The following is a 144,179-nucleotide window of genomic DNA, read 5'->3' on the forward strand; positions in this document are numbered from 1 at the left end:
CTCCGGTTTTAATTATAAGAATCGTTTGTAATTAGGATCGGAAATAATATTTTATGCTTAATTTTATATTTTTAATTTCAAAATTTTTAGTTAAGCCGTTTAATTAAAAATTTCAATTTAATATCTTTTAGGATACAACTAAGTTCTCTTAATACAATTAAGTCTGTGTTCATATCTCATCTTGAAATTTTGAATGAAACAGTCATGAGAGAATATCATAATATAACAAGATTTTATCCTTTCTTATTGAAACTTATTACCTCTTCTTTTTCTAATAAAATTTTGATTTTGATGGTGCAACAGATTCTTGAATGCTGGCATCTTCGGCAATGGCACGGAATCGTCTCACATGTTGCCTCACACAGCCACAAGAGCCGCTATGCTGGTCAGAATCAACACTCTTCTTCAAGGATACTCCGGCATCAGATTTGAGATCTTGGAAGCCATGACCAAGTTCCTTAACCACAACATAACTCCATGCCTTCCTCTCAGGGGCACCATCACTGCTTCAGGGGACCTCGTACCTCTGTCTTACGTTGCCGGCCTCTTGATCGGCCGACCCAACTCCAAATCCATAGGTCCTGACGGTAAAGTCCTCTCTCCTAAAGAAGCCTTTCAATTCGCAGGAATCAGTGGAGGTTTCTTTGAACTGCAGCCCAAAGAGGGCTTGGCTCTTGTTAATGGTACTGCCGTAGGATCTGCTTTAGCCTCCATGGTTCTTTTCGAGGCAAACATTCTGGGTGTCCTGTCGGAAGTCTTGTCTGCAATTTTCGCCGAGGTTATGCAGGGCAAGCCAGAGTTTACTGACCACTTGACACATAAATTGAAACACCATCCTGGCCAAATTGAGGCCGCTGCTATAATGGAACACATTTTAGATGGAAGCTCTTATGTTAAGGCAGCTCAGCAGCTCCATGAGATTGATCCTCTTCAGAAGCCTAAACAAGACAGGTATGCTCTGAGAACTTCTCCTCAGTGGCTTGGACCGCAGATTGAAGTGATCAGACAAGCGACAAAGATGATCGAGAGAGAGATCAACTCTGTGAATGACAATCCATTGATTGATGTTTCAAGGAGCAAGGCACTTCATGGAGGAAACTTCCAGGGTACCCCAATTGGCGTTTCAATGGACAACACTCGCCTGGCCCTTGCTTCCATTGGAAAGCTCATGTTTGCCCAATTCTCTGAGCTTGTCAATGACTTTTACAACAATGGGTTGCCTTCAAACCTCTCTGCTAGCCGACACCCGAGCTTGGATTATGGCTTCAAGGGAGCTGAAATCGCCATGGCTTCATACTGTTCAGAGCTTCAATTCCTTGCCAATCCTGTCACAAACCATGTTCAGAGCGCAGAGCAACACAACCAAGACGTGAACTCTTTAGGGCTAATTTCCTCAAGAAAAACAGCTGAAGCTGTGGACATACTGAAGCTCATGTCCTCCACCTTCTTAATTGCACTATGCCAAGCCATAGATCTGAGGCATTTGGAAGAGAACTTAAAGAGCACTGTGAAGAACACTGTGAACCAAGCGGCCAAGAAAGTCCTAACAATGGGTGTCAATGGAGAATTACTCCCTTCAAGATTCTGCGAAAAGGATTTACTCACAGTGGTGGACCGTGAGCATGTGTTTGCTTACATTGATGATCCTTGCAGCGCAACATACCCATTAATGCAGAAACTGAGACAAGTTCTGGTTGATCATGCACTGCAAAATGGTGACAGAGAAAAGGACTCAAGCACCTCCATTTTCTCGAAGATTGCAGCTTTTGAGGAAGAACTCAGGATCCATTTGCCCGGAGAAGTAGAAAATGCAAGAATTGAGGTCGAGAATGGAAAATGTGCCATCCCTAACAGGATCAAAGAATGCAGGTCTTATCCACTGTACAGATTTGTGAGAGAAGAACTTGGTACTGGTTTGCTAACAGGTGAGAAAGTGAGGTCACCTGGTGAAGAATTTGACACGGTCTTCACCGCGATGTGTGCAGGAAAGTTGATTGATCCTTTATTGGAGTGCCTCAAGGAGTGGAATGGGGCTCCTCTGCCAATATGTTAGGATTATGGTTTTAACCCATAAATTTTTCCTCAAAAAGTATATTTTTATCAATATAATATTATAGTTTCTGTATAATGCAAGGGTATAAAATGCTGCTGAACACGTTTGAGAATGTAATAATATCTTTTTTTTGATAGCATGTAATAATAATATCTATCATCTCTCTCTCTCAATTCTGTTCTGCACAAATCATTGTAATTTAGGCAAGAAAAGTGATCCAAATCTTACAAGACTCAGTTGATATTTGAGGTGCATGCACACACATATGAAGAGAGAGGGAATGGGTGAGAAAAAAATACATTAATATTTAATGCTTTTCTTAATAAAAATAAAAGTGAAAAATTTTATCTATTTAATACTCTCGTTAGTATGTGAGAAACTCTTACAAGTAAAAAATAATAAAGACTAAAATGGTACAAAGAGATAGTTTGAGTGTTTGTTTTGATTTTAAATATAAGATATTAACCTATTTTGTCTCTCAAATTAATAAATTTTTTTTGCATATATGAAATGGGGTTTTTCATCAAGGTAATGATCCGAGCCACATCTACTACAAATAAAGAGCTTATTTATTTTTTCAACCATTACAGACATCTGCAAATTAATTATATAGCTTTTGTATCTAAGAAACCGACGCAGTATGAAATAATTTACTTGATAACGGAAACTATGGAAAAGTCTCTATCCTTTTTGAAGGTGATAGAGTGACGTGCGGGGAAGGCGAATGTGGGGTAGTTGTAGGTGGTTAGGTGAATCGAGTTCTTCAATTCAACAACTTGTAAGCATATGAATCAAATTTATAAATATCTACGCATATGCATATTTGCGTAACATTCAATAAGTGGACATTTTAATGAATTAATTCATACGGCTGTGTTTGTATTGGCATTTTTTTTAATCATAGACAAGTTTGTTTTTTTAAAAAAAATTTTTAACTCCTGATAAGGACATGGGCTGATTGAAAACTAGCCACGAGTTTCAAGTAAAAAATTAGATACATACAAGTTTCCGAATTTTATTTATTACTCAGATATCTCAAGGGACCTAGGTGTGATTTGCAATTCTTGTGAAAAAGGCTTATTTGCCCCTCGATAAAATACATTAAATCTTCTCTAAAAAATTTTATTTCCTAAAATGATTGCCTTTGATTTTTTTACATCTTTATTTCAATTTCTTGTTATGAAAATGATTTTCTGAAAATTTAGTTCTTCATCCTATCAATTTAGTTTCGCATACAAGTTATCTTCGTTTTTCTCACTTTGATCATTTGATATTAATTTATATTTTATTGTTTTTGGATTCTCACAAAGAAAATCATTTTCAATAACATGAATAAATTTATTCTGATTGTAATTAATAATTGACAAATGTAATAATATAAAAAATTATTTGGATAATCTATTATGTAGTCACCATAACATAGCGTGTCACTGATTTTTAACTTTAGTGATGATGAATTAACACAACAACTTTATTAACTATAATTTCATTTATAAGTAGTCAAACTGAATAATCGTTGGACCAAATTAAGAAAATTATTACAAATGATTTTTGAATTTTCAGCCAACAATTTGTGACTCAGTTTGCATATTCCTTCCCTTTTGGTTCTAATGGGCTTCACGGTTTGGGCCTGGCATTAAAACCCAATCCATCAATAATTATGTGCTGGTCATTCGACGGCCCATTTGATCATTGGAATCCAACGAAAAGAATTACATGCATAAAAATTGAATAAGACAATATATGAACCCTGTGTTGGGCTGTTCTTCGTCCAATGACATTCTCACAAAGCAGTGCCCTAATGTGATAAAATATGAGAACATCATTCGTTGAGAAATTTACAAACACGCCAATCATCCTTCTCAGGCTGCTTCAATCCGATTACAGCTAGCAAGGATCCAACCTGCCAATTTGCCAAAAAGAATGGGGTTGAGCCAATCCGTCAGCAAACGATATTTTTTAACTTGCACCGTAAGACCAACAATCCACTGCGAGTTACTCCGCCAACCAATATTGTCAAACTCGTGAGTTGACTCTCTGAGTTTAACGTTTTTACGTTTCTAACTAACAAAATCATGTTGATTAGCTCTTAAACTTGTGATAATTGTAAACTTAGTTAAACTTACGAGTTCATTTATCGAGTCTACTATTTTTACGTTTTTAGCTTACGAAATCATGTCAGCTTATTTTTAAACTCATGCTAAATTTTTAAATTTGATTATGTTTAGTGACTTTATATATGAATTTTATAGAAATTTTTTTGTTGAATGTGATAAATTATGAACATTGATGGATATAATTTCAATTATTTAAATTAGAAATATATATAAACAAAATTGTTCTCATTTTTTATATATTAATTGTTTGATTATATACTTTTAATACCAATTTATTAATAAAAGCAAACTCTTACGAGTTCATGATTCGAGTTTACAGTCCGAGTTTATATCATTATCACGAGTTTGCTTAAAGTCGTGAGTTTGACAACCTTGCTGCCAACCCACGGCTAACCTACATTTATTTTTTAAATTTTTATTAATCCTTATAATTATATTATTACATTTTATATCCTATCTAAAAAATTAAAAAAAATATTTCAATGATTTATTTGGTGTTTTCACTCAAGCATTTGAAGAAAAAATAATTTTTTAAAAATAATTTGTTTATATTATATAAAAATACTATAATTTTTTTTCAAAAAAGTAAATAATAGTTAGCGGGTTAGTAGGTCAACTCATCAATCTACCATGACAGGTTATAATTGGCTAAAAGCTAGCTTGCTATCACATAGTTCTTTTTAACTCGGATTGTCTAACTCTAACCTGTAAGCTGGCTCCTATTATCACCCCTAAATTCGACGACGAAGCAAGTTGGGTGCGTCATTACATTTGCGCCAGCTGATGGTCTAACCGTGCCAATAATTTGGATTTGAGGCGTTAGTTACTCCATTTCTAATGCCCCTCAATTTGCCTCTATTCCCAATTTTTTCCTCCTTTTTTTCACTATGAGTAACACTTTGATATTTTATGGGCCAAAAATTGTGCTGTTTTTGATTTTTTACGGTTTTTCAAAGAAAATAACGCCCTAAATTGAAAACAGCACCAATTCATTACTATTTGTCTTTCATGCATGTTTTGATATCCAAAGCCACAGTTCTTGGAGTGCTTTGTATTTGCGTTTCCTTTCATATCATAGATTCAAGAGTGCGAGAATTCTTCCTGCTATTTTCATACTTTTTGTATTTCTTGGAATCAACTGCAGCAACGAGAAGGACTTAAAATCACGACACTACTGTGAAATATGTTATTTTCGTGTGTTTTGAAGGTTTTTTTTTTTCCCATCTAAGAATTTATCCAGAATGCTTCCCGATCAAAGTATTGAATTGCTGATATCACAGATTACAAGTTATGCTCGAACTCTTCGATGGCAGTGTCGTTTCAAGTTCGTCCCACGTTCCAAAGGCTATAAAATGTAACTATGATTTATGTATCGCATTGAATAACTGCACATTGTTTTGCTGGACAACCTCAAATTTATAATTTTCACTTTACAGCATATTCCTTTAAGAATATGAGCATCAATCATACATATGTAAAGAGTCAAATCCTCATTTTTGTTGCCATATAAAACGGATTTAATAACTTATAATGATCCTGGAAAGAACAGTTTAGTATTAATTTTTTTAAATTAATCTTTTAGTGATTATTGTTTTGGCTTAATATTAACATTGCCACACACTTATTATAAAAATAATATGTGTGTGTGGATCGTACACGAAATATCTAATTAGGTTATAAGATATCAGCCGGCAAACTAAAATGAGGGAGAAATGAATAGTAAAATATAGACCCTTATATAACATCTAAAATTAAGATTTGGATTAATACGATCATTAGTCTTTGAAAGTTAATCTCGTTTTAGTTTTGATTCCTAAAATTTTAAACTAGTGATTTTCATCTTTGAAATTTGACTTTATTTTAGTCTGTCTAAAGATTTCTAATCCTCAAAACAATGTTTTTTTGTTTTTAATTCCTAAAACAAGATTTCAATAATCAAAACCACTAAAATCAAAATGAGATTAAATTTTATAGATTAAAAATGGTATTAAACCCTTAAGGTTTTCTTTCATCCAAACATCCATGCGTACATCAAAATCAATGGGAGAATTGTAATGAAGTACCAAGTAAAGAACATAGTTACTAAAAAATCCTAATGACAACAGAACAACTTGCAATGACAAATTTTAAAGTTGAAAATGACAACAGAGCAACCTGCAATATAATCACTTGTCATTAGGCCTCACTAGCAATTATTTTCGTTTCTTACAAGATCTCATTGTAATTCTCCCAAAATCAATTATGAACCTAAAATTATAGTTATCTCATAAGCTACCAAATATCCCTTCATCAATATCCGACAAGAAAATCAGAAGACCTACACACATGTACACGTGTAATTGTGTACAGACAAACACCAACGTGGGAAAAGAACAAAATCTTACCCACATATATTAACTTTGGAGTAACAACCATTATTAAGCTGTCTTGGATGATAATAAGTAATAATAAAATGTTCGTACGTGGCATCTTAATGTACTTGTGTACGTTAATTTAATGTGACTGAGTTTGCATATTCCTTTCCTTTTGGTTCTATCTTACCCGAAGTTGGTGAATGTTCCCAAACATGCAGCAAAATCAATAACTTGTTCTGTTTTATTACACTTATTCAATGTCTTTCTTCACATGATCACCCAACATTTATTTGTACTCTAATAAATTACTTCTTGTGATTTGAGAATCCTATTTCTCCACCATATAGTACTACGTACATTTGTCTTGTTTTCCTCTTGTCTCTTTTCCCTTTACTTTTAGTAATAATATCACGAGTATAGTAAACATTACGTATATCTTTTTGTATTCTTTTACAAACCAAGAAATATATATTTATATATTCTATGATATCACCAAACATAGCCTTTATGCCGGCAGGCTTGAAGTTTTGGAGTTTCCAGCGATAATATGCAATACAAATCATTGAAACAATATGATTCCAATAGTTAATCATGAACTCTAACGCATGAAAGAAACTTAATTGAAGATCTTTCGCTTTCAGTACAATCATCGGATATCTGATACTACTGAATAATCAAACGAAGAACTTTTAAGGTTGAAGAAGAGCAGCATTATGAAGGATGTTTAGAAAAATCCTCTCACTGCAAGGAATATGGAGTTTAGAGGCATTGCTGAATCCAAAAACATCCTCGGCATGATCAAGCAATGTCTTGAACAGTGGATGGTTCACCACAGAAACCCTAATCACATATCTCTTGCAATCTTCTCCCACATACACAGCTACGTGACCTCTTGGAACATCTTTGGTATGTTTCCCTCTTCATCAAAGCAACAGCAAAACCTAACCCATTTCACAACTCTACCAATACTTACCTTCTTTCTCAATAATGCACCAAGTTCTCTTCTCAACAGTTTGGTCTTCAACTTCATCATCATATCCTCAACTAATCGCAGAAGAAGAAAGACAATAAGAAGGACAAGGAGGAGGAGAAGAGAAAGGGATCACAGTTTGCGAGGTACCATGGGGGAAGAATAGAGTTTGGGAAGTTATATAGAGTCAGTGGCTTAGCACAAAAGGACAAGAACATGGTATTTATTAAAAGAAACACAGTCGTGCATAACGTGGCGGTCAGTAGCTTGAGTACAACATTAAGATAAACTTTACTATAAACCTTGCTTTGGTTGGTCTCATTAACAATAATATCAATGACTCCACATTTGTTGTAACTCTGAACTATACCGATGATTAGGAAATTTGGTAAGAGAGTGTGTGATGTCTGTGTGAGTGCTAGATGCCCAAGTTGGAAAAACTTAAATTAATTAGCACATTGTCATGTTCATGCTAGGAAAAAGAGAAACAAAACAAGAAGAACATGCTCCTTCCGGTCCCTAATATAAGAGGCAATTGGGAGTTACATTTCATCCTAAATATAAATAGCCAATTCATTTTGTCTTTAATATTTATCATTTTTATTTCCCCAAACTAATTTATTTAATTTATAAATTGACATATAACCAATGCTATATAGTGATAATTTAGGAAGATTAAGTTACATTTTCATTAAGTAGATTTTATATTAAGAATCAGAATCAGAAGTAGTTTCAAAATGCAACTTTTGACTGCTAGTTTTCTAACTCATGATAATTTTGTGTTTGCTATATTTAAACTGCAAGCACACACACATGTATATATATACTCTTCTTTCCATGAAGATAGAAATTAGCTACATGCTAGAGATCATTGACTATGATGACAGATAGAGCTTGAATGATTACATTGTTACTTATATTAAAATGTTTCACTTTTATTTATTTTGTTTAATTAGGTGGTGGAAGCACAAATTTTGTCTGATGCCGCTTGTATTGACAGAGATGAAGAACAAAAGAACAAGGTTACGTGCATGAATGAGTGTGTGTGTGTGTGTGTGTATGAACAGAATAAGAGAAAATAAATGGGAATATATATAAATAAGTAAAAGAGCCAACAGATTTACATGTTTCCTAAGTGGCATGTGAGAGAAGAGATCTCCATTGTGGCACATAACCATATTATATTCTTTTTCAATTGAACAGCCAACAGATTTGCAGAAACATGGACGCCGTCAACCAATCAATAATCAATAATTAATTAATTATCTCAACCATTCATTGTCTTCATAACATCTTCTTGCTTTGGCTTTATTTTTTTAAAAATCAGATTCTTGTTTTGGCTTTCTTAAACACATACATAATAATTGTATATACTGTACGTAATATATGGAGAATGACAGAAAAATACTTATTGAATTTCAAATGATAAATAGGTTAGTTTGACAATTTTTGACCTATCAAAATAATGATAAGAGTAGCTAAAATCATTACAAGAATAGTCAACATGACATATTTGTCTTTTTGAAATTTAACAAGTATTTTTCTGTTATTTTTCTTATCCTGCATCTTATTGCAAGAGTTCACAGGCTACTAAAGCTTAGGCCATCGTTTTAAAAATGATTTTACGATATATAAAATAAGTATATGAGAGGATTTTTATCCCAATTTACATAAAAGCAATTTTTAGACGTGTTTTCTGGGCATTCAAAACGCCTCTTTTTAGTTTCATTTCAATTTTGTCTTATGGGGTGAATTCTAGGAGAGGATAGAGGGCAAGACAGGTAATTTAATTTTTTTTTTTATAAGGGATACTTTAAAAAAAATATTTTTTATGGCTTTCAAATATACCATTCCAATACCATAGTTTCCCCCTATCTTATTTCAGTACTGTTATCAAAGTTTAATCTAATTTGGAACCATGTATATTATTTGCCGTGCATCATGAATTTTATGTCCACTGGCTATCAAAGTTTATTAATACAAATTAAATGATATTTTCCTTTGAACAAAAGGGGCCCTAGCTCACTTGCATATTAAAATTAAATTCTTTAAAAGATCTAAAGTCTCATTATTTAAATAACAGATAAGGCACCGCATTCGGATATATCATATATACGATTGAACAAATGTCAGAAATTGTTCTTTCTTCGGTTCAATAATTTTGTGGGGGTGGGATCCATCCCATAAATTCCTCTCTATCTAACCTTAATTAAAACTAATTTAAATATACATTTTCATTTTTCCTCCTTTTTCGCCAATTGCCTTTCCCGCTCCACAATTATTGTAGATTTTTTTTAATCAACATTTGAATAAATAAAAGTTAAAGTCTACATTTAGTCCTTTAACTTTGTAAAAAATTTTAATTTGGTCTCTTAACTTTAAAAAAGTATACTTTTACCTTTGATCTTAAACCTATCAATAAAAAATGATGACACTGAAATCTTAAATGTTGATAAAACATGCTCAAATGCTAGCACATTAAGTTTATTTTTCAAAACAATAATGATTTATATAAAAAAAAAATTATCATTTAAGCCTAACAATTTTCAGGCTAAAAGACCAAATATATCTTTTTCAAAATTAAAGGAGTAAATATAGTAATAAATAAATGAATAATGACTTGTATGAAAGTGGAAGTGCCCATGTAAATTTGATGGGATAAATGACAAAAAATGGGGGTTAGATGTCTAATCATGTTGGCCACTTGCTTCCCTTTCCTCTTGTCCCTTCCTCATATACATATATATTCTAAAAGAAAGTCGTGTAATTATCGTTGATTTTTTAATTTAAAGACATCAGCTTGATTTATTTATCTTTTAAAACCATGATTCAGTGTAGACTTCGAGTGATTCATATTCAGTAGTTTTGAATAAACTTTCTTAAATGAGTTTTCAGATCTTCGTTATTGGGGTAAGTGGTTGAACCTTTAATGTAACTGACTCATCTTTCCTATTCACAAAACTTTGTACAATTTCCAAACGAATTTTAATATAAGATTTATTTGATTAATTGGGAGATATTGAGGAAGCTAAATAAATTATTTTAAAATATATATTTGTCATTTTTTTCAACTAAATTGTATAATTTATAAAGTAATATATAATCTGGCAATATAAATAAGTATTTCAATGATCATATAGAAAAAAAAGTATTGGGTTCTCCGAGTTCTATTGGGTTTAAGGATATATGTCATAACCAGGCAGAAGAACTATACTGGGTTTCCTACCTTTTTTTTTTGTTAGTACTCCTCTGGTCTTTAATATAAAATCTAATTATTAAGTTAATTTTGATTCTGAATGTAAGATTTATTTTTCATATTTATCATTTTTTTAAATTATCTTTATAGATACTCTCTCAACTATAATCAAGTAAGTAGAGGAGGGGGATATTAAAAAAATATGATTATAGTATTTTAGAAAAAACATGTCATATTTCATATAATTAATTAATTTATCTAACTTCCTTAATATAATCAAATTAATTAAATAGGTCTTATATTAAGAATCGGAGAAGTATTATTTATCTGATACAATGCTACATATTTTCTTTACTTTTCATTTTTCAACTTGTACAGTTAGATTAGTTCTGCAAACCAAGCCAAAACAGGTGGCTTTCTTTGGTCAAAAAGGTTATCTTTTTTCTGTGCAGTTCCCCCACAGAACTCAGCTTGGTTACATCACATGGCAAGCAAGCATGAAGCCTATCTTTATCATCAATTTGATTCTTTTCTTGGTTTTTCTCTCATGCACGGTTACATTTTGTGCATTGGTTTAATATGAAAGAAACAAACATCAAGGACCCACTAACAGAACTTCATTAAACACAACAAAGAAACAAACAAACAGAACACAAAACATAAGTAGAGTGGTTAGCAAGATAAGATAACCTAAAACCACCACCACCAAACCTTTGACAAAGTCGAACCTTGTGATAAGCATGGTGGCATGGAATCGCAGAAACATCTTCAATATCTTCAAATTTCTCCCAGCAAAAAAATGGCACACCATTCTTCTTCTTTCCAGTTGTTCTCAATTTCTCGATCATTCACTTTTAACTACTTTTGGTGAGTGATGCTGCAATTCTCTCCTCCAATGTTCTTCAACCGGAAACTGATGATCCTGATGATTCTAGGGATCACTACCAGAAAAAAGGCTTTTAACGGCGGTTAAAAGTGGCTTTTAACGGCGGTTTTGAAGGCGTAGTTGTTAAAGGCGACGTTGAAAGGCAAGGAAAACACGGCGGTTTTTAACCGCCGTGGAAAAGGGTTTTAACGGCGGTTATATGTATAACCGCCGTTAAATTTTTTTTTTTTTTTAAATTCTGCGAAATTTTCGTGTTTACCACCCTGCAGTTTACAGCTCCAAACAAATGTAGGCAGTGCAGATCACGCAGAACAAGATCAATTAGCTAGTTAATATACAGCAATGAAATTTTTTTTTACACAATTCGAAAATAGGGAAACCGGCCAACATAATAGAACTAAGTGGTAACCAAGGAACACGTATTGGCTAGCTAGGTCCAACAATTCTGAAATAGAAGTAACTACTTCTTTGTACAATGGAAATCATGAACAATATAAGAGGGAACCGAGAGAAAGCATCTAACAATGAATTTTTTGACAAATAACCTATCTATTTGAAAGCTAAATTTCAATTTTTTCTACCAATGTTGTTGACAAAGTGTCCCTCATCAAGTTGATGTCATCCATGAGATATAGCGCAGTATTTTGAAATATCTGTTAATAAAAAATAACATAGTAAACTTTCCATCACATATTTTCTCATCAAAATGCCATCTCAAGTTCTTTGCATCTGTGGCATTAGCAAATAGACGCTTAAATCGTGGTATTATTGGAAGATACCACAGAACCTTTAAAGGAGAACCTTTGGTCATCTCATTATAATCACCATCATCTTTCTTCATTTTGTATCTTGAAGTCCCACATTTAGGGCACTTATTCAACTCTTCATAATCATTTCTGAATAATATGCAGTCATTAGGACACGCATGTATCTTCTCATATTCCAAACCCATCGGACACAAAATCTTTTTTGCCTCATACATTCGTTTCGGAAGTGAATTCCCTTTGGGAAGAATATCACTCAGCAATTCAAGCAATTCCGTAAAACTAACATCGGTCCAACCATTTCTTACCTTCAAATTCATCAGTTTCAATACGGTTGTCAATCTTGTGTAATCATCTTTGCACCCCGGGTATAAAGGTGTCTCTGCATCACTACACAAAGTTTCAAAGGTGGAAGAAAACTGTGTAGAGGATTCAGACCTTATATCACGAAACATATCCGAAATTCTATCACCAAAGTCTTCATTAACAACCTTCTCATTTGCAGACAGTGTAGTCTTTCTAATTTCTCCATGCCATATCCAATTTGTATACCTCAAATTTATCCCATTACAGATAAGATGCTCTTTTATCTCAGAAATACTCCGTCGACTATTGTTTAAACATTTGACACAAGGACAATAGTACAATCCATCTCCTTTACTAGGGGCATTTCTCTGAGCAAACTCAAGAAATTTTTCAACCCCATCCTCATATTCCTTGCTAATTCTCCTAGCTTTCATCCAACTACGATCCATTGTTCTACAGATTATTTAAACAATACTTTACTATCAATCAAAATTCATAACGAAGGAAAAAAACACAAAATAACTAACAGATTATTTATCACTAAATTCTTATATTTATTACAAAAAATTATCAAAAATTCGAAATAAATATCAAAAAATTATAAAAAAATTTAAAAAACTTCACAATTAATCAACTCCAAACATTTTAACATATTTCTAATACAGTATGTAAAAAGGAATTAAAGTTTTCTCACATCTAATGCCTACCAATTAACACCAATCAACGGTTCAACCACATAAAAATGCAAAATGAACAATAGAAGCTAACCACAATGTAAAATTAACAACCCATTTCATATATAACAGATTTTCATGGCTAAAACATTCAACAAACCAAGAAAAATTGAAAAGAATGAAAGAAGAGGATACTCACAAAGCAAAGAAGCTTCAAACGCGAAGTGAGGCGGCGGCGGACGGCGGCGGACGGCGGCAACGGACCGGTCTTCGGTTAGATAGTGGAAGGTACGACCGGTTTTCAGTGGTGGACCACGGCTGAGCAAGAACCGACGGAAATGGGAGGCGCGGTCGACCACGGCGGAGTGCGGCGCACGGCGGCAAGGCTCCAAGGGCTCAATGGAGGAGTTTAAACGGTGGGCTAGAGGCGGGAATGGCCGGTAATGGCAGTTTTACGGTGGTGGGGCAGAGGGGGACCACGGCGCACTGAAGAAATGAGAAAGAAAGTGAGGAGTCGAGCGGCCGAAAGTGGGTAGAAGAACACACTTTCCACGGCGGTTTTCAATAAAACCGCCGTGGAAAGTGTTTTTAACGGCGATTCTTTAAAGAACCGCCGTGGAAATTCATAACCCCTTCAACTTATTTACAAAAATGCCACCGCGTTTTTTTCCACTTCGTTTTTCTGCTGAACCGCCGTTAGTTTGCGACGTTAAAGGTCTTTTTTCTAGTAGTGGATAGTTGTTGGATCACAGACTGGATTGGGAATCCTACTCGTTTCTCCTTCATCCAAATTATCATTAGGAACACGAAGATCCACAACAAACCACATCAAGCCAGGATACTGCAAAAGAAGGGTCCGGATACATATAATAATTTGAGGGTTACATATCTATATGATCAATTTTTATTTTATTTTACTTTATAAAGTGACCTAATTAATAGTTGTCTAAAATTTGAAAATATATCAATAATATTGTTTTGGACCAAGAACTCAGAATCCATAATTTATATTAACTGTCACTCGTACTTTCAAAAAATTTAATGGAATAATTCGCAGTCATATATATAATAACAAGTTGGCTAAAATATATTTTTAGTCTTCTATTTTTATACAATATGTCTTTAGTCTTTTAACTCTAACTGTTACCAAAAAAAGTGATGATATTGAGATCTTAATATATTAAGTTTAATTTTCAAAATTTTCATGATTGTTACAAAAATAATCATTATTTAAGACTAACCAAAAAAAAAAAAACTACCTCTGGTCTTAATTATAAGACTCTATTTGTAGACTACAAATGAGGTCTTATAATTAGGATCGGAAGTAATATAATTTTTAAAGTGAAAGGATCAAACACATGCACAATATTTGCCCTAACAAATTCAAAATATATTTGTGAAATCAAGGTGTACGGATGATATCAACTTGAAAAGGTCAATAAGTCAGAAAAATTTCTTTTTCATTATTCAACTGGTTAAATTGATTTAAAATTAGTGACATAATAATTTAATAAAAATAATTATTTAGATATATTTTTTGCCAACTACTTATACGATAATATATATAAATTTCTAATAATTCCAATATTTAACATAATAATGTCACGGTAGATGAAATTTTTAATGAGATCACAGGGCTACAAATGGTCTAAAAATATTTTGGGCTAAAATTTGATCGGCTTTTAATTTTTTGATTTTCAACATTTTTTTCATAAAAACACATGGCAGCACATATTATCCCATAGATGAGCATTGAGTGCTCATCATAATTTGAAATATTTAAATTGACTTTAAATGATTCAAATTTATTTTAAATTTTTTATATTTAAAGATTTTTTTATTTTAATATATACATAATTCAACATAAGCATAGTACACTTCTTAAAGAAATAATCTACCATTGAAAAAATTACTAATTAAAAATTTCAAACTGAGACAGTTTAGATCAAAATTTGAATGGCCCAAATTTCATCATATCACAGTGATAAATACTGAATGATAATATCAAACACATCCATTTGATTCCCATTCCAATCTTGAATCTCTGTTCAATAGTTGCTCAACTAGTCAACGTTAGTCTATGCCAACCATTAAAATGATTTTATGACTTCATTTTTTAACTACTTAACACGAGTGATAATTTTTTAAAGAAAAATATTGATATCAGATTGTGAATATCTCATCCCAGAAACACAGGGCAATCAATAAGGCATATCAGAAGAGCATGTAGGCATAAACAACGAAGAACAAAACCCAACAGGGGAAAAAGATCAATTTATTGGCCAAACTTGGAATGAAAATCAAAGTCATGTGTATTATTCATTCAGAATGAATCATCACGCACCAATCTTATGTACTACTTTCCGGGAAAGCAAATCAGTGAGAAAGTTCTCAAGAACAATCATGACCTACAAGAGAGCTGGAAGGGAGAAGCAGAAAAGGAGGGTCCCAAGCATAAGAGAAATTGACAGAAGAGAAAGCTTTCAAGGGGCCGCCATTAACGAGCAGACAGCTATCTCCTTGCTTTGCAAAAACCGAAGGATCCACAGATTCTGAACTCTGAAATCCCTTACAAGATAATTGAATCTTGCTCTGTGAACAAGAACAGTTGTTTATCACTGTCACTTCCCACTCTGGCTTCCCCTTTATTTCCCTCCCACTTCTCACTGTTCCTATGTTTATGTTGTTCAGCGAACAGTCGCAGAAACCTGCAAGTTTCCCCTGTTTGGTTACCCAGAAACAGAGAGAAAATTCAGGGGAAAAAAATATCGAAGGCCATACCTTGGATGATGATGAAGGCCAAGAAGGTGAGTAGTATGAGAGAATTCTTGATGCTTGTTGCCATTTCTTTCTTCCTTTCTTTCTTCCTTTCTGCTTTCTGATTGATTAATCAGTGTGTTGATTGTCCAGTCATAAATATGGCTGCTCTGTTTTTCTTTTCTGTCACTCTCTTTCTTTCTTTTTCCTTTTTTTTCCCCTCGGGAATTTGAGTTAATCACGCACCCTATTTAATGTGATTTTATATCAATTGGCTCTAAATAAGGAACCCCACACATAATAAGCCAGGGTTTCGCTTGGTGAGTTGATTCTTGTTTCCAGGAAAAATGTTTTTCATTGAAAAGAAAATTGTTGCGCACAATTACCCTTACTTGTGATTTTTTCCCCAATAAAAAAAAATATATTTTGCATTATTAGATAATAAAATCAGTCAAATTAATAAGTTATTAACCGAAAACTCTAATGAAATAATTTTATTGAGTGTTCTCTTCTTGCTAATTTTAGAAAACTGCTCAACCTAATTTATCTCATCACTAGGGTTGAAGTTCCAAGTAGTTAGGTTTTAGCTTGATAGAAGAAAAGACTTTTTTTTATTCAATTATTTAACATGGGCAATTTTTTCAATGTGACTTTCTATTCATAAAATTTAAATTAAATATTATTTAAAAATTCTGCATCTCTTCATTTCAACCCAATTATTATTGATTAGGTAACAACCCAATTCAAATTAAGATTGGTCAAATAGCAAGTATTATTACTCTCATCTAGAGTTACGCACTACTGAAATCCAATAAAATTAATAGTACTCACTACTCAAATATTACTCTGTTTTTTATTATAAAATCTTTTTAATTAAATTATGTGATTTAAGAAAATAGTTAAAATTAGTTAAAAGTAATTAATATGTAGCAAATGCAATTTTTTCCCAAATATACCCCTAAATATAAATGGATAAATGTGAAAGAATAATAGTGAGATTAATGAAGAAAGAGAATGTATTAAATACATTAAATTAGGGGTAAAATAGATAATAATGCATTAAATGTTCAAACAAACTCAAAACAAATCTTATAAAAAGAGACACACCTATTTAAAAAATTAAATCTTATAATAAGAGACGGATTGAGTATTAAATAATTGTTTTGGTAAAAAATTGGGTTAGTACAATTTTTAATTCTTTAAGTTTGTCATTATTTTGATTTTGGTCCTTTAATTTTCAAATCACAAGGTTTGGTCTCTAAAATTTCTTTTCATTTATAATATTAATCATTATAATCTAATAATAATCTGGACTATTTTGTCTCTTGAGAGACAAAACCTCTGATTTAAAATTTGATGGACCAAAATTAAAATAAAGACAACCTTGAGGAGCTAAGATTATATTAATCCAAAAAAAATTAAATAATTATAAAATAAAAGAATAATGGTTCTTATTCAGAAAATTTTCGGATTTTTTATTCAATCTATCTTCATTTGACATGTAACTTAATAGGTAGTCAAAGAGCGCGTGCTCTTTGTTTCTTCCGTGTCATGATTCATTTCTTGTTTTGAGAAATTTAGGATCATCACATTCCACATTCAATTGGATTGCCTAGTGACTCAGAATTAGGTGTTCAGCACATAGTAAAGGATGAGTATGCTCCATTAATTTTTTTTCCATTTTATAAAATATGGGATAAATTTATAGGCACGATTAATTTTTTTTTAACTAAAAAACATAACATAATTTTTTGTATATTAGGATAGGGTTATAAAAGGACAAAGACCAAACTCTTTTATTGTAGTAGCTTTTTTTCTCAGTCTCACTGATTTCTATGTTTAATCAAATTAATGGCTTGGATTGCCTATTAAAAAAAGAAATCCTGATTATTTAGTCACTTGGCGTAGCTGGCAAAAAAAAAAAAAATCACTTGGCGTAATTGATGTGACTTAAACCTAATGGCACTAAATGAGATATCCAGCAAATTATGAAGGGTTTGATTTTATGCCGTCTTTAATCTCTATTCTCTCCTTCTGCTTCTCGTTTTTCTCTTAAAAATAATTTTTTATATTATAATTTGGATTGCTTGCTAATGGAGTAAGATGTGGGAAAATAAAAAATAATTCTAATATCATTACACAATAATTGCATAAATCTTAAGCTTTCACATCCCTTCTAATTCGAGACATACTAATTGGCCAATAATTACACACGCAGATTGATATAATTAGTTACGGGCTTGTGGTTTGACGGCTCAAAAAAACATTTATAAAGGCATTTACGAATTATTACTTACTAATGAAATTATCGTATTAATTTAATAATATAATTGACAACCATATATTTGTGTTATGTGATAATACGAGTTGAATTTTTAACAAGTAAAATCATCTTATATTGCCAATAAGGTTCGACATGATTGGCAAATAATTGAATCCCCCAAGCATGCCATGAAGAGTTTAATTTCTTACTATGTGGAAGGGAAAAAAAAACATTATTTTTTACATATAGATATCTTTTTATTAGTAATTTTATTGTTAAAAACAATAAAATTTACTTATCGGTCTCTATATATGTTAGAAGGAATTACTTCTTATCTATGGATAAAAAAAATACCTATAATATAAACATAAAAAATAAATTATCTCATTGATACGGCTAGCTTTATCTTCTCAATAAAATTCCAGGCTCAATTATTGATATAATAATTTAGAATTTGTTGTTATCACTTGTGCTAGGCTTGGCATGAAGCCAAACCTACAATTGGCTTTTCCTGCTTAGAGTCTAATGGGGCTAGAATCTAACATCGTATTCGTATATTTAAAACAAAAAAAAAAAGAAGAAGTGAAAATAATAATAGTGGAGTCATATAAAAATAAACAAAATTCATAAAAATAATTGACACTTCTTAAAATTCAGAAGCTAGATGTTGAAAAATCAAGTCGTTTTATTGGAGCACGAAAATATTTCAATTTGAAACTATAATGTTTTCTTTCATCTTAAATGTAGAAGTTAATTTATGATTTGTTTTGATTTTAAATACAATAGTATAATACTTTTCTGATGTGGCAGTAGCCTAGTGTTTTTAGCTAAGTTTTTACTCAAAAGTACTAGATACCTGGAAATATTTTAATTTACATCAAGAGTTTAAAAAAATAATAATATTATTCCTGATGATTAAAAGTATTATTAATTGCCTCCTACAAAGAGGAAGGGATGCAATGTATCAAATAATTATATACTCCCTCCATTTTTTTTTATAAGAAATGATTAATTAAATCACATCAATTAAGAAGGCTTTTAAAATTATTTAGAGAGAAAAAATATACAAAAATATAATTATTTTTTCAAAAACAATTATTTATCAGAGAGAGAACGTAAGAGAGAAAATTTATCATCTAAATAATTTGACTTGATAATAAATACAATGATGTTAATACAAATGATTAGATGGGATTAAAATGGGAAATTAACAAAAAAATAAGGTTCATATCTAAAGAGGAGGGCGTGGTCCCGCTTTATGAATGGAACAGAGAAAGATCAATAAAACGAAACTAAAAATACGATGGATTTTGAGTTAGTCGGATAAATGACGTGACACGTGTCTTAAGCCCAAACCTTGGATGGCTTCCCAGGATTTAATTGGCTCCTATTGCAAATTATCAAAGATTTTTAATTTTTTTTTCTTTTACTCTTTTTCCGTCAGACACAATACTTAGGAAATACATATACATTGTTATCTATTTCTGCTTCTTCTTTTTTTTTTTTTATGAATATGTGATTTTTTTATGAATATTTTATTTTTATTCAGATTTCAAAAATAATTTTTTATATCAAATTATGTAAATTTACTTGGTGCCTAAAAAAATGAATGATTTAGACCTAATGGAACCAATCCTCATCCTTGGCAGAGCGGTCGTGGGTTCCGTTGTATATATGTTGAAATATTAAGGAGAATTAATTATTTTATTTTATTTTATTGTTGTCAATCAAGAATTAATAATGTCTAAATTTTGGGGAGTCTAATTCACAAAAAAAAAGAAGCAAACACAAATAGTATTTTTGAGAGGCTACGTGCCATGACTCCACCCCTTTCACTAGTGGACGGCTCGGATTTCATATATATTGACGTCTCAGGACGCATGGCATTTTCTCTGAACTGTTAGTTGTAGGATTAAAAAATCTCTCCTCCAAACCAAACCAACAGAGTCGGTTTTCGGAGGTGTTTGGATGGAAATTAAACTATAGTTTCATAAGTGCTTTTACGGTTTACGAAGTAAATATGTGGAGGAGTTTATCTAGTTTTGTGAAAAAAAACACTTCTGAGAATTACGAAACACCTCCTCATATTGATCAGATTAATGAGTACTATGAGCAACAACACACCGGTTTGCTGATGGCTTTGATTTTTTTTTTTTGTCAAAAAATCTTAGGCAAGGGGCCAAAGATAAAAAAACTAACTCATAAGCCACAAGGACTGGTCCTGGTAAGAATTTACATGAATCCCGTTAATCTTGACCCTGGTAGTATTTTTGCTTCACTTAGCTGCAAATATGCTTCCCCAAAGCGCCGTGACGATATCAGGAATCAAATCCTCTTTCTTGGATGAGAGTATCTAACTCTTTGACCGCTGACCTTTGGTATAATGGGTCGGTGATTTTGGATTTTGGCAAACAAATGAATCGGCAAAGACCATCTCAAATAATGGTTAAAAAAAAAAACAGAAGAAAGACCCTCTCAGATTATAATATCAACCCATTCTTTTCAAAAGTTCTCATATACTCCTAAGGTTTTATTTATGGGATAGAAGGAAAATATTTTTCTAGTTATTATTTATAAATCATATCGTTACGTTCTTTACGTAAGTGTACAAATTGATTCTTTATTTATTGTTATATAGATTGTTATTATTTTAAAAAATATATGTATTAAATATGGATAAAATTGAAAGTTCATTAAAATTTGAGATGTATTTAATAAGATTTAAATATTTTTTTTATTTTAATAAACCGTATTAGAAAATATTAATAAATAAGACTAGAAAAATAGTTCACAAGATAAAAACATAATAATAGTCCAACGAAATTATGAGCTTGTGTTTTTGCACATAGATTAAATAGCGAGACTCCTCATAGATTCTAATTCTATGTGATATACAGATATGTGAAATTAGGTTGGCAAAAAAAAAGATATGTAAAAATTAGGAAAAAAAATATTCGTAAGATTTACTCCCCTGGTCCTTAATATAGGATCCAATTGTTGAGTTGATTTTGATCCTAAATATAAGGCCTATTTCTTATATTTATTAATTTTCTCTAAATTACTGATATGGATACTCTCTCAACCATGGTCAAATAGAAGATGGAGAGAGAATATTAAGAAAGATGATTATGATATTTTAGGAAAAACATGTCACATTTCTTATAATTAACTAACTTATTAACTTCCTTAATCTAATCAAATTAGTTAAATACTACCTCCGGTCTTTAATATAAAACCCTGTTTGAATTTTATTTTGGTCCTAAATATAAGACCCCAATCCATTTTGTCTTTCATATTTACTCAATTTTTTCAAAGATAATCTTTCTAATAATTATAGTTCTAGTTAATACACTTGATTAGCAAGAATATTTTAGGAAAGATAACATCTATTTAAAACAAATAACTAACTCAACTTGCTTCCTTAATATCCTCAAATTAGGCAACTAGCTCTTATAATTAGGACCGGAGGTAGTATGATTTATATTAAAGACCGGAGGAGTACATTCACAAGTCATTTAATTTTAAGAACTCCTGATAGTAGATACTTAGGGACTTATAATTTCCCTTTGTAAATTCGTGTTATTAGAATGATAAATAATATCGTTTGAGGTGTAAAATGGTAAGATGTTCAAAACATAATTAATTTGAAAACTCACATTTGTACGTCAGATCATATATATATATATATATTTATATGTATACGCGCTTCCAACCCAATGCTAAGAGAAGATGTCTTCTACTGCACTCCAATATCTAGATCATATTTTTGGTCAAAAAAATCTAGATTATATTTCGTCTGTCAAGATATTTATACTAAAGGACTTGATTCTTTGTAACATAAAACCTAAAACATTCAGATACAAAAAATCTATGTATTATTACCAGGCTATGGCATCCACAAACAAAAGCAGATATTAAATTGTCAGAGTTGTTTGGCTCAATTGATATTAACATCTCATAATATTTTGTTTAAATGAGGTTGTAAGTTTCTGAATATTCATATTTTTTCCTTTTTCCTTTTGATTTTTTTTTTTAAAAACAGGCACATACACCACGCGTAACGAATCCCTGAGCCCTCACAATTGGGATATTTTTCCTTATGGTGGGATTTTTATAGCATATGCAATTGGATATTTCAGACCAAAGACAAAAGGATAACATAATCTGAGAAAGATGCCCATATTTAATACCTAATAATACCTCGAACATGATTGCCGCCAAAAGAATATTTATGCCTACGAAGAATTTTTTTTTTTAAAAAAAAAAACTCGTAGTTAGGAAACAAATAAAGAACTGTCGTCATCCAACATGGTCCATGAAATGGCATGCATTGGCAGGCATTTTTAGGGAAAACCATTTTGTAGGTACCTATAGTTTCACCCAATTTTTAATTTGGTACCTATACTTTCTTTTCTTTTTTTTAAAAATCCTTCAAGTTTCTCCCGTTACTACCTACAGTTTGAAAAATACATTGAAGGGCTAACAGAAGGATAGACATCGTTAAATTAGAAAAGTGGAGGGAAATAAATCGACGAGCATGCAGTAGCTTAAAATGTCCTTTACTCTGTTCACTTCATTTCAGTGATCTTAATTCTTTTTTTGAGGAGTTTTATCTTCTTACTGATAGGAATTAGAGCAACAGAAATGAAGGGAGAATAAATAAATATATTAAAAATATATTAAAGCAAGTATAATGCCTAGATAGATTGTAAATTTTAATTCTTTTCCCTCCAGAAATACAAGAATTTTCACAGGCAAAACAGGATTACGGTTGCAGTCTTTGATTCCAGGCACACTGACGTTTTCATTAACCTCAATCCTACAGCCCATTTTCTAGGAGAAAACACAAACAAACCTCACAAAAACTTATCGTAGTGGTAAACTAATCAAAAGTCAAATCACCGTCCAAATACAAACCTCACAAAAATCAACGTCACCAGATCGACCTCAACCATGATTTAAACCCTTTAACATTCCATTCCACTAAAAGCCAAGATTCTCACGGAGGTCGCTCTGATTCTGTCGCATACCTCCTCACCCAAGTTGCTTTGATTTTGTTGAAGACCTCCACAGTCCTCACCCAGATGGTTTTGATTTCTTTGACCCAAAAAAAAGAGAGATTGCTCTGATTCCGTCAAAGACCTCCTCACCTGGATCACTCTGATTCCATCAAAGACCTCCTCACCTGGGTCGCTCTGATTCCATCGAAGATCTCCTCACACAGGTTGCTATGATTCCGTTAAAAATTATAGGCTTTAACAACGTCTATCCTCCCGTTGGCTTTCCAATGTATGTTTTAAACTGTAGGTACTAACGTTATAACGGGAGAAACTTAAGGGATTTTAAAAAAAGTAAAAAAAAAATAGGTACCAAATTAAAAATTGGGTGAAACTATAGGTACTTGCAAAATGGTTTTCCCGGCATTCTTATAAGCACCATTTGAGTTTCGAAATTTGATCTCAGTAAGTCTCTCCATTCACCTATCTTGACCATACAAGTTATTTAGACAACTATAAATGCATAGTTGTTTGTGTTTTTTTTAATGTACAAAAGAAGGCGAAGCTTAGTAGAAAATCAAATCAAATCATGGGGATTGAAATCTCATAACATCTTTCTTCGTCATGGTCCTCGTGTTGATGAGGCGCCGTATCAAAAATGGATGTAGCTACGAGCCCATGTTTAGCTAAGCCATCTGCAATTAGAAACCTCGTACAATTGTTTGTGCTGTTAAAGTAAGACTACTCATTTTTAGACGACTACAACATTTCTTTTAAAGCTATATATACATGAACTTGATGGTTCACTTCAACCCAATCCTGCCTGGTGAACCAAGCCTAGTTGCAGGTTGACCTAGACCATGTGTGGATTAAGAAATTTAGTTAGTTATTTATAATAAATATGTGTTGTATTTCTTAAAATATATTTACCAATCAAATATATTGGCTAAAATTACTATTATTACAATAACTACCTTAAAAAAATAGATATGAGAGACAAAATAGATTAAGGTCTTATATTTAGGATTACAATAAAAATTAAACAAACTCTTATATTAATTACTAGAGGCAGCACATCATGCTAGACATTACCTCAAGCTGTATGTCATATGGTCTCCAATGTAATTCCTCGTTATAAAGAAAGCCAACGTCAGAAGATGTTTGGACAATTTGAGTTGCAAAAGGAACAAGTCGCAGCTACAAAAGGAAAATGGTAGCCATACGCACGGGACCTATGTGCAGCCGAAGACGATGACCTCTATGACGCATGCAGGAAAATATTAAGAGTCAAAATCAGAACTACACACATGCGAGAACCCCGAGAAAGAGGTAAGAAAGGAAGAGACTTAGGTCATACTACTCAGAAAGGGAAGGGAGTTTTGTTGACCTGCTCAAGAAAAGAGCCCCACTATAGATGTATATATATTCTTCCGGTTCTTAATATAGAATTTAATTATTAAGTTGATTTTGATCCTAAATGAAAAATATATTTATTATATTTATCAATTTTTTTTCTAAATTATCTTTATTGATATTCGTACAACCATAATCAAATAGGACATGGAAGGAGGATATTAAGAAAGATAATTATGGTATTTTAGAAAAAAAACATATCATATTTCTTATAATTAACTAACTCACTTAACTTCCTTAATCTAATCAAATTAGTTAAATAGGCATTATATTAAGGATCGGAAGAGTAGTTAATAAGATTTATGATGTATACTAGTAACCATAAGTAATTCAATTAAAATGTAATCAAACTAATGCACCTCAATATTGTACATGTTTTTTGATCAGCCCGCTATTTGTATAGTATCTTTTTTAAAAATTATCCTCACGCCCCATATGCTATATATTTTGCAATTGTTATTATGGGAATAGTAATGTAAATTATAAATGATTTAAATTTTACAAACTAACTTTTACATTATAGTTATTTATGAAAAATATATGCGTGTAGTATAAACACTAAATCAAACATAAATATAAAGAGTGAAGGACTAGTTAATTTTTCTGTCTTTTTAATAACCGGAAAAGTCTATTTTTTAGAGCACGTAATTTTTAATTAAATTATAAATTAATTATATTTTAATTGAAACTCATATTTTTAATTTATTTAAATAAAAATAATTAATAAAATTGCAAATGGTTTAAATTTTATGAACTGAGTTTTACATATGATAATTACTTATAAAAATTTATTTATGCAGGAATAAAGAATGGACAATAAATCAAACCTAAATATAAATTAGACTTTTCTATTTTGTTAATAATAACAATAATAGGATAAGTCTATTTTTTAGATTACATTATTTTAAATTAAATTATAAATTGATTATATTTTAATAAAAAAACCATATTTTTGATGCATTTCAATTAAAATTAAAAATTATTAATAAAATTATGTAGAAGTCTAACTTGTTTTAAAAAAAGGAAATTGGAAAATACCCGTGACGTGCCTAATAATTTAACATTGAAGGAAGGTGCTCATCTTAGTATGATTTGTTTTAATTAGTGATTCTCGTGTATTTGTATGGAGTTTGAAAGTTATGATGACATTTTGTCGTGTTTTTTTTTGTTTTTAAAAACAACACAATAATTTTTGTTGAGTAGAAAACTGGAATACATTCATAAAGAGCCAACTTATAAATACAAGATCTATGACCTGTTTAGAACAGTTTATAAGTAGCTTTTTAATAGTAATTTATGGAATACGAGACAAATATACGAGAAGAATTTTGTCTGGACTTACATAAAATGTGCTTACAGAGAATTTCTACTATTATCCTAAACAAGTACCTAGTCTTCAGGCTCAACATCCACCACAGGAGTTCGAGGTGGAGGTTGGTCCAGAAGGCAATAGACATCATCCATGCCATGAGAGGTTTTGGCTGAATAATCAACTAATCCTGTCCCTACTAGTGTAACTAAAACTAACCTACCAATCTCAATGGAGCAACAATCTAATTTCATCAATCAAATTTTTAAAGGGATGATCGACATCACATCCCCTCAAAATCAGATTGATTGCCTCTATACAGTTGGACTTGACAATTATTTTTCTAAGATTTTTAGACCAACATACATTTAAACCATGCAAAATCCCAAAAACTTTTGCCAAGACCGAGGGTACTGGTGTGTTTGGATGAAACCAAACTATAGTTTGAAGAATAGCTTCTGGAGAATAAATTCTGAAAAAAATAGATTTTGTGAAAAAGTGATTCTAAGAAGAGAGTGTTTGGATATTGTTATCAGAAGCACTTTTTATATGTACAAATTATTAAAAAAAGCATAAGTTAATATGATAATTACATAAAACATAGATTGTATGATATATTTTAATTTGAAGGAATAAAATTGTTAATAATATATTTTTTACCAACATAATTAATAATACATAAGATAATATAATTAATAAATAATTAATATGTGTATATTTATTTATAAGATATAAGATTAAATATGTTTATAAAAAATTAATTAAGGGGTGTTAAAGTCATATTATTGTTGAGATTTACTCTAATAGGCACAATCATATTCCCCAATTTGAACTAGAAGCAGAATGGATTCACTTCTCCCGAAACCATGGTTTTGGGTTCCAAAACCATGGTTTCAGATAATTCGTGCCTGTTTGGGTTGTTTTTTTCCCAAACATGGTTTGGCTCGCTATCCAAACAGGGCCTTAAAACAGTCTTGCATTGAAAACCGCATAACGAGCTTCCTTCTTGGCTTCGCAACACAATAATTTGGAAGAGAGTCTTAAGAATCCTTGTTATTTCCATATTCAGTTTAATCAGGTGAAATTAAAAAAAAAAAAAAAAAAAGCTAACGCAAGGCGCCAATTGTGCGTATGTTAGCTCATTAAACGTTGAGAACACTATCTTACGCACGTAAACGATATCACTCAAAACCTAGACAAACCACCCGGCACCCGCCTCTCTCTCTCTCTCTGCCCCCAGCGCTCACGGTGCTTTTGAAGGCCAATCATACACAGTGCCTTTCTGTTACAGGTTCTTTATCTCTTTTCCTTCCTCAATTCGCCCTTACATTTCCCTCTTTACTCTATTCTTCAGCTTCATGGGGTCCCAATTGTTACTAAAACCTTTCAAATCATCACACACAGTTTCTAATCTAGGGTTTTCAAATCTTCCTCTTAACTTCATGCTTTCTTCTTTCTGTATTGGACAATGCTAATTGAAAGAGTAGAATAGTTTACTGGTCTGGCAGTTATATTGTTGTTGTGAATATACATTCTTTTTCTTTCTCACATGCAATGGGTAATGTTGACATTCCCAATTGGCTAAAAGCCTTGCCATTGGCTCCGGAATTTCGCCCAACTGATACCGAATTCGCCGACCCAATTGCTTACATTTCAAAGATTGAGAAAGAAGCTAGCGCTTTTGGGATATGTAAGATCATTCCGCCATTACCCAAGCCTTCTAAAAAATATGTGCTCTCTAATTTAAACAAGTCTCTTTTGAAGAGCCCGGAATTGGCTTCAGATAGTAATTCAGTTGAAGTTAGTAATTCCTCGAAAATTACTTCTGGGGATAGTGGTAGTGATGGGGAGGCACGGGCTGTGTTTACCACAAGGCATCAGGAACTGGGGCAGAGTATTAAAAGAACCAAAGGAACAATTCAAAGCCCACTTTCAGGTGTTCATAAGCAAGTATGGCAGAGTGGGGAAACTTATACACTTGAACAGTTTGAGTCTAAATCAAAGGCTTTTGCAAGAAGTGTACTAGGCATGGTTAAGGAGGTTTCTCCTCTGGTTATAGAGGCTATGTTTTGGAAGGCAGCTTCAGAGAAGCCTATATATGTGGAGTATGCCAATGATATGCCTGGGTCTGCTTTTGGGGAATCCAAGGGTCAATTTCGTTATATTCATAGAAGGCGAAGGAAAAAGGCTTATTATCAAAGGAGTCTAGATACCACAGATTGCCAAGAACCCAAAATTGATAAAATAAGAGATACCCGGACTAGCGAAAGTAAGGATGCTTCTGCCCATGGTCGTGAAGACTCATGCTTACAGACCTCAAATTCAACTTCAACTCCATCAACATTTTCATCAAATGAAGCCCTACATTCTATTAGGCAGAAGAGTTCAGATTCCAGCGACGAGATGGAAGGTAGTGCTGGTTGGAAGCTTTCAAACAGTCCTTGGAACTTACAAGTTATTGCACGTTCACAAGGCTCGCTAACTCGTTTCATGCCAGATGATATTCCTGGTGTTACTTCCCCCATGGTATACATTGGTATGCTGTTCAGTTGGTTTGCTTGGCATGTAGAAGATCATGAACTTCACAGCATGAATTTTCTTCACATTGGCTCATCAAAAACTTGGTATGCTGTTCCTGGAGATTATGCCTTTGCTTTTGAGGAACTCATCCGCAATGAGGCTTATGGTGCCAATATTGATCACTTAGGTATGTGAATTACTTTATCATGAAATTTTTAAGGAATCTTGGCTTCAAAGGATGAAGAAGCATTTGCTGAATTTGCCTAATCTTTTAGCAAAATGCTTCAGTTAGTTCTCTCAAGTTTATGAAAGGGAATTTTGGAATTAATTATAATCTATATATTTGGCATTTTCAGAAAATATATCATATTTCTATAGTATTATTTTCACTATGTTTGCCTGCATCTGGGGCTGCCTTGTGTTTGTACCCTTCCTTACCAACATTGTTGTGGTATATTGAATCTATAATTATAAATGAGGATCACTATTGGAGTTAAAGTGAATTTTAATTGCAGGTCGTTACACTAGTTATTGTTTGTAAGATTATTGCTGATGTATTCTGTAGTTATGGCTTACCTTCAAGTTCTCATGAACAATCCGATCCAAACTAAATTTAGTTCATCAAAAGTTGACCCTTACATCTAAACTAATTATCCAATTTCTCAAAAATTTCTGACACTAGCGTTGCCGTGATATTGCGGAAGGCAAAGGGGGTCATGAAACTGATGAAATGAATGCGTGTTAAGGGACATAATTTGATCACACTTGAAGATATTTCCAATAGAATATCTATGCATAAAGGAAATTAAGTTCCGATAGTATATCTATGCATAAAGGAAATTAAGTTCATTAAAAAATTTATAGGACAAGTACTTGAAATTGGGAAACATCACAAAATTCTGAGAAATTATTTGGTTTTATACTGATAATGAGAGGAAAAAAGATTCTATACTCATACTATAAATTATTTGATCTAATTAATATATTCTGATTTTTTTCTCTACTGTAACCTTGGGTGTCATATTCTCTGCCCACAAAATTTCCTTTCTTTCCAGCTGCTCTGACTCTGTTGGGGGAGAAGACAACCCTTCTATCACCTGAGGTGGTTGTTGCATCTGGAATCCCTTGTTGCAGGTGAGTTGATTGATATCTTTGATATGTCTTTTCTCCAACTATTTTTACTAATTAGTTGAAATTATTATTCTACTTGGACAGGCTTATTTTCTTATAGCTTATATTCTACTTATAAATATAAACAAATTTGTATGTGTTCGAGTCAGCTTATGTTAAGTTGTATAAGTCTGCACTAGAAGCTTGATGAGAAAGGTCTTTTCAGCTTAGGTGGAGCTGCATGAGTATTAATGTATTTTTGCATACAAATACATATATGACCTACATAATCACTTACTGGTGTACATTGAAACACGTTTATTTGTTTTACATCATTTATTGCAAAGGAGCTTACTTATCTTGCTTTTCATGTGAAAGCACTTGTTTATTTCTTTGATCTAGACAGTGTGAGTGGTTGTGATCTGAGATTGTTTGGCACGTTTTTTATTCTATTATTGTCCTTGTTGAAGTTCTGTTCATACATGTCCTCATTTTTCCATTAGGTTGACGCAGAACCCTGGAGAATTTGTTGTGACCTTTCCAAGGGCTTATCATGTAGGATTCAGCCATGGTAATTACTTCGAAACTTTTTTACATTCAAAGGATGTTGCATGTTGCATAGTCTGTAAAAAGATTGGTTTAGAAGAGCTCTTCTGGAATGTGCTTTTCAATTCATTGTACATGGGGAAATTATGTGCTTATAAAGGACCATAGTTTGAAATGTTGATGTTTCATAATAATGTGTGAAGATGGTAATGTTTTGGAACTTCAATATGTTTTTTTAAGAATATAAAAAAGGTATATCAAAATTTTTGTTCTTTTGATTTATGTTGAAATATTTTGGCCTGTATGTGGCCCAAGAATGAACATGCAGGCAGGTGAACATTTGTCCTGATTAAAACTGGTTGAATACAATTTTTTTAACAACAATTTCTATATTTTTTTTAACCAGAGAATGCCATCTGAAATTTTCATAGAGAATGTCATCTGCTAAGATAAACCTGTGGTGCTATTTAGGTTTTAACTGCGGGGAAGCTGCTAACTTTGGAACTCCACAATGGCTCACAGTGGCCAAGGAAGCTGCAGTGCGTAGGGCTGCAATGAATTATCTTCCCATGCTTTCCCATCAGCAACTGCTTTACTATTGACTATGTCTTTTGTTTCAAGGTGAGGCTAATCATCATCATTTGAAATCCTCCAGCCACTTGATTTTTACAGCAACTTGCTTTATTTCTTTTCTTGCCCATGGGTAAATTATATGGGTGATGATCCCTTTTTTTTTTTTGGGGGGGGGGGGGGATAAGAAGTTGATGATCAGTTTTAATATTGCTGTGCTGCTTATAACTGTGAACCTACTATTTCAAGCTCTGTTTTGAGATGAAATATTTATGCAAGTTCTTTATTAGTACCATAAGGTCAGAGGCATTCTTTATTCAAAATAGATATATTTCTGGGTTCTTATGAATGAAATTGAAAGTTGATGTGACATGGTTTACGCTTTGGAGAGCTGTTTTAAATTATTGGCCAAAGTTAAAAAAGAAGATATTTTTGATTGTTTAGATTTGTTCTTGAAGTGCAATTCCTTTCATGGCTGCTCTTTCTATAAATCTCTGTCTACACTCCTTGGAATTGATATCTCAAACATTCTTCTGTCTTGCATTCACACTACTGTGCAATATAGATTTAACTGTTGTTCAAGAAGAAATCAAGGGGCCATCTAATATTTTTTTCATTTGTGATGGTGATCTCATTGATACATTTGGTAGAGTGCCAAGAACGTTATTACCGGGTGTGCGGAGTTCCCGTCTGCGAGACCGTCAAAGAGAAGAAAGAGAATTGTTAGTAAAAAGATCTTTTATAGAAGATATGCTGCAAGAAAACAATCTCCTATCTATTCTTCTTGGAAAGCAGTCAACTTATCATGCTGTTTTATGGAATGCTGATTTACTCCCTGATTCAAGCAAGGATTGTCCTCAGTTGCCTGACTCAACTTCTATGACTAGAACCTCTATGACGGACAATATGTCAAATTTGACTGCTATAGATAAGAGCAGTCACAGTTGTCTGTTAGATGAAATGAGCTTGTATATGGAGAATCTGACTGATTTTTATCTTGGCGAGGACAGTCTTCCATGTCACTTCCAAACTGATTCAGGAGCGTTGGCTTGTGTGGCTTGTGGAATTCTTGGTTTTCCGTTCATGACTGTGGTACAACCATCGGAGAGATCAGCAATGGAAATTTTGCCAGTCTCAGGTAATGGTCTTTTTCCTGTCTTTTGCTCTTTTTTCTTCTTTGCATTTTTATATATAGTTCCTGGTATGAGTTTTTCTTTTTTTGGGAAGATTTCAGAAAGAGAATTTTGAAATTATCATTTCCCAATTCAAGCACCTAAGAGCTGGACATGACAGAGAAGAAAGTGGTGCTTGATATGATATTTTGCAAATATTGTTAAATGACTAAAATGCCCTTGTATCAGATTTGAAAAAAGAAGCTATCAAACTTGTCATTGTCAGTTTACAACTTGTTAATAACCTTTTTTATATAAGGGCATTTTAATCATTTAACTACATTTGCAAAATACCAGATCATGTGTCACTTCCTCCTCTGGGATTTTGAAGTGTTAGGTGCCTGATTTTGGAATATCACATTTTCCAGTTTCCTTATTTATCATTTTCTCTTTTTTTTTGGGGGCCACATGGCAAATTGAGCATGACTGTCATTATGGACTAGAAAGATATGAGAAATTTTAATTTATAGAGTTTTAATTTTTGCAATTGTCTAAATTCAGATCGTTCCAAGTTAGCAGCATCAAATATGATATTCATTTGAATTGTGGAAATTAAGACGGTTGTGGAGCTCTTTCAAATGGTAAAAGGGAGTTTTTTGTGACTGAAAAGTACTTAATAAGGTAAAAAGGAAGTTCTATGTACGGCTACTCAACTAGCAATGCTATATGGTAGTGAATATTGGGCTTTAAAGGAACAACATGAGCATAAAGTAGGGATAAGATGTAGCTGAGATGAGCATGCTGAGATAGATATATGGTCATACAAGAAAAGATAAGATTCGTAATGACTATATATGAGGAGGAGTTGGAGTAGCATCTATTGAAGAGAAAAGGGCAGAAAATTGTTTGGGGTGGTTTGGACATGTACAGAGAAGGCCATTAGGTGCGCCAATGAGGAAGGTAAACTAAACAATTTGGAGTCATGTGAAAAGGGGTAGAGGAAAACTGAAGAGAACACTCATTGAGGTTATTGAGCTAGACCTCTTGGCTAACAATTTATCTAAAGATTTGGTTGTTGATAGAATTCAGTAGTGTCATGCTTGTTGTTGTTGTGGAGCTCTTTCAAATGGCCAAAAGCCTTGTTTTATCCTTCGTGTGCAAATCCTTGGATATCATTTCATTAATAATAACTATGCTGAGTACAGTTTGGTTTCAGTAACACATTTGATTACCACAGCTTGTGTTGAGATTCTGAAGGTTTTGTTCCAACATAAAATTTGAATTTCCCTCTTATCAGCATGCCTTCACATGATTGAAGCTATTTTTACCTTGTCTAGCAGCTGGTCTTGTAGAAATGCTCAAATGCAAAACCGTATCATTTGTTCTGCAGGGAATGCTCTTTCTGTTAGTGATCCACCTTCAACAAATGAACCATTGAAACTATCATTAATGAACCGTGACAAGGGTTGGAACACCTCTAGTAAATTTTTGAGGCCACGAATTTTCTGCCTGGAGCATGCTGTTCAGATTATGGAGATGCTACAGTGTAAAGGTGGAGCTAGTGTGCTTGTAATTTGCCATTCAGGTTTGTGTACCCATTTTCCACCAGCTTTTATCATAATTGATCCCTGTCCTCCCTGTTGCACGTGGTCCTTTCTTTATATCTCCATGAGGGCTAGGTTTACAGTTTTTGGACAGAAGAGATCTATTTTTTGCAACATTAATGTGGCCTAAGCCCAACGAAAACAAGAAAAACTAGCAGGAGGCCAATCATAGGAACAAGGCCCAGCAAGGTTGCGTAAATCAGCTGGTGCTCTCAGAATTAATGAAAACAAGCAGAAAGAATATGTAGACTTACAAATATTACCTCATCATTTTTTTCCTGATTTATTTTCTGCATTTTTTTTTCAGACTACCAGAAAATCAAAGCACATGCGAGTGCAGTAGCAGAGGAGATAGGCTGTGCTTTTGATTATAATGAGGTTCCGTTAGATACTGCATCCCCTGAAGATTTGACCTTGATAGACCTTGCGATTGATGGTGAAGAACCCAATGAATGTGAAGAAGACTGGACATCTAAATTAGGAATTAACCTGCGGTATTGTGTCAATGCAAGAAAGAACACTCCGTTTAAACAAGCTCCTTTCAAATTGGCTCTGGGAATGTTGTTTCCTGAGAAATTTCCTGATTCAGTTGTCTTATCTGTAAATTGGCAGTCAAAGAGATTTCGCTCCAGAAGGTTGAAGTATTTAGCTCAGGCACAAGCATGTGATGGGATTCAGAGAAAGAATGGTGATCAGTTGGAAGGAAAGACAAATGGCTCCAATGAAAAAAAGATGCTTCAGTATTCAAGGAGAAAATTCAGGTCAAAGCAAGGTTGTTTCTCTGGATCAAACATGGTTCATGTACCGCACCAAGAGTCCATAAATGTGCCAACTGTCTTGAGTGGAGATTCTGGTGGCCAGGTTTCTGAAAATGGCCCTGGCACTGAGAATTCTAGGAGTGATTGTGCATTGTCATCTGTCCTGCAGAAAATGGCCGCTAGTCTGAGTTTGAAAGTTGCTTCTTCACAACCTTCAGATTTCACCCTGGAACCTATGTCAGTGGACGAAAATGATGGACGAGAGGTCCAGAATCAGACTACAGAGGAATTAAATATTGATGGAAAAAGTAGTTGCACAACACCTGATCATTCTATGATGGCTTGTAAGATGGGTGCTTCAGAAATTGGTACTAAGGACAACGAAATTTCGCACGAGAGGATAAATTGTAGCTCACTTACGATTGCTAAAGACAAAAATATTGACATGCTTGCTGAGAATCTTATCGCAAAAGCAATTAACACCAATTATAGCAATAGCCTGGATTTCAATGGAGTGCATCAAGATTTTGATACTACCCACAAGAGTAACAGGGTGGAAGCTACTTCATCTCCTGTTTCATCGGTAACTCAGCAGACGCTTCCCATCATGGAAGAAAATTCTGATCTTGCTAGGAGGAATCATAACACTGAAAGCATGAGCCATGCATCCTTAAAAGAGATGATAGACACTTCTAGTTTGAATGCAAACGACAAGGAGCTTACTGTAAGCTGTGATAAATCAATAAATGAACAGACGTCAAAGATTGGTGCTCATGAAATTCCAAGAGAGCTTTGTGCCCCTGCAGATTCCTGCTGTCAATTTACTTCGGATGTGAGGAAAGAACTGGAAATCCAGCCAAGAAGCATGAATGATGAGGAAATCTGCTCTGGTACTGGTGCTGAGCCATCATTAAAGGATTCTCCTCTGTCAATCCGGGAGTGTTCTGCAATTGAGGGAGAGAAATATGCTAGAGATAGCTTAAATGGAAGTAAAGTTCATTTTTCACAAGACTATAGGGAGCTGCCAAGCTCTGAAAATTCTCCAGGCCTTAGGTCAAATACCCGGAAGAAAAGAAACAGGGAATTGGAACATATACAAGAGATCAATGTAAGTTTCCGTGGCTTTGTTAGAAGTCCATGTGAAGGGTTGAGGTCGAGGGCTTGTAAAGTAGCCTCTGGCAGAAGCATGGCTGAAACCAGCAATTCTGTGGAGGAAAATCCGGAGGTTAAAAGGGCTCGGAGGAAATCATCAGATGTGGTGTATAGCAAGAGCAAAAAGGATGTTATTAAGAGGTCTCACAGGTGTGACATAGATGGTTGCCATATGAGATTTATGACCAAGGAAGAGTTAATGTTACACAAACGCAACCGCTGCCCTCATGATGGGTGCGGAAAGAAGTTCAGGTCCCACAAGTATGCTGTGCTTCACCAGCGTGTCCATGATGATGAACGGCCCCTCAAATGCCCATGGGAAGGTTGCTTAATGTCATTCAAGTGGGCATGGGCCAGGACCGAGCATATACGGGTGCATACTGGGGAAAAGCCATACCGCTGCAAGGTTGAGGGATGTGGCCTTTCGTTCAGATTTGTATCTGATTATAGCAGGCACAGGCGGAAAACTGGGCACTATGTAAAGTCACTTGACTGAGATAAAACATTCATTTGCCATCAGACTGTTTTTGTAACATCATGCACATACGCAGCTAGTCTCAGGATATCATGTCTGACCTGATATCTTCTGGTTAGGTGTAAAGTTAGGAATTGAATGGTTGTTTTGTAGGTTATTGTAATCCAATGTATCTTGAAGGTGGTGAAAGTGGAGTAGTTCAGAGAATTTTTTCATCTTTCTGGATTATTTGACGGCAGATTTGGTAGCTGCGGCAGCATCAAGCTCCGGGAGAGAAGAAATATCATATTGTTGGCTGGTCACATTCTTGCTGGCCCACATTTTGTGAAGCTGCCTGTACTTATGGATCTTTTGGTGCTCTGGATAGTTTATTGTGCACTCAAGAGTACTTGAGATTGAGTTCATTTGTCCTCTAGGAAGACCAAAGTGGGCAAAAATTCAGTCAAAGCAGGACGCGTCCGATGATTGAATTTGCTTTTTTCCATTCATTTGTCTCTGAATTCAGTTCAGTAGTTACCTACACGTGCCCAAAAATGGGTTGAGTGCAAATATTTAACTGTCTATAATTGTCCAATTTTTGTTCAAGACCTGTGTCAAGAAGTCGCCGTCTTGAAGTGCTGTATGATTGATAAGGTCTAAATATTTCAAGGGAAAATCATACTCAGGTCCCACATAAAACAATTAATTCATAAAAAGTCCCTTGAAATCCCAAAATGATTTATAAGTCCTTGGGGACCTGTGTGTAATAAATTTTAATTGTGAAATTACCTATTTACCTCTATTAATTTGAATCCAATACAATTTATTTACAACTTCAACGGTGACTGTTGACAATTTGAGGAGAAGTGGTTAACAACCTCAGGAATGCTTTTGGTATCCTACAGAGTGAGTTGTTAAGGCACTGTCGAGGTTGTCAATCACTTCTTCTCGGGTGGTTGTACAACCACCGTTAAGATTGTAAATGAATTGCTACAATAAAATTAATGGGGGTAAATAAGTAATTTTACAATTATAATTTATTACATATAGGTTCCTGGGGACTTAGGAATCATTTTGGAATTTTTAGAGATTTTTTCTAAATTAATTATCTTACGTGGGACTTGGTATAATTTTCTCATATTTCAACGCGTTCGTTCTTTCATGTGCCTAGTCATGGTCTAGAGAGTCAGGCAGGGGTGTTAAAAAAATTAGCAATTTATTTTCCATATTATTTGATAAATCATTTTTACCCACTAAACTAGTAGTAACGCAGGCTCTACACTCTGGAGTAGCAAATTTGTTTTGGGAAGATTCCACATAAGAAACATGAAAATTACTCAGTTTCAATTAGAAATTTCTACAAAAATGCAGGTGTTGCTAAAACCTGTTAAAAGTGTAAGAGGTAACACTGATTTGATATTTTCTCATTTGTTTTCTTTAGTTCTTTCATCCTTTTTCCAGAAAATAAGATAACGTCAAAGAAACATCGATTCATGGGGAGTCAAAGAAACAACCAATGCATGGTGATCTTTATACTGCACAGTGGACAATAATGGGCTTTCAATTTTTCAATTTGACTTGAGGCTTCAATTGTCACCTGTTAAATCTACATGTAGTTTTAACTCAGCCTCCTTCGGTAAGGCAATAATTCGCTATATAGAAATTTAAAATCCAAGGCAGGAGCTCCCCAGAATCACTAACAGTTCCTTAACTGCAGTAGAAATTTAAAATTCATTTTCTGTGCGTGTGTCTATATACTTGTATAAGCATTAATTATTTCCTTTAAGAAAAATTCCTCAGAAAATGTACATCAATCAGGAGGGCAATGACGGCCTAATCATCAATCTCTTCGGAATACAACAAAATCTCTTGCCTCAACTTCTCCTATCATCATCCTTGCGACGCCACTCATTCTCCATCTCCTTTAAAATGTCCAAGACGCCAAGAATCCCCAAAAGGACCAACCCACCTGAAAACTTGCCACCACCTCCTCCCCCGTTACCTCCATTGCCATCATCTCTATACGGTGGCAGGCCAGGCCCGTTGTCGTCAAGTTGAGGTGTCTTTGCTTTACCTGAGATTTCATAACCATTATCTACTGTTGGAAAATATGACGTGTTCTAGCAGATGATGTTTTGCATAATGACACCGCACTAGATAAATATTCAAAACAGAGAAGGTTCATACAAGAGACGTGAACTAAACAACCATGGTGCTTTAAACTGGCCCTCATTTAGATGGTGATGCAGGCAAATGTATCAGATATGACACTAGTATATTTCAGTATATTTTACGTGGCTCTAAGGACAATGATACGATAAAACCACATCTATACTTTTCAACAAAGCAAGAATTGGAGGGTTAAAATTTCTCCTCTGACAGCTGTTGCTAATTAAATAAAAATTACCTTTCTGCCTACAATTATATCCCTTTTTACTGTTTACACTTAAAGGCCCGGGAAAGGGTCACACATGATCCAAAACAAACATTAGTTTGATATTTTCTCTTTCATAAAAGGCAACCATGTTGCATAAAAGGACTTTTAAATGTAGATAAGGATTTTATTTTTATCATTTTAATAAAAAGTACAATTTATATTAAAACTCCCATAAAAAAAAAATATTCCATTTACTTTTCCACATGTTTTACCACTCAACAACGTGGAGACTTCTATTTATTCTTCAGAACGGTTAGCGGCAACCAAACTTCCATATCTCATGAAGACACAAAGAAGCGCACGAGGAAAGGAAACCTTTAATTTAAAGAAGACAGAGAAACAAACCAATGAGAAAGAAAGAAAACGAGATCAACAGAGAAATAATGGCTACTTTGAAAATAAGAGGTTAAGATGCTGGAAAGTAAGGCAGGAAGAAATGCAAGCCTGAGTATGCCAATGGCGCCTTAACCCATCATGCAAGTGTTCTATCACCATTACCGCTTTTTTCTACCAGGAAAAACATCAAACATAGCTTGGAAGTAAACTGCAAATTCATATAATTAAAAGGCATTCCGTTACAAATGCCCCAATTCATCTCAGGCCAAAAACTAGATACGAGCTAATCATTAGAGTCAGCCACAATGTATATTCACCAAATTAATGCTGCTTGGTATAAGTTGATAAAATAATGACGTCATTACCAGGAGTAAGAGTAACTGTCTGAGATTCACGCGTCACAGTTTGGGTCAGCGCAGCTGCACATGTGGCATTCTAGATGAAGCATAAGAAAGGACATCAGAATATTGAAGACTACAAAATTGCCAGAAACGACTCACGGGCAGTAGGTATTCTTAAATGCTTATAGACAGCAGAAAATGCAATAAGCATCAAGATAAACTATCAACAATAACCTAAAATCAAGTAGGAAGAAAAACACAACTGACACTTTATACTTAAAATTCACAGAATCATCAATAGCAATATAAAATATAAAAACTGTAACAAACCACACTACTCATAAGCTGTGGATAGTGGTGTGACTCATTTCTCAGATTTTGTGCAATGCAAAAACCTACATTTAGTTTAATGTAAAAATTAATAGTATTACATCACTTGATGCAAAAACACCAACTATCAATATTTCTCCATGAAAGAATAATTAATTCACAATATAATTATATCATAACTTTCAATAGGTGACACTTTTGCATTCATTATAATGAAACACTTGAACTTTCTAATCAATAGTTGGCCAAGTAAAACATTCCGATCAATTGAGAGAAAAATCAACAAAAAGTACGATGAAGAGCAAATCATTAATAAAAAAGGGGCAGAACGTAGCTTACCAAAGCAGCATCACATCTGATATGACGTGACCGATTTTGAGATTTGCCAATTTGAAGTTTTCCTCTTCTTACATTACATGGTAAGGCTTGCATACCAACTAGGTTAGGTCCATTATTATAATCAGCTTCTTTTTGGTAGGGACCTCCTGTTCTAACTGCATAAAGATACAGAATAAAAATGAAAACATTTACTTAAGTCCTGCGAAGCTTGAGTCCATGGTATGGTATGGAAAATGAAGATGGTGGAGGATTTTTGGGTGTATTTTTCAATTGAATCAACATCAATATCGATACATCTATAAAAGTTGTATGGAGCTGATTGTTCATAAGTTGTCAATTCTGCGGCTCATCTGGGACTTCATGCAAATACACAAGGCCTACTCTACTTAGCTATCTAAGATTCATGTACCTGGTGGTAACAGAGGGGATGCAGCAGTATTAATTGTTGACATCAGCATTTTCATGATGATAAGATGCCAATTAGCTGTTAGATTAATAAGACAGAGAATAGATTATCAGTTGCAAACAAAAACCAGTTAACAAAGGTCTTTGTTACTAAAATGCACGCAGAAAATTGACAAGAACTTTCAACTATTATTCTTCAATTCAAATTTTCGTAAATCTAAGGAAGAGGTAGGAAGCTTATCAAGATTGACGGGTGTTTCCAGCCTTAATACTTTTGCAAGGATGTGATGCAGACAATTAAGGAAAAACAGTTTGAGAATTACAGGGCATAGTCTGCTTGTTGAACAATAATAAATTAGGACCAACCAAAGAATTACACACAGAAACTCAAACCGAGGTATTCTTTCTTTCTTTTTAATTTTTATTCTGACATTCGAGCAATTCAGGGGCTTCAGATGAAAATACTGCAATGGATGCAGACATCTTCCTAAAATTTAGGATCATGCAGAAATATCAAATGTTTTCTGGAAAGTGGGGGGCATCTTTGAGTAACAAAGGGATTTCCATATGTTATCACAATGCAAAAAACAATTCGAGAGCCACCGGTTCTGCTAAGAAAATGACGGAAACACCAAGATGACAAACAGAGACATAAAAAATCTGGTGCAGCGACCAGAAAATTTCAATTTATAACATACAATCAACCTTATTCAACAAAAAGAAAAAGTTTTCCATCTCTTCGCCCTCCCTTTCCCAGAAGTCAAAACACATAATTCCATCGCATTCGAATCATATCATATTACGAAGGAAAGAAAAACATAATACTTAAAGGCAACACGAACTGCATAAAAAGGAAAACATCGTCATTTTGTCAAACAAGATGAAAGAAGCACTAGACAATCATCAATAGAAAAAACACAGCAAGTCAAAATTTTATTTTCGATGTTTTTATCTTTAAACATAAAAATCTATCAACAAAAGAGAGTATAATGCAGTGCAACAAAAGGAAAGAACCTGCAAATAGTGATAATCGCCAATTGTGAGGAAGAAGATGATAAGTGACAATAACTCTAGAAATTAGCTCTGGAAAGAAATTTTTCGAAAAAAATTAACTTCTATGCAAACCTCTTCTCCTCTAAAGTCTACGCGGGGGAGGAGAATCGGAGGTCAGTTCAGTGGCTCATGCGGGGCCTTTGAAAGGTTTTCTTTTCTAATTGTAATTGGGTCCACCTAACAAATTGGATCTTCAATCTTCATGGCCCAAAAATCTTTTCTCCAGAAACGGCGGTGACGCTAGCTTGTGTTTCAAGTAAGGGCATGACTGTGCGCCCCCCCCCCCCAAAAAAAAGAAGGGTATGTTTTTTCTAATTAATATTATATATATAGCTCTTTTAATAGAATTAATTTTTTTAATATTTTCGGCATAGAATTGTCTTTTAAATACTTTTTTAATTGATGATCATTTCTCTCAGTTTAATTAGCCATCAACGAAATTGTGAATGATAAAATTCAAAGGAATAGTTAACCTCTCCTCAATTTCTATAACTAAATAATGACTATGAAGTGATCTCAGGAAACAAACATATTTTACATGTCATCACATTTGTAATTTTTTTATGTATACCGAATTGATTAATAATATTTTTTTAGTGGGATCGGGAATATTCTTTACTGGACAGCATGAAGAATAATATCTCTGGAGTATGATGGGAAAGGGGCAGACATTTTTTTTTTAAAAAAAAAAATTTCAAATATTTTTTTCAAATATGTAACACAAAAAAAGAATTGGTAAATTATAGTTTGCAATGAATGATTTTCAAAGATCAAATAATTTGTGTACTTTGCTTGATTTGAGACCAACTAATGATCATGGTCAAAATTAGACCTCTTAATAATGATCATGGTCAAAAAGAGGCCTCTTTAGTTGGTTGCTAATATGAATGATATTTGGAATATAAGGAGCATATTTAACTTTTGTTGGATTTTGAGTTTGGATTTGGTCAAGGAGTAGAGAATCTCCCTAGTTAAATATGTCTTAATTAAAGAAAGAATCAACCAATAAGGATTGGTTTAGCGGAAAGAATTAGTTTTTTATAATGTGGTGAACTAGATTTCAATCCCTATTAGGAGAGGTGCTTATATTTAGTACCCGACAACATCTTGAATAAGATTATCTTTAATAGGAGGATATTTGTTCTTCACTTCAACTATAGAGAATTTTGATTATCTCTCATTTTCTCTCATTCTTCATGCTGATGCATATGATGTGCCACTTTTATTTAGATTCTAGCAATCCGGATCTAATGTTGTACATATATTTCTCTATTTTTAGAGGATGTTCGGGTAAAAACCAAACTATGATTTTAAAATTACCTTTATAATATACGAAATAAATATATAAAAAGTTTATTTTATTTTACATAAAAATGCTTTTTAAAAGCATGTTTAGGACATTTTTTTAAAGTTTTCTTTCCACGTTATCATCAATAATAGGGAGTTGTGAAGTTCATTGTCCATTTTTAGTTTGGGTAATGGTTACGTCATTAATTTGGAGCATTGCAGCTGGCCCTAAGAACACCTTTTATTCGAACATTCTAAAAGGTTTGCTCAGCCAGACAAGGAAAATCATTTTTCTTCAAAACTAGTAAGAACTTGGATTTTTAGACCCAGAAGTCTAAACACATTGATGGATTTTTTCTCCCAAAAAAAAATCATTAGATTAGGTATGGATGTATGGTTAATAAGAATAATACTCTTCTGGCTCTAAATATAAAACCTATTTTATAATATAATTTATATTATAAAATAGATATTATATTTAAGACTGAAAAAGTAATACGAATTCAATAGTATTGACATAGCAGAACTTCAAGGTGTTAATAAAAGGTGAGTAGTTTCTTGTTCGCTTAACTGTGTAAAAGAGTTTTTGAGCTTGTCTTTCAAAAATTATGTTTTTATTATTTATAAGTTATTTTTAATAAGTTTACTAATTTTTCTACTTTATCTTTATTTAATATATTTATTTTTAAAAAAAAAAAAAAATAAAATAATAAATAAATGGTAAAATAATATTACATCTAATTTTTAATATAAAAACTAAATAACTAATTTATGAATAGTAAAAAAATTAGTTTAGTTATTTATAATAAATAAATATTATTTTTAATAAAACGTCTTTATTAGTCATGCACAGTAGAACTAATCTTAATAAAAACTTCTTAACATATACAAAGTTGGTCATGATTTTATATTTAAAACCAATTTAAATATTAATCTAATTTTTATATTAAGAATTGAGATATCATATTATATTAAAAATTTAATTGTGACCTATATATAAATAGAATCAGGAGAATAACTCAGGTCACAACTCTACTTTGCGTCGGAAAACAAAGAAGTGATTGATTTGATAGAAGCAATGATGTTAATCACTTCATTCCTTTCCGGTCAAAAAAAAAATAACCACTTTCATTCCTGGCTGCGCAGCTTTCCTTACAAGTCACGAGCCTCACTTCTTGCATGCCTTCCTCTTCAACAGGTGACTTCCCACGTCTTTTTTAAAATTTTTAATTTTTAATTTTCAAAAGCTTATGATACCTATCCTTGATTTTAAATAACTAATTTATGATAATAAATAATTAGTTAAAAATAATAAATAAGTTAAAAATATACCTTTGTTTTCAAATACATCATTGTGATAAATGAAAAAAATAATAAAAAAGATTGTGTAAGAAAATATAATAAGAAATATTATAGCAAATGAGAGAGAATAAGTAATTAAAAGCAAAATTGAAAAGATTGCATTAAATATTAAGAGAAACACTAAATTAAAGCTTATAAAACAAATCACACTTCTCTCTACTCGTGAAGCTTATAAATAGGACTATATAAACATTATTTTCTTTTTGTCTTTTTTTAACTTAAATTTTATTTCATAATTTTGGAGGATAAATTTGGAAACATATAATATTAAGGAAGTAGGCTGAATTCTCTTTAGTAAGTTAAAACCTTCCTAAATTGTGAGCAAAGAGCAATATGCATAGAAGACACATATCAATGCTAAAAGGTAATCACGTTTCTTTTTGCTATAAATATATATATATTCTCCTGTTTTAAATATAAGACACATTTTGTAGTGTAAATTATATTATAAAATGAATTCTATATTTAGAACATGAGGAGTATATCATTTTTTTTTTGTAAAGCCTGGTTTTTTAATAGTAATGAAATGAAATGTGTCTTTTTATTTTTCAGAAATAAAAAACGGCGTCGTGGAAGGGCAGACCAGAAACGATGTGTTAAAACTTAAGAGGACAGAGAATTAAGAGCAAACCTCAAAAGGGGACACCAGTCACCACTCCCATTTTGATATAGTCTTTCTTTGCGTCGGCAACACGTAAGCAAGGACGAACCGACGCCCAGTGGAACACTACGCGACGCAAAACAACTCAGCCCCCTTCTCAGACGCAGCCTTCTTCTCCGACTCCTTTAGAGACCATAACGCTCCCCTTTTTCTCTGATGATCCGCCTGTTCCTCCGGCGTACTTTAGCCTCTACCTCAACCTCTCGATGTGCAGATCCAAAAGCAGCACAAAAGTGATCGAACCCAGCAGACCCCGTCGATCTCGTACCTCCCAATCTTCTTCCTCTTCGCCTCGCACCACCGCCAATAATCTCCGTCCTAATTCTTCTTCCTTCAATCTCACCACAGAATCTACTAGCTACTATTACAAGGATTGGTCTAAAGCCTCCTCCGTTTCAAGTGGGTCCTCCCTTTCGAGCCTCAAGGACTCTTTGCCTGAGAACGCTCATATCTATCAGTTCTCTGAGATTTCCTCCGCCACCCGACATTTTAAGCTCGAAAAATACTCCTCGTCCTCTTCTTCTTCGTCTTGGCGATGCTCCATTCACAACAAGGATGTTCTGGTTTTCCAGCGCAAGTTTCGCCGTCCCATGGAATTGCCGGAGCTCCGAGATCGGCTTGCTGTGATTTGCCGGAGCCATCATAGTAGCTTGATTAAACTTCTCGGGGCATCGGTCTCCGGTAATTATATTTATCTTGTGTATGAGTATGTTCGTGGTGTGAATCTCGCTGATTGTCTTCGAAATCGTTTGAATCCCAGCTTCACTGATCTGTCGACGTGGCTTTCTCGGATGCAAATCGCGACTGATCTTGCCCACGGTCTTGATTACATTCACCATTTTTCCGGCCTGAACTCGAATTTCGTCCACAACCACATCAAGAGCTCGAGTATCGTCATCACGGAGGACACTCTGAATGCGAGGATTTGCCATTTTGGTACCTCGGAATTGTGCGGTGAAATCGTCACCGCCGACACACCGTCCAGTTCCAATTCTACGAAATTGAAGGAGCTGCAGAGGTCCGGTAGCCGGACAGTGAGGTTGGAAGGGACGAGAGGGTATATGGCGCCGGAGTATCTGGCAACGGGGGTTGCGACGCAGAAATCGGATGTGTACGCCTTTGGAGTCGTGGTTTTGGAGCTCCTCAGCGGGCAAGAGGCGTTGAAGTACGAATTCGACGACAACGGTGGATTCACAAGGGTGAGTGTGGTGGAGACGGCGAGGTTAGCTATGGCGGAAGAAGGTGGACCGAGGAAGTGGGTGGACAAGAGGCTGAAGGATTCGTTTCCAGTGGAAGTGGCGGCTGAGATGATTCGGGTCGGGTTGGATTGCCTGGATGAGGATCCAAACGAGAGGCCGGATATGGGTCGGGTCGCGCTTTCGGTGTCGAAGCTGTATTTGGATTCGAAGAAGTGGGCCGAGAATATGGGAACGGCTATTGACTTGACCGTCTCACTAGGGCCTCGGTGACGTTTCTGACTTTGCGACGCGGCGTTTTTCGTGTTAGAGTTTTCTTAATTTTTTTCAATTTTTTAATTGCTTAAAAAAATCACCACCTTTTTTTTTTCCCCCTTGAAACTGACGACACTGCATTCAAAGAGAGACGAAAGCTAAATGTTGTACATGACAGGAAAGAAATACGAAGGCTTGCAGAAATGAAAGAAAATGTTGTTTTGAAGTCCGAAATATTCGAAGTTATTGCTTATAAATGATGACTGTTGACTGATGAGAGAGCAAACACAGGTCAATCAAATATTAATTTGAGATAGTTAACATTAAAGTGTCAGCTGAAGGCCCTTATAAATACTAAGCTACTTGCCGGGAAAAAAAAAAAACAAGCTGCTTCATGAGCCACTGATTATGGCCTTGTTTGAACTAACGTTTAAAATCACTTATAGACATGTTTTATGTAAACTGAGATAAAATTTTTTTACATTCTTACCTCATATTTTGTAAATCATGATTAAAAAATTACTTATAAACAATTTTAAATAGGCTTTATAGATAGATTATAGGGGTATAGACCCCAAAAAAAACAGTTATGGGAAAATGGGTCATGCTTGGATTCTATAATGAGAGAATTGTGACAAGATATCAAAAAAGGAACATGTTCGAAAAAAGTCTTATAATAATAGTAATTTGTAATGATAAGTTAAAGCAGGAAATAATAATAGGTTCTCACTTATTATTGAGACTTAATAATTATCCTGAGAATTCACAACAATTCTCACTCAAAAAATCCTGCTTGAATGAGCATCCTGACAAGAATTCCTTTAGGTTTTGTACAGTTTCAAACTTGACGTAGGAAAAAATTATGGTAGCTTCATCCTTAAAGTCTGGCCTCACGTTTTGTTTTAATCAAACGACCAGAATCCAGTAGTCATATTAGATTTTGACTAATTTGGTTTGAGTTTTGAAGAACCAGAAGAGCCGTAAAGCTCTCCTAATAAGTACTACTTCTGGTCTTTAATATAAGAGTTTGTTTGACTTTTATTTTGGTCCTAAATATAAGACCCCAATCAATTTTGTCATCATATTTATTCATTTTTTTTCTAAGGTAGTCCTTATAATGATGATAATTCTAATCAATACACTTGATTAGTAAAGATATTTTAAGAAAAACAACATATATTTATTATAAATAACTAATTTAACTTCTTTTCTTAATCTCCTCAAATTAGTCAACTAGCTTTTATATTTAGGACTGGAGGTAGTATTTGACTAATTTGTACATTCAAGACTCAAATTTGGGACCATTAATTAAGTTCGTACAACTTCTTTCGTGGCCTCATTTCTTTTGGAAAGTGATCATACTAAAAAATGCTAGAACTCGACTAATTATGCCTATGCAAATGAGGATTAATACGCACAAATTCCAATCATGAAGATTATAGCCACTTTCCTTAAGTGATCCACATCGAGTTATGAGCCATACTCCATGATACCTGAAACATGTAGAAATAAATGGTAATATCGATCTGCATTATATTATCCGTAAGGATAGAATATTGACTTAGTTGCAATCCTTTTAAAAGTTGTATTAGTTGAGTCTTGAATAAAAACTATAGAAAAGTACGTGCATTATAACTACTCTAAGTTGGCGACTAAATTTGAAATATGACAAGCTTATATTGCTGCTGAAACAAGGAACTAAACCAACCAATTCTAATGGAGAAATGTATACTTTAGATTTCAGCAGCCAAATACGTCAGTGGATTTGGATTCTCTAAAGTTGAGCTTTTTGAAATTGAAGTTTAACGTAAAGTACTAATACTTTACTCGACAAGATTTATATGATACTTTGTGTTCTTATTTCAAAGTATCCAGACTTCACGTTAATCAGGTCTTTCTTCATGCATCTTACAAGAAGAGGTGCAATTCCGAGAATCATCTCTGAAAGAAAAATACCTCTCAGCATTTGCAATCACAAATGCTTGCAGAGCCCACTTAGGATAGCAGACATTAGCTATACCCTTCAGAAAGTCATTATCTCTTTGTTTTGTTGCAATGAGAGTCAAAACAACTGGAAGAAGTACTGACCACTGCAAGATGGGGTTACATGTCAGAGGGAAAAATCAAAATAACATGATAAGACAAATTTTACTTGGGGAATTGATTATCTCTGTCAAGAATTTGTTATGCTAACCTGGTTTCTAAAATTTGATAGACAGACATGCAAGTACATCATTACATTCTTTATTTCCTTTTCTTTTTCTGAGAAGAATATATCATTATATTCTTCATGGGGCTTATGTCTGATATATTTACTATGACTGATGTATTTAAGAAAATTTCAACTATGGACTGCTTCTGATACTTACAAGCTGGGCGGCACCAGGTTCAAAGAACATGGCCAATGCATAAGCTATGCCAGTCACACAGTATACAAGACAGAGAAGCACAATGTAGTTATCTGCAAAAGAAGATCTTGGATTGGTGAGAAAATAGAACATGGAGAGGTACACCAGAGGCTTGACCACTGTATTAAAGTGATCAACTGTGTCCTTTGACAGAAAATAAGCCAAGCTGCTCATGCCGGAATCCCTCTCCCTCCAGTATTGTATTTTATCCAGAGAAAAGGATCTCAAGGCTGCTATTTTGCATAGAAGAGCTGAAATTAAAAACAACAACAACAAATTACATGACATGAACATTGAGTAGATTAGTGTAGCATTATAGTAATGTATCGGTCCACTGACTCCAACCGACTATAATATGATTAAGGGGTTTTTTTTTTTTTTAAAAAGAACATGGTTAGGGGGTCATATTTATTGGCATATAAGCTCATTGATGTGGCTGCTAGGGTTCAGAAGCCAAAATTACTTGTACAATTCAATTCTATATATTCATCAAACTGGAGATCAATTTTATGATTTATATGATTTACTATTTATATTTGATATTATAGCTATCTATTCAATTTTCAAAACAGATAAATATAATTATACAAGCTTAAAAAATGGATTGTCTTTGTTGTTTTTTTTTTTCTATTTTCAGTAATTTAGCGTGTTTAAATTCAATTTAAATGAAATAAAAATGTTCTTCTATTGCTTTCAATAGCAAATTAATTATGTTTTCATTTTTAATTTGGAAAAAGTAAAAATAAAATGAAAAATTTCGAATAGAAATTAAGAGAAAAAAATAGAGAAAGAAATTAAAAGACTGTTCCTATATTTTTCCTTCTTTCAAATAGAAAATCAAATGAAAAATATAAGTGATGAGCACCAAACAATCCAGTCCTCTGAAAAAATCAAGCTGATTCAATAGAAACGTTTATTAATTTTTATTATTTATATATTTAAATTTTCAGGTAGTCCCATATGTGAGTACTTTTCAAATAACACCCCAAAGCTAATGCCTATTAAGCTGAATATAATTGAAAAATAATTTTTAATTCATTAATCATAACCGAGAAGTTTAATCTTAAACACTATTCATGTTACGATTGTCTTGAAGAAAATAATCATAAACAACTCATGATGTTAGAAATTTTGTACTTCTAGCCTTAATTTTATTAAAGGTGTAGATATCTAATATACATCTGTAAATATCGAAGTCTGCTAGTATATTTTTTCCCCATAGTAACATCTGCTGCATGGTGAAAATGTTAATATCCAGCACATGATACAACCTATACTTGCTAAAAGAAATAGTAGAAGGACACTTGACAAACTTACAGACAGCAATGACCGTGTATGTGTACCCAACTGCACCAAACGTTTGTTCACTCGATTTTGTAAGCAATCCTAAGCAAGCTCCGGCAAGTAACAAGATCAGGTAATCTATAGCCTGAATCCTAGCTTCCCGTAGTCTCTGCTTACCAACCCTGAAACAGTATTGTGGCTGTGATATGCAGTTTACTGGCAACTAACAAAAGAAAATATAGTTTGGCCAAAAATTAGTGAAGAGACGTACATGCAAGCTTACACAGGTTTAAAATTATGCTATATTATACATAATTCTCGTGAAGACTTATTAGACGTAAATGCTCTCCAGCATTGCGATCATTTAATGAGGAGAGAGATAAATATGATGGCAGGTCTACAAATAATCTTGCAGCATATGATCGGAAAGTCAAAGCAAGAAATAGAACCGTCATCAACAATCCTTTGACCCTTCCCATGCCAAATTTTCCCAGAACAGGAAAAGAATAAATAATTCAACAAGGCAATTGTAATGGCTCTGATGAAAATTAACACATCAAAGGAAATTCAATAAATCAGCTGGAAAATGCAACTTCCGAGTAAAAAAAGAGGGGGGTAAAGCTGGGTTCATTGGATGATTTACCTTATTAGGAAGTACTTATATTGCATAAACACTCCAGGAGTTTTCCTGTTGGATAAATCCTTGGATTTGGAATAATTAAGTCTAATCTTCTCGCCCTGCAGTTCCACATTGTGTTTAACATCTTGCCATAATTCTCCAGCAAACGTTTGTTGATGGCCAGAACCATGAGGATCCATTTCAGTAGCTGTGTTTACACTTTGAGGTGATACATCAATTTTAGATACACCCTGCTGCATATCAAAAGGCACTGGGTAGTTATTATAAAGCATCCATTTAATTGGAAGCTCTCTATAGCTCACACCTGAGCTTCCACCAGGTACTGACATACCCTCCAGAATGTCAATAAAGTAGTCTGGAGGGTTGATCCTTTCTGGGATATTGATCCCAAAACCCGCGAAGTACTCTTCAATCTTCTTGACTGATCCATGATAGACAGTAAGACCACCTTTTGCCAGAAGAATTAAATCATCAAACATCTTGAACAAGGCATAGCTGAAGCATAAAGTCAAACCATCAATTAATCAAAAGGAAAGCAGTTCCATTGCCAAATGATGATAACAACCAAAATAGAAATAACAGAGATGACGACGACAATGATCATAAAGGGAAATTAATTAGCCCTATTGATGTTATATCCAAATTAAAGCATGGACAATAAAATTTATGCTCACATTGAATCTCGTATGTAATGCTCATTCAGAAATTCAGCAAGGACCATCTAAGCAGTTATGGCAACCTAATATAGTGCACATTGGTTAGGCATCGAATAAAACCCAGCAACGAATGCCATGGCACAAGTGGACCAAGAAAACCTAAACTTGCAGAAACAGCAAAGATTTCTAAGTTTATAATAAACAGTATATTAATCTAGTTTTCATATAGACAAGATTAAGGCAAAGTTCCAATAAAATATAACGAGCGAATAGTTTTTTGTAACTCTAAATTGAATTGCTGACTAAGAACTATGCCTAAGTAATTTCTTACAAGCCCCAGTTGTATATGGTCACACTTTTGATGAACATGTGTCAACCAACTAATAATTAATATAAATATCACTGGCACAGAAGGCAAGCCATTTTACTAGTGGTGCGATCTTGGAATTAAAGGTTACCTGGGTTGGTGCACGACCATGCAAATGTTCACTCCCTCGAGAGATTCACGTCTAAGTGCTCTAAGAAGGAGTTGAGACGATGCACTGTCCAAACCGGATGTGGGTTCATCCAAGATCAAAAGTGAAGGTTCCATGACCATCTCCAACCCAACATTTACACGTTTCCTTTGGCCTCCTGAGATTCCTCGCTTTTCAACAGTCCCAACCAAGGAATTTCGCACTGACTGAAGTCCCAGGAATTCAATAACTCTCTCGACAACTAGAACTTTATCCGGTCTAGACAAGTCAGAGGATAGCCTAAAACAGTAATGAGATTTTGTTGAAAAGATATAAAACATAAACAATCTAACATATATAATAATTTACACAGAAATACTAGCACATTACATCAGGACGAGCAAGGCATAGGCACAGAAAGCAAATTGTTGAAGCTAACAGTTTAATCCAGGTTTAAGAAGATAAACTACAATGGAAAATAAGTGCGGCCCAAAAGTAACTGCGTAATTTTTCTTGACGACCCTAAATAAAATGTAAAAAGCACTGCAGTTAGATTGTTTAACAATGTGCCATACTGCCACACCTGCACTGTGCACTGAACCAAAGGTTCTCCTCCACTGTAAGGTTTCCGTGAACTACATCATCTTGTGGCACAAAGCCAATAATTTTCTTGTAGGAGTGGATGGATTCATTCTTTCCATTTATGAGAATAGAACCAGTTGCTGTGCAACCATGTGCTTTCCCGGCTAGAGCTGAAAGAAATGTTGTCTTACCTGCACCTGAAGGACCCATGACAGCAGTAATGCGTCCAGGTTTTATTTTACCTGTAACGCATCTCAATATATGCTTTCTTTGTGATTTCAAAGTGAGAGTCAGATCTTTGAAAGAAATCTCGATTAATGGCCTTTTTCTCGGTTCACTGTTGATAGCCATTCTAATGACCCCTGAGAAGGTAAGATTCTTGTTTTCTTGTTGCTGCGCCTTCTCCTTTTCAAGTTGAGCATATGCATACTTAAAAATCTGGGCATGAGTATTCAATTGTTTCACCTTGGGCATTTTCCGCTTGAAACTTCTTTCTTTACTTTCGACACTGAAGTTTTCATCAATGTCTGGGTCATTTTCTATCTCATGCACCATCTGCATCAGGTCGCTGGGTTCTTTTCTCATTTCATTTGGCACTGCAGATGAAGGAACATCCAAGCATGAAGTGATAGAAAGAGCTGGCAATAATTCAACGTCTGTTTCCGAAGTTTCCTGATCCAAAATTTGAAGTTTTCCTGAATGTGATGCTTCCTTTTTATTACGAGAAAATGTGCGTGACAGTTGGGCTTGCAGCTCGCTTGCACGCTTCTTAGCAGCATCTTTTGCAGAATGCCATCTTTGGCGTGCATTTGCAGTGTTCCTTGCACTTCTAGCAGCTGCTTCTCTGGATTCAGCCACTCGCCTTTCCTTTGTTGTGAGAACTTGGTCAGAAAAGTTGTAAATAATGAGTAGCAATGTACTCAAAGCGGCCTGCATAGGCAGTGTGGGAGAGTGTCAATTTCTACCAACTTTGTCTATCTGTGTGTATGTCTGTCTATAAATCTGTGCGTAAGATGTCTTTTGCAAGGTTTTAAGCTCATCATTGAAATATGCCGCATTGCAATTTTGGATGTAAATTCAGTGGAAAAGATGCAAAAAGAATTGGAAACTTGTCCGGGCTTATATATAGCACCGCGGCTTAGACATTAGTTCTCCTGTAAGTAATCAATGGCTAATGAAAAGAAACGGTTGATTGTCCAGACGAAAGTTCAGTAATTCTGATTCAAAACTAACTACTTACAATGAGCATAATTCCATATGCATGCAGGTTTTGCGTTGCTGTTTTTGAATTACATGAACTCAACTTGAAGCATTCTGCAAGATAATCAGCGAATGGTCATATGTATAATCCACATGTATATGGTGAGGAAATTTTTGATTAAACAATCTGGGGCTTAAATATAAATTTTTTGCACCAAAAATTCACAGTTCTTATGAAACCTTACTTTTCTCAGATGTCGAACCCATCCTACAATAATGTCTGAAATACGGAAACATGAATAAAAAAAATCAGAATCATGGACACAGGCAGTATTGATAAATTTTATTAATATTATTACAAATCGACATAAAGGGCCTCTTCACCCATCTGCCAAGATCCTCACTTTTTCGAGAATCCTGTTACAGCCCGTTCTAAAAAAGAACCAGGTTTTGAGACAAAATAATACCCACTACCGCAAGGAACTTTTTTGGTGGTTGTTGGGCAGTATGATCCAGCAGAACAAAATATGCTCATACTGCTACTAAAATCGGCCCAAACATTTGCTCCTCCGCATGTATGGTTCGGCTGATTTGGAGGCAACTGGTAAAGATATCTGCAGTAAAAAATAGATTAATATCAAACAGAGAGTACAATATACCTCTGGATGAAAACAAAACTTGAGACCAACATTAGAACTCACGGTTCACATACACCAGTTGTTTCATTGAGTCTCGCAAGAGGGCAATGGGAACCTAGCGGGCAAGCTTCCAGAATAATGTTTTATATGCATATGTCACAAAGAAACATTTGAAGTATTAGAGAAGGCTTCAAGTATATATGTCTCAGTTCTTATTATTCTTGCATGTTATATCATTTGGTTTAAATGTTCAGAAATATTGTTGGGAGGACTCTGTCACATCATCCATAATAGAGTGGGTTAATGTTCATGCTTAGGAATTAATCGACGTGGTATATACGTTCAGTTTAACTATATACAAGAAGTGAGATAAACGGGTGCTTTTCTAACAACACTTACTCTGGCCCGGAAACTACAAACGAGTAGACAATTTTCATCCCATAGACCAGTGTAAAGTAGTAAAAGTTCCAAAATATATCAATCTCCCAGCACATTTCTAAATGCCGCAAAACTCTATTCAGAAATTAGAACATTAAAAACATTAGTATATTACCCAGCTTGAGGATGCAGAAATGTCCAATTAGATGTTAATGTTATACTGTCATGCAGAAGCGTTTTCCAGTCATCAGTAACGAGGATAGATTAAATATTCTCTTACACTTACGTATCATGCAAGTGAGGCCTTGAGGACAAAAGAAGCCCTCACAACAGGCTTGACAATTTGTAGTTCTTGCGGGCATCTCCTTTGAATTCTGAAGGTCAACATTCTGTTGTGGGCCAACACTACAGGCCCATCCTGGCTCGCAGCCAGAGACCCATGAGGTTAAATTGCAGTTCTGGTTAGGCTTTAGGAAATCGGCGCTTCTTGAACTTTCAAAGAAACCATTAAAGTAAAACCTCATCTCTGCTGCAGTACACAAGCGTTTTGTGATATCACCTGCAAACCATCAGATTAAAAGTGAAATGGATTTCCGTGTAAAAAAACAGAAATCCAGAGCATTAATGTTACTCAGTTCTTTCTATTTAAAGTTAGTAAGAAACAATAACGGCTTTATCTTGGTTCTTACTTTTGTTGAACGGAATGGAAGATAAAGTGGACAATAGTATTGTGAATAGAAGAATAACAATTGCAGTAGTGAAAGATGATCTCATGTAACCATATATATTCATGAAGTGCAATTTTCCAAAAGAAATCAATACTTTATCTCTTAGACTAGCAACTGATGATCCAATGTATCCCAGAGCTTCCATCCAAGCATGTAGTGACATTCTGAAGCTTACCTTTGGTTTTTCGAATGCAAGAACTCAGGAAGTCCAAATTTGAAGAGAAGTTAAATGCTTGGTTCCACTCAGTCTCCCTGAGATAAGAAAATTGGGTTTCACGGTCAAATCCATATATACAGAATTATAGGAAAAAAATACCTTAACAAAAAGTTTTTTTTTTCTTTTTTTTATTTCAGTTGGCACATGGACACAACGGAACGACAATGCCGGACTCAGAGAATTTAATCCTCTCATATCTTGCATATTGAAATCAAGTGCTTTCTTATTATTCTTCTTCTTTTCCATTTTTGTTTTTAATATCAATTATATTCTTGAAAACTTGTAATATCCCATTCGTTTAAAAAACGGGTTGAGTATGACATTATAAGATTCAAATATATGAAATTAATGAGATTTGAATAATATTTTTATTGGAATTTGGGTGTGTTGAATTAGACGAGAGACAACATTATTAAATGGGATTTTAATTGGAGGTTCAAATAAAAAAGCTAATAATTAATTTTGAATTTGAATAATATCATAATTGGGATTTGAATATATTGAATTAAATGGAAAGTATCATAATTAAATAGTATGTCAATTGAGGGCCTAAATTGAGAAATAAATAAATAATTTTAAATTTTCATATGTTCTCTCTAAATTCTGCACATCTAATTCAAATCTCATTTAAAGGACAAAAAAAATCATATTCCTATAAGAAGTGAACATTGGTTAGAATTTAAAATCTAATCAAATATTCTAGTCCGTGCATCGTACGGGGAAGAAATTTCTAGTTTCACTTAAAATTGAAAAGAAGTCATCGATGCAACAAAAAAAGGGAAAAAAAGAAATTAATATATTCAGAGTAAATCGTGTTCATTGAATATTAATGTACTTAATGCACACGTACACAGGAATTTTTCCAGACCGACCTATACATATAAAAGGATCTATGTTAATGCTAATAATTATCTATAAAACACCTGACGCTCATTAAAAAAATATTTTTTGATGTTTCATAGTTCTTTTTTTTTTTTTCCAAAAAATGAGTGAGACTCGGTAATAAAATGTAAATCATAAATATTTTGGGACAAGCTCACTGATTCATGTGATAAAGGTCTATAGAAAATGAGACAAATATACAACTAACGTTGTGTTTGGTTCAATGGAGAGAAGGAGAGGGGAGTGATTTTAATCAAGGGAAGAGGAGGAGAGGAAAGGAGATGGTAGCTACAAAGAAGAGGGGAGGGAGGGGGGAGGGAGGGAAGAGATTTTAATAATCTCCTGTTTGGATTGATTGGAGGGGAGGGAAGGGGAGGAAACAATTTTAATAATACCTTATTTTGTTCTAATAAAAAATTGACTATTTAACCTCATAAAATTTAAATAAATTTTCTCACTTTTTTATTTTATCAAGATATAACTATATATATAATGCAATTCACTAATTTTGACTTACAAGACATAATCACACACTTATAGAATATCAAGATAAAAAGTTGTGAATGATAGATTTCAATCAGAGAAAAGACCTCGAAGGTTAAAGAAAATACCGACGGCCTTTTGGAATTAAAAAAAGAGAAAAAAAAAATGTTCAACAATGCTCACTAATTTTGGAGACAACTATCTCGACAACCTCTTGCTAAATGTTTAAAAGAACTCTCTTATGTAGAAATGTTTATGACTGATTAGGGGTTAACAAATCAAAAGGATATATGAGGAATTAAAATATTTTAGTTAGGCTAATTTTGAAACTTAAAATTTTATCTCTCATATCTTCTCTAAAAAACCTCACTTTTGGAGAGGAGGCTAGAAGAGAAGAGGAGGGGAGAAGAGCCCTTCCCCTCTTTAAAAAATATCTTAACCAAACAAGGGGGAAAACAACTCTCCTCCCTTCTTAAAAAATTGCACCAGCCAAACAAGAGGAGGGGAGCAACTTCCCTTCCCTCCCCTCCTAAAACCCCGCACCAAACACAACGTTTTGGTTTCATTACATAATTAAAAGAAGTTTCAGAAAGCGGTGCATTAAAATTTCTTCTGATGATAAGGAGGCAGAACGGCTAGGCAGACACCGTGGCGACCAAATTAACAAATAGGTGTTGATCGAGGAAAAACGAAAGACACTTACGGATCTTTGACGCAGAAACTAGCACGATGGCCGATTTCATGACTGAGAAGGGAAGTGAGATTGGAAATTCGAGAGTACACAAGCTGCGTCACGAGGGGAAGAACTGCAGGATTGTGGATTTGATCGTAGTCATCGACGGCGACGTCTTGGCAATCTATCACATTGAAGAAGCTCAAGGGCGACGCAATGCCGAACCAAATGAATATTGCCAACAATTTCTTCGAGCTCGTTCTAGGTTCGCACATGACGATACTGAAATGGAGAATATATGAGCAGAGAGTGTGAAATGGAATGCAGGAGAAATGGAGAGCTAGCTAATGCGAAGCTAGAGTGAAGGAAATGAGATGGGGAAGAAGAAGAAGATGATGAAATTCTATTTGGAGAGGAAGGAGGAAGAGAAGAGGTAGTGGTGGGACCCACGAGGGAGGAGGCCAGCACGTTCGAACGAGTAACCATTAATCCCGCCATGCAGCCATCTAACTTCACACAGCGCCTGCTTTCAGTCTACGCCTTTTTTTTTTTTTTGATCTGATTCAGTCTACGCCTTTGCATGCACTACATGATCATTTTTTAAAATTTTTTTATTTAAATAAATTAATCATGAAACAGATTATATTTTTATAATTATTAAACATTTAAACTAGGTAGACTCGCAAGAATGTGCATAGCCTAACAAATGAGTGACACGTGAATTTGTTATAAGTTTTATACTTTATGGTGATATTAATACGTTGACATTGATGTATACCAATTATATTAATGATCTAATTAAAATAGGCTAAATACATGGTTCTTTATAACTGTATAACAACATGGTGCATTTTTAATTGAATGTTCCAACGTGTTAATTGCTTTGGTGGTTGATTTAACAAAAAAAAATAGTGTTACTTTCTGGTTCTTAGTATAAGAATTGGTTAGGAGATGAATTCTCTCATAAATATAAGAGCTTAATTTATTTTATTTTTTATACTTGTTTGTAAAATTAATTTATCTAACTTATAAAATAATATATACTTTAATGCTATATAGGGTATTTTAGAAAGGTCATATCACATTTATGTTATAACTAACCAAGTTATTTGGTTTCCTTAATCTATTATATTTAGAAACATAAGAAGTAATTGTTTAGTTATAAAATTACTCTTCTGTCAAACAATATGCATCTTGTATTTTCAAAGAAAAACGGAAGTAAATTCCATTGTCCTTCTAGCAGTTACCAGAAAAACGTATAATATTTATCCGAATATTCCTAAAATTGCAAACATCTAAATGATTTTTTAAAATATGTAATTAATTACTCATTAAGAATTAATTTTAGAATATTATTGTACCATGATATTTTCATTATGATTACTCTGCCATAAAAACTCATTTCAGCTTTTATTTTTCAGACATGCTAGCCTCACATCCGGTAGGAGTTTAGGGATCGTGGATAGTCTAGAGAAAGGATTTCCGCAAATTGAGATTCTTTTTTTAGAAAAAAGAAATATTTTCCCCTTAAAAATGATTTTTAAGAAAAAAAGCAAAGAGCAGAACTCTGGACATCTCTGCCATAATTCAGAGAATTTCCACTTTTCACATGTAGAAGGGGCAATAATTTGCTCATCAATTTATGATCAAAGATGTATTTAAATTTTACACTGACACTACAAGATGGACTAAAGTTATTAATCAAGTCGATCATGCATTTTTTTTAATAAACAAAAGATTCTAAATTCTTATATGATCAATATTTTCAACCTTATTTCAACTATTTCAAGACTTAATTTTATATCAATATAACACAATTCATTTTAAAATTTATCATATCCTTAAATTTATCAACTCCAAACGACCAAACTAAAGAGACGTAAAATACCCTGCTTTCCCCCCCAAAAAAAAAAAAAGATTGAACTTTAAGCTTTGGCGTATACTTGCATTCAATAGTATGAAGTGTTCATAGCAGTGGTATCATCAAAATTTTGTAGGAACAATATATACGTACAAAAAAAAAATTTCCCTACGTATACACAACTAGATACAGATGAACTATGCCTAAATCATTGAACTTTGCTTCCTTCTTTTTTTTCTTTTTCCCGCGAACGAACTTTACTTCCTTCTAAAGGTTAACATACAGATGAATGCAATCGCACGACTCACTACTCCAAAGAGGATAAGTATTGAGATGCACAAACTCCAATCTGAAAGATTGTAATCATTTGTCTTAAGGGCACCACAACGAGTTATGAGCCACACTTTATCATACCTGCAACAACGTAACAGTAAAGATCAGATCAGTTTACAAACCGTTATAAGTTAACAAATGTTCAATTGTTCATGACCTATGAATAGTGAGTCTTGCTATATATTCTTCTGATCCTTAATATAAGACCTATTTAATTAATTTGATTACATTAAGGAAGTTAGGTAAGTTAGTTAATTATAAGAAATATGACATGCTTTTCCTAAAATATCATAATCATCTTCCTTAATATCCTTTCTTCCTTTTTTACTTGATTATGATTAAAGGAGTATCCATAGGGGTAATTCATAAAAAATTGATAAATATGAGAAATAGGTCTCATATTTAAGACCAAAATCAACTCAATAATTAGGTTCTATATTAAAGATCGAAGGAGTACTATCTTATGTTGATTCATTAAGCATCACTCTTTTCTTTTTTGAAATAGAAGAGCAGGCACTAACAGCCTGAGGTTACAAGCAAGATTAAACCTGTAACCTCACACTTACAGAACTTTCATGCCACTAGGTTCCCAAGCCACTGGCTTTATTGATCATCACTGATTAGTGCTACTGGTTAGCTGTGCAAGTTGTTCTAAAACATTGGCTTATAATACTTTATGCAATTGTTAATTCAATTAGGTTGCACGCAGAACTGCTAGATAGCTTGATTCAGTTTTCTATCAATTGTTGTTAATTCAATCATAATTATAAAATACTGATGAATGCTTTATTCTTGGTATTACAATCATAGGCGTCCTTTGATTTGAAATCAAACTAAGTACTAAATTCTACTCTTTAAGGGCATGTTTGGATGTGGGGTGATGGGCAGGAAAGGATAGGTGTCCGTTTTCTGTGGTAAAAACGTAGGTTCTGGTGTCGAAAACAGACATCCAAACACACGCTAAAAGGTGCAGCTTTTGCATTACTTGAATGGTAATTTATGCATACCTTTCAGCATTAGCGATTACAAATGCCTGCAGAGCCCATTTGGTGTAGCACACGTCAGATATGCGTTTCATAAATTCACTGTCTCTCGGTTGCGTGGCGACTAGAGTCAAAACAACTGGGAGAAGCACTGACCACTGCAAATAAGAGATGTCAGATAGAAATATATAGAAAAAAAGTGATGATGGAAACAAAATAATGACATTTTCTGGACTGATTTCGTTACAGATATTAATAAAACTGACTTTTATTGGGTAACTTAAAGCTTAATATGAGAAAACTATTCATGAGCCTTCATTTAATGATTTAAGATTTTGATTTGAAGTGGCTCCTTGACGAAACTTACCAATTGAGCAGCTCCAGGTTCAAAGACAATGGCCAGTGCATACCCCATGCCAGTCACACAGTACACAAGGCAGAGGAGCACAGTGTAATTATCAACAAAAGTAGACCTCGGGTTAGTGAAGAAAAAGAACATAGATAGATACACGGCGGGCTTGATCACTGTATTAAAATGGTCAATTGTGTCCCTAGAGAGAAAATAAGCTAGGCTGCTCATGCCTGAAGCACTCTCCCTCCAGTATTGTAATTTCTCCAGAGAAAATGATCTCAAAGCTGCTATTTTGCAGAGAAGAGCTGAAAGCAACAAATGTAACAATGTGAGGAACAAAAGTTTATAATATGGAATTAGCAGGGGTTTAGGGTTTTAAGAACCAATCGTAAATCCTTAATTTCTATGAACCACATTCCACAGAAAAAGTCAACGCAGCCTATATATCAGCGAAATGATATAAAAGAAAAAAATAGTGGATAGCATATCCATTATACTTACAAACAGCAATCACTGTGTATGTGTATCCTGCTGCACCAAGCGATTGATCCCTCATTTTGATAACTGATCCTAGGCAGGCTCCAGCAAGTAATAAAATCAGATAGTCTATGGCTTGCGCTTTGGCATCCCTAAGTCGCTGCTTAGCAACTCTGTAATAGGAAGCGCAGGGAGAAGATAAAATTATTCACAAGAACAGCAATGTTTGCAGAAAGGGTATATTATGAATATGTCAACATATCACAGGTCGACACGAACCCCACCATGAAATACTTCCAACACATAACATGCATATAAATTAGTCTAGAAAAATTATTTTCTTCAGCAACCAACTTGAAGAATCCGAATAATATACTTCAACTTCTTATAAATAGTATGATGCTTAGAATCTAGAGTGATGTCAGCTGTGTTTTTCTTTGAAGTAAGGCATTTTTTGAAAAATTAGGATTTGAATGTAAATTGTCAACACATGTAAGATTTAAGTAATGCTTTAGAAACAAGATATACATTGACGTTTTTACCTAGCAAGGAAGTACTTATATTGCCAGAACAGACTAGCAGTTCTCCGATTTGATAAATCCTTGGACTTTAAAAAGTTTAGCCTTAACTTCTCTTGATGCATCTCTATGTTACCTTTGACATCTTTCCATAACTCTCCAGTGAAGGATGGTTCCTCATTAACAGCATCATCATTATTTGTTTCATTAATTGGATTTAGAAGCCTGGATGGCATGTTACTTTTTTGCATATCAGGAGGCACTGAGTAACCATTATGAAGCATCCATCTAACTGCGAGCTCATCATACTTCACTCCTGAGCGTCCACTAGGTTTTATCACTCCCTCCAAAATGTCAATAAAGTAGTCCGGAGGGTTAATGCGCTCAGGGATAAAGATCCCAAGGCCTGCAAAGTATTCTTCAACCCTATTAACAGGTCCATGGTAGACAGTAAGACCGCCTTTTGCCAGGAGTACCAGATCATCAAACATCTTGAATAATGTATGGCTGAAGCAGAAAGCTTAACCGTTAGTAAATGGGTTTAGAATTAAAAATTACTAGTATATTGCAATCAAATTATACCATTCAATCAAATATGAATGTTCATAATGACATAGGCAAATGTCTCAAAGCTACTCCAATATAATGCATATGGGTTAATAATTGGTGACAAAATCCCACCCCCTAACTAAAAAAGGGGGGAGGATAATGCATTAGAATTTCTGAACATTCCAAAGTAAGAGTTCCCTTCTGAATGCGTGGCTTCATCCATATAGCTGACATGAATAATACTCATGTAAAGTATCAAGATGACACATGGTTAGCTCTATCAGAAAAATCTTAACAGCCCACTAATTTTCAGGATAGGGATCAGACTAAAATTATAAAAATTACGAGGGCTTACAGACATTTAATCTGTGGGAACCGAATTCAAAATTGAACAAAACTTTGAGTACTAGTAGGTTAATTCAACCAAAAAAATTAATTTCATTTAATGCAGACAGCAGACCTGCTTAATGAAATTTAGGTAATATAACAAATCAAAATAATGCATTAGCAATTCTGTATATTGCAAAGAGTTCCCTTCTAACCAAACAGGATTTCCAAAACATTGTGATATCAGAGATTAACAAAACAAGACAGAAGAACAATTTTCACATTATGCAGAGTTGTAGGCACAAAAGTTACCTAGGTTGATGAACTACCATGCAGACATTCACCCCTTCAAGAGCTTCACGTCGAAGTGCTCTAAGAAGTAACTGAGATGATGCACTATCCAAGCCTGATGTGGGTTCATCCAGGATTAGTAATGAGGGTTCCATAACCATTTCCAATCCAACATTCACTCGCTTCCTTTGGCCTCCAGATATCCCTCGCTTTTCTACTGTTCCAACGAGGGAATTTCGCACAGAGTGAAGTCCCAAGAATTCAATAACTCTTTCAACAACCACTACTTTATCCGCTTTTGAAGATTCAGCAGAGAGCCTTTTTTATTATTGAGATAAAGAAAAAGAAACATTTAGCCAAAGAAATGGACCGACAATATTAATCTTTAAGATTGGTAATTAAATCAGTGACCTGAAGTACACATGATTTAGGGCGGTCTGTGTTTATTAAAGGTACGCACATAAAAGTTATGGTATTAATGATTAATGTCCTGTATTTTTCCCCCCCCCAAATTTTGTCAGTTTTGACAATGCTGGCCACCATGGGGCTTAGAGGAATGACATGTCAGTTTTAGGGCTTCCCGCAAGCAAAATCCCCAAAGGCATGGAGCCAGTTATGGCTGTGCCTACAATCATCTAAGGTGTTTTGGGGGCTTGCACATACACCATTGATGATACTGTGTTGACAATTTGATGAACCAGCATATCAGCTCCAAATCCATTCCTAAATTTACTACAATATTCTTAATCAAGATTTCAAAAGTGATGCATATATTTTATAAACCTGAGATGAATAGTGAGCAAGAATAGCCTCTCCTTAAGCGGGGTATAACACCAGAAATCTTCTATACCTAGTGTCAGTAAAGATTAAATATGATTGTGAAGGTTTCCTTGCTCTTCACCGGTAAATGGCCTGACTCTATCATTCCCAAGGACATGGACACAACAATAAGAATGAAGAATGAAGAATGTGCACATGAGAGTACTACACAACTTAGGGGTATTAAATGCATAACCATGTGCCCTTACCTGCAATTTGCACTGAACCAGAGATTTTCTTCCACTGTCAGGTTTCCATGAACGATATCATCTTGGGGCACAAAACCGATAATTTTCTTATAAGAGTGAATTGATTCATTCTTTCCATTTATTAATATTAAACCACTCTTCTTGCATCCAAGTGCTTTTCCTGCAAGTGCTGAAAGAAATGTTGTTTTACCAGCTCCTGAAGGACCCATGACAGCAGTAATATGACCTGGTTTTATATTGCCAGTAACACATCGCAGTATATACTTGTTTTGTGATTTTAAAATAAGACTCAGATCTTTGAATGAAATCTCAATAAGAGGTCTTTTTCTTTGTTCACTGTTGGAGGCCATGCTAATTACTCCTGAGAAGGTAAGGTTCTTGTATTCTTGTTGCCGAGCCTTCTCTTTCTCAAGCTGAGAATACGCATGCCTGAATATCTTGCTACGGGCATGTAGTTTTTTACCCTTGGAACTATTTGCAGTGACAACCCGATGTCCATCTTCCATATCAAACTCATCATGGACAATAGATTCATTTTCAATTTCATGCCCAGTTTCTATCTGATTTCTGGAATCCAAAGTTGCCCTTGAAGCGTTCGGAGGTAAGGGTGATAACAAGTCACCATCTGCCTCAGGGATCACTTGATTTAAAATCTGAAGTTCTTCGGAGTGAGCTATATTCTTTTGATGTGAAAATGAGAAAGACAAATGAGATTGAAGCCTGCTAGCATGCCTCGTAACGGAATCTTTAGCATCTTTCCACCTTCTACGTGCTTGTGCTGAGCTCTTTACACTTCTAGCAGCTGCATCTCTTGATTTGGCTAGCCTTCTTTCCCTAATTGAGAGTACTTGATCAGAGCAGCTGTAAATAACAAGTAGCAAAGTACTCAAACCAACCTGCATAAGCAGTAAACAATATCAGCTTCCATTGATATGCTCTCTTCTCCATGAGGGTCTTAGTAAAGTTTTTCTTTTCTCTCCTTTTTTTTTTTTTTTAATGACAGTAAAGTTTTTCTTATTGGGTTGAAGGTTTGGAGGTGATCAACTTACTATGAACATGATTCCATATACATGAAGGTTCTGACTTTCAGTGCCCGACTTACATGGCACCAAATTGTAGCAGCCTGCAAGATGATGATCAATGAACATCATATGCATGTGCATGTAGGAAAGAATTCAAATTAGCACAACTGAAATAATTCAAAGTAGTCATTTAAACTCACGTTTCTCAGATGTGGACCCCATCCTGCAGTAATTTCTGAGATATCACCAGGGGAAAAAAAAAGACAGACATCAGAGTAATGAAAATGACGGACAAATTTTTATGAAAAATTATCAAAGCAGACCAGAGTACATATGCATATCAGATCTTAGGACCATTCGAGCAATACAGATAAGGGAATACTCTTCTCTACCCACTTTCATGTCAAAAGACTCAGCTTGGCAGGACAAGAGAGCAGAATAATGATATGCTGGTCCAAGCTTCTTCCACAACATATCATACTAGACTGTAACTGGCAGTGTCGATTAACTTTGCCAATAAATAGTAAACAAATGTCCAGGAAAAGGGCAATACCCATTACTGCAAGGGATTTTTTTGGTGGTTGATGGACAATAGGATCCTGCTGGACAAAATACTTCTTCACTGTTATCAACATCAGCCCAAATATTTGCTCCTCCACATGTATGGTTTGGCTGGTTTGCTGGTAGCCGGTACTGATATCTGGATCAATGTATTATAGGTTAATTTTCTAAGATGTCAATAAATGATTATTGAAAACAACAGATATAGAGCAAGAATTAGAACTCACGGTTCACATAAACCACTTGTTCGATTCAGTGTTGCTAGGGGACAATAGGAACCCAATGGACAAGCTTCAAGAAAAATAGATCAAGCGTCCAAAAAGGAAGCATTAGAGAAAACTTTTAACATGGGAAAAGAAAACTATATTTATCATCAAGCAAGTGTTAATGGGCTTAATATTTAATAATTGTGCAGACTCTTCAGAGAAGGCAATAGTGAATGACCCAATTTCCAAATTTCAGGACTTTATATGACATAAGCCAAATGGCTTTTCTCATTACCAGCTGATACAACATGGGCAACTAAGATGAATGGACAAGAAAATAATCACAAAGAAGATACTTCCAGTCATCTTTGAAAAATAAAGTATTTCAAAGATCGAAGACGCTTACGTATCATGCAGGTAAGACCCTGGGGACAGAAGAAACCCTCACAACATGCCTGGCAGCTTGTAGTTCTTGCTGGGATATCCTGTGAAGTTCTAAGGTCAACCTGCTGATCTGGGTCAGTACTACACGCCCATCCAGGCTCACACCCAGAGCCCCATGAAGTTAAATTGCAATTCCTGTTAGGCTTCAAGTAACTGGTGCTTCCAATTTTTTCAGTTATACTTCTAAAATAAGACTTCACTTCTGCTACCGTGCAGAAACGTCGTGTAATATCTCCTATTGAATTATTAGAGACGTTAGAGACAAGACGGTCCACAACCACAACATGCAAGAAATAAACTAGTAGCAGAACAGATTGCCCGGTAAATTGAAAAGCACAAGCTTATTATATCTTTGAAAGCACATTTGGTTCAGGGGGAAGAAATCCGACATTAACCTCATGGTTTTGCAGAAAGAAATGGAGGTTACAAGAACAATGATGGGGTGAAAATAATCATGCAAATAGATTGCCTGGGATGGAGAATGATGGGTGGATTAACATTAATTGTAGCCTATCAATGTGCAGTGCTAAACCATGACATTAACAGCATCATTCTTTCAAGAAATTAACGCTTGATTATAATTGGTTCTTCAAACAAAAGCAAACATTATTTTAAACTTACACCTAAACTAACATTCCACCCCAAGAAGAAAAAAAGAAAAAAAGAAAACCTTACCCCTAACAATAAGATCTTAAAACCTTAAATTCTTCTGTCTCTTAATGACACTTTATGACATTCCTGAAATAACTCTACCACTAGATCCACTACTCATCAATCGACTTTTAAAAATTGCTTAACTTTTATCTTGGAGGTAAAATCCTCAAATTTGGCTGCAAATGGCCGGAAATGGAAATTGAGAAGGGGCTGAAAACTGAAAAGCTGGAAGACATGTTATTCTTTGTGCCTTATTCTTAGACATAGAAACTAACATAAACAAGAATTGACATTGCCTTTCCAAGTATAACTGCTCATACCTTGAGTTTTCTGAATGCAAGAAGTCAAGAAGCTTAAATCGGATGAAAAGTTAAATGCCTTGTTCCACTCAGCTTCCCTAAAATGGCAAAAGTAGGTTCAGAACAAAGTTCATAGTACATGATTCTTGAAGTTTGGTGGCATCTAACGTGAAGCTAATACAACCATTGAGTGCCTTTCCGACGCTAAAATATCCACAGGGCAAAGCAACATAACACTTGAAGCAGTCATAACACCACATTTTAAGGGCGACAATTTGATACTTAATGCCCAATTACTCTCATGCCTCACGAACCATTACGTGAGAATTATATAGAAAACAGTAAAACAATATGCTTCTAAGAAGATTGAAACAGAGATGTTCAACCTCATGGAACCGAACTAAAACTTACACTCGGAGGACCAAAAGATCAGCCCATTCTATTATTAAAAAACTATATGACAAAAAACATGGACAAGTACAGGGATAAATTAATGAAGCACTCACGGGTCTTTGACGCAGAAGCTGGACTGGCTTTTGATTTCCTTGCTGAGATCTCTAGTAAGATTGGAGAGTTGGGCATTCACAAGCTGTGTCATAAAGGGAAGAGCACCAGAAGAATCACCGAATGGATTGGGGCCACTGTTAACTTGGCACTGGACCAAATTCAAGGAGCTCAGAGTCAAAACCACAATGGCTAACCATGACCAAAGCATTCTGCTGCCAAACCTAGAAGAAGAAGCCTTAAGACTCGTTTTGCAAATTTCAACGCAGAAGGGAATTGGGTTCTCGGGATCAGTTCATCAGGGAGTAGAAGCAGTAATGTTTGGGAATCCGAAATGGGGATTCTGAAAGATTAAACTTCGAATGTAAAATTGGAAATCCCGAGATTGTAGCTTGGAGACAAGTAGAAATGAGTAAGGCCCGAATATTGGTAATAAGGATTTGGGGACCATTTCTATGAGTTGAACCAAGAGTCCGAGTAGGACCCACGAGAGCAGCCGCCATAGCTATGTTCACAAACGACAGCCAGAATCAGGAGATTTGTTCAGCTTGATTGTTAAGTGTCAGCAATTTCATAAACGAATTAGTTTATATTGGCGGCCTCCCGGGAGAACTCAGTCAGACAAGGCCATTGAAGAGCAGACGCGGGAACGGATTGAGAGTTTGACCTCTTCGAATATTTTTAACGGATAAAAAAAAAACACGTAAATTATTATTATTATTTTGGCTCGCATAGAAAGATTTTAATATAAGAGTTAATTGACCAATTTAAGTAAATTAAATAAATTAGTTAAATTAGTTATTTATAATAAATAGGAATTATCTTTTTTAAAATACTTTTGATAATCAAATGTCATTTGATAAAAATTTTATTAAATAACATTTGATTATCATAAATAACTAATTAAGAATTTTATCATAAAATATTTAATGTATACAATTACTATAAGAACTATCTTGTGAAAAATAGATAAATATAAGAGATAAAATGAATTCGAGTTTTACATTTAAAACTAAATTAAAAATCAAACTAACTCTTATATTAAGAACAGGAGATACTATAAGATTTAATCCCAGATTTAGTATTGGAAAGTTAAACAAGACCTCAAAGTTTTCATTAACTGATTCACGTTCCATTCGATGCCTATGATTATATTGAATGTATTCAATTATATTGAAAAGTCAATTGAGAATATTCAAATCTAAGATAAAAGAATAATGAGTATGTAAATTATGACAAAAAAATCAAAAAGAAATATTGCAAAGGATACACGCTTCTTATTTGTCTATTAATTAAGTTATAACCAATACAAAATCGCACACTATGTTTTTTTGAATCTTAAGTAATTTGAATAATGAAAATTGCTTGCAGATTACTTAACATATTCAGATTGTGTATTCAACCGGTTCTATAAAATTTAGTGTCAAAATTGGTATTCAAAACGCATTAATGATAATGAATAAATTGGAAATAATGCAACATATAAGAGTGTGATTGTAATTTTAATGTCTTAACTTGAAATATATAGAATCAGCTCAACTAGAAATTTAAAATTTATAAAATTGATTCAAATCTGTTGTGCCATTCAATCCGTCAGGCCATATTGACGAAGTAAGCACACGTTTAAACACTTCTTATTCCTTATGTCAAGTAATACAATGGTTAACTTGTATTTTTGTATTTTTTTTTTCCAAAAAGAGTCAACAAATTTAAGATAAAACAATGGTCAAGGGATACAAGTTTGTTATTTGCAATTACTTAGTTAATTTCAAACAAATTCAAATGAAAATTGATGCATTATTTAGTTGATATTTTTTAGTTTATTATGATATATTTTTATGGGAAAATGCTAAAGCCAATTTCCTTATATCTATTACATCATATGTCCTTTTCTTTTTCATGGGTGTTTATAATTAAATGACAATGGTCCAAAAATAGGACATATGGATATATATATATATATATATATATTTATATAATTTGAGGACTTAAAATAATAAATATAAAAAGATAATGTAAGAAATGAGGTTAGAATCTGACAATGCGAGAAAACAAAAAAACAAAAAAAAATAAAATGAAGTACAAAGTAAACTTAAACCCAGTTAATCAAAGTTTAAAGCCAAATGGCCATTAAAACATGAAATAATTTTTTCATGCTCCTGTCATTACCTAATCAAACTTGTTTCCTTTTATATTTTTTTTTTTGGAGTGACAAAAGGTATTCTTCCTTTATAAAATCATTTTCTAATTTCATCCCTTTTTGGTGGGGCCAAAGCAATTGTCCTTTCTTCTACTTCATCTCATTATGAAATTCAAAAGCCAAAGCCAAAGAATCTCAATAACTAAATATTTACTCTTCACCTCTAAATATAAATCAAAGCTGATAATACAAATAAGTAAGCATTGCTTCACTTGAAAACTAACATCTTAACTCACAAGAAAGGAAAGACCTACAATAAGATACTCAAGGTATATGAGTCATAATAATTATTGACAGGAGACAGCCTCAAGATTGCAGTATATTTACATACATTAGATGATACTTCAAAGCCTGATCTGATCTGATCTCTTGTACTGCAATTAACCATTTACACTTGTTTTGCTTTACAGACAATGGAACTCATCATCTATATATATATATATATATATATATATATACTCTCCCAAAAAGACTAGTAATTGGCATAGCTCTAATGACCTTGAACTTTTACAGAGTGGACTCTCTCTTCAGAGTTTTGCAGAAAAATAGCTTATTTCAATGGCCCAGCTGAGAGTGTGTTTATCTACAAGGCTTTAAAAATCTTCACAGTTAAGGTTTGCAGTAGGAACTCACTAACCAACATCCGTGTTAACTGTACAAAAAGGATGTTCTTTATTAGGTGGCATGTCCTCCTATGCCAGAAGAAGTCGTCTAGGCCAACAAACCGATGCGCCTTTCTGCAAACAAGGCGCTTATGAATAATCAAGATTATACAAACTTCTATAAGGAACAGGAAGTAATCTCAGCATGGCTTACCTCCAGTGGTTATAAGCTTCTCGACACGAGAAACAATATGTTTACCGTAAGTGTACCGCTTCAGGGCATTTAGATGAACCTTAATCCGAGAAAGAATTAAGGCGAGACTTTGATCATCACATGTCTCAAGAACCTTTTGCACAACATAATTTCCAAAAGGATCCTTCATCATAGCCTGCAATTTGCATGTTACATTATCAATTTATTCAGTAAGAAACTGTAATTTGATACTGGAACTTTTAGCAGGAAAGGAATTCCAAAACAGGTTCCTCTCTTTAGAGAATTTTAGCAGGGTACTCGTTAACAAAATATTGCCACGGACCTCAGGTGTAGCAAGAAATAGGGGATTAAAGAACACAGAGCAAATGATAATCTCCAAATTGGTAAAACTAAAGGATGGGTCGATAGTTTCAGAAATTTGAGGAATTAAACAAAATGGGAGGGGGACTAACGCCAGCTTCATGAGTGCACATTCAGAATAAGAAGGAGAAACAACAATAACATAAATCACGTTTTAATCTCGTCTGTTGATTCTTTTAAAAAATAAGAAAACTAAAAGCAGAGTTCTGTAAAAATTTGCGCAATGAACCAAATTTAAAACAAGGTGGGCACACCTGTAAAGGCTCATTCTCATCAGTGGTCCCAAGCATCTCATTCACCAAAAGTTGACGCTCCTCAGGACTGCCAAAAGCCAGGCACTTCTCAACAACATTAGAAGCAAATTTCTGCTGGCTCATCTTTACAATTTGCCCGGCAAGTTTGGTGATGATAGCAGATCGTTCATGCGGTTTTCCATGTTGCAAGACATGCTACAAAGAAAGGTAGGGTAAAGGAGCAACAAGGGAATAAGTGAATAGTAAAAATGATATAAATATGTTATTAGACCACACCTAGGCAAGCAGATAAATTTTTCTTTGCACACTCAAACACTACAAAGAAGGCTGTCGGAGGCACTGGTGAGCAGGGTTGAATGGAGTTAGTAGAGGAAGACCCCGGGGGGGAGGGGGACCCAGATAACTGACTGAACAGGACTTTTAGCTGTTGATGGGATATAATGGCATTGTGCAACTCATATAGTTGACCTCATCTAGTAGGATAAAGGCTTGTTGTTTTTGTTATCACTCAAAATTTAAAACAGCTGCTATATTTTTTGGGAAAATTATTATTATTATTATTTTTCATTATCTTGATGGATGACATCACCTTGATGTCGAACTAATAAATTTGAAGAATAAATTATCCGGGACGCTTGAAAGATGGCCCATATAACTTGTAAAGCACCGGGATTCAATACAGACTTGAAGAATTAAGGATTCACAACCTATGAAGATATACTGTTACAATAAAGCAGCTATCTCCATTGCCCTTTAACCAGTCCTCCATGACATAACCAACCAAACATGTTAAACTTAAACCAAATAAGCAATCCTAAATGAAAATAGGAAGTAAAATGCAGACCTGAATAACATAATTTCCATATTGATCTTGTGCTAAATCGCAGACACATTGCATGATTTCATCCATAATAATTTCTTGTGTATTTGGATCATTACAATGCTCCAGAACCCTCTGTTAAGAGTTGTGGAAAACGTTAAATGATCATCAAGTAAAAGTTTTGATAACCGCATCCACATAGATAAATTCCAGACAGCAATGTCTAACCTGAATAACACGACACCCATATGGATGGGAAGAAAGCGCCACAACTTGGCCATAGAAAGATGAGATAATAAACTGAATTCGATCTTGAGGAACACACTCTATGCACTTTTGAATAACATGATTACCATTTTGATCACGTACACATTTCATTACTGCACCGTCAAGCTCTGAAACCATTTGAGTTTGATGCTCAACATCAACCACCTCCAACGCCTGCAGATGATTTTTGACAATTATTTTTAGTTATATGACAAGAAAGCAATTATGGTCTCAGCATAAACCCATAAACAAGAGATGCACTAAAGAGAATTCTGCTTATGCTTATATCTGATCATAAACAGAAAGCGTTGCCATCATATTTTCATATTATTACACAATAATAACAGCCAATCAGCCAAAAAAGAAACAAACAGCCGACTTTTGTAATAGTAGTGGCACGCAAGCAAAGTTTAGAGATAGCTGAATTACAAATATAAGTTCACATTTACTCTCTCATGCATACAGCCTTGAGTATTACTCATAATCCACGGTGAAACCTATAAAATTCAGTCAACTCTAATTTTTACCATAAGCCTAATGTTCAAGTACATTCAGGACATAACATAGTAATGGAATGGAAATGCGACATTTATTGGCCACATTAAGATATGTACCAAGCAAGCCTACCTATTTCAGTACAGTGGAAAGCGGAGAGTATAATATAAATATATCTCAGCTTATACACTATTTACTCATCAAAGGAAAAGGAGACTGTTGAGTATCAAAGGAGTGAACACTGAACAGAAGTTACTAAACGATGTTCACTTCCACTTCTCCAAACCCAATTCCATGCTACCAAACGGGACATAAAGTCTCCCAAGTCAAGAAAGAATATGATGTACAAACATCAAATAACTTAAATATTCAGGTCAAGCATGGTACATATAAAGAGGGATTAATTAGAAAAAATAAAAGGCACAGGAGTTACCTTCTGAATCACTCTACAACCATACATTTGCAGACTGAGAGGTAAAACATGACCTGTTAGTTGACTGACTAGCTCAATTCTTTGGCTTTCTGTACCATACTCAAAAAACTGCAAATGCAAGCATCACATTTAAGATTAACTTCTTAAAGAACAAGCATAAACATGACCATAGCAAAATAAGCTAATCATACTTTCTGTATAACATAGTTCCCAAAGACATCAGTCATCAAGGTACGAGCATGAGGAATCATCTCAGGAAATATCTTCATCTTTTCTTCTGCTGCGGCTGTTTCTAATTTCTGCTGAATAAAGCGACTCCCATACTGATCAGTACTGCATTATGGTAAAGATTATTAATTCATACTTCCAGAGCTATATCAATAGAAGAGAAGCCCACAGAAGTGTAAAGTCCATACCTGAATTGAACCACATGACCGACAATATCTGAAAGTTCAAAAGATCTAGCCTTGTTCTTGAACTCATCTAATAAGGATGATACAAATCTACCCTCCGTGCTATAGCCAATATCACTATGACATGACCCAACAGAACCTCCTATTGAACTCTTCACCATAGAATCCAATTGTGATGCATTTGCATTCTCAAACAGTGGATTTCCCGAACCACGACAAGGAAGTAAGGAATTTGCAATCTGCTTTCCTGAGTATGGTATGCCAAGACCACACGGTTGACTCCCATAGAACCCATAATTAAGAAACCCAGATTTGGCAAGAAGTGAAAGTTCATACTGTTGCTTTTGTTGAGAAAGAAGTGTCTCGAGATATGCTTTCTGAAGTCCCTCAAAGTCTCCATGTGATGTATCAGAGAAATTTCTCACTTGAGAAAGATCACCCGGACCATGCATAAAGTAATCAGAACCTTGCCGCACCCGTTGGATGAAGCATGGGTCCACAGTTGAGGAATGAAGATCAGGGCCAATTTGATTTCCTAGTGCATCTAAACTTTTACCGTCACCCTGATCCCGCAGAGCTGAGGGGGAAAAAACGTTAATAATGATAAAAAGACTATACTATTCTTTAATAGCTTAATTTCACAAACACACACAGAGTAGTTAGAAAAGAAGAGAGAACCAGACCTGTGTCAATATGATTCTTGTACACAGCAGCTAAATTTGAGTTTACAGGATATGCACCATGAACATGGCCAGCAACATCCATACTTGGCAAACTTGAGCGAGCATGATGGACATTTCCAATAGAATGCACTTTTGAGTGAATACTAGCAGAGGAAGCGCTTCTTTTCATTATACTGGCTTGCTCATTTGAAGTCATTGCATTAAGGTTCATTACCATGTCATTATGTCTGGGCAGTTCAAGGTTGTTGCCATTACTAATGGTTCTTAATAAAAGATCCGGCTGATTACCAATTTCCTTTTGTAACCTAGATTGCAGAAGACTATCTTGCTCTGCATGCCTACTATTCGACAAATTCATACTGGATAAAGAAGACATCATTTCAGCAAGTTCTGTCATACTGGAAGAGTGACCTTTCTGGGCACTCAAGCCCACAACATTATTCTCAACAAACCCAACATTACTAGCACCCGCACAGGGACTAAGTGCAGACCCAAGAGGTACACCAATGACCTGAGGTTCAGGGGTCGTACCCCTTGACAGAGATGAACCCACAGCAGATGCAAAAGCATGAGAAACCATTACACCATGGTTCTGAAGTCCATCCAGACCAGAAGTAGCAGCTGCAGAATGGAAGCACTCCAAGGATTTAGCTCCATTGCATAAACCTGTTGGATGATGATCAGCCATGCCGGTTGAATCCATAATATCAGCAAATGCATTGTAACTTGCTGGACGTGACATATTACCTGACATGGAAACAGGCTGATCAAGGCCTTCCTGCAAAAAATGCTAACGTAAGTTAAAAAAATAACAGAATTCCAATGCCAGAGCAGGATAAGGAGCTAGTTTGATATGCAGCCATACAAGTACCAAAATTCTTCCACACAAGTACCTAGTGGGATAAGGCTTTGTTATTGTTGTTGTTTGTATTTGACAATGATTATGGTTAATGCAGGAGAATGAAGCTAAGATTGAAACTCAGACTGCAAAAGATGCTGCATATTTATTGATACTAATTTGCACATACAAATTGCATATATTTGCGTTAATTACACCTAAAGATCAATAGAAATGACCGGCTACACTTGCGACAAGCTTGCCATCTGCAAGGAAATGTTAAGAGCATGTCTATTAAAGGAGGAAAACAAAAGAAAAACAATTGTGCAAAGCTATGGCAGCTCTATTGTGGAAAACTGTAAAGCTAGTAAGGCCCCGCCCAGATCTTCAAATTTTCATTCAACAGTTTTTAATGAGCCGTATTAACTTTTGCCACACTTCACTAGAATGTTTTAAAGAAATTGATTCTACATTATTAATTGCACAAAAAAAATGTCACATTGAGAACCAGAAATAATATGCATGCAATCAGGGAAAAATAATCACCTGAAGAATGTCAGCAAAACTCTTCCTCCTCACACCAAGACTCCCACCAGTCATTCTGACCAAACCATCAGTGGTCCGGTCAATCCACTGTGCAGAATTCTGCCCAGAAAGATTTCGGCTGCTGGATTTCCTCAGTTCCATCAGATCATTTTCTGCTTGTTGCACTGAAACTCCAGGCTGCATTGAAAATAATGATGCACTATTACCATTCGCACCCAACTTCTTCCTCCAGTCTCCAAATCCCTCAAATGAAGACCCACCGGCCTGAAACCTTTGAGCAACACGCCAATCTTCTTTTGACACCAATGGTGGGGGCAGCCTTGGATTGTTATTTTCATGTGAGTAATAATACGAAAGATAAGAAGGATGTGAACGAAGCTCATCTTCAGTCAAAAGTCCACCATTATTACTGCTCCTACAATTGATTAACCCGATATCAGAGTTCCTTAAAAGACCACCAACAGCGCTGAGAGACCCCTCCACTGTTGGAGGAGCACTTCCACTCCGAAAAATATTGAGATCCCTCTCTTGATAAATTAACTGTGGATTGCGCTGCTCTTGAAGTATCCTTTCAAGCTCACTCTTCAATGTATCTTCAATATTCCTATTAGGCAAAGGTTGCAAACCCTCTGTTTTCATATTTACATTACTCCCACCAGCCATCTCCAAACTAGAAGTTACACAGAAATAGCAGCAAAAATACGTAAGTAAACAAAAAGTAATATTAACTATAGAAGGACACGTAAAATTAAGCACATGCCATGATCATCAGTTCCATTGCAATAAAATTAAAGGAATCCATTTAACATTGAAAGAGAGTAAGGATGACAGTTCACTCTTTTCTGTAGCCCGGTAAATTGAAATAAATTCCACCTAGAACAAACACAACAATCAACATATCCCTGTACTGGCACAAGCTCAAAATTGATAACCTAATTTCTAGCATTCTGTTTCTTCCTTCGTCTACCTACTCTTTAACTCGGCGTCAGAACAGGGCGCAATCAATCGACAAATTGTAATAACGAGGAAAAACGGAATACTATACCGTAGACTCCACACCTCAAAAAGCGAATCTTCACATCAATACGAACAAACCCATAGCCTGATCCTTCTGAAACCAAATAGAGAAAGCCACTCTTAGATAAGACACCAAGAAAAAAAAAACACATCAAGAAGCTCACATTTATCATCAAATGCATCGGTTTTGCATATAATTTAAGAAAATCACGACAAGAATTAAAAGGTGAATATTAATAAAGTCACATTTACCTTACATGTACGGAGAGGAAGCTGAAAAACAACCCAGCTGCGTTTCTTTCCCTCTCCTCTCTCTCTGTCTCGTTCGAAGGCGGAAGATTCGGGAGAGAATGGAGACTACAGTTCGTGATGGAAGAATTTCAGAGCAGGAATAGGAATGTGACAGAGAAGGAGGAGAAGGGATGAGATCGCGTGGGCCTGAGATTCTTGTTCATCGTGTTTAGGCCTTCAAAACGGTCGCTTTTGCAGGTAGGAGGAGCAGGAAGAATGAGGACCGTCGGATCCGAAACGGACGGCGATGGAGGGAAGCGGGTACGTGCGTGGGCTTTTCACAGTAACATTGAAGGATTCATTGGGCTTCGGGATTTCAGCCTCAGATTAAGGCAGTGATTTGATTGGATGATTAAAGTATGACCTTGTCCAACATCACCAACATTAAAAATAGGAAACCAGCAAAACGAGGAAATCATATTTATTTCTCACCAAAAACATTATATTATATTACCTCTAATTTTTAATATAAGAACTCGTTTAATTTTTATTTTAATTCTAAATATAAAATCTTTATCTATTTTATCTCTTATATCTATTTATTTTTTTTAAAGTAGTTCTTATAATAATAGTAATTCTAACCAATAAACTTGATTAGTAAAGATATTTTAGGAAAGATAACACCAATTTGTAACAAATAACTAATTTAATTATTTTTTTAATCTATATAAGTTAATCAATTAGCTTGTATATTAAGAACTAGAGATAATATTATATAAAAACAATCAGGAGAATCACTATCTGGTCCTAAAAGAAAGGGATTTAATTACCTAAAAGTTCAATATCAATTGAAAAACATGAACTGATTGGTTATAGTGCAGAAAATGACAGTACATATGTTGCTCACTTGTTTTGTGGTAATGCTTGATTTGTGGATATATTTTTTAGCCTTTATTGGCGAAAAATCATCAGGTTTTAGCAGAGTAAGAAATATTCTAGCACAAAATCAAAATATATAATATATTGTTTTTCTTCATTTAAGTGAAAAAGATATTTTTTTATTCTGTTTTTATCACATTCATTCTGCATACCGGCCTAAACGGGCAGTGATTCTGTGTTGTAAAGAGAGATCTTCCTAATTCTGCGGATCTGACGAGAAGTCTAAACGAATGAGAGTGGCTATCTGCAGCCGAGAGACAAAAAGGCTTCCGACAATTTGGGGAGAGAACCAAGCCTCTTCTGTGTGTGTGAAAGAGTGAGGTTCGGCAGTTTGATACAACCTCCGATCCTAATTATAAAAACCAGTTGACTAATTTGAAAAAATTAAAAAATTAAATTGAGTTAGTTATTTGTTCTAAATAGGTGTTGTTTTTTCTAAAATATCCTTGCTAATCAAGAATACTAACTAGAACTATAATTATTAGAATGACTCTCTTGGGAAAAAATTGAGTAAATATGAGAGACAAAGTGGATTGGAGTCTTATATTTAGGACCAAAATAAAAATTAAACAGGATCTTATATTAAGGACCGGAGGCAGTATTAGGTAAGTTTAAAAGAAAGACCTCATTTCAAAAACAAAAAATTAGTTTATTGAATGGACACGTCGCTCAACTCAAAGAAATCATTTTTTTTTTGGTGAAATAAAGAAATCAATTTACTGCCAAAGGACGTGTGACCTAATAGTATTGATACTCCTTTATAAGTATGAGATCAGGTTTGATCCTACTTTTAACTTCAGGCTGTTCGTAGCTGCCTCATTAATTAAAAAAAAAAAAAACACATTTTACTGGAAGTTCCAGGTATTATACTCACTCTATTCAAGAGCCGACATTGTTAGTCAAAACTCTCTATGGCTAACCTTTTTATCAGCTTTTCAATGAAAGCATAAACACTTCAATATTACTAGCACAAACTAAAAGGAGAATCCATGATTAGTATAGAAAAATTTTCAAAACTTATAAATCATATTTTACTCATGCAGCTCAAAAACATAGAGAAGGTTGTGTTTGGCGCTGAAGGCTTCTAATGAGAAGGTTAAGCCGCTGATCAAGGCTTAGTGGCTGGGATTTAGGTACTAAAATTTCTGAGTTGGAAAAATATTTCGTGGGAAAATTGTTTATATGTATAATTAAAATTAAACTACTCATGGATGTAAATCACATTGTTCATCAACAGAATGCCTTTCAATTTGAGTATTGCATCCATGGATGATCCTCTACAAGCCTCAAGCCAAAACTTAAAAAACTTTATACAGCTAAAATTGATGAAAATGAGAATTTTAGGACTCAAGGATAGAGGCATAAGAGTAAATAAATATTAGAAAAAGTCCATTGAGGCATTAAAATTTATTCATACAGTCCTACTAACAGAAATTTAAAAATAACGTAAAGAATAATTGTCTGGAAATGTATATTGATTTTGAGTAAAAGTTAAAAAAAATTCTAAAAAATAAAATTATGATTAGCTTATTTTAAGATCATCAATTCTATAAATTATTAGTGCAATTTTTGAGGAGTTTTTGCTAATTTATATTATTTTCCATTGTAATACTCAGAAATTTAATAAGCCTGTCCCAATTCACTACTTGTACTTGAAGACACACCGCCGTAAAAGAATGAAAAGTGAAGAAGAATGCCCGATAAAACATAAAGGGTGTTTGGATAAGATCAAAACCATGATTTCAGAAGTGTTTTTACAGTATACGAAACAAATATGTAAAGAAAATTGTCTCAATTTATGAAAAAGTGCTTCTAAAAAGTGATTTTAAGGGCATCCAAACGCCCCCATAGAAAGAGATATAATGATAAGGAATCAGAAGACAGAACTGTCCCTGTAATTTAGTTTTTTTTTTTTTAAAAAAAAAAGGAAACGCATATCCCGCAATCTCTTCGCTACATCAAAGTCCGCACATCAATGAGACGGATTGCTGCATATCAGATGGAGGGTCAGGAATTCCCCAATTCCCAAAAGAAAAAGGATAAATAAAACAAAATACTACAAATAAGTAAATAAATAAATAAAACAAGAATTTAGCCAGAAAAAAAAAACAGCAAAACCACCATTTTCTTTCGCTATAATAGGCCAAAACAATATAAAGTCTATTTGGATTGACAGGAGAAAAAATAAATTATTTTTAATCTGATTTTTTAAAAAATTAGATCATATAATGTGATTTACGTTTAAATTAACTTTTTTATAAAAATTAACTTGTAAAGTAGAAAAGTTATTTAAATTATGATTGGATAAATAAGTTTAATTTATAGAATGACAAAAATAAATATGACTTCTATTGAATAATAAAAAATGATTAAAAATATAATAATTTTCAATTATTATAATAGGAAGAAGTTATATTTAACGAATAAAATATCTTTAAATTAGAAATCATAGTAGTGCCAACAATTTTTAACCAAATAACATTACATAATTAATTAGATGATATATTCTGCACAATTTACATAAATATAAAATTAAAAATAATATTAAAAATTAAAAATATTATAAAATATGTTAAAAATTATTTTCACTTAAAAGAATATTAAAAATAAATAACTAAAAATTGATTGGGAAGTACAAGGAATGTAAAAAGCATAAAAACAATATAAATATAAAGGTAAAAATGTCTTTTAATTTCAAAAAACTATTTTTGCATACCTTATAAGTAAGTTTTAGACGCTTTTATAATTGTACTTTAAAAAACAGCTTATGGCTCATAAGTTAAATTGGCAAAAACTGTTCTAAACAACTCTCAAATTTACAAACTGACTTATTACACTTATAAACTACACTATAACTGGTGGACCGCCCCACCAAACAGGGACATAAACATCAGATCGTGGCGTTCTACTTCTCTACTGCAACAACGTAGTAAACGCAAGGAGAAAGATTTGACCTTAAGACGGGTAAACCCCACTTGTCAGGACAAGATTTAGGGAGAAAACCCTACTTGTCAGGGACCAGATTTAGGAGGAGAAGTGGGACGAACCAAGCTGTTATTATGAGAACAAAAAATCCATATAAAAAATTGCCTGCTGCAATACTAACTCATTCAGTGCCCCCATCCTCAATCATCTGCCGAATTTCATTTATTACCAGATGCGCTTTATGCCCCCCAATGAGTTGACCTCGTTTCTCACCATTCATCCATAGCTGAAACAAATAGATTATTTACACTCTGGCCATAGAAGGATATAACAAGTTACAAAATAACTCCAATGGCCCTTACTTGTATGGTTGGCATTTTCTGCAAGCGTTGAGAAGCCGCAGGACACAAATTCATGGCAAGAAATACAATTAATTAGTTGAACCAAAAAGCAATAAGAATGATAAGAAACTAGAGCAAATATCTTAATGTACAGGTTCATACGGAAGGGTCATATAGAATAAAATCCAACCATCATATACAATGCATCGAAGAATGTGTCAAGTCATAAAGAGTTCAGAGCGGTCTTGCAAAAGTACAAAACGTTCCCTCACATTCCACTTAAGTATTCCATTAACTCCCAACACGCAACAATAGAACAGTTATTGTAGAACCATGGCAACTGATTTTGCCAGTTTTCATTCTTATGAGTGCACCCCCATTAAGAATGTTCTTGCTCAAACATTTTTGTAGAAGTAAAAGCCTTGAAAATTAGCATTAGTTAGACAAATAAACTTTTTTTGGTACAAAAAAATAAACTTGCCGTCACGCTCAACGCTAAACTTACAATGAGCTGACACCGGCCCTAGGCTTTCAGTTTGTATTCTTTCTGTTCCTAATTATAAGAGCCAATTTTCTTATTCACAGATACTATAAAAACACATTAGGTTAGTGGATGTCTAAAATATTTTTACTTCTTTCCAATTTTGCCCTCAATTAAATGTCATGATTTTCACAACTTGCAAATGCCTTTAAATTTTTTCAAGGAAGCGGGTCATGGGATTTAAATCATTCATTTAGAGCATATGTGGAAACATCTTTTAATTATTCCTAGAACCTTGTAAAATGTCTTATAATTAGGCACAACAAACCCATTAAAATTGGTTCTTATAATTAGGGACAAAGAATATTCTTTCTTTCTCATTCTCACATCCTTGTTTGTTTCAATAAAAATCCATATGGTAAGTTATAGGGTTAAGGCGCAAATTTCCCGTAAATTTCCAATCCGAAGCAATGTTGCCTTGAAAGTTTTTTTGGGTTCAAGGTTGCCTCATAAGAGTTAGAATAGAGCAATGTTACTCCTTACTGTTAAAAAATATTCATGGCCAGCTTTAGTTTTTTAATGAGGTGAGGCAACATTACTATGTTTTGAAACTTTCAGAGCAGCGTTCAACCCAAAAAAACTTCCAGGGCAACATTGGTCTTCAACAAAAATTTTCGGGCCAAATTTGCACCTTAACCCTAACTTGTACTATTACTTTCCCGTTTTCATATCCTTGTTCTGTTTCAATAAAAATCTATATGGCAACCTTTATTTACACGCACACATATAGAGTGACTAACACCAATGATGAGCAAGTGTAGCGGAACAGCTACCTATTACTCTAATCAACATTGCATTTGCATGTGCATGTGAGAAACACTAATAAAGATGTAACAGTATGTGTGTCAGAAAACTTGGTATGTCGCAGATAATTATTTCACCGTATAAATAACATGGTTTAAGATGGTGAATGACAGAATGCATCACAATTGCATTTGAAGGAAGCTACAAGGACTTACAGCGACACCTGCCCGTTCAACAAGTTTATGGCTAACTGTATTAACGTCAACATGGTAGAACCGCAATCTACACCAGGTGTATAAACATGTCATAATTCAGAGCTGATGAACCAGGTTAGATATTTCATTGCTTAATGTGCTTGAAAGTTATAACAGAAAGTGGGGTCGAACCCTGGGTAATACTCTGCTGCCAACTTTTCCAGTTGTGGTTTCAAATATATGCATTTTCTGCACCAATTAGCCATCCTGCAAAGTACAGCAACGTAAAATTGTGTCAAATCCCAGCTTGCTGACTTGGTCTTTCAGGGGGAAAAAATAAGAGAAATATAGCTTCCAGTCAAGTGAAATGAACAACAGAGTCATTCTAAGTGCTTATGAATATCATGAAATTCAAATCAATTTGACGAAGTAGGAACAAAGCCATCCTAAGTTACCAAATTATAAAACCAGATGGTTCTGATCAAATCCCGAAAGCTTCACGCAACAGAATTATTATATCAATTTCTAGCATAAAAAAGCTGTTATAAAATGGGAAGTGAAAAGTTCACCTGAACCAGGCAAAATGAAGTCATGCCAAGTCCACAGAAGAATATCTTTCTGTTAGATAACAAACTATTTACTGTACACTTATTTCTTAAATAATTCTGTTTAGTTAAGGCAATACATAACGTAAACACCTACGAAATCTTAAACCCCATTGAGGTCCAAAATCTTCAGATTAACAAAACAGTTACAAAATGGTAAATGAAAAATTCACCTGAACCAGACAAATTAGAGTTGTGCTAAACCAAAAAGAACATCTTTCTGAAAGATCACAGAACATTGGCCACACACCAGGTGAGGCCGGACATAAAGGGGCATGTTTTGCCCATATGTCGTTTTCCGTTCTTCAAATATCTAGAAAAATATCTAGTTTCAATTGCTGCTAGTCTACTACGCTGGCAAATTCTTCTCGAAACTTGTTCCAGGAAAAAAGGGGCAAAACAGAAGAGACAAAAGATACTGATAAGAAGGAAATCAAGATACTTCACCACACAAGCAAGCACAATAGGAAAGGTACCGATGAACCTTAACTGCTTAATCCATGACTAGGAGCACAAGCAAGCTTTATAAGCTATCCACCAAAATAGGTTGATGCTAAAGTTTTAATTGAAATGTAGAAGCCAATGAAAAAATCACCATCACCATTAATTTCTAAAATAGAAACCATAACGACCAGGAACCTACCAAACAATTACGACCGCATCGTCGGGCTTCTGAGCCTCTGTAATAACCCGATCGAACATGGTTTCGCTAGAAATGGGTTCGAGCTCAATGGAAATGGGCGATTCATCGAGCTCTTGCAAAGACCCTTCTTGCCGAAGAGAGACAAGTCTCTTCCCAAACCTGTGGATCCGACGAGAAGTGTAAACGGATGAAAAAGGCGATCCGCAGTCGAAAGACAGAGAGTTTAAAAATCGGACGGATATTTTACGGGAGGAATCAGAAGGGATTCTGATGGCTCTTAAAGATGTAGAAGATGGTAGATTCCAACAGCTTCCAACATTTCGTTAAGAGACTCAAGTCTCTGTGACAGGCAGAGAGACAAAGAGAGAGATTTGGCGGTTTGGTCCGGGGGACGAAACGGAGAGAAGGTTGTGCTTGGCGGCGAAGGCTTCCCAGTGAAGAGGTGAAGCCGTTGACGAAAGCTGTAGTGGCGGGGATTTTGGTAGGTGGGTCCTTAACAAAAGTTCAGAGTCGTAAAATATTTCGGGGTAAAATTGTTTATAAATAAAAAATAAAATTGAAACTAGCCATGGATCATGGATGTAAATCACATTATTTGTCAATAATGTCCTTTTCAATTTGAAAATTCTCTCCATGAATCATCCTCTTCAGGCCTCCAGCCAATATTAAGAAACTTTATACTATGGGAGGATGATTCAATTAAAAATGAAAACAGAGTAGGGAATGATTCATGGAGATGATTCTCAAATTAAAAATTAAATTTATGCCTAAGTCATTTTAATATCATTACTTGTTAATGCAATTGTTCGGAGTAGCTTTGAGAAAAATAACCAAAAAAAAAACTATTTGTTGAATTTTTAAAATGATAAATAGATAAAAATTTATAAAAATAGTTAATATCACTTATTTGTCATTTTAAAATTTAACAATTATTTTATGATGTTTTTTCTAATATTTACTGATATACTCCTATGAAGGGTACTGAGAGAAAATTTTTATATGATGTACAATTTTATCACTCTATTTATAATTGTGTTGACTTTGTTTATATGAAGTATAATATATATTAAATATGATTAAAGTTGAAAATTGTTAAATTTTAAATGAGAGTTAATAAAGTTTAAGGTTTTCTTATCTGTATAAAACATGTTAAAAGTGACCTATAAATAAAATCAGAAGAGAGACCGTATACTCATAATTTAACTTAAACCTGGCCCAATGGGAAAAGAATGAAATTGGAAAGTGGGGACACATGCCCCCCCCCAAAAAAAAAAAGCCTTTTTTTTAATGTGGTGATGTGAGATGTGAGCAACAGACAAAACTATCCCTCGTTAATTAAAAGAAAACATATGAAACGCATATGCGCACCCTCCTCGACATTAATTCGGGCCGTCTCTTGTTTTTTTGGCATGAAAATTAGAGGTTTCAAGTCCTTACGCAACAAACATCCTCAATGACCTCGATTTAAAAGCGGGATTGTTTTTTGGCCAATTAAAAATGGGAAAATTACCAATAAATGTCTCTTTAAAGAATTAATCGCTGCCTTCGGTGTGCTGATTATTTTTGTATGTGAAAGTATGTAATATTAAGGGGGAAAAAAAAGAAAATATATAATGTTAAATTCAGAAATCATTGGCAATTAATTCTCTGAATAAGTATTTATAGACAATTTTTCCTACAAAAAAATACTCCAAGATGATTCCCCTCCCATATCCGTTCTCTCAACAAAACTATTGATTTGCTTAGTCACACAAGTAATTTAAATTTTTACACGTAACTTTCCTTCTCATTTTTGTTTTCTTACTTAAATTTTAGAGTAAAATACTTTGACCTTCTTTCTATTTTGTGACTTTTTTGATAACATACATTTTAGTCCAAATCATTAACACCATTAAGAAATATTCTGAAAAGATTCTTTACATACATTTTTTAATTAAAAAAATATTAAAATAAACCTTGTTTCCTACTTTACCCCTCATTATTTTAAATATGTAGTTTATCTTTTAATATTAATATTTATTAATAATCTATTTAGTATTTTTACTAAATTTAATAAATTAAGACATAACTTTATAATTTTATTGAAAATACATATACACAATTACAAAACATTTTTACTAATATATATTTAAAAAATTACATCACAAGTAAGTTTAAATAAATAAACAAGATTTATTCTAAAATCAAAATTTGTATTTATAAAATTAATAAAATTTATACTATGGTAATCAATTCAATAATATAACAAAAAATATTAGAATATTTATTAAAATTATTTTTTAATTTCAAATAAAGATGTATGATATGTTATTAAATGATAATTATTAAGTAATATTTCTATTAAAAAGGGACAATTTGGTCAAAATAATTAGTCAACCTTATGATTTAATGGTCAACTAACGGATGGGTGGATGGTAGTTGAATATCAAAATTAGAAAGAAGGTTTGTGTAATATTATTTTGATTTCAAGGGAGGTCTTTGTAATTTAAGTTAAATAGTAGGGATGTTAATGTATTTTACTCTAAATTTTATCATTTAAATTATCCAAATTAGAACACAATATATATGCATAAAGTAACATTTTCAATAATAGCCAAAAGCCTTATAACCCAGTCGCATTAACGCTCTCCTGTAACTGGGGAGTCGTAAGTTTGACTGGCTTGTAATCTCGTACTGTTTGTAACTACCCATTTAATTAATTCTAAGGGAAAAAAATTCCAACAATCACGTGTCACAGTGCAGAAAACTAATATAAGATCCGACTAACTAGCAACAAATATTAATCTTTGGAATGAAATAAATACAGCTGTGTGTTTTGGATTAAAAAACAAAACAAAAACAATCTAAAAAAACCCTCTCAATGGTAATCTCATCTGGTCCTATAACTTGGACAAATGACAAAGTAGAAAGAACAACCAGCAACCAAAAAAACGATGCAGGACAGCCTCAGGCGAAGGAAACAAAATTGGTGGAAATTTATTAGAAAAAGACGATAAAGAAGCTCAATCATAATAAGAACAAGGATTTTGCGGAGTTGTGAAGCCATAAGAACTTCATTGTTTCAAGCTTTCAATAATCTTGGTGAGGGCCGAGTAGGATCCATAGGCAGATGATGCAACTCCTACTGTGATCACTGCAATGCAAAGTGATGCCTGCATGCCACTCAAAATGTTTAATTGCGTGGGACTTGTACAAAGATCAAGTGTTTGACATGTGTTAAACGTCATTAATATGCATTTGTTGAGAAAGTAGAGACAAATAATATGAGATAAAAGTCTTTTTTTTAAGTGATTTATGATGAAATTTTAATATTACTTCTCTTTCTATATCTTTTCTTAGTTATCTCTTTGAAGTACTTTAAAAGATCCGAGACTATTAGATTTTGGGTAAAATTCACTCCAAATAAAAGAAGAAAAGAAAGATAAGACTAGAAACTCCATCTTCTTGAGTAACTATAATTCTTGCATAATTCTATTCTGTTGCATGTGAGTAATCTAATCAAGCACTTCAAGTTCATTTCCTATTAGGCTAAATCACTCGTCACAGTTAATAAGGTTGTTGCATATTCTAATAGGCTTCGGATGGACTATGAAATGATAGAGAAGAACGATGAGTTGAATAGAGCAATATTATCAAAGAGTGGAATCACTGTACCTGAAGGCTTGAGACTCTGCCACGCAAGATTCTCAGGAAACAAGCACATGGAAGAATCAACGTCTGCCAACAACGTTAAGGATTACTTAACTGAGTGCTATGGTCAAAACCTCCAGGAAAAAGGACTAGCACCCAAAAAAAAATTTATGGGAACTTACAACAAGCATTGTGAGTAAAGAACCAATCAACGACATCACCAGACCTGCAACAAAGGAAATGCAGAAAACAATTCAAAAATTTACTAAGTTATTTGATAGAAACATGATGTGTGAAGGATTTTTTTTTTTTTTTAATGGCGTCAATAGAGTGGGGTTGTATCGTAAAGAATGTTCCCATGTCTTATTTCTTGCTGTTGAATATGATATCCTCCGCCAGATTAATTTTATCTCAAGTTTCTCCTGTAAAAGGGCCCAAGAATTCAAGAAGAACACTTGATACAAGATCAATAGGTATAGTTATTATTTCAGCCAAAAAAATTTCTTTATCAAGTACAGCTAAATACATGGTAATTAGTCTACTTCAACTTTATGGGATCACCTAGCTGAACAATCCACACAGCGACCTCAAGACGGGAAGTGTAAAAAGACCCTTATCGCTAGATCAAAATTTATAATCATTAGTTAAGCACAACTTGCTATTTTTTAAACTAAAAGCAAATTCAAACCCACTAATCTCTTTCAACTTTGTGGTGTTGCCCGACTGAACACGTTCCAGACCCTCCAGATCTTGATGTATCATAGATACAAGTCTATAAAAATATTAACCATATTTCACTGCAATTTGTTGGCTTTGTTTATAGTTCTATATTAAGAAGAAAGATAAAATTGCATGGACAATTCCCTTGAAAAAAACAGAGCAAGCAGGTGGGAAGAGGATGATGAAGACTAACCAAAGAAGGGAACTGAAAGACCAACAACGAGCGTAGAAACTACCAGTCCTGTTCTGATGAAGATGGAATATAGATAAGACTTAGCGTTGGTTGCCGGTATCAACTCCTCCAGACTCATTGCTACTGGAGATATAGTCAATGCATACGTGGTGCTAATTAAGATAAAACAAATTTATTTCTCACACAATAGGTGCTGATGAGAGCAAAATTACCAGAGCTAGAGTCCTTTTACTATGATGACTGAACTTGAATGCTTAGATTCCTTAAATCTATTTCAATAGCAACTCAAAATTCCTTTGTTATTTGTGGATCTAAAATATACGTCGGTATGAGTGCAAATATGTATGTATGCAAAGGATATTTGGTGAATGGATTGACCACCTGCAGAAGAAGAAATAACAGATATTACTGTAAGCAACTTGCATAGTTGAGTCTAATATGCTGTTCAGATATCACATTGCTAACTTCATACATGGAGTATTTACATTCCCTTAAATGAAATTTAAGAGGTAGTAAAAGCAAATCCAACAAGTCAAGTCTGATACATCACGCAAATATCGAAGAACTCATCATGGACTCTAGAATGAGCATACCGTAGTCCACACAGCAACCTTGGTGGCCACTAAATCTGGAGGCAAGTTAAGTGTGAACTGAGAAAGTGTAGCTTCACCAAACATTGTGTACCCCATAACAGCCACCCCAGCATACAACAAGGTACAAATACCAAAGCTGCAAAAAGAAAAACTTCATACTTTAGAAGCAGATAGATCCTTATATTCTAAGTATCTCCTTGTATTATGTTCTCAAAGAACTATACTAAACAAAAGAATTAAGCTATATTGTTAATATTATTCAACTTATAGGGAAAAAATTAGCAAAGAAATTTTGTCATCCCGTGCAGATAGGGTTTCGAGTTTCTCATGCTATTTGCTCCCACCCCCCCTCACCCACAAAATATTTCAGTTAATTCATGTTTGAAGATTAAAAAGAAAAAGAGTAAATTAAACAAACCTTTCCTAAATGTTCTTAAAATTACATAGAAATCTTCTCTATTTTCCAATAAGATACAAGTACCAGAGCGGCAAAAAAGAAATCTCCTCCATTATACCACAGGAGATTTCTGTTGTATCCCATAGGATAAATGGGAATGGCATTTATAAAAGATTTAATCATGAGTTCTCTACCCACAAAGGTCAACATTTTCTGTTTAAGTACCTCTTTCTATTATAAGAGCTTTAGTATTTTTAACTTATCATATGCTGGCTGGTATCATAGAGGAGATCTCTATTAAAAGTCCGTACCTATATCATGTTATCCCATCAAGATTTAGAGAAGATTCATATAATTTACTCAAAAAAGAAAACAATTGTTTAATTTTAATATGACTTGGTGGAGGACGTGCTGGGACATCAGTGTCTGGCACAGCTAAAAGTCGACAGCCTATGGTTTAAGGATACTAAAGTGAGTGTAGAAGTGTAGATTCGTAGTGTCAAAATTAAAAGTACCATTGCCTTACCATGCTAATAGCACTGCAGGGAATTGATTTGGATTTGCCATTGATGTATAGATATTTGGGAACACCGCATGTCCTGAATAACAGTAACCATATACACCCAAAGCAACAGGGAGACTCGCAAGATTCAATGGTGTTCCTTTGTGCTCAAAGCCAACTCCATCTACCAGCCCAATCCACAACAGGCAAAGAGACACCAAAATTGATGCAACAACTCCTCCAGCTAGACCAAGAACAAAGAACAGTGATAAAAGTCATTCAAAATTATATTAAGTGTTTGACTTCTAACTGGCAAAAACAAGAGGTGAAGTTCACACATGTTTTTAGAAGCTCTAAATATGGTTCATGGGTACTGATCATATTTAACTTCTAAGCACTACTTTTGATACAGGAAGCAATGTTTGAACATTAATGCAATGGATCAATCTAAAGTTTTAAATGCAGTAGAGGTAGTGGAGTGATAATAAGCCATAATTCTGTTTTAGATGTTTTCAGGGAGCTTAAATTTGCCCACAATATTGTTGAGACACATGAAAAGTTATGCCTGAAATGGGGACAAGGATAACGACGACGTTAGGCAGATATACATGAGGGCCTAACAAGTCCATAATATTCTGGAAACAGATCCGATATCTCCATTTTCCACAGAAACTAACAGTCAAATTTTCAGATTTCTGAGTCGGTGTTCCTTGGAGATACTCAAGGGAGCTGGAGAGGCCCTTGCTGGTAGGTTCACAAGCCATGGAGGCTTCACAATAAGAGGTATCACTCTTTGTATTTTGTTGATTTTGCTTCCCATTTTTTAAAATTTTGTCTAGACTAGTTTGGCTAAAGTTGGTGAGCCTTGATGTATTTCTTTTGCGATCCTAGACCTCAGAAGCGGATTCTAAGATTTTGAATGCATAGAAAGTTGCTTGATCCTCTTTAGGAAGTCATGTGACGTCCCACGAGTTCTTGTCTAGCGAGATTTTATATTTATTCTTGATCAGGATTTCTGTTTGGACAATAAGGTGGATTGGAAAGATCACTAGATGCTTTCTATAGTCTAGTGTAAGTATGCATCATGACTGAAAGAAATGAGCAGCAATCAATCACAGAGAACAATCTGTGTACTGTCTATTACGTTCTTTCATTACTCAATATTATCTGTCTTGATAGAAAAGTCGTTTTTCATCTATTTTTAGTCCCTTTACCTTTTATAGTCTAGCATTATGTGTCCAAACATGGTACAAGCCCAACTTGGGAGTATTTTGTCATTCAATGTTTGGGATTTTGACAGCAAAGGCTTCGGGTTGGTATTTGGTGAGATTTCTTTCAGGATTCAGAATTCAAATATTCTGAGGAGCGCCCCACATAATGCTTCTCAAAGCTCCAGCAAACCTATGGGGCTCTCAAACGGAAGACCAGAAAAGGGTATCATGAACTTTGAGATAAAAGAGACAAGGATTTATCATGTTTTCTGATAACGGATAATTAACTGGTAATGGGTTTCCTACCTGAGATGTAACTGAGAATACTTAGGTCACGGAGCCAAACAGTAGGAAGAACAGCCAAGGTGGTCAACAGTGCAAATAGAACATGTGAATTCAATTCAACACCACCCAAACTTAAGCTTGCATTTGGAAATAATGAAGACAAGTTATCGCTCTCCAGAATTATATACTCTATGCAACAAGCCTGCATGAATGAACTTTAAATATCTCAAATAATTGCTGCCAATACCAAAGATCTCAAAAAAGATGATGATTAGTTGTATGGACCACCGGTATGCAAATAGCAGCATCACAAAAGCCTTTTAGAATTCAGTAATTAAAACCGAAACAGACAACTGTGTGAAGATCCTTGTCTCTTATTGTTTATGACAAACTACCTGATAATTGTGCTACGAATGACAAAACATCTTAGGAAAGAAAGGCTTTTCTATTTAAAAATGGGAGGAAAAGTCCGACGTTATCACCAATTTGGAGGGGAAATCAAGTACTGAATAAAATCACCATTCTTTGAAAAATATTACACTCGTTTCCAACAAATCGTTTGCATGTTTTACTCTGATGGTTCATATGGTCATCATCAGCATCATGATCTTTTTAGCGGAAAAGAATAGTTCGCAAAAGCTTCACTTTTTTTTCAAGATATGAAGTATGGTAGCACTTGATACTAGCTTCAAAAACAGTCATGTATCAGAACTTGAGACGATTTTTTTACTTATTCCAAACATGTAGGAGAAGGGTACCCAAATTGATAGCCATTGAGTGAATTTCAACCTTTGTATTGTTATTTACATATGTGAGACTAAAATGGATGAGAATCCAAAAGAATACACGCTGAGAATGAAAGGGACTGTACTTACATATAGTTCCACGTACAGCACTATCTGCATCCACCATGGCAAAATGGAAAAAGCATAAACAACAGTACAACACATAAGAGAGACCACTTATTTTTAATATAAAAGATATTCACTCCCTCCCACTCCCCTTTTCTTTCAGGAAAAATGACAATAAATGTATAACTTATTCTTTGGCCAAAAAAATAATAGTTTATATTAATGACGGCTAAGAACCTTAAAAATTAAAATTCCTTCCAAGGACTATATAAACAAGTAAAATTCCTCCCTGAAGTTTCAACTTGATTTTCCAGATGTTAAAAAGTGATATAAGGACAAAATACATCTAGAAGTTAGTTCAGTTGAAAAGTTAGGAGGAAGTAGTTAAGGAAGGACCGACTTGAAGAATCGTCACTTGTGTAGCAATTTAGTAAGGAGGAGCCTGTCCTCTGCCCTCAGTAACCCAGGGGAGATTGGCCTCTGCTGTTAGCATATGTTGTGTCTCACCGAAAAAGTAGTTGAGGAAGAAGCTGACTCTGTTTTATCCTATGTAATCTATATAAAGCTGAAGCTAACGTCGAGTATGAGACTGATTATATGGAATTACAATAGCATGTTTCATTCTCTCTCCCCTCTTTTAATATCAAGACCTATGGTTCAGCAGGGACAGATATAGATTGTGGCTAATCAGGTTGTTGTTTTAGAGAACATGAGTGCTAATTTTAGAAAGTAACTTTGATTTTTAATGTTCTTATCTGTCAATAATTTCTAGGTCATTTACTGTTACCCTTTCTTTTTACAACGGGGCCACTGATTATTCCATATGTAACCCCCAGGTTAACAAGAATACAAAAGTAAAATCACATAAAATTAGAGACCACCAGGCAGACTTACTGAGATGGCAATACGTCCTGTAGTTCCAAAAGCAGCTTGGCCAACGTCAGGGTACGTTTCCAGCCCAGGTTCACTATCCAAGCAGGCACGCAAGAGGATCCCCGTGTAAAAGGAAAGAACTGCAAAAATTAATAAAATAGAAAGCCCAAGCCATCCACCTTCTTTGGCAGCATAAGGGGTGGAAAGGATTCCTACGCCGCAAAGAACATTTATGCCTGGAAAAGCCAAAATAAGAGAGACCACCATTCTTGGCTAGTTTAAAAGTGCATGGCATGTGATTTTAAAATGCGTCAGAATGTTTTGCACAGACCGCTGTATATGGGCCACCCTTTGAGTTCATACAATTGCACACTCATGTTCAACCTCCATACGTCATGTTTCACGCACACATAGTTCTCTTTTCAATAACTCAAATTTTAATGTCCGGTTTATGGTGACATGAAGCATAAAAGCTGTTTTACCAGATTGGTGATGAATAGTGCATTCAAGGGCAAAATTCTGCGGGGGTTTCAGTTAAAGATATTACGTGGAATATTACATATCTAATTTATCTTCTTTGTTGATTTTCTCGTCCTTTCTCAGTCGAGATTATTTATCCTTTATTCATTCAAAAGAAAGTGGGGTTTTTTAATTAAAAAAAAAATACTTACCATTAAGCACAGCTTGTCCATAAGAGCAATGGCGAGGAATTGGGACTTCATGAGAAACCTTTGCAGCATCCTTCTTAATCATAGACCTTCTAGAAGGAATAGGAGGAAGCAAAGTATGAGAGCTTCGCCTCTGTGGCTCATCAGCTGTGGGTTGTAACAGAGGTTTTGCAGAAGGTAGCGTTTCAGGAGTGTGCCTTCTTGTCAGAGATGTGGAAAGAAAGGAGCTGCTTAATCTGGACAGTGAGGGAGTGCCCAGAAATCCGATATTTGGTGACGGCACACTACTGTATAGATCCATTGACTGCCTGGAAAATTGATTACGATAGAAAAAGCCTTCAGGTTAACGCACTCAAAAGTGATAACAGGAAAGCAAATCTACCAGGATTCATGGTTCGCTTCATCCAAATCTAAAGTTCTTTTAATGGTAACCAGTTGATGCCAGTCAAAATTTCTCCATCCTCCCCATTCCACATTCAAGACATATATAACTTGTTTACAAGCAAATTTAGTCGCCAGAAATTTGAATGACTGACGTAGAATCAGTACATTGGCTAATACTAACTGAGAATATTGGCCCGGAAACTTCATATTTGATCCCCAAGAAGATGAACGCTACTTCCCCAGTTGGACAGATGAACAAAGGACATTTCATCTTGCACAAAAACGATTTAGCCGAGGCCATTAAGATATGAATAAAAAGCATGAACACACAGAAGACAAAGCGCATAAGGACATAGCAAAACCATTTTTCTGAGAGGATTGGAATTTTTCTACTTCCAGCTAAGAAGCAAAATTTATCCCACAACCGAAAAAATGGGGGAGACGACGGCATTAACCATTTTTCCATGAAATAGGATTTTAGTACTGAGTTTTGACATTTTCAGAAGGAAAAAGGAAAAATGGAAAATAAAAAAAATACAAGAATTCACTCAATGAAACAGCACAGAAATTTGCAAATCTAATGAAGGAATGAATGAGTTGACCTGTAACTCTGCGGCCATGAGACGTTATACGAACTGGGTTTGTTCGACTGCTGGTTTTCATTTGAAAAATTTGAAGAATCTGAATCATTGCCATCAGCATCAGCTTCTTCTTTGTTAAGCTCCTTTTCCTCATCTTCATCACTCTCGATGTAAAAGCTGTTATCTGAGACAGAGTTATTCATCATTTTCCTCCGATATGCACTCGTCAAAGCCCCCTGATTTTACGTATGCCTCGAATATATTCTTCTCGCCCACAATTCACCTTCATAAAATTACGATTCAATTTAGATGTCCCATAACTACTGAACGAACAGATATCTCGGGGTAGCGGAAAATCTTGCCAATGAAATTCAAAGAAAATCAATGAAAAAATATTCCACCATTATCTCAGCCGATTTTGTACTTTTCAAACGAGCTTAATGAGTTCAAATCATAACCCATTAAAAAAAAAAAACACCAAAATGGGAAGCGAAATTTCAAATTCCCACTTTGAACAAAGAAGGAAACTCACGTGGTTGTGACTCAAAGGAGTAGAAGTTTGAAATTATACTCCATAAAACTGGAGCTTCAGACCAAGCAAAGCACGTAAAGTAAGCATAAAGTTTGACATAATTTCTTGGAGACAAAATCCCAAGTATCATTGAGAAAGAAGAAATGAAAGAAAGTCTAAAGAAAAGCTAATGAGTAGGCGCCTTTTTGTTGCTTACTTCGAATTCTCTCTCTGAATTCTGGAGGGGATCAGAAGCAAAAGGATGAAAACACAGCACCCAGAAAAGAATGAAACAAGCTAAAGAGCTAAAGTGTTCTTCTTTGCTCCCTCACTTTCTCTATATTTATATGGCTGACGCGTCTGGCTCTTACACAGCTTTTTGGGGTCTGAACTCTGAACGTGAACAAACAAATAACGATGACACGAGGGAGGCTGGGGGGGGGAATTTATGTATATCTATTAGCTTGATTGATTATGATGATGATGGAAACGTCTGAGAGAAGATCGTGGCCGTACAATATTTTATTGTTATATTGATGATTGATCAGTAGCTGGCCACGGCGCCATGCTCGAGCTCATGCTCATGCTCATGCTGGCTTGATGGGTCCCTCGCTGTGTGTAGTGTTGGCAAGTAATAATGACGTGCATGGTGTTGAGACTTGAGAGAGACGGATGAGCCATGAGGATTATTGATATTCACAATTTACAAGATCCCAATCTTCCCAAAATTATCAGTCTTTAATTTTTGTAAGTATCACAAGTCCATAGGATTTTGTTTTGGGTACTTGATGTGATTTTTTTTTAATTTTTAAACGTGCTACCGTACCATCTTCGGTCCTAATTATAAGACATTGTTTATAGTCTGTAAATAAGGCCTTATAATTAGGATTAGAGGTAGTATATTTTAGAGTCTATGAAACAAAATATGTTATTTATAGCTAAATTAATGAGGGAAAAAATTAATTTCTCAGTTCTTGTAATTTAAATTCTAATTGTGCTTTTATAATTTTTTTTGGCTTAATCATTACGATTTCCTCAATTATAAATACTAGTTTCTATCCTCATAATATGTTATTAGAACTTATGCAAATGCTTATTAGGTGATATGTAAGTTGTCATAAAATACAACATAAAAAGGGTTTTTATAAAATAAAATGATGGAATGAAATTTATTTATTATTAAAATAAAAATAAAAAAATGTGCTAATAAATATCTCCTTACATCTCTACATAATTTAAAATATGGTTGATTTTGATTTTATGCAGATATATGTGACAAAATTAGTCCATGTGCGTGGTGAGTGAGAGTCATATCATCAGCTACTGACATCATTTCTCTTGTAAATTAACAAATTATGAACATATATCACCAAGAAAAAAACAAACTATGAACATATGGACTAACATCTATAATTGAGAAAATTGTAAGATCAAATAATGAGAAATTACAAAAATTTAATTAAAAATCAGATGAAATTATTAAGTACTTACAAATTACGAATTAATTTTCCCACATAATAATAATCCATACGTTACACAAATATATCTTAAATTGTTTATTTGGGCATTGCACTAATGCGTTTTAAATGTTGGCATGTGTGATTCACGAGTGCAGGATTTTGAGATGGTTTAAAATAATCATACAGATAAACAAAACACATACTCGCCAAAAAAATAAAAAAGGATAAAGAAAACACACGAGCTATGTATATATCAAAGTCTATCATCATCCTGTGAGATAAAAGCTTCCAAATTACTTATCTGAAATTTAATATAGGACCTAATTATTAAGTTGATATTAGTTTTAAATATAACACATATTTCTCATATTTATTAATTTTTTTTAAATCACCCATACTAATACTCCCTCAACCATAATTAGGCAGAAGATGAAGAAAGGATATTAAAGAAAATGATTATGGTGTTTTATAAAAAAAAAGTCATATTTCTTATAATTAATTAACTTACCTAACCTTCTTAATCTAATCAAATTAGTTAAATAGATCTTATATTCAAAATCGGAGGAATACATAATGATCAGTGATTAATTTATGAATAATATACATTTGTTGGCGTTTTTATATTATAGAGTGATGATGTGATATGCTTTGGGAAAAATTGATGTGATTTGCTGGTATAATTTTAAAGTTTCAGCCTACATTTCATCATTTAATGTTTATAGTGCAAGTGATGGCGACATCATGAGTAACCAGACCAAATCCCATAAAAGAAAAGTTTAAAAGGAACATGCATTTTGAAAAATGAATGTAACTATAAAGTAACAAATGATGTCACTTAATTAGTGTTAATATAAAAATAAATAAAATTTACGTCACACCCTATTATTTAAAAATCACAAGTAGCATAGCTTATTTTCTCAATCTTATGCTATATCCAAAATCCAATTCCAAGTTTTATATAATCACCCGAGAATACTTTAGACACCAAAAGTAAGATAAAATATTGGTAGAAGTAAAAAAAAAAAAAAATCTTCTCTTTGTGTGTGTGTGTGTGTAATTTGTAACATAAATCATACTGTTAAAATTCACCTCAATGATGATTCATCAAATTTATATGTTAATAACTCTATTGCATTAAATTATGTGTAATTTACATAAAAAAAACTTGCATTTACAGCTATATTAATTCCTTTTTTATTTAAATATGATCTCTTTTTAGAGTTATGCATAAATATTGGTGACCGTTAATTATTTAACTACTATCTCTGATTGTTTAATAATCAGTAAATGTTTTTCAGTAGCTTGATATATTAACAACAATAAGGTTGATCTACTAATAATTGATGGCATTAATCAACATTATATTGGAAAAAGCAAAATAAAGGTATGTCTTTTCTAGTAATGATATAGTAATTGCATATGAAAGTTGATGGAATTATTGATGGTAGGAGCGATAATAATTATTATTGGAGATTACAGCAATGAGAGTCCTCTGGAAATATGTAGAATTTGCTTTAATGTTTGAACTTCATGAACACCCCTTGTATAATTAATTAACTTACCTAACCTTCAAACTTTGAAGGATGAAATTGGCTTCTTCTTCTTCTTCTTTTTTTTTTGTCGGAAAAGGGATGGAATTGGTTTAAACTTTAACACACGCACATAGCACACACACACCATATTTAATTATTGTTATTGTTCCCTTCTTGAAATACTCCTCCGGTCCTTAATATAGGACCTAATTATTGAGTTAGTTTTGGTTCTAAATATAAGACCCATTTTTCATATTTATCAATTTTCTCTAAATTACCCCTATAGATACTCCATCAATCATAATCAAGTAGAAGAGAAAGATGGGGTATAAAGAGTATTTTAGAAAAATGTGTCACATTTTTTATAATTAACTAACTTACCTAACTTCCTAATCCTTAATCTAATCAAATTAGTTAAATGGGTCTTACATTAAGGACCGGAGGAGTATATACTTATAACATGAGTCTATGCTATTTTTTATTTATTTATTTTTTATATTTGTGCAGTAGTATGTCTATTTATTTTTTGGTTGACTTGTGTGAAAATAAATATGTTTGAAGCACCCAGTTAAAAAGAAAAAAAAAGGATTTGTTCATTGGCGCCCACACACACACATATTGGTAACAATTGGCAGATAACAAACTGTAAAAAATGGTGACGTCGATGTATTATACAATTTACTGTCATTAAATATCTTGCTTGAAAGTAGTTCATATGCAAAGGAGGTGTCTTCACCAATCAAGGCCTGCCAAATTCAGTCTCATCTATATTTATGTATACTATCAATTTTATGTAATTTTATATTATTTACTTATAAGTTATGAATAGTACAACTAAATTCAAACTTTATACTCTTATCCATTCCTATTATTATAAGTTTCATGTAACTAAATTATGCAAATCAAAAAATGGGTTAAAATTGATTGAAAATAATAAAAATGTGGGGGGGGGGGGAATGCAACTTATTTTCTCAAAACATTGTTATCTAATAATAGAGTGTGTGAGTGGAAGAAAGAACGGGTGAAAAAAAAGAAAGAGAAATACATATAATTATTAATGATAAAAGTAAAAAAATAATAATAATAAATATTGAGACATCTTTAAAGTGTGTCTTATAATTTATAAAGAACTAGTCCGTTGAAAAAATTGAAACTTATAAAAAGCAGGGAGGAGCATGCCAAACTCTCTAATGCATTTTTTCTATGATTCAAAAAAAATAAAAAAAAATTATGTATTTTTTATTTATTTTTTTATGGGATAAATTGAGAGGAACTATATGGGTGGAATGGATAGTGAGATTTTAAAAGGCAAACCCAAAGAAAAAGACCTAGCGGGATGATAATATATATATATATATATATATATATATAAAATATTAAATCTTAATGAATTCAGGTTATATTCTATATATAACTGAAAAATACATAGAATAGAAAAGCAAAAGAAAAATTAAAAAAAAGGTAAGCTCATTAGCATATAATAGGAGTGAGAAATTAAAAAAATGAATATTTTGAGTAGAATTTACACTTAATTATGAGTCATTAAATCCAGACTTCTTTAAGCAACGTCCCACAAAAAAATGTGATAAAAGTTTAAGCAACGTAGGTTAGCCAACTCATTCACTGAAAAAGCGGGCGAGTTTCCCGAAAACGCTAATAAAATATGGATTAGAGACCTGACCGCTTTCTTAATCACTTTCAGATCTTCAATCATTCAAAACAATAGGACGTTTCTGGCTCTCCACTTTCTATAATTGTGTGATGCTAATAAATTAAAAAGATCTTCATAGTGTTTTTTTAAAAAATGAAAACAACATGTATAATACTCCCTCCGTTCCTTATTATAAGAGACATTGATGCTCATGACATGTTCCTATATAAGAGACACTTACAAGTTGTCTCTACTTTTTTGTGTTGATTTACTATTTTACCCATATTTATTATCTCCAACTCACACTTTCTCTCCCTCCTACTTCTCTTTCTTTTAATAATTTAATTGTTCTCTCTCATGCTCTCTCTCCTTATTAATGAGGGCATTTTTGGAAAAAAAATTATACTTTTTACACATTAATTGTTTTTAACTAATTTTAACTGTTTTTTTTATCAACTTACTTCGGTTATTTGTCTCTTATAATAAGGAACGGAGGGAGTAATATGTTATTTTTATAAAAATAATAATATGTTTTTGGACTCCCCTGTTCTGATAATTTTTTTTATTTTTTCTCATTAAGAATAATCAATAAATGAAACCTTAATTGAAAATATATTAAATTGGTAATGAAAATATTCTCAATACTCTCTCCCGTTCAAAATATAAGTTAAATTTTATCCATTTACATTTATTAAGAAACTAGTTAAAATTAGTTTAAAACAATAAATATATAAGGCATATATTTTTTCCAAATATAACCTTATTAATGAAGAGAATAAGTAAAAGATGTAATAAATAAATCAAAGAGGAAAGAGAATATATAAGGGATAAAATTAAAAAAAAAACTTATTAAATACTTAGACAAAAATGAATGTTATTTTATAAAAAAAATCAATCCCACTAACAAAGTTTGGCTTATATTTTGAATGGGAGGGAGTAATATTTAAGAAATTGCTTAGCAATAATAAGAAAAATGACAAAAAGAAGTGTGTGCCTTCAAGATTATATATAAATAATTTTAGCCTACTCATGAATCATCATCAATCAATTGACTCAAGACCACGTCATCCTTACAAAATTACAAAAATACGTCGATTACATAACAAACTAATTTTCCATATATAATTATTAGATATTGACTTAATCAAGGGGGAATTGTAATAAAATCTCAAATAAAGAATATAATTACTAAAAAATCTCAACGACAACAAAACAGCCTGTAATAATAAGTTTTAGAATAGTAAATGATAACTACTTATTGAGATTTTTTAATAATTATATTCTTTATTTGAAATTTTATTTCTAAATTCTAATCGAGATTTTTTAATAATTATGTTCTTTATTTATAATTTTATTATAATTCTTCCCTTAAAGTCTGCGGCGGCCGTAATTACGTCCGGTTCAAATCATCTTGGAGCCGCAAATGTGTAAAATTGTCAAATCCCTGTGAATTTGAACATTTTGAACACCGGACGTATCCTTGTCTATCTGGACGTGCTTATTGGTTATTAGAGAGTGATCTAGTAAATATGTTAATGTGTTAATATATTTATTCATGTATAATATAAAAATTTCAATAAATCATTTTTTGCACGTTAATTTTTTTGCCAGAATTTTTTTTGCACATTAATAAATCATATTATAAATTATGGATAATGTTTAGCTTATTAGACAAATTCATTAATCACACAAAAAGTCATACTATTTGTCATATGAAATTTATTATAAGTCATCCATACTGTTGATATGCTATGAATAATATGATTTATTTTTTCCATAACAAGATATTTTGGGTAAGTTCGATTTCTTAGATTCACTAGAGTTCAGGTAGTTTTTGGGCTCAAAGAATACTTATAAATCACCCATTCATAAAGTCTTTACATCGATAAAGGTTTGTCCCTCATAACTTGATAAATCAATGTTTGAATCCCTATTTAAAAAAGTGTCAACATTTAGTGTTTCGATGAATATTACTTCTAATAAAAAGATACATATGTCTAACAAAAAAGATCTTTAAATATGTGATGGTATAAGTTATGTTAGAGACTTTCTATTTAAAATAATAATAATAAGAACATATATATTTCGAAAAAAAGAATATTCCTTTTGTAAAAAAAAGGAAAATAGAATATCCATTTTGTACAAAATGGAAAATAGAATATTCTTTGATAAATTTTTTTAATAATTTTTAGATACACATGTCTAACCAAAAAGATCTTTAAATGTGTGATGTTATAAGTTATGTTAGACACTTTCTATTTAAAAAATAATAAGAATAAGAACATATATATTTCAAAAAAAGAATATTCCTTTTGTAAAAAGAAGGAAAATAGAATATCCATTTTGTACAAAATGGAAAATAGAATATTCTTTGATAAAAAATTTTAATAATTTTTAATTAATTTTTTTGTTTCATCATGAGGATTTGAAGCATACTCACCTTACTTAAAGTTAAGATATTGTATTTATTTTGAATTAAGTACCTATTAAAAAATATATTTTTAAAAAAAAAATTTAAACATTTAAATCATTCATACTACATTTAAATGGTTGGGATTTGATAAGCACCATGTTCATCAATGCGAGGAGCACCGAAACTAGTTCCTCCATATCACATCATATCATGAACCTCTTGTTTGAACTCAGTTTTAAATGAAGAAAAACTAGGTACTTACCTTCTATATTTCAAAATATTTTTTTAAATGAAACTAGAATAAGTCAATTTTAAATTTAAAAATAAGTTAAAATTGTTAATAATGGGGTTGTTAGGTTACGTGATGTTTGATTGAGAAATAATACTAAAGTACATAAGTCTTTTTCCATTTTTTAAATTTTGTTTTAAAAATAGCCTCAAGTGATGAGTAAATAGCTTAGCGATGCTTTCACATAAAAAAATTATATTTAATATAAATCTCAAAAAATATATTTTGCGTTCTTAGATCCGATTACAAGTGATATCATTTTTTTTTCTTTTGAATTATATATTTCTTTTAAAACGAAGTATTCCAGCACCCGTGAGCATTGTTAATTTTTCCAACAAAATTTTAATTTAGTTATAAATTATTAAATTATGTTTTGTAATTTGAACTTTCGTTTGATAATCAAATATAAAATTTATAACAACTCATACTATATATTTTGTGCAATACATGGAGAAAAATCTCAGTTCCTATGATACAAGATAAATTTTTTTTGTCATAATTCATGTACCAATTTAAACTCACAACTTCAAATTTTCAAGAAATACTTGAAAAAAATTTTGTTTCAGTTCATAGTCAAGCCACAAATCTTCATGACAGAGAATACTACTTTTATTTCTTAATATAAGAGCTATATAATTAATTTTTAAATAATAAGAATGTTAGCTAAATCAATTATTTATAACAAATGAATCTTAGTTTTTCTAAACTGTCCTTTTTAATCATGTGCATTAGACTTACTCTTTAATTGGGATCACGTTAGTCTTTAATATGTTAAAGAGAGAATTATTATAAGATCCAAAAGAAAGAAGGTAATTACTGAAAGTCCGAATGACATTTGAACAATTGAAACATGTTGTCATTTTATACTTTAAAATTTGTCACTACAAATTGCTTAGTTGTCATGAAATTTTTTATGAATATATTTTTAAGCACCTTATTGGAATTTTCCCTACATGTTAAATCAATTGAGATACTTTGCAATTTGCACAAACAATTATAAATATAAAGAACAAAATATACTATGATTTTATATTTAGAATCAAAATAAATTTTTTTCCGTCTAGTTCTTATATTAAAATTTGGAGTTAGCGAGAACTTATGAAAGTAACCCAAGGCATGAGATTATAGTGACAATTCGTAATTTAAAGGAAGAGCCAAAGCAGCTACCCTAATCTAATCCTTTAGTTTAATTATAGTAATAATAATATTAATTATTTGGACACATCGACATGTGATATGACCAAAATCTGAACATGTGATTGGGTGGTGTTGATCTGTGATGGTGTGGGATCCAAGAAAACCCCAAAACCCCACCAGATTGTGATGCCTAGTCCAAACGACAAACGACATGTGCCTTCTCTTCACAAAACCATTCATCATTATTGTCGTACTGTGTCCAAAACATGACATGACAGCACTGCTGCCGCTCAAATCAATCTAAACATTTATCATTCATCACTACCCAACGTTTCCACGAATAGACCTTAACTTCTTCTCTTCACGCAAGCTGTTTTTCTTCCCTCCCTCTCTCCTCAATTTTATGCTGCGTTCCCCATACACTGTTGGTTGTCGTTTATCTGTGTTTACTCAGTGAACGACACATCATTGTTAGCAAATTGGAAAATGCACGCAACTTTCTAATTAACACTAGTCACAAATCATTAGTCATGGGTTCCAGATCTTCTACCATTTAATTGAATGCGTTTTCGGTTCTCCACTTCCTCTGCAAAACCATACATTGTCTAAAGTCTTTTTATATACTATCACAGTTCTAAATATAAGAGTTAATTAACTAATTTAAGTAGATTAAGAAAATTAGTTAACTTAATTATTTATAATAAATAGATGTTGTTTTTGCTAAAATACCATTGTTAATCAAACGGATAAATATAAGAGATAAAATAAATGAAAATCTTATATCTAAAACCAAAATAAAAATCAAACAAACTCTTATATTAAGGACTGAAGGTAGTACCTCTCTACATGTTTACTTTAATCTATCTAAGACATCTTTTTAAAAAGTATCCTTGATCGGAGTACTAAATATATTTTTTTATATGTTGGAGTTTAACATAGTTGATAATGGTGATGTTAAAAATACTTAAATTTTATGACAGATTTAATATTTTTAATTGTTTTTATTGATACATGTGAATGCGTTAAAAATTGTGTATATGGGAGACATGAAAAATATATTTATATATAATGATGTTTATACTTTGTACATAAGGTGCTTGTCAAAGCTTTTTTTTTTTTTTAACAAATGGTTGTCAATGTTAAAATGTCATGCATAATATTTGATGGAACAACACTATCTTAAATTTAAATATGCTTTTGTTTTCTTTAATCTACTCTAAGAATAATCAATATAAAAATATATAGAAGAGTTTTAATTCTAATTTAACTAATTTAACTAATTTTAATGGACTAATTTAACTAGTCCCCGATTGTCATTATAATATTTTTGGCAAAATATAAATGAAAGTTATAAATAAGAAAGTTTTTAGAAAAATCAATTAAGTGAAAAAAAATAAATGGATAAGACCGAGCGGAATATATATAATATTAATAACGGGAGTGGATTAATATTATCTTATCTGCGACAGAGACAATAATACCAATCCAATAAGATATGGAAAATTACTTACAAGAAAGGGGAAATGAGTTCATTAATATTATCTGCCACAGACAATAATGCCTATATGATAAGATATAGAAAATTACTTATTAAATAAAAAAGGGAAATAACGTGGGCAAAGCATGAATTAGCATATATACATATATATATATATATATGTATGTATGCAGGTTGGTAGAAATCATTTTCAGATCACGAAATCGTGATTTAATTAAAACACGTCTTCGATTCCCCACTTCCGGTGAGACAGCATTGATGAATCGGATAGCAATTGTGCGCAGACACACAGCCGAAGGATAACGTGCGTGTCAGAGTTCTGATTCAATACAACTAATCATCATTCATCGTCTTTCTCAATGTTTCACCGGCTGTTTTGAATTTGTTGGAGGATTGATCATGATTAATTAATTAATTAATTAAAATTAGGAAGAACTATAATAGGTCTCAAAAAAATAATTATAAAATAAGTTTTAAAAGTCGTCCTACTCTGAATTGGGAATTTTTAATAATTATTTTTTTCTTAGAATTTTATTGTAATTCTCTCTTAAAATTAACAAAAATTATCTCCACTTCTGATTGGCTGTCACATAAATGCTGTTTCCCAGGTTTTGTAGCATTTCTTTTGTTTCAATTCATTTATCACATGGCAAGAAATTCTAGTTTTTCTTTGTGATTTTCATATTCTTCATTTTAAGATAATTTTTCTTGATGTATTTTCTTATTTTCTAAGGCATAGTTTCAGTTTCATTTTTTTATATATATTACCTCCGATCTTTAATATAATATCTTATTTAAATTTTATTTTAATCATAAATATAAGATCCCAATCCACTTTGTCTCTCATATTTATCTATTTTTTTAAAAAGATAGTCTTTATAATAATGACAGTTTTAACCAATAAACTTGATTACCAGTGATACTTTAGGAAAGACAACATTTATTTCTTACAAATAACTAATGTAATTAGTTTTTTTTTAATTTACTCAAATTAGTCAACTAGCTCTTATATTGAGGACCGAAGGTAGTATAAGTTAAACTATCCTCAAGTCATTTTAAGCCTGAAACTAGTCTCTATCAGGTTGGGAGTATTAAGATTAAAGTCCTCCCAGCAAGTTTATTTCCCCGAATTCGAATTTGTCTCCTCCTGCTTATGAGGATGAGACTGCTTACCGTCTCAACTAACAATTTGTTGGTAGCTTAAGTTTCACTTTAGCTCTTTATAAACTTTTAAAAATATATATATATATCATTTTTCTTTTTATTAAAAAAAATCGATATGTTATGTAAGAATTAATACACTATTTTAATCTTAATTATCTTCCATCTGACAAGAATATTATTAGAAACAAATAATAATTATACGTTAAAATTGGACAAAATAATAATTATTTTGTTTGAGCCATCAACTACATTAAGTAGGGCATCCTTTTGAAAAGTACCCTTGATTTTTTTTTTGGGTAAGTTACTACCTCTGGTTCTTGATGCAAAATCTCATTTGACTTTTATTTTAGTTCTAAATATAAGACCTCAGTCCATTTTGTCTGTCATATTTATTTTTTTTTTTTAAAATAGTCCTTCTAATAATAGTAGTTCTTGCCAATCAACTTGATTAGTAAGGATATTTTAGGAACGACAACACATATTTATAACAAATAACTAGCTTAATTTATTTATCTAATCTACTAAAATTAGTCAACTAACTCTTATATTTAGGGCGGAGGTAGTATTTGATAATTTTAAGGAGTATTAAATATTTTTTCATATGTTGGAGTTTAGCATAGTTGATAAAGATAATGTTAAAAATACTTAAACTTTGTAACATACTTAGGATTTTTAATTGTTTTGATTGATATATGTGAATGCGTTAAAAATTGCGTATATGGGAGACATGAAAAATATATTTACATATAATGAAATGTTTATGCTTTGTACATAAGGTGCTTGTCAAAGCTTTTTTTTTTTTTCTTTGAACAAATGGTTGTCAATGCTAAAATTTCATATATAATATTTGATGGAACAACATAATCTTAAATTTAAATATGCTTTTGTTTTCTTTAATCTACTCTAAAAATCATCAATGTAAAAATATATAGAAGAGTTTTGATACTAATGTAGTTAATGGACTAATTTAATTAGTCCCCGATTGTCATTCTAATATTTTTGGCAGAATATAAATGAAAGTATAAATAAGGAAATTTCTATAAAAAAAAAGCAATTAAGTGAAAAATTAAATGGATAAGACCGAGCCGAATATATATAATATTAATGCCGCGAATAGATTAATATTATATGCGATAGACAGTAATACCAATCTAATAAGATATGGAAAATTACTTATAATGAAAGGGAAATAACGTGGGCACAGCATGAATCAGCAGATATATAGTATGCCAGGTTGGTTGAAATCATTTTCAGATTACGAAATCATGATTTAATTAAAACACGTCTTCGATTCCCCACTTCCTGTGAGAGCATTGTACGCAGACACACAGCCTGAGGATAACGTGCGTGTCAGAGTTCTTCTGATTCAATACAGCCAATCATCATTCATCGTCTTTCTCAATGTTTCATCCGCTGTTTTGAATTTGACTGAGGCTTTCTCACGATTAATTAATTAATTAAAATTAACCAAAATTATCTCCATTTCTGATTAGCTGTCACATAAATGTTGTTTGGGAGTATTACAATCAGATCATGAAAAAGAAATTTAATTACCCTAAAGTTCATCGACAAATAAAGAGTAAATAATGACAAGTTTTAGAATAGAAAATGACAACATATTCATACTGATCACTTTTCATTAGGGTTTTTTAATAATTAAATTTCTTTTTTAAGATTTCTTGACAATTCTCTCACGTTGTTTCCCCAGTTTTGTAGCATTTCTTTGGTTTCAATCCATTTATCACGTGGTAGGAAATTTATTTATTTTTTATTTTTTGTGATTTTCATGTTCTTATATATTTTCTTGTTTTCTAAGACATAGTTTAAGTTTCACATGATTTAGTTCTTTGTAAACTTTTAAACTTACATATATCGTTTTGCCTTTTATTAAAAAAAAAAAATCAATGTGTTATATGAGAATGATTACACTATTTTAAATCTTAGTTATTTTTTAGAAAAAATGGCAAAAAAAGACCTCCAAAATAAAAAAATTGTAAATAAAGACCTATGATATTATTAGTATTGGTTTTGACAACAATTTTTATAAACCAGTCCCTGCGTGTAATTTTTCTATTTTAGCGGTCTTTTTTTATTACTTTTTCTATTTTCTATCCAACAAAAATATTATTAGAAACAAATAACAATTACGGCCTAAAATTTGAGAGAGAACGTATATTTATTGACAGAATAATAATTATTTTGTTTGAGCCATCGAGTAGATTTGGCATGACTATAAGATAATTGGACGATTAGGCAGGGTCAAAACATTCATTGAACATAGACGCCGCGCCATTCTCAAGAAATTCCGGAGCATATGTTCTTGATGTGATTAATATTCAGAAAATACTTAGGTTACCTCAAGTTACTTATTAAAATTGCTCAATCACATATGAGCATGTGCTTTATATTACCTGTAGTTTTTAATATAAAAACTAACTAGATGACTAATTTATAAATAAATTAAAAAAAATTAGTTAAATTAGTTATTCGTACTATGTTAACATTTTAAAAATAAAACACATGACTATATATGTGTGATTGAAAAACCTGACATAATAGATACTATCTTCTATTCTTATAATAAGAGCTTATAAGAGCTTGTTGAGAATTTAGTGTCCGTTTGGATAAGCAATTGGAAAAGCTACTTATTGAAAAAGCAGCTTATGGATAAGTGAAGTGGAGTAAAAGTTAAATTGGATAAGCTGAATTGTGTTTGGATTGGAGTTCAGAAAAGCCCGTTTACAAAAGTGAAATTGGTAAAAAGTTGTTTGAATTATGGTTGAGTAAAAGTGAGTTTAGTTGTAAAATGACCAAAATGGGTATGAGTTTTAATAAATAATAAAAGATAAAAAAAATAATTTCACATAATACAATAGAATTAAAATAAATTAATATGAATAAGTGAATTAAATTTTAAAAATTTAGAGAAATCAAAAAAATTAAGCTCCTACACAGTAAGCTCCTACACAGTAAGGAAATAAGCCACAAAAATGTAGAGAAATCAAAAAAATTAGGCCCCAGTTGAGTGAAAATGACCCGCCCCTACACTTTTCAACGGTAAAAAAAAAAAAAAGCTCCTACACAGTAAGAAAATAAGCCACAAAATTCAGCTTAAGATAGACCGCACGTTTTGGAGCTTAAAGTGTATAAGTTGTTTTTTTTAAGCCCAGCCAAACACAACATCTTCAGCTAATCGGGCTTATAAGTAAAATAAGCTGCTTTTAAGCCCAAATAAGCTTTGCCAAACAGACCCTTAATTTTGGTCTTAAATATAAAATCTCAATTTATTTTGTCTCCTAAAATTTTAGTCTACTTTCTAAAGTATCCCTACTAATGATAGATATCAAGGGATTCTTGTCTAATGACAATCATGATTAAAAAAGATATTTTAAGAAAATCAACTTATAATTATGACAAATAATTAATTTAATTAATTTTCTTAATCTATTCTAATTATTAGTTAAGTAACTCTTTTATATATATAAATATATATATATATATATTATATAAAGGCCAGAGGTAGAACTTGACCTCCTAGTTACTGTCCTTATCAATTCATCCGCATCTTATAAATCCAGAGACAAGACAGGACCCGCTCCGGTACTATATAATACCAGTGACTACCATCCAAAAGCGGTTATTGATCTTTTTATAAGGCATATTAGATGCATAACTTCAAAAAGTTTTTTTTTCTTTTTTATAAGGTATATTAGATGTACAGTAAACTATAAGTCATTTTTATATTTCAAAATAGGGTTAATATAATTTTTTGTTTCTAAAATTTGAGTTCAATTTGATTTTGGTTCCTTAAATTTTAAACTCTTGGTTTTAATCTCTAAAATTTAGTCTATCTTTAAATGTTACTACTTGAAGGCACAACAGTATTAAAATTTGCTGAAATGTCATCAGTCACATTAAAAGTAGTGATGTGAACTCATCGAATGGCACATAATTAGATCTTATATGGATAACACAAAATGTCACGCAGTAAATAGCTCTTGAAACAAACAGTGAGGAAGAAAAAATGGGGGCGTCATTAGCTGCATTTTGAGGACCTACTTCTTTTTTCACATCCTGCTATCCACATAAGATTTAACTAGGTGTTATTTGGTCAGTTACATTACCACTTTAACATTGTTTATGACATTTTAGTGTATTTTAACACTATCACACACCTGCGAGACTAACATTGTAAGATATACTAAATTTCAAGGATTAAAACCTTTGGTTTGAAATTTGAAAAATTAAAACCAAAATAAACTCAAATTTTAGGGACTAAAATTTAAAATATTATTATAAGAAAAAGTTGCCAATGACATGAACTCATGACAAGTAGAACTAAAAAAAAAAAGAAAATACAAGATGATGATAGAATTAATGAACGATAAATGATGATAGGTGATACATACTCCTTCCAATTCAAAATATTAGCATCAAATAACTAAATTACGCAATTTAAAACTGTTGGATATAGGCCTGCCGCCACTCTTGGGCCCTCTCATGATTTAACCTAGTTTTTAATCTTCAATCTGCTGTATCTTATTTGTGTTTTATTATTTGATTCTTTGATTTTATTATCCGAGATTTTAGGAGATTTTTTAGGGATTAGAATCAGATTCTATTCTCTCCCTTTCTCTATATATGTAACCCTCACGTATCAATAAAAAATAGAGCTGTTCTTCCATACTTTATTTCATGGTATCAGAACACCGGTCTTCAGTCCTATTATGTCGTTCAAGGCAGCTCTAACCAACCAGCGACCACGAGCCTTCAACGTTGAGGATGGAGACTGTAACCTGTCCTCAACTAGCAAAGGTTCACAAGGGCTCGGTTCGCATGGAGAAAGCCGAGCAGCGAATCCATCGACACTGCCTGGAGCATGCAATGTCATGCCAGATTCTTTCTCCCAGGCTATGATTACACATAGATTTAATGGAAATAACTACCTTCAATGGTCCCGGAATGTCCTCATGTTTGTGCAAGGAAGGAACAAGGAGAAATATCTTACTGGTTCTCCACCTAGCGCTACCAGTGACAAATTTGAAGCTTGGAGTGCTGAAAACAATATGGTCATGGCATGGCTTGTGAATTCTATGACTCTAGACATAAGCGAGAACTATCTACTCGCAACTACTGCTAAGGAGATCTGGGAGTCAGTGAAGAGGACCTACTCTATTAGGGAAAACATCGCAGCCGTTTTTCAGGTGAAGCGTCTTCTCCTTGGTTTGGTTCAAGGTGAGCAATCTGTGACACAGTTCTACAGTGCACTGGTGAGACTTTGGTAGCAAATAGATCTGTATGAAGTCCATGAATGGACATGCCACCAAGATGAGTTATATTACAAACAACTCATCAACTGAGAGAGATGCTATGAGTTCCTGCTTGGGCTCAATGATTCCTATGAAGATATTCGGGGACGAATAATGAGTATGAAGCCCCTTCCCTCATTAGAAGACACATTCAGTATGATAAGATGTGAAGAGAGTAGAAAAACACTGATTAAGGCAACCTATGCCATCACCAGCTCTAAATGAGGGATCTGCACTTGCTGTTCGCAGTCACCAAAGAGACTCAAAAAACAAGAAAACTGGAAAATGGTGTGATCACTGCAGTAAGAGTAGCCATACTAGGGAGAACTGTTGGAAGCTCCATGGTAAGCCCTCAAAACAGAAAAATAAACCAGAAGGAAGAAGCTTTCTGGTCAGTACAGATGACTCTGACAGTGGGGGTACATCTTTGAGTAGTGACGAAATACTAGTGCTAAGGAGGATCCTAGATAAGCATGTTGTATCTGCAAAAATGTGTGAGAAAAATTCCCCTTCTGTTACCTTAGCACAAACAGGTACTGCACTAACTCATGCTCTAGGCAGTAAAATTAAACCCAGCACTATTTGGATTGTGGATTCAGGGGCTACTCACCATGGAACAGGGTTTAAGGAGCTATTTTCTGACTTTACAATTGTCTCTGAGCATGAAACTGTTGAAGTAGCTAATGGGCAATATGCAAAAGTAATGGGTTCTGGAACTATTTGTATCTCAGAACGCATCATTTTAAGAAATGTTCTATATGTTCCAGAAATTCATTGTAGCTTGATATCTGTGAGATGCATAGCTTCTCAATTAAATTGCCTAGTTATTTTTGACAAGAATGGTTGTGATTTTTAGGATCTGACCTTGGGGAAGAAGATTGGGAATGCTAAGGTGTGGAATGGGCTCTACTACATCCAAGGAGCATCACCAAATAAAACTCATGCTGTTCTTTCTGCTATGAGCACTCAAGATGTTAAGTTATGGCACTCTAGGTTAGGCCACCCTAGTCCTAAATATATGCAATTTTTGTTTCCTAGCATTGATAATAAAACAATTTCAGAGTTTTCTTGTGACACGTCACTTTGCCAAGCAAGTTCGCAATTCTTATCCCCCTCATCCTTACACGCCTACTCATCCTTTTTCACTTATACATAGTGACGTATGGGGTCCATCCAAATTTGAAACAAATTCTAAAGCAAGATGGTTTGTAACTTTTATTGATGATCACACTCGACTTACTTGGGTATTCTTAATGAGGGAAAAATCTGAAGTGTACACAATTTTTAAAATTTTTTTTTCCTTTGTTCAAAATCAATTCCAAACCTCAATAAAAATTCTTCGAAGTGACAATAGAAAGGAATATTTGAACTCATCCTTTAAGAAATTTCTCGAAGAAAAGGGGGTGCACCATCAAACCAGTTGTGTTCAAACACCACAGCAAAATAGGGTTTCTGAAAGGAAAAATAGGCATCTCTTAGAAGTAGCCCGGACCATCATGATAGGCAGTAATGTTCCTAATAAATTTTGGGGGGATGCAATTCTTACACCTACCTATCTAATAAACCATATGCCTTCCAAGACCCTACACTACCATACCCCTGTCCAGAAATTTAAAGAGACATATCCCAATTCTCCTCTTCCTAATTCTCTTCCACAAAAGGTTTTTGGGTGTACAGCTTTCGTGTTCAATGAAGAAGGGGGGAAACTAGACTCTAGAGCCATCAAATGCATTTTTCTAGGCCATTCCTCACAACAGAAAGGGTACAAATGCTACTACCCTAACACACACAAGTTGTACATTACAATGAATGTTAAGTTTGTTGAGAAACAACCTTACTATCCCAAAACACCCATTCAAGGGGAGAGAGTGACAAATGAATCAAATGAATGGCTTGTTTGTGATCATCATAGAGTTTCTCAAACTGCTCAAACCAATGGACACCAAACATCACTAGGTATACCAATTCTCCCATCACTCCTTTCTAACAGCACTAATTTTGACCAGTATAGCCCAGAAATCAGCCCCAATAGCCCAGAAATTAACCCAAATAAATCACCACACACTGAAAGATCCCTGCCCACATCTGAGTTTCAGGATCCTAATCCTTTTGAACCACTTTCTAACCTACCCGAATCCAGGATAGAGGCAAAACTGAGTTGCCGAGAAGAAAGCCCTACTCCCACACCAATGCAAACCTAAGACTCAGTACCTGAGGTAGATCTTGAGGATTTACACTAGCCCATTGCACTTTAGAAAGGGAAAAGAAGCTGTACATAACATCCTATTGCTAGGTATGTCTCTTATAAAAAATTATCACCCAATATGAAGGCATTTGTGACAAATGTAGAAAAGGAAATAGTTCCTAGAAACTTTAAGAAGCTATTGATGATCCAAGATGGAAATAGGCCATAGAAGAGGAACTAAAGGCACTGCATAAAAATAGAACATGGAAAATAGTTGATTTGCCAAAAGGAAAAACTGTTGTGAGTAGTAAATGGGTCTTCACTGTTAAGTATAATCCTGATGGGAGTGTGAATAAGTATAAGGCAAGATTAGTTGCCCAGGGTTTCACTCAAACCTATGGTATTGACTACCAAGAGACTTTTGCCCCAGTTGCCAAACTAAACACTATAAAAGTACTCTTGTCACTTGTTGCAAAACTAGGTTGGCCTCTATACCAACTAGATGTTAAGAATGCTTTTCTAAATGGTGATCTAGAGGAGGAAGTGTATATGGAAGTACCCTTGGGATTGAAAAATGTTGAAAATTCCCATAAAGTTTGCAGATTGTACAAATCCTTATATGGGTTGAAACAGTCACCTAGGGCTTGGTTTGAGAGATTTACTCGAGCGGTCAAAACTTGGGGCTACCATCAATGCCAAGCTGACCAGACACTGTTTGTTAAACACTGTGGAGATAAAATCTCAGCTCTTATTATATATGTTGATGATATAGTGTTAACAGGAAATGATGTAGATGAGATCACAAGGCTAAAGAGAAGTTTAGCAGCAGAATTTGAAATTAAATATCTTGGGTCACTAAGATATTTCCTGGGCATGGAAGTAGCATGAACATAAAAGGGGATTAGCGTGTCACAACAGAAGTACACCATAGACCTAATAAAGGAAACAGGCATGCTAGGGGCTAAACCGGCCAATACTCCTATGGAGCTCAACCAGAAACTGACCATTAGACCTGATGGCACAGCTATAAATAAAGAGAGGTACCAAAAATTGGTGGGAAAATTGATTTATTTGTCACACACCAGACCTGATATATGTTACCCAGTCAGTGTGGTAAGCCAGTTCTCAAGCAGCCCTCAAAAGGAGCATATGACAGCAGTTTATAGGATTCTTAGGTACCTAAAGAAAACACCAAGACAAGGCTTGTTCTTTGCAAAGGGTAACGCTAGGAATATTGAGCTGTTCACAGACGCTAATTGGGGAGGATCTAAGGTGGACAAATGGTCTACTACAGGCTATTATTCCTATGTATGGGGAAATCTTGTAACTTAGAGAAGCAAAAAAGCAATCAGTAGTTTCTAGGAGCTCTGCTGAATCTGAATATAGGGCTTTGGCTCTAGGAATCTGTGAAGGTATGTGGATAATTAGATTATTAAGGGAGCTCAAGATTGGAAACCTTGAACCAATCAAGGTATGGTCTGACAACATGTCAGCAATCAAGATTGCTAACAATCCAATACATCATGATCACACCAAACATGTGGAAATAGATCGCCACTTTATCAAAGAAAAATGGGAGACAAAAATAATTGATCTCTCATACATCCCCTCAGGAAAACAAATTGCAGATGTTATGACCAAGTCCCTTACTCAAGAGAAATTCAAGGGCTTCTTAGACAAGCTAGGAATGATAAACATCTATTCGCCAGCTTGAGGGGGAGTGTTGGATATGGGCTTGCTGCCACTCTTGGGCCCTCTCATGATTTAACCTAGTTTTTAATCTTCAATTTGCTGTATCTTATTTGTGTTTTATTATTTGATTCTCTGATTTTATTATCCGAGATTTTAGGAGATCTTTTAGGGATTAGAATCAGATTCTATTCTCTCCCTTTCTCTATATATGTAACCCTCACGTATCAATAAAAAATAGAGTTGTTCTTCCATACTTTATTTCAAAAACGTTGATTAAAATTGGTTAAAGATAATAAGTGTATAAAAAATTTAACTTATTTTGCTAGAACACCCTTATTTATGAAAAGGACGCAAGTGGGAGAAAGAATAAGTGGGAAAAAAAAAGAGAGACATAATTAATTAGTAGTAAAAATGAGGAAAAACAATGTAAAATGAAGCTTATAAAAACAACTAGATTCTCTTTCTAGGCCCTGGTTATCACATTGATAACGACGATGGACTTTCGGTCCCATTTAATATGAAGTATTAAAAATGAGAAGAAAGAATTGAAATTGGATTGAAAAAATTCATTAAATGAGTGTTTATTAGTATAAGAGGTTGCTTGTGATTTGAAATTAGATTTAACCCATATATAGTTAAGATTAAGAAATACCAAGTTTTCTCAATCTTGACACTAATCCTTACATCTTAATCTAAATACTTTATATCAAAAACTTTTGTTTAACAGGGATATCATGCGCACAACCATGACCACGCCCTAGGTGGTCTCCAATCATTAAATTAAGAAAAAGAACAAATTCTTTTAAAAATTGTATGCTTATATTTTGAATTCGAGGGAATATTGGTTGGATGTGCCCTAATGACACCTCTACCCCTCGCGTAATAAAGGGGACATGGGATTAAATTCAAAATGAAATTCAGTATGTGAAGGGTACGGTTCGTATGTTTTCTTATTTACGAGAATGGATGTAAGCATGGGTGAATGCGCCTGTGGTTGCATATTTGTCTCCTTTCAAAAGGTAACATATGTCGGCAATGATGCATTTATTATAACTTGATGATTGATGATTGGGTGATCAACTTGAAAATATTATATGAAATGGAGGGCTAAAATATATTTTATTAAATTGCTAAGAAAAGTAGGCCACCCCCAGATGGATTAAATTTAAATCATATGTTTATAACTGCAAAGGATACACCCGTATCCTAAATCATGTGTAAGAAGCCATGTTATTAAGTGACTTTTATTGGTTAAGATAGGCTCTATATCAAGAGTTTATTGTGATACGTGTTTAGTTTATGGGAGGTGGAATGAAGAGGGGATAACTTGGGTTTTCTTCTTAAATCTCAATAGTATTGGTCCTATTGGATTATTGGTTATCCTCATTTAAAGAAAAATTCAGTTAACCCTTGAGGGTTTATTGTATATTTTTGTTGATGATATTCATTCTTTGCTTAGCAAGAAATGTATATTTAAACCACAAAAAAAAAAAAAAGAAGACATGGAGGCATGTAGGTGAAATTTTACACCAATTTCTGCTGCCAAATCGCCAATAAAGGGGGTATTTTAGCTATGACTTTTAGTATTCAAAAGTCCTTTCGATAAACTAACTTCTACTAAATTCAATTGATCTTTTGTTAGAAAAATTTATTTTTCAAACATCTAAAAATCATGAAAAAATACCTTTTTTTTTTTTTTTAAATAAGCACAGGTTTTCTTTAATAGGAGACAATCTTATTCGAGGTATTATTAAGTACTAAATGTGGACACATTTTTTAATGGTCATTTGAGTATTAGTTCATCGCGTTGTGAGAATTCAAATTCGTGTTAGAAGAAATGTTTACATTTAGTGTCGGATAGTGTTTCAAATATAATTGATTAATATCATTGTTTTAAAAAAATTTAGTCGGCAAAAAACAAATAAGAGTTACTTTTACCATTTTAAAAGTCCGCTTGACAAATGTACTCTTAACACATTATAATTCAAAGGCATAAACTTTTAATTTTAATAAATTGAATGCATAAATTAAAAATATATAATTAGCTCAGCGTGCTAAATTATATATTGAAAATATGTGTAAAGAAAAAATACATATTTTCCACAAATTGCATATCATAAATGTTTTACCATCATAATCATTCAATTTAGAATTAAAAAATAATTATACGAATTTCAACCAGTTATTAAATTAAATTTGAGAAGAGAATTTATCGACAACTTGCAGAAATGATTGTGAGGTTGATAATCAAGTTGCGGAGAAGAGCCAAAATAAAAAATATGGAATATAATGGTCAAACATCTGAATATGAAAACTCAGAGGTTGGCGTGGCAGAGACATGATTTGATGTATAAATTATAATTGGGGTATGACAGTGGCCTTGATGGTAACATTTGTCTCAAATGCAATATTAAATGATTTCTCTCTCTTTTTGTTTTTCGTGCAAAAATGAATTTTAATTTAAAGAACAATAAAAGAAATAATTAGAGAAAATGATAACAAAAGGAGTTAAAAATTTATAAATTTTAACAAAAATTTGTTATAATTTACAAATTCAGTATTATCAATATCAAATAAAGTGACGTTACTAAATGTGATTTGAGATTTAATAATTTTCAGTTTTTTTTGGGGTTATTTTCCCAAATAATTAAGTGAAGACCTTATTTGTTAAATGTAGGGCGGTACATATTGTTCCTTCCATTTCCCCATCTCTGTTAAATGGAACTTTATGTTTGTAAATAAACAATGATTTTTTCTACATAATTTTAATTTTTTTTAATTAGTTGGATTGATTAAAAAATATTTACTTTTTTAAAATTTAAAAATTACTTAAGGTGTGTGTGTTTTCCCCTTAATATATACTCCCTCCAACCCTCTTTATATGAATTTTTTAGGGATAACTTATTCTTATTTATAAGAGACATTAACAGTCTTTTTGTATTTTTTAGTATCATTCTTCTATTTTTGCACTCCGTTAATTATTAGTTAGTCTCATTAAAATTACCTTTTCCATAAATAAGGCATTTCATTAAAAATAAGCTATATTTTTTATATTTATTATTTTTAACTACTTTAACTATTTTTTAATTTGGGTAATTCAATTACCTTTTATTATTTCACTCAAAAGGTATTATTAATATTGAGGCTAATAGGTAAGCATGATAAATGGTCTCTTTCCCTTTCTCTTCATAATTATTATATTCATTCTGTAGGCTATTCTTATCTCCATATGTGACAGCATCCTCCATTATTATATACATATGGACAAACTAAACTATGTCAATCAATTTTTCATTTAATTTCTCAAGTTATTAATTAAGTCCCCATACTTTTGATTGAGCTTTTTGGATTTTAAATTTGACGTCACACTCGTATAATCTTAAGAAGATTTTTCACTTATTTTCTTAAATATCGAAAGAAGAAAATATAACTTAAATTTGCGAATAAATTTAGACTCATAAATTATTTGGAGTCAAATTTGAGTTAAAAGTGAAAACATTTTTCATTGGATGGGAGAGAGCTCAAAGGTGTGCATCGTTGCAGATTTTTTTTTAAAAAAAAAATTTAGATCATTGTCCACCAATTAGGAAAAATTTTGAGAAGTTTTTATTTGAAATTTCCTTTTATTTAAAAATGCAATTTATTTTCAGTATGTGCATTTCTTCTTCAATTATGTGTAATATATTTTTAGTTATATGCAGATATTTTTTTCTGCATATAGTTGAAGATAGATTAATCATAATTGAATAAGAGTCGCACCCACTAAAGATAAGTTGTACCTGGGCTCTTAAGCAGATTTTAGGTTCATTTGCGCAATAAAAAAATTAATGAAGGATTTTTCAGCATTTTTTAAATTACAACTTTTGTATTAAGTAAAAATCCCCAATTTTTGTTAGGAAAAAACTTATGTTAAGTTCCTTATATTTATTATGTCAAGTTCTCCAATCATGTGTGGACATGTAACCTTTTTTATTTCATGTAAATTTATAATTAAATATTAATATTTCAAAAAATGACACATAGTCATTTGTAATTAGAAAATTTGACATAATGAATATAAAAAACTTAATGTAAGTATTGTCTTTTTGTTACTCAGAACCTTTGGATTACAAATTCACCACAACTCCATGAAAGATGAACGAAATGAACTATAGAAATATGCTTTTAATTTTTTATATACTCTTCCAATTTTAAATATAGGAGCTCAAATGAGAGTTAATTTTGGTCTTGGATGTAATCTATTTTATCGGTTATAATTATAATTTTTTTCAAACTAATTTATCTAATTTATAAGCTGATATGTAATCCAGAAAGAATGACAAAAAAGAACTTGAAAATTGTATAATCCAAAAATAAAAAAATGCTACTAAAATGTGCTATTATTTACAAGTCAAGTGCGATTAGAATCTGTTAAAGTATGGGAAACAAAATTAATTTGGGATTTAATAATTTTTGGGCTCCTTTTCTTATCATTTCTTCTATAATATAATATTATATAAGGATATTTTAAAAATATTATATCTAATTTATTAGAATTAAGTAATTTATTTATTTATTTTAATCAATCCAATTTGTTGGAATTACGGTTGGGATCAATCACATTAATTGGCAACGGATAATCCACTAACCTATTCTTATGTTGGGCTAATAAATTCCCAACCCATCAAAATGTTGACTGGTCCAACCTGATCCACTTTTTTGCCAACCCACAGTGGGTCAACTCATATGAGTTAGGTGGGCTTACATCCTCACCTGTGTGAATCTGTAATTTATTGTTCAAATCTCATGCACCAGGGAATTAGAAATAGGCTCAGGTATTAATAAAAGTTAGTCCAGTTAGTAAGAAGTCAACTCATAACTTATAAGATTATGAATTCAAATCCCACTGCCGATGTGAGGACCTTGTAGGTGGGCAGTCTGTAAGTACTTTTATAAATGCTCTCTAAATCTGGAGGCATGCTCTGGTCCTGATGAGCTTCCGGAACCCAACTCACCTAAACTTTTTTGTATAAAAAAAATGCTCAGGTAGGTAGCAAAAACATATAAATCGAGATTTTTTTTTCTTTTCCGGAACTGCCCGTAATAAAATGATGCAGTGAGCAGGGACAAAACTTATAAATTTTATAAGGAAACGTGTTATTATTTTATTCTCAAAATTTGTAAATGTTTTAAGGCTTTTACGAACACAACAAATATAATAATTGTTTGGTAACCAAACGGACACGAGAGTGCCAACAAGAATATAATTATAAGATGGAAAGTTTCATTCGCTTTTATGTGGGGGTCGCCCTTCATTACTACGAAGAAAGAAAGCTTCAATCACGTTTTATTGGTACGCTTTCCCAATCATTCTAAGATCTCTCTGTTTTTTTCTCTTTTTTTTTTTTTTAAATTTAAGAAGAGTTGTGTCCTGCAAGCTCATCAAGATCAAAATAGTCTTTAGGTTCAGAAAATATTTCCAGAGATACTTACAAATATCCTATCATTAATGTCTTTACATCGGCAGGGGATTCAAACTCACGAGCTTATAAGTTATAAATTGAATCCTTATTAAATACCAACTGAACCTGCACTCTTATTCGCATCATTCTAAGATATATGTTCATCTCACCAATCATTTCGCACTAGAAACAAGTTCAAATTACTTTCCACTTTTTGTTTTTTTGGATTTTTGACATGAAATGTCTTTCCATGGGGGAATTATATTGATGAAGAGATGACATTTAATACTGAATTTTGTACATGAAGCTGTTACTCGCCCAAACAACCTGTTAGGTAAAGTATTAAATGCACTTGTTAGGAAAAAGTAACATAAAAACAAACGGAAACTATGCCAAGTAATTGAATACTCTTAAAAAGCATAATGTGAATACTCTTAACAAACAATAGTGGGTGAGGGATCACATAAGTTAGACAGGAAATTGTTTTATATGAATATACAGTTTTATTCATTTATTATTATGTTGACTTTATTTTCGAGTATAATGTACAGGAATATATTTTCACTGTCGACCTCTTCAATCCTTCTGATGGGTTCGAAGATAGAGGGGATCGTCTATTCAATTATAAGTTCCTATCATTCCACTTTTTTTTGGAATTACTCCTCTGGTCCTAATTTACACTATAAAATGAATCTTATATTTAGGACCAGAGTAGTATTGAATTTTTTTTTTTCATCGATGCAGCTATTGGTATCAATTAATCAGTTTACTGAAATGTCTAGTCAAAGGAAAGGGATAAAAAATGTTGTCTTGGAAGATGTTTTGACCTTTTTTCTTTTTCCCTTTCGGTTAGACCTAGTCCTTATTGGTGCCATTGATTGAATTTACGTTGTCATGAGAAGAAGGTCTTCACTCACTCAACAAAAAAAAAAAAACCCGAAGGTCTTTACTCTTCATAACTACCCGTATGATGGGGGCTCAAGGCCCAATTTAAGAGTAAGTGAAGGACAGAAAACTTCAACTCTTAATTGGGCTAATTGTGAAATCTTAGCTCTACAAACCGTGATGTACGAGCATGAGGCCCAATTGTTATTGTTTGAAGAGAAAAATATCGCGCCCTAACCACTTCACAGATATATGAACCTAACCGTCACCATGCCTAACTATATACATAAATATATATATTTTTTGATATAAAAAAGTCTAGGTGAGTTAGGTCTTCAGGACTCACGAGAACTAGGACATACTTTCAGGCTCAGAGACATGCGATTTTAACTTGTTATTATCAACAGTGTTGGATTGAAGAGGAAAAAAAGTTAGTCTCTCATAATATAATAAATTAATGTTCAAGTTCTTATTTTTTTTAATAGTTTTAAATTAATTATTTAATTTTTATATTAAGTGCTGGAGGTAGTAATATTTACTTTTTGTCACTTTTGATAGATGCACCGGGTTAATTTTTAACATAGGGGGTGTTTGAGAAGTTGTAAAAGTGTTTTTCAAAAGTACTTTTTCGTAAATCAAGACAAACTCCTCTATATATTTACTTCATATACCGTAAAATCACTTTTAAAATTATAGTTTCGTTTCTATTTAAATATCTTCATAATCGAATGCAACCAGCCATCAATAACTCCAGTGATTGGCCGTTAAAAACAAAGAGACGGAAAGAAAGCTACCATGTATCTTTTTCAAGCGGGTTGGGCATAAAGGAAGCTGGGTAATGTAAAATTTTTCTGAGAAGTACAAATAATTCGTTTTACTGGATTTTAAAAAAGATTAAAAAAAATTCTACGAGGTTAGGATTGTAGAATTTTATAAGTAGCTTTCTGGGGTAGGACACAGGGGAATCGTAATTTAATTTTGGTTGAAAATTTCAATTATATTCCTTTGACAAAACATACATAGATAACATGAACAAAAATCAAGAATAGAGATCATACACAATTTTGCACATTCTCAAAAATTCTAAATATTGGAAAATAAATCTGTAGGACCAATCATACATTCAAAGAACAAATGATTACTGATTCTTTTTTTTTTTTTTGAATTAAAGAGACAGGTACTAACGTCCTGAAGTTATAAATGGGATTGAACCTATGATCTTCCACTTATAAGAAGAGCTTACATACTATCATTAGGCTATAAGGCTATTGGCATTACTGATTCATTTTTAGTCGCCGCACAGCACACAAATTAAACAAGCGATTCAAGATGGCAATTAAAAGCAAGCAACCTCTAAATAGATGTTTAGGCAAAGTATACTTTGCTCCTTTGCACAAATTTACACCTTAAGTACATCAGCGTCCTCCAATACCAACTTACATCATTCGGTAGCTCATAGGTTTGCAAGTTCCTCCCTTTAGATATATATATTTCATACATCCATTTTACCCATATAATGTAGTACCTCTGATTATTAATATAAGAACTAAATAATTAATTTGCAGATATTAATTAAGAAAAATAGTTAAATTAGTTATTTGTAATAAATGGATATTATTTTTCCTAAAATACTCTTGTTAATTTTGTGTATTTGAATTACTCCTTGATGGAAACCTTTTGACATGTGTAATTACCATAGAAATTATTTAGGGGCAAAATAGATAAATATAGGAGATAACATTAATAGAGATTTTATATTTAGAACCGAATTAAATTCACAACTAACTCAGAGCTAGATAACTAATTTGCGATTATTAAAAAAATTACTTAAGTTAGTTATTTGTAATAATTATGTATTATCTTTTCTAAAATACTTTTGTTAATCATGTTCATTAGAATGAAAATCTTTTAAGTGTGTAATCACCATGCTTTAGGAAAAAATAAATAAATATGAAAGACAAAATGAATTATGGTCTTATATTTAGAATCAAACTGAATCTCAAATTAACTTTTATATTTAGGAGCAAAGGTAATATCTTCTTGTTTTTTTCCCCCCTCATATCAACTTTAGTTGTTTGATCATTCTACAGTTTACAGTCTCTTAAATATACAGACGACCCTCACAAGCTTTGGTAAAACAACATTGAGCTCATGACACAAATGTTTGGGTCATTCCACTATCATTTTGGCCTCACAAGAACTCATAACTGTTGACCACTGACCTGCTCCAAGAATCCCTAAAACACACGACTTTGGACTTGAAAGAATTATTTTATTGAATCACAACTGATAAAGAATACACACTTGGGCTAACAACGGACCCAATATTTATATACAATGCGCAGCTCTATAACCCTAAACTAAAGGGCTCACAAGAATGGGCCACTGATGGGCTTACAGAAACGAAATACAACAAGCACCCAACAATTACAAATAAATTCATTCAAATATTTCCAACACTCCCCCTCAAGTTAGGGGCTTGAAAATATCTATAGCTCCTAACTTGCTCAACAGGTTTTTCTGTACATTTCCCGCAACAGGTTTTGTCAGCAGATTTGCTTCTTGGCTGTGGCTTCTAACATGCTCCAGATCAATCAGCTTGGACTCCCATTTCTCTCTAATGAAATGACAATCTATTTCTATATGTTTTGTGCGTTCATGAAAGACTGGGTTGGCTGCAATATGAATTGCAGCCTTGCTGTCACAATAAACTTTCACAGGTTCCTTGTGATCTATTCCCAAATCTTTCAATAAGCTAACAGCCCATACCACCTCAGAAGTTGCCATGCTTAAAGCTCTATATTCTGCCTCTGCGGACGACTTTGAGACAGTATGTTGCTTCTTAGTTTTCCACATCACAAGAGATCCTCCCAGCTTTAACAAATATCCAGATACAGATCTCCTTGTCATAGCACAAGACGCCCAGTCTGAATCGCAATAGCATTCCAAAATTGGTTTCCCTTCTGAGCTAATGAAGACTCCCAAACCAGGTGTGGCTTTCAAATACCGCAGGACATTTCTAGCTGCTGCCATATGAGCTTTGGTTGGCATCTGCATGAACTGGCTCAAGGTCTGCACAGAATAAGAGATATCAGGCCAGGTCATTGTCAAATATATCAACTTACCTATCAACCTTCTGTATTTTGCTGGTTCTTTCAATAGGTCTTCTGCACGGTTCCTCTTCTCATCATAAGCGAGTAACTTCAAATTTTGAGCCATTGGAACCCCTATTGGCTTGCAACCTGTCATGCCAGTTTCGAACAATAGATCCAAAACATATTTTCTTTGTGACAAAACAATTCCTTTCTTAGCCTTAGCTACTTCAATCCCAAGAAAATATTTCATTAGTCCTAGGTCCTTAATTTTAAAATGATTGCGCAAGAATTCTTTAGTTTCAGCAATTCCAGACTCAGTGCTTCCTGTGATCAGCAAATCATCAACATATACCAAAATAAAAACAACCCCTTGCTCAAAATGTTTAATAAAAAGAGAATAATCAGCTTTACTTTGTGTAAATCCTCCTCTCTGCAGTGCTTCAGACAATTTTTGATTCCATTGTCTTGAAGCCTGCTTCAAACCATAAAGGGATTTATTCAATTTGCAAACCATTTGCTCCCCCTGTCTCTCAAAACCTTGAGGTATTTTCATATAAACTTCCTCATCTAAATCACCTTGTAAAAATGCATTATGAACATCCATTTGATAAAGATTCCATTTGTTAACAGCAGCTAATTTTAAGACTACTCTAACTGTAAACATTTTCACAACAGGAGAAAAAGTCTCATGATAATCAATACCCTCCTTTTGATTAAAGCCCTTGGCTACTAATCTAGCCTTATACTTTTCTATACTACCATCTGCATTATATTTAATTTTATAAACCCATTTGCAACCAATAGCCTTCTTACCCTTAGGTAAAGGTACTATGGTCCAGGTTTTGTTACTTTCTAAAGCTTTCATTTCAGTTTCCATGGCTTTTACCCAGTTTTCACTTTGAACAGCCTCTTCATAACAGGATGGTTCACAATTAGAGTCAATAGAAGTCAGAAAACACATATGATCAGTTGACATGTGTGCATAGGAAAGATAATCATCAATAGGATATTTACAATTAGGCTTCAAAGAATAATCAGAGTCAAATTGCAACAAGGAACATACATAATCATTTGCCCAAATAGGGGGTCTTCTAGTACGAACAGGTCTTTGACTCTCAACACTGGTTTGGTTTCTACGGTTATCACATTCATCATCTCCTCCATTGTTTGTCCTGTTATACGTAGGATTTTCACCATTATTATTAGCTGATTCTGGTTCTGCAATGGTTCCAGAAGTTTGATTTCCAGAATTTTCTGATTCAAACCAAAACATTGATCTCACACCATCTCTTAATGTATCTTGAAAGTTGTTTCTAACATCCCTGAAGGGAAACTTATCTTCTATAAAGTGTACATGTCTGTTGACAAAAATGGTACTTTGCTTTAGATCTAGGAGCAAAAATCCCTTTTGATTATCTGGGTACCCTAGGAAAAGACTAGGGATTGATCTAGACTGTAGTTTATCACTGACCTTTAAATCAGTGGCATAAGCAAGTGACCCAAAAATCTTCAAATTACTTAGGTCTGGTTTGACTCCATAAATCCTTTCGTAAGGTGTTTGGTAGTCTATAACCTTTGAGGGAATCCTATTCACCAAATATGTCGCCATTTTAACACACTCCCCCCAATACTTAATGGGTATTCCTGACTGTAAGATAAGACTTCTAGTGATCTGCATAATAGTTCTATGTTTTCTTTCTACTACCCCATTTTGCTCTGGTGTATAGGGACATGATGTCTGATGAATTATGCCTCTCTGTTGAAAATAAACTTTCAATTGATTATTAGTAAACTCAGTTCCATTATCACTTCTAATCCTTTTTACATTCACAGAGAACTGTGTTGAAACATAAGCAATGAAGTTCTTGATATGAATTTCAGTCTCATTCTTATGTCTCATCAAAAAAATCCAAGTTCCTCTAGAAAAGTCATCTACTAAAGTCAAGAAAAACTGAAAACCTTGATGCGTGGGGTTCCTATAGGGTCCCCAAACATCCGCATGAATCAAATCAAAGCTTTTCTGAGATTTAATGACACTAGAATTGAAAGGGAACTTAGTCTGCTTGGACTGAATGCAAATATCACAAGAATTTGAAGTTTTATTCAAAACAGAATTTTCAGTACAAATTTGATCAATGTGTCTTATTACAGATATGGGGGCATGTCCTAGTCTTTTATGCCATAATTCGACATCACAATCCTTTCTAAAAGGTCTCTGATTCTGAACAGTATTTGCCAAAACAGGGGTATCTGTCACTTTTAGCACATAAAGCCCTTTATACTCTTTACCAATCATCTTCATCCTCCCATCCTGAAGGCCCTGCAGTACACAGAGATCAGGAAAGAAGGCTGCCATGCAATTGTGTTCCTTTGTAAATCTAGATATGGATATCAGGTTAAACTCAAGACGCGGTGCATACAGAACATCATGCATAATAACATTTTCAGCAATAGTAACAGAACCAACATGAGTGACAGGTAATCTATCTCCATTCGGTATTTTAATTGTCTTAATCGGTCCATTATACTGCTTATAATCATCAAACAAGTCTAATTTACTAGCCATGTGAGTAGTTGCCCCAGAATCTAAAATCCAGTGTGTGTAAGTTTTAAAATTTGGTATAGGATTGATCAAACCTGTACCCGTTAAAGCGTGTACCGTAGGCTCCACATCTTTCTTCAACATCTCCAAGATTCTTTCGTATTGCTCCTTAGTGAAGGTCGGAGCTACTGTTGTGACAGCGTGGCCTTGAGGGTCAGGGTCTTTGACAGAATCAGCTCCCCCTTGCTGAAATTCCCTCTGCTGTCTCCCTTTATTTCCTCTGAAATTGGCTGGATACCCGACAATCTGGAAACAATTCTCCCGAACGTGCCCCTTCTTATGGCAGTGAGAGCATTCGGGTGGAGTGTCTCCTCTGCCTCTTCCTCGACCACGTCCCCTTCCTCTTGCGGCCATTGCCAATCCTTCAGTGGGGATGTGTCTGTCTGCATATGAGATGGACCGCTGAGTTTCATCCTGGACTATCATTGCGTATGCCTCATTCACAGACGGCAGAGGAGACATCAGTAAGATCTGGCTTCGTGCTTGATTGAAAGTCTCGTTGAGACCCATCAAGAACTGCAACAGCTTCTGTTCTTGAATGGCGTCGGAATATGCCTTCGCCGTCGCACACGAACAGGAAGGAATTGCCACGAGTGCTGCCTGTTCTTCCCAAAGTTCTTTCAACTTCGAAAAATAGATGGTAACCGGGTTCGTGCCTTGCCGAAGGGAGCTAATTTCCCTGTGGAGAGCGAAGACGCGAGATCCACTCTTTTTGTCAAAACGTTCCTTCAGTTCGATCCAGACAGCGTGCGAGTCTTGGAAGTATATGATTCCGTTGGCTAACTCCTTCGAGATGGAATTAAGCAACCAGGAGAGAACAACCGCGTTACACCTTTCCCACTGCGGTCTGAGACGCTCTTCTTGGTCGGCTTTCTTGCAAGTGCCGTCGATGAAGCACAGTTTATGTTTCCCGAGCAGCGCGATCGTCATCGCTCGGGACCAAACGGTGTAATTCTCAGTCCCGGTGAGAATATGGGGTATGATCGCCGTCCCCTGCGTGTCGGACGGATGCAAGAACAATGGATGTGAGAAAGGGATACCTTCGACTGTGCCTTTCTCATCTCCCATCGGATCGGTCGGGTAGGGTTCCGGTGCGATGTGTCAGTGTGTTGGGCCTGAATCGGCAGGGTCTCTTCGTAGCCCTAAACGATCGTGCTCCCTGGCTCTGATGCCATGTTGACCACTGACCTGCTCCAAGAATCCCTAAAACACACGACTTTGGACTTGAAAGAATTATTTTATTGAATCACAACTGATAAAGAATACACACTTGGGCTAACAACGGACCCAATATTTATATACAATGCGCAGCTCTATAACCCTAAACTAAAGGGCTCACAAGAATGGGCCACTGATAGGCTTACAGAAACGAAATACAACAAGCACCCAACAATTACAAATAAATTCATTCAAATATTTCCAACAATAACATATGTTTTTCTTTCCATCCAGAAGAAGCTTAGAAATTAAAGAAGAACACCCAAGTCTTTTATAAGGAAAGAACCCTATGAAAATGTTAAAGTAAGTTATAAATGAACTTTCTAAAGTTACTAACTCCTCAGAAAATATTTTTTCTGAGAACGTAATTCTTGAAAAATACGATTATATTGTTTAAACTAAACAGTCGTTAACGTAGAATTTGAACCAAACACAATCATCAATAAATCTCCTCATTCCCCTTTCAATAATCCCATTAAAAGCAACATCATGGACATGTTTTCCCTCTTATATGTGATATTCTATTTAGACTCATGAAAACGTTATCTGGGAATCAATCACAGTTTGAGAAATTAAAGATAAATACTATGCCTGTGTATCAGATATTGCTTTTCAAGTGGGGAAAAAGGGAATATTTTTTATTATTTATTCCAATTAAAGATTAATGTAATCTCAAGAGGAGCTATCCCTCATCATTTTTTTTAAAGTACTACTGTATAAATAATTTTCCCTCTTTTTAATAATTTAGTGTTTCTATTTGTCAGTCTGTGGTGTTCCTGGTTCAACAATATCATAATTGGTGGATGCTGAGGGATACATATAAATTGGACCCCATGAAACTTTAACCAGCTTGAATGGATTACACGCAGGGAAAGATGATAATTATTAGCAGGACGTACTATTGCTAAAACAATTTCGAAGTGGACCACATTACTACAGAGATGAATTCGTATTCATTTGAGAGTTTACACACACACACACACACACACACGAGAAACAATATTAATTAATTAAATGGATCAATCATCCTCTATATATATATATATATATCTAATCTATATTAATTAGGTCAAAATCTGTAATAAGCCCCCCCACATTTCTAACCATTAAATTTTTATATATCTAACTAGAGTTTAGAATGCATAAATGAAACAATGTACACAAATACAATTAATTAAACGTGCGTGCGTGCGGACCTGTTATATGTATATATAGAACTTTTAAATTTCTCAGTTGTCCTTGTCAAAAGACAACAGAGAAAAGTATCATAGTAGCTAGGGCTCTTTACTACGTGTGTGTATGGTACAAAAGCTAGCGGTTAATAATAATGTTGTTTGTGGTCTCAAACTGAGTTGTACAAAGATATTGCTCAGGCCTCAGATTCTCATTACAATAATGAGTCAGTTTTTTTTTTAATGATATCTCTGTATATAATTTTTTCCCCCTTGTAAGGTTTTCATCCGTTAGGGGGGACATGTCGGCCCTAACCTTGTACACTTTACCATCCTGCTTTTTCCATGGTGGGCTCGACATATTCTTACTCTTTGTGTACGTTTTTCAGGACACACACACACACACACACGCACACAGATCGATGTTTCTGTGGAGATTTAACATACGTAAACATAAATTAATGTTTATATATATGGGTGAGTCATAAGTTAAAATGTTACATATATTAGCTTGCTCAATCGAGTAAATGCTCATTACTTGCATAAGATTAGACAAGTCTTTTCTATGTTTGATAGTTGTAGGGTTAGCATTCTGTAGGCATTTTCAAGGTGATTATTGTGATAGGTTTTTTGATGGATTAATTAATTAATACATGTTAATGCGACAAAATGATGTTGTGGTCTTTATTTGACCTAATTAATGATCAGTTTGAACTTTATTATCAGACTTAGCTTGTGGATTTAGATATGTTGTTCTTTTGCAGCAATGTTCTAAGAAAGAGGAATAAAGCTGCAGAATATATCAGAGGATTAGGAAAAGCTCAAGATAAAAGAGTCAGAAAGATATTGCACACGAAAGCCCAGGCTTTCAAATCAAAGAGCAGCAACTTGCATGAGGATTCTGTAAAAAATAATGCAAGTCAAGTTCATGGACACACGAGAGGAAAAGAAGATGAAGCCGCCACCAAGGATATTTTATTTTGAAACTAGGGTTCTTTCAAACTTAAATCCAACAGAAAAGCAAGTTTAATTTTTGTTGCTGTTTTCTAAACTACAACTGCTAATTATTGTTAGCTGCTAAACTGCTAGCAATACTCTTAATTAACTGCCCATTACTTGCAGTAGAATCTAAATAATTATCTCTAGCGTCTGTTTTGGTGAAAACTACAGCCTGCGATTTTCAGAAATTATTAACTTTCATTTCACTCATTTGTGAAGGGGAGTTAATTCGTAAATAAGTAAAGAGTAATACTATTTAGGTAATGATTATGATGCTCTAATTTTCACTGCTCTCATTTATAATTACAGTTTTAATCCTCTTCAAGGATCTTTTCTCCATAGAAAGTAGTATTCACTACTAAAACAAAAGAGATCTCACATTATTTAAGTTAAAGGAAGTCTTATAGTGCATATATGATATATCCAAAGACGTGAATTTGGACTAGTAAAATCAACAAGATAGGAGAGCTCTCGTGCACAATAGGCCGGCCAACACAAGCTAATGTAGTTGAAATCTACTAATTCCTCCTAATATGTGCTGATCAGTTAATTAAGCACAATACTAGACATTTTTTATCGAATATTTTGTGAAAAATACAAAATTACCATTAAGTTCAGTGCCCAAGCTCTTAACATTTCAAGCTCCTCTCAAGCTCTTCACATTTGTTTTGAGCTCCTCTCTTTCTGTATATTTCTGCAGTTTCACGTGTTTGTTAATTACTTCCGGGGAGTTGTTATATATAACTCTTAAGGAAGACGATATCCACGGGTAAAACTCAAATCACATTTTTCACTGCTATTTTTCAATAGGCTACATCATCGCAATAAATGAGGACATTATGACATATTCCTAATTATCCTAATAGCCATCCAGGAGTTCAAAGAGTCCTCTAACCCACAGATATTCCTAATTTCCCATGTGATAAATTCATATCATACACTCGCATTTTCATCAATCTTTTGTTATGGAGTAATACGCATGCATTATTAGCTGTGAATAATAAAGGGGTGATAAATAATTGAGATGATCGAAAAGCCAAAAAAAAAAAAGGAAAAGGAATTGCTGTAAAAGAAAGAGAAGAGCACAATACACACACATATCGGTGGTCGTACATAGTTATGAATAATAATAATAATGGAGTGAAAATGAGGTAGCAATACATAAGCAAAGCAAAAATGGTACGAGTTGTGGCAGAGTGACAACCTAAAAGGAGAGATGAATCAGATGGGGCGCATATGTCAAACAATATATATAGTTGGCATTATTATGTGTGTAACAGAATTGATGAATAGCTAGAGCTAGCTAGCTTGGGACCATTGATGAATTTACGCGCACACACACACACACACACAAAGGTCTTTATACACACACACCACACACATTTGATTGATGGGTATGGATGGCTAGCTAGCTAGCTGGGGGGACCATTGTGAAATTATCAACTTTCATTTTCTCCCCTTAATTTTGGCATAAAAGGTTGTGAAAGTGAATCATAAAGCTTTGCGAAAAAGAGCTTACCATGAAGGTGAAAGATGCATCGCCATCAATGACCCCTCCAATATATACATCTAACAGCCTCATCAATGAAAGCAGACTGCTGGTTGGTGCGCCTTAATTCATTGCTCCATTTTTTTCCTTTGAAGGTACAAATAGATGCTGATGACCTAAGCTTACAATTAAGATCGAAGTGATCAATCACGACCTCTCACTTATAAGAGAGCTTTCATGCCACTAAACTATTAGATCATTAGCTTCATTTCCCAATTGTATTTTTGCTTTAAAATGCTAGACGTTAATGGGTTAAGGCTATAGGTGAGATTCAACCTATGATCTTCCATTTACAAGGCAGCTTTCATGTTATTAGATTACAAGGCCATTGGTTTCATTGCTGAATTTTGTGTGTGTGTGAGAGAGTGAGTATAATTAAATATTTCATCCTAAGATAGGGTTATCTATAGAAATACATTAAGCTCATGCTTATAGGCTTGACTGCAAGCCAATTAGCACAACCAGTAGCCACTCAAATTGTGTGGTCGAAGGTGACAGACCAATTCCATTGGCTACTTGTGTTGGTCCATATAGGGCCTAACTTTCTTACAATTCTAGTTCCAACACGAAGTTTAGCTTTTAAATCACTAATAACATTTAAGTTTAGCGGCCATGTTAGGTATATGGAAATCTCAATCTTCTAGCAAAACCCCTAATCTAATCAATTTTGAGGTACTGGATCTCAATTGAATTTTGTGAACTAACAATGGAGTAAAAGTCAATTAGAGTAATGCGATCTATGTTTGGATATGTTTTTATATATAAAAATATTTGTTTGACATAAATTTGTTTGAATTATATGTTGTAAAGTCAAACTAAAAGCTAGAAGTAAAAGAAAAAATTTATTTCAACTTTAAAATGGTTTCGAGGCAAAAAGTCAATTGCCACCTAAAATCATGGCAAGCATGATCCTTTTGCCCAATTTGGGAGGATTACAATGCCCTCCCAAACAAGCCCTTGTATATATAAATTGACCAGAAAACAAGCCCTTATATATTGAGCCATCCAATCAAGGTGAATCCAACTCATTTGTGTATTGTGGAATTCCTCTGCTGTTCATATATCTCGTCCCCCTAAAAAACAAAGCAAAAAAGAAAGAAAGAAAAGTTTCTAGCAAGTAATATCTTCCAACTTGAGATCCTTAATAACTTCCTTTGTGTTGATAAAAGCACTGTCTCCATCAAGGTTATTGTCACCCAATAAATTTTTCTGCTTTCTTGACTTCGACAAGAACCAACAAATATGAGGAAAATTCTTTGCCAAGGTAAAATCTTCTTGTACTTGTATTCTTCTAGATCTTTTGTAGGCTTAATAATTTACATCTTAATATATATACATCTTAATTATATATTGTGTGTGTGTGTGTGTGTGTAAAATACACACAAACTAGCATCTCTTGCGTTTCAATTGATCGGGATGGGTTTTGTGTATTTTCATATAGGAATAGATAGCCCATATTATTTATACAAAACTCACTGTTAGATTTTTGGGCTTGGATCCGCCTTTGATGGGCCGGATTATTTGACCGGGTATAAAGAGAATATGTCAGTCAAATATCCAAGCGATATTGTGATATGTTTGACTTGGTCAAACACCTTGAATCATATCCAATCGGTTACGATATAAATCTAATTAATTTATATTAAATTAATTAATTTATATTGTGTAGATTAAATATATATTAAGTATATATATTTAGAATTAGTTGTGATTGATTCTGGATTTAAATTCAAATATCATGATATTATGAGATAAGAATATATTATATCTTATCTCGGATTTTATCTGATGGCTCAGTGGATATTTTTATGCTACCCAAAATATCCCTGACAAAAGCTATAAATAAAGCTTCCCCCCATCAGTTCAAATCACTCCAGTAGTAGAGCTTTCCTACTATCTCTCTCTCTCTCTCTTATTTTCTTTCTTGCAAAAGAGGTGCTCTGCTGTGCACTTAAAAGCTTAGACTTTTATAGTCTAGCTTAAGCGTGAGCTAAGAAGATCCGACCGACCCGACCCGAGATCCGACCCGGTATGTTTTCGATCCATTATGATATTTTTCTATCACTCACAAACGAAATGGTTACATAGATATATTGATACTGATTAATTAGTGATAATGTAGGACTTGCCTTTCTTTTCTTTTTAAAATACACACCCCAACAAATTTGTCTTTAAGATAGTTTTTTTTGGGACAAAACATGAGATACTTTATTTTAGGAGGAAATTTATTAAGCTTCATGTTAGGATTCTTAATATAACTTCTAAATACTCCCTCAGCTTCGAATATATATAGGAGGCAATTGAAAAATTGGATTTGTTCTAGATATAATACATCTCAATTTATTTTTATCTATCACATTTATTATTTTTTCCAAACTATTCATATAGCTTATAAATCAATATATAATATATATATATATATATATTTCTAAGATTACCCAAAGGTTTTTTAAAGAGATCATGTCATATTTGTTATAATGAATTAATTTGTCCTTCCTTCTTAATATAACAAAATTAATTAAATAACTCTTATCCCTTAAAAAGCTAACAAGTGGAGGGAGTAGTTAGACAGCTCCCCCCCCGGGGGGGGATAAAATAGTTAGATAGCTTTTACACTTTTATGCAAATGACGTTATTTGTGGAAACAAATGTAGCAGGTTGCTAATATCTAAGATTGGACATTATTCATAGTTGTTGGGATGGGAGGAAATATTTACATCGGTACGTAGTTTGATGGTTTAAATAAATTTATTTAATTATTTAAAATAGTGAGAGATACAAATAATTATGAAAGAGAGAAAATAATCGGGGGCTATAATCGATATTTATCATTATTTCTCTAAGGCTTCTTTAGAGTCTTCATTTCCCCCCAAATTGTTGAAGGGTTTTCATAGCTTGATCTTATTTATGATGTGTATTACTTTTCATCTTTTTCAAAAAGGAGAGAGAAAGACATGTTCCCTGGATGTATATATGTTACTCCTCCGGTCCTAATTATAAGACCCAATTGACTTATTTGAGGAGATTAAGGAAGTAAATTAAGTTGGTTATTTATAATAAATAAGTGTTGTTATTCCTAAAATATTCTTGCTAATTAAGTATATTGGCTAAAACTATCATTATTAGAAGGATTATCTTGAAAAAAATGTATAAATATAAGAGAGAAAATGGATTGGGTCTTATAATTAGGACCAAATAAAAAGTCAAATTGGGTCTTATAATAAGGACCGGAGGAGTATTTTAAAAGATGCAAAATATAAAACAAAATATTTTTAATGAAAAATCTAAAGTTTTTACAATATTTAATCTGAATTGGTTGTTTTACAGTAGTAAAGAATCTAAATGGTCGATCGTTCGATGTCATTATCGTACGTTGTCCTTTCCAACTACAAAAAGGGACAATTTATGAAACATTTCATAAAGTAGCGATTTTTTCTTATATTCCTTCCATTCGAAATATAATCATTGGCTCTTATCCTAAATAATGTTTATTTAAGTTTTGATTTTTTTATCTCTCATTTTAAAATATTTTTTCTTATCGTAGCCTTATTTGCAGGGACATTTATATTTTTATACATTAAATTTCAATCACTCAATGACAGGAATTTTTTTTCCCCAAAAAAAGGCGCCAGCAAAAGTTCTATACATTTCATAAGGAAAAATCTTTAAAAAAGAAGACTGAATATATGAAATTCCAATTCAAATAATTAACACTTGAAAATAATAGAAAAAAGTGAGGCCAGAACTTACATTTTACAAATATTGTAAAATCACTCATACGTGTTTTTGTGACATAAATAATATTAATAAAACTGAAAATGGCAAGTATATATATGAAAAGATGCAATAAGACATTTCAATTAATTTCTATCCCCCGTGGTTTCACTAAAAACTACCTCCTCTTTTCATATATACCTTTATTAAGGGTAACATAGTCAAAATTAAATATAAAGATCTCATTAATGTGAAATATTCGGGAAAAAAAACTTATTAATCACTCCTAGAAATTAAAACACGTAAAATGTTTTTTTTTATATTTATAAACCTGGAAAGAGTAGAAATGCCATATAATTTTAAATGGAAAGAGTATGCAATGTCTATAAATATTTAAGAAATATCTACATTTTATACACGATTTATTATTGTCTACTAAGGTGTAAAATTGCTTTGAAAATTTTTGCTCAGGAACATTAGATACCTGAAAGTTTTTTTGGAAGCTAATTTTTTTTAAAAGTTTAAAATCGTAACAATATTACCTCATACTGTTAAAAATGTTAATAGTCAACGTTACTATTTTAGATGTTAATATATATATTTTTAACTGTATAAGGTAATATTGTTTGTGATTTTAAATTTCGGAGCAAATTTGCTTTAAAAAAAACTTTCAAGTACCTAATACTACTGAGTGAAAATTTACAGGACAAATTTATACATTAATTAATGGCATATGAAACATCATAAAAATAATAATGTCACCATTCTCATTCGAGTCACTTAAGATATTTAAATCTGTTTCTTTTTTCTAATTCATCTGAACTTTCGTTTCACAGATGCAAAGAATCTAAACGGTTCAAGTCATTTAATATCATGTCATTATCGTTGTCCTTTTCAACTGCAAAGTTTGAAGATTCATGAACCATTTCATAAACGAGCTATCTTCCGTTTAGGTAATCTTAAAAACACTTCTCAGGAGTATTTTTTCATAAATTAAGACAAATTTTTTATATATTTATTTCGTATACCGTAAAAATATTTTTAAAACCATAATTTTATTTCTACCCAAACATCCTCTTAACTAGCTATATATGTATGTAAATACCGAATAGAGATTTAAAAAATATCTAAATTTCACACACTATTAATTATTTAGGACACATTAAACATCATAAAGTAATAATGTCGCCAGTCTCATTCGATAGTCATTTATTAGGATATTTAAATCTATTTTTTAAAAATATTTATTCTGAAGTTGTTTTACAGTCACAAGGAATCTAAATGACTAAATGCTTTAAACCATCCAATGTCAGTATTGTTGTCCTTTCCAACTATAGCGGTGCAAGATTTTTAGGGTAAAAATATATATGTCAAATTTCTTATATTTATTATATCAAGTTATCCAATCATACATGGTTGCATATCCGAATTTATAATTAAATGCTAATATTTCAAAAATAGCATACATAATTATGTGTAATTGAAAAACTGGACCTAATAGATATAAGAATTTGACATAAGTATTATCCAGTTTTTTTTGTGGCAGTAAATCTTTCCTCATCCTTTTTTTCCCTCATCATTCTATATCTACATTTTTTAATTAAAATTAATACTTGAAATTTAATATTTATAAAATTATTATTATATTATTGAAAAATATAAATGAGTAAATAAATCCAAATGGTTAAAATTTAACACAAAAAAATTTAAAAAATTATAAAATTTACAAAGAATGCCGGTTGTGCTGGTGTTGGGTGTGCGAGTGAGTCCCCATGTGGAGGGCCAGGATAGGTAGATAAAAAAAAAAATCTCATAGATCGAAAAATATCTACACTTTATCCACACTTCATATAAATATCACTTAAGATGCATGAAACATCGTAATATAATGTCACATTTTCATTAAGAGTCACCTTTAATTTCATGTATTTAGTTGGTAGTGATTAGTTTTTTTTTTTTTTGGCCAACTCGCCGGTTATTACTGACCATCAAATAATTTTAGGGAATAAACAATATGTTAAAAGAACTCAATTAGCTTCTTTCAAATGTGTATATATGTACGCGTGCACGCATTGGGCCTTTAATAAGATGATTTCGGCTCCAAATACACATTGGAGAGTCTTGAATTTGACTATTTACTTTTAGAATTCTCTTCACTTGAATGAAACGAAAATGGATTATTTGAATTTGAATTTGGTTGAACTAATTATTTAATTTGGCATGCCATCTAGGAATATAGATGTCATATGGAACACCATCTTAGATGGCACATGGGATGACATCAATTGTTAAATATTAGCCAATCATATAAACTATGATAGAATCAACCTAATAGTCATTATTAAAAAGACCCATGAATCAAAATTAGTCTACCACAAGTTAGGCTACTAACCTGTTTTTAAAAAAAAAAAAATTGTTAGGCTACAAGCCCCTCCATCTAGCTTGGGGATTTAGAAATATGAAGAAGAAATAAAAATGGAATATAGAACTCCTAAACATCAAATTATCAGAGACGAGTGAAGAACTTTGATTTGAGAAGAGTTAAATGGCGATCCTCTTCAAAATGTACTCCAAAATGTTCAAATTAAATTGAGTTTCTAGTCCTTAGATCTAGAGCCAGCTGATCTTATGATAGTGTTGGATGATGTGATATTGATCACCAATGTATAGTGAACTCTCGGCGTTAATCAGGAAAATCCGAGGTTTCTTTCCTCTCATTCCAACCATCAATAATACCTTGTACTCATTCATGCACTTCAAGTGTGAATATTATGACTATGTAAACTAAGTAATAATGATGTAATATTATATTCATCACAAAAATTAACTATTGCTGGATTTTGTAAAATATTTTTGAGTAAAGAGTACCCATACTCTGTCTAATTCACACATATGGGCGCAAATCAGTGAATTTCAACTGCATTGACCCGTTGTTATGCACGTGAATTCACTCCTCTTGGCCTTCTTACTTGCCTAAACTCTTGTTTTTTTGGGTCAATTACTTGCCTAAATTCAATGGCTTAAGTTCACATCATAGTATATCCTTAATATAAAATGTAGATAACTAATTTGTAAATATTAAAAAAAATTAGTTAAATTAGTTATTTATAATAAATGAATATTGTTTTTTTTTAACTATCCCCGTCAATCATGTGTATCAAAATTATTATTTCATAAAAACTCCTTAACATGTGCAATCACCATATATATACATATATATATATATTAATTACTTGCCTAAACTCTTGTTTTTTTGGTCAATTACTTGCCTAAATTCAATGGCTTAAGTTCACATCATAGTATAATCCTTAATATAAAATGTAGATAACTAATTGTAAATATTAAAAAAATTAGTTTAATTAGTTATTTATAATAAATGAATATTGTTTTTTTTTTCTATCCCCGTCAATCATGTTTATCCAAATTATTATTTCATAAAAACTCCTTACATGTGCAATCACCATATATATACAACTATATATATATCTTACTTACTGGGTAAAATGAATAAATATTGAAAAAAAATATTTAAGGTCTTATATTTAAGATCAAATTAAATTTTCCTCAGTTCTTATATTAAGATTGGAGCTAATGCAATAATAAGGCTTTCTTAATCTTGGGTAACATGGGACAACACACGCAAGAATTACAAGTACAACTTTGGATGATTAAGTTATATTATACGTTGCAAATGTGGGAGTTTCAGATTCACCTTGTTGCCAATCAAACCTAGGATTTCAAAATTTAAAAGACCATGTCTCATTATATGGGAATCAATTAAAGCCTTGTCAAGTCTACCATTATATATATATGTTACTCATATATATATATAAGCCACATTGAATGTATCATAAGTCACAATAGGTTAAACACTATTCACACACAACACCTCAGCAACCAGTGTAGCATTTTTATCGCAAAATTATTAAAGAACACAAAGATTCTCCAATTCTCCAAAGTTGGTTCGCTGCGATCACATATTTTTGTACCGAGGGTAATAGTGGCTGGTTTATCAGATTGCGAACTTTTTGTGGACCTTCGAAGGTAAGAATAACATTCATTCTTTTTCACTTTTAGTCAGACTTAGACAAGAAACTGACAAAGGTGCCCTTATAAATTTTACATAAAAATGAAAAAGAAAGAAGGGAATTGATGGGCATTTCAATAATTTTATGAAATCATCAAAAGATCTTTATCCTGTGAACTTTCCCACTCTCACAATTATCCTTCTTCTCTTCTCAATCAGTTTATCAGAGTTTTTTCTGTTTCACTCTCTCTGAAACTCCTCTTTCCCTTGAAATTAAATATTCTCCAAAATCACTCATCTATATGTCATCTCTAATGTGAATTTTCCTTTTGACAAACAAAATTTCCTCTTATTTGTTTAGCCTCAGAAAAAACTGATGACAGAGATGGCCTTATAATTATACGTTTTGTTTGTTTGTTCTTTCACATAAATGGTATTACAAACAAATGTAAAAAGATTACTTTCTTGCGGAACAGCTAATATCTAAGTTCGATTCACACGAATGATCTCGGGCTCACAACTCACGTCAAAGACAGAACAACGATGTTTAAGACTGATGATGTTTGGCTGCAAATAAGGAATCTGGATTCTTCTGTGTTGAGAGTTTCAATGTGACGAAAAAGCTTCGTCATTAGTTGCGCCCACGTTATTGCATGGTCGTGATCGGGTCTTTACTGATCAATTGAGATATTTTCACTTATAGTTTTGCTCATAATCTAAATACCTATGATATTGTCAGGCTAATCAAACACACACACATACATATATACTGGAAATCTTCAGTCTTATTCGTTTATGCTCACACTTGAGCAAAAGACAGCTTGATGAGTCCGGATGAATAATCATTTAACAGGAAGAACTATATATGTGTTGAGAGTTTCAATGTGACGAAAAAGCTTCGTCATTAGTTGCGCCCACGTTATTGCATGGTCGTGATCGGGTCTTTACTGATCAATTGAGATATTGCACTTATAGTTTTGCTCATAATCTAAATACCTATGATATTGTCAGGCTAATCAAACACACACATACATATATACTGGAAATCTTCAGTCTTATTCGTTTATGCTCACACTTGAGCAAAAGACAGCTTGATGAGTCCGGATGAATAATCATTTAACAGGAAGAACTATATATGTATAGTACCCAAAGCAATTATTCTCTTTTGAGAGATAGAGAGAGAGAGAGAGAGATAGAGACAGCCAAAGATGAGTAGTGTAGTAGTTGTTGCGTTGCATTTTGTTTGGTATATTATGTGTGGTTGGTGCGGTCTCATGCATACATGTGATCTATTAGCTGTTGCTGAACTGCGCTTCTCTCTCTCTTTTTTTTTTTTTTTTGCTTATATATATAATTAACTACTTTAATTACTTAATTATAAATATAATCTCCTTTATTCCCCACCTTGTTTTGGACTTATCTATAACACACAAAGTCAATTAACAACACATCTCAATGCAATGCTTTTGCAGTAAAAAGGTAAAGGTAAAACTGAATGTTGTTGTGCATTATGTATATACATGATCTCATCAATTTTGTTCTGGTTCTTCACCTTTCGATTCACTTTCTGTTCTTTTGTGCCTTTGTTTTTGTTTTTACAAAGTAACATAACCAACTAGGGGGTTAGGGGTTAGCAGAAAAGAATCAACTCCTCACAACATAAAAAACCAATATTTGAATTCCTGTTGAAAAAATATTCATATTTAATGTCCGATAATATCTTGAATAGAATTCAAATAGGAGGATATTTGTGCTTAACCAAAAAAAAAAAGGTGACACACGGTCCCAAGTCATTTGATTGATATATACTCATCAAGTACACGCAATGGAAATGAGATAATTGAGCCTGCAGGAGCCACTATGAAATATTCAAGTCTTACTCAATTGCACCAAAACTCCATAGTTGACGACGAAAACATATATAGTCATCTCAATACAAACTTCTCTTGAAACCACATATGGGGATTAACTAGATTGATTGAAGAACTCATCACATATAAGATGATAATAAAGTTTGCCTCGCTTTAGCCAATTTCATGAGCACAATAAGTACCAAACGGTGAAACAGCAGGAAGCTATTATAACCAACCACCTGGCCGGCAGTATATTGTACTATTGTGGGGACTGGATATAGAGTTTATTGAGTCCACCCACTTATAATGTTCAGTCCTATATACTAGCTTGCAACACAAAGATTGGTGCAAAGTGAAATATATAAATATATTTATATATGACATGAACAAAGGTAAAAATTATTAAGATTATTCACTTTCAAGGCTGTATTTATGTTGATGGATGTTGATTAGTTAATTAAACAAGTAATTTAGATATTGCAGATATGGCGTTTTACTTTATATGGATGACACACATATATGTACCAGAAGATGGACTTTCAGAGACGAAATGAGGATCTGGTTAAAGTGACTGAACTCCTTCAGCAACAAATGTGATATCATACAGTTTCCTTAATTAGTTTTCTATTCTTATATATGAAACAGTACTGTACATTGACAGGAACAAAACTAGAATTTCAAACCTCGTATCTTCCGCAAAGAATAATTAAACCTGAAAGAGAAACACCCATAAATATATGTGCAGTGACAGGAATACGGCGGCACATAAAGATTCAATTTCTTGTTACATTCAAATTTAGAAACCCTAAATTAAGAACGTACGAGGCTAATCTTAACACGAAATATTGATGCAGAGGAGCGTAGCTCCAAGGAATAAATAAACCTCTGCGCTGGAAAAGGGAAGATCTGAGACGGAGATAATGAACAATATTATAAAGAAAAAAGGCAATGAAAGTTAATCTTACCCCTTAGTTATGAGAAAGAAGGTGAAGCAGGAAGAGGTTTTATTAATCATTTATTGCTGATGCAGCATCATCAAGATTCTCAAGACACCTATGAGAACCAAAGATTCTGTGTGTGAATCTTGATGATGCTGCACCTGCAAACAATGACTGGATTTGGATCAAACGCCTTCCAGAAATTTCCTCCAATATGTATATGTATCTGATCTGCCAAATCATAAAAGCACTGGTCTTTCAAATCTTGGGTTGAAATAGCATAACCCCAAAAGAGCAGGTTCGTAACATTGCAGATATAAACGAGAAGGGGATAACTTGAAGGAACCCTAAAAGAATATACGGTTTCAGCGGAACATGATATGTGAGTGTGATGAACAGAGAGAGAGGGAGAGAGCTTAGAATAGTCTGAAGGAAAAGAAAGAAAGGAGAAGAAAAAGAAGAAGAAGGAGAGAAGAAGAAGAAGAAAACAGCAACCAGAGAAATTAACAAAGATTTCAGCCAACTATGTAGTATTCGGTGGATTCATTTATGTATTGTGTGTTTGTGTGTACGATGAATGTTAGGTGGCAATCTGGGCTAGCTACCTACATGTACCTAGAAGATCTCGAACTACACAAGAACAAACACAGATACAAAATCTCGTACTTGTGATGATTTTGTGAACTATGCAAGAGCAATATAAATTAACTATGGGAAAGGAAGGATTTTAATCGGAAGAAAAAGAAAAGAAGGAAGATTGCAGGAAAAGTAAAGGTGGAAGAAGAAAGAGTTTCAGAGATAGAAGAACAGATATTCAACTTTAGAGAGAGAAAGAGAGAGGAGGACAGATGTGTAGGTTAGTTCTCCTTTGTTTGAGGTTATTATATATACACGACGATGCTAGCTAGCGATGGACTTGGATTTTCTCTATTTTATTTTCTTTTTTCCTTCTCTTCACTTTTCATCCCAAATAATTCAAATCCAATATTTTATAAAATTATTAATCAAATATTAACTTTACATAAAATGTTAACTTTGGACCGCCCAAATTTTAATATAACGATTGGGGTAAAAAGTGCACGGGAAGGAAAGTAAAGAGAATGCAATTCCGTGAAGAATATGTGCTCCAATT

General features: G+C 33.3%; 10 protein-coding genes across 15 annotated transcripts; 3 read left to right on the top strand and 7 right to left on the bottom strand.

Annotated features, from left to right (window-relative positions):
* Positions 1–270: 270 nt before the first annotated feature.
* LOC114745001 (phenylalanine ammonia-lyase) lies at positions 271–2,122 on the top strand. The gene has a single exon (XM_028933144.1). It carries the CDS (start codon positions 350–352, stop codon positions 2,051–2,053), a length of 1,704 nt encoding a protein of 567 aa, XP_028788977.1. The 5' UTR covers positions 271–349; the 3' UTR covers positions 2,054–2,122.
* A 13,440-nt stretch (positions 2,123–15,562) lies between these two features.
* On the bottom strand, positions 15,563–16,287 carry LOC114745021 (uncharacterized). Its single transcript, XM_028933167.1, has 2 exons — positions 16,102–16,287; positions 15,563–16,028 (listed from the first exon to the last, which is right to left on the bottom strand). The coding sequence occupies exons 1-2, from the start codon at positions 16,163–16,165 to the stop codon at positions 15,712–15,714; spliced, it is 381 nt and encodes a 126-aa protein (XP_028789000.1). The 5' UTR covers positions 16,166–16,287; the 3' UTR covers positions 15,563–15,711.
* Positions 16,288–27,270: 10,983 nt separating this feature from the next.
* LOC114744991 (probable lysine-specific demethylase ELF6) lies at positions 27,271–36,520 on the top strand. The gene is given in 8 exon segments (XM_028933129.1): positions 27,271–28,766; positions 29,635–29,713; positions 30,193–30,260; positions 30,707–30,829; positions 30,832–30,856; positions 31,456–31,943; positions 33,308–33,502; positions 33,829–36,520. Coding segments are annotated over 8 exon segments (4,230 nt in total). The 5' UTR covers positions 27,271–27,613; the 3' UTR covers positions 35,928–36,520.
* A 1,058-nt stretch (positions 36,521–37,578) lies between these two features.
* Positions 37,579–41,293, bottom strand: LOC114744992 (protein YELLOW LEAF 1, choloroplastic-like). The gene is made up of 5 exons (XM_028933130.1): positions 41,088–41,293; positions 40,078–40,152; positions 39,669–39,823; positions 39,024–39,093; positions 37,579–37,959 (listed from the first exon to the last, which is right to left on the bottom strand). The coding sequence occupies exons 2-5, from the start codon at positions 40,130–40,132 to the stop codon at positions 37,760–37,762; spliced, it is 480 nt and encodes a 159-aa protein (XP_028788963.1). The 5' UTR covers positions 40,133–40,152; positions 41,088–41,293; the 3' UTR covers positions 37,579–37,759.
* A 2,997-nt stretch (positions 41,294–44,290) lies between these two features.
* LOC114744984 (lysM domain receptor-like kinase 3) lies at positions 44,291–46,096 on the top strand. The gene has a single exon (XM_028933121.1). The coding sequence runs from the start codon at positions 44,643–44,645 to the stop codon at positions 45,903–45,905; it is 1,263 nt and encodes a 420-aa protein (XP_028788954.1). The 5' UTR covers positions 44,291–44,642; the 3' UTR covers positions 45,906–46,096.
* A 1,127-nt stretch (positions 46,097–47,223) lies between these two features.
* Positions 47,224–57,386, bottom strand: LOC114744993 (ABC transporter G family member 24-like). The gene is made up of 14 exons (XM_028933131.1): positions 57,142–57,386; positions 55,032–55,108; positions 54,415–54,687; positions 53,814–53,877; positions 53,580–53,726; positions 53,358–53,392; positions 53,153–53,226; positions 51,914–52,842; positions 51,334–51,630; positions 50,223–50,714; positions 49,613–49,761; positions 48,257–48,546; positions 47,844–47,977; positions 47,224–47,380 (listed from the first exon to the last, which is right to left on the bottom strand). Exons 1-14 carry the CDS (start codon positions 57,384–57,386, stop codon positions 47,224–47,226), a joined length of 3,363 nt encoding a protein of 1,120 aa, XP_028788964.1.
* A 1,643-nt stretch (positions 57,387–59,029) lies between these two features.
* LOC114745002 (ABC transporter G family member 24) lies at positions 59,030–67,940 on the bottom strand. 2 transcript variants are annotated; one of them, XM_028933146.1, is made up of 14 exons: positions 67,523–67,940; positions 67,038–67,114; positions 66,026–66,295; positions 65,641–65,704; positions 65,406–65,552; positions 65,053–65,087; positions 64,880–64,953; positions 63,831–64,726; positions 62,824–63,120; positions 61,660–62,142; positions 61,142–61,290; positions 60,656–60,945; positions 60,313–60,446; positions 59,030–59,386 (listed from the first exon to the last, which is right to left on the bottom strand). In XM_028933146.1, the coding sequence occupies exons 1-14, from the start codon at positions 67,729–67,731 to the stop codon at positions 59,230–59,232; spliced, it is 3,282 nt and encodes a 1,093-aa protein (XP_028788979.1). In that variant the 5' UTR covers positions 67,732–67,940; the 3' UTR covers positions 59,030–59,229. The 2 variants fall into 2 exon arrangements, with proteins under 2 accessions (XP_028788979.1, XP_028788978.1); XM_028933145.1 differs by having other exon boundaries at positions 66,026–66,298.
* A 1,964-nt stretch (positions 67,941–69,904) lies between these two features.
* On the bottom strand, positions 69,905–77,099 carry LOC114745003 (pumilio homolog 4). Of its 3 annotated transcripts, XM_028933149.1 has the most exons (13): positions 76,915–77,099; positions 76,691–76,756; positions 75,646–76,315; positions 75,009–75,039; positions 74,262–74,927; positions 73,582–74,155; positions 73,357–73,498; positions 73,166–73,273; positions 72,199–72,411; positions 71,995–72,105; positions 71,151–71,345; positions 70,537–70,711; positions 69,905–70,457 (listed from the first exon to the last, which is right to left on the bottom strand). In XM_028933149.1, the coding sequence occupies exons 3-13, from the start codon at positions 76,306–76,308 to the stop codon at positions 70,432–70,434; spliced, it is 2,904 nt and encodes a 967-aa protein (XP_028788982.1). In that variant the 5' UTR covers positions 76,309–76,315; positions 76,691–76,756; positions 76,915–77,099; the 3' UTR covers positions 69,905–70,431. The 3 variants fall into 3 exon arrangements, with proteins under 3 accessions (XP_028788982.1, XP_028788981.1, XP_028788980.1); XM_028933148.1 differs by having other exon boundaries at positions 74,262–75,039; positions 76,705–76,756; XM_028933147.1 differs by having other exon boundaries at positions 74,262–75,039.
* Positions 77,100–80,578: 3,479 nt separating this feature from the next.
* Positions 80,579–85,536, bottom strand: LOC114745011 (thioredoxin-like 3-2, chloroplastic). The gene is made up of 7 exons (XM_028933155.1): positions 85,515–85,536; positions 84,224–84,317; positions 83,826–84,134; positions 82,770–82,844; positions 82,599–82,665; positions 81,120–81,137; positions 80,579–81,043 (listed from the first exon to the last, which is right to left on the bottom strand). The coding sequence occupies exons 1-7, from the start codon at positions 85,534–85,536 to the stop codon at positions 80,939–80,941; spliced, it is 690 nt and encodes a 229-aa protein (XP_028788988.1). The 3' UTR covers positions 80,579–80,938.
* A 1,041-nt stretch (positions 85,537–86,577) lies between these two features.
* On the bottom strand, positions 86,578–95,612 carry LOC114745004 (amino acid transporter AVT1C). 3 transcript variants are annotated; one of them, XM_028933150.1, is made up of 13 exons: positions 95,442–95,611; positions 94,735–94,996; positions 93,752–94,056; positions 93,102–93,316; positions 92,232–92,255; positions 91,378–91,558; positions 89,885–90,104; positions 88,962–89,097; positions 88,730–88,749; positions 88,369–88,514; positions 87,638–87,681; positions 87,480–87,542; positions 86,578–86,977 (listed from the first exon to the last, which is right to left on the bottom strand). In XM_028933150.1, the coding sequence occupies exons 2-13, from the start codon at positions 94,917–94,919 to the stop codon at positions 86,879–86,881; spliced, it is 1,638 nt and encodes a 545-aa protein (XP_028788983.1). In that variant the 5' UTR covers positions 94,920–94,996; positions 95,442–95,611; the 3' UTR covers positions 86,578–86,878. The 3 variants fall into 3 exon arrangements, with proteins under 3 accessions (XP_028788983.1, XP_028788984.1, XP_028788985.1); XM_028933151.1 differs by lacking the exon at positions 95,442–95,611 and adding an exon at positions 95,246–95,263; XM_028933152.1 differs by lacking the exons at positions 86,578–86,977; positions 87,480–87,542; positions 87,638–87,681 and adding an exon at positions 87,771–87,877 and having other exon boundaries at positions 95,442–95,612.
* Between the last annotated feature and the right edge of the window lie 48,567 nt (positions 95,613–144,179).

This window comes from Neltuma alba, unplaced genomic scaffold, assembly GCF_004799145.2.
Source record: "Neltuma alba isolate B1F8T4 unplaced genomic scaffold, ASM479914v2 tig00004508_pilon, whole genome shotgun sequence".
Classification (NCBI taxonomy): Eukaryota; Viridiplantae; Streptophyta; class Magnoliopsida; order Fabales; family Fabaceae; genus Neltuma; species Neltuma alba.

Excerpts from the sequence above, each read along its gene's own strand:
- LOC114745003 (XM_028933148.1), bottom strand. The coding sequence starts at position 76,308 with ATGGCTGGTGGGAGTAATGTAAATATGAAAACAGAGGGTTTGCAACCT. Across the intron at positions 72,412-73,165 it reads GTTGTAGAGTGATTCAGAAG|GCGTTGGAGGTGGTTGATGT; the intron begins GTAACTCCTGTG and ends AATCATCTGCAG. Across the intron at positions 70,458-70,536 it reads GAAGCTTATAACCACTGGAG|AAAGGCGCATCGGTTTGTTG; the intron begins GTAAGCCATGCT and ends CCTTGTTTGCAG.
- LOC114745011 (XM_028933155.1), bottom strand. The coding sequence starts at position 85,536 with ATGGGAGGGGAATCATCTTGGA. Across the intron at positions 84,135-84,223 it reads CCAAGCACAACCTTCTCTCC|CTGTTGGAATCTACCATCTT; the intron begins GTTTCGTCCCCC and ends AAATGTTGGAAG. Across the intron at positions 82,845-83,825 it reads GATGCGGTCGTAATTGTTTG|GATGGCTAATTGGTGCAGAA; the intron begins GTAGGTTCCTGG and ends TGTACTTTGCAG.
- LOC114745001 (XM_028933144.1), top strand. The coding sequence starts at position 350 with ATGTTGCCTCACACAGCCACAAGAGCCGCTATGCTGGTCAGAATCAAC.
- LOC114744984 (XM_028933121.1), top strand. The coding sequence starts at position 44,643 with ATGTGCAGATCCAAAAGCAGCACAAAAGTGATCGAACCCAGCAGACCC.
- LOC114745002 (XM_028933145.1), bottom strand. The coding sequence starts at position 67,731 with ATGCTTTGGTCATGGTTAGCCATTGTGGTTTTGACTCTGAGCTCCTTG. Across the intron at positions 65,553-65,640 it reads ACAAGTGGTTTATGTGAACC|ATATCAGTACCGGCTACCAG; the intron begins GTGAGTTCTAAT and ends ACATTGATCCAG. Across the intron at positions 64,954-65,052 it reads GGGGTCCACATCTGAGAAAC|GCTGCTACAATTTGGTGCCA; the intron begins GTGAGTTTAAAT and ends ATCATCTTGCAG.
- LOC114744992 (XM_028933130.1), bottom strand. The coding sequence starts at position 40,132 with ATGAAAATGCTGATGTCAACAATTAATACTGCTGCATCCCCTCTGTTA. Across the intron at positions 39,824-40,077 it reads ATCCCCTCTGTTACCACCAG|TTAGAACAGGAGGTCCCTAC; the intron begins GTACATGAATCT and ends ATCTTTATGCAG. Across the intron at positions 39,094-39,668 it reads TCAGATGTGATGCTGCTTTG|AATGCCACATGTGCAGCTGC; the intron begins GTAAGCTACGTT and ends TGCTTCATCTAG.
- LOC114744993 (XM_028933131.1), bottom strand. The coding sequence starts at position 57,386 with ATGTGCGAACCTAGAACGAGCTCGAAGAAATTGTTGGCAATATTCATT. Across the intron at positions 53,227-53,357 it reads GGGTTCGACATCTGAGAAAA|AATGCTTCAAGTTGAGTTCA; the intron begins GTAAGGTTTCAT and ends ATTATCTTGCAG. Across the intron at positions 50,715-51,333 it reads ATGGTCGTGCACCAACCCAG|CTATGCCTTGTTCAAGATGT; the intron begins GTAACCTTTAAT and ends TTTATGCTTCAG.
- LOC114745004 (XM_028933150.1), bottom strand. The coding sequence starts at position 94,919 with ATGATGAATAACTCTGTCTCAGATAACAGCTTTTACATCGAGAGTGAT. Across the intron at positions 91,559-92,231 it reads TGCTGTACGTGGAACTATAT|GCTTGTTGCATAGAGTATAT; the intron begins GTAAGTACAGTC and ends TCATTCATGCAG. Across the intron at positions 88,515-88,729 it reads GTGGTCAATCCATTCACCAA|GTATGCATTGACTATATCTC; the intron begins ATATCCTTTGCA and ends AATTAGCACCAC.
- LOC114745021 (XM_028933167.1), bottom strand. The coding sequence starts at position 16,165 with ATGGCAACAAGCATCAAGAATTCTCTCATACTACTCACCTTCTTGGCC. Across the intron at positions 16,029-16,101 it reads GGCCTTCATCATCATCCAAG|GTTTCTGCGACTGTTCGCTG; the intron begins GTATGGCCTTCG and ends GGAAACTTGCAG.